At 52.3% G+C, this 121,896-nt stretch overlaps 2 protein-coding genes across 3 annotated transcripts; both read left to right on the top strand.

The window, feature by feature from the left end:
• The first annotated feature begins 2,196 nt into the window (after positions 1–2,196).
• Positions 2,197–41,230, top strand: RXRG (retinoid X receptor gamma). Of its 2 annotated transcripts, none has more exons than XM_041479026.1 (10): positions 2,197–2,293; positions 29,894–30,156; positions 33,140–33,284; positions 34,030–34,209; positions 36,807–36,967; positions 38,106–38,235; positions 38,848–38,980; positions 39,692–39,783; positions 40,032–40,137; positions 40,826–40,997. In XM_041479026.1, the coding sequence occupies exons 1-10, from the start codon at positions 2,197–2,199 to the stop codon at positions 40,971–40,973; spliced, it is 1,455 nt and encodes a 484-aa protein (XP_041334960.1). In that variant the 3' UTR covers positions 40,974–40,997. The 2 variants fall into 2 exon arrangements, with proteins under 2 accessions (XP_041334960.1, XP_041334961.1); XM_041479027.1 differs by lacking the exon at positions 2,197–2,293 and adding an exon at positions 19,165–19,399 and having other exon boundaries at positions 40,826–41,230.
• Positions 41,231–47,451: 6,221 nt separating this feature from the next.
• LMX1A (LIM homeobox transcription factor 1 alpha) lies at positions 47,452–89,114 on the top strand. Its single transcript, XM_041479028.1, has 9 exons — positions 47,452–47,714; positions 48,023–48,137; positions 48,730–48,916; positions 82,576–82,808; positions 87,438–87,607; positions 87,751–87,828; positions 87,931–88,000; positions 88,120–88,293; positions 88,894–89,114. Exons 2-9 carry the CDS (start codon positions 48,062–48,064, stop codon positions 89,052–89,054), a joined length of 1,149 nt encoding a protein of 382 aa, XP_041334962.1. The 5' UTR covers positions 47,452–47,714; positions 48,023–48,061; the 3' UTR covers positions 89,055–89,114.
• The last annotated feature ends 32,782 nt before the right edge of the window (positions 89,115–121,896 follow it).

The raw sequence follows: 121,896 nt of genomic DNA, 5'->3' as shown, positions 1-121,896 counted from the left end.
ATTACATCCAAGCTTGTCTCATTGCCTTTATCCTTTCACACATTGTCTTTCCTGGTTCCCCTTCAAAGGGCTGTTGTGAGTCTGTGTCGGAGCAAGAAATTAACTTGTTAGTAATTTATGCATCATTTCCTCCAGCCACATGTATTTAGGGCAAGATCAATAAAATAAAATAAGGAAGCGGGTGCGTATTGTCACTGTGGGGCTGAAATAATTCCTTTGGTATCACTGTAAATCCTTCCCTGGCACACAAGTCCTGCCCATCACCAGTTTGTTTGGCTGGACTGCATCAACAGGACGTCGATTCAGCTCTTTTGTGTGCTTGGAGAGTTCATGTCCTGCTACTTCTGCTCCCAGCCACACAAAGTGCCTCAAGTGAAGATTTTTTTTTTTTTGAGAGAACCGTGTTTTGCAGCCTTTCTTATGGCTCCTGTCGTGGAATTAAAGCTGTGCCATGTCACACTGGAGATTCCTTTCTGGAGCAGCTCCATGCCCTGGCAGCTTCTGTAATGTTTTAGGTCTGAGAAAGGGAAAGGGGTGGGAATAGGGATCTGAGCACCACAGCACAGGGCTCAGCAAATCTCGCTGCTTGTGGGCACTGGGGAGGCAAGCCAGAGTGGATCTGAAAGGTCACTGGCAGATTCGAGGGGATCTGGAGTCCCTGAGCAGTGATCTGACTGCTGGGCAGCCCTTCCTGGCCGAAAACAAAATAAAGAAAAAAAAGGAGGAGTTTGGATCCATCTTACCCACAGCAGTCCAATAAGAGGGGCAATGCTTGTGGTTGATGGAGCACACTGAATTTCTAAAGAGGAATGTCTTTTCTCACCTCCTGGCTTCAATCCAGACTGCCCTGCAGGGTTTCAGCTCCACGAGAACTTGAATTTGAGGAATTTGTTGCAGTTTTAGATTAAGAATTTCCTGAAAAGGCAAGCAAACCCAAAGCAGTGATTTGGCACCCTTGCTAGCTCTGCGTGCCTGGACTCCTGTGGCTGCTTCTCCTGCAGGAGGTGTCCTGGCACTTGGCACTGATAAGGGAAGGGGCTAACTTGGCTTTGGCAGTGCCCTGGCTGCTGCTCCAGACTCTCAAAGTCTCTGGGGGGCAATATCTTCAGACCACTCTGCACTTCGGAGCCTGCATGTTTTGTTGCTGCAAATGTGGAGGAAATCTAGAAGAGGGAGGTGGTTAAAACCCCCCAGCAGGTCTGGCTGGCACCCCAGAGGAATTCTTGGTGGAGCTGGGCTGGGCAGCACAGGGTGTACAGGATGGGGCAGTGGAGGCAGAGCAATCTCGCCCTTCACAACCCCGGCGGTGTTGACACAGCCCGAAGGGGAGCACGAAGGAGATGAGATACCGAGATTATCAGTTGAGACAGGGGAGAGGAATGTTGTTTGCCTGTAGCTCTTCTCCATCAGGACTGGCAAAATCCAAACACGAAGATGTCTGTGCATGGTTAGAGAATGTAACAGAGATAAGCGAGCACAGGAACAAAGCCAGGGGCTCTAACTTCAGCACCAGAAAAACCGGTCGCAGCACAGGCTGCTTGTTTTCTGAAAGCCTCCTGGAGACAAGGGTCTGTCCAGGTCACCTGCAAGAGCTAGGGACACTTCCTAGGAATGTGTACAGAACATTGCTGCCTTCACACCTGCCCCCATTGTCCTCAGACAGCTTCGGTGAGGCAAAAGCAGCTGTACTTGGTCCCCACGGGAGGCCAGTGGTGATGGGGCTGACACTGCCACCTTCTTGATGCTTGTTACCAGGTGGAGTTGGTGCAGATGAGGAAAAAGAGTCAACTAGCAGAGAGAAGGAGGATGGCAGAACGGAGGCAGATGCTCAGACCGTATGGATGGCGGTTGTTGGCTCGGGTTCGTTCCTTTAGGAGCTGGGATTAGAAGAGAAGTGGCTTCCAGGAGACACTTTGTCAGCAGAGCTGCTCTGGACCGACTGCTTGGCGTGGCAGGGCCCTTCCCAGTCAGCCCAGCCCTCCCCAGCCCTCCCCCTGGCATTGCAACATCTCCTGCTTTCCAAAGAGACAGGAGCCTGAAGAGCAAACACAGGAAACCCCAGCCCCGGTCAAGGTCTGGGAGGTAAATTTGTAACTTAGGACAGATTGGGAAGATGCTGCTCTGTAATATGTAAATACTCCTTTCTTTCTCCAACAGCCCAGAGCTGCTGAGGGAGCTGATCCCAAACCTCCCTTCATGGTTGAGTCTGCTGAAGAGACAGGACACAGGTTGGAAATGCAGCCGGGCACGCAGGCTCCTTATTCCCTGGAGACAGGATCCTTCCCTCACTTCTGTAAGTCCTGCCCTGACCTCGGGCTCAGCTGTGGGCTGGGAGGCTGCAGGGGACAGCCCTGGGAGCCTTGCCAAGAGCTGTGGGGTGTGCCCAGCCTCCTGGGCATGCTGCTCCTTTGGCCATCAGTGCCAGCTGAGCAGAGCCTGTATGGGGCTTGAATTGGGCTGCAGGTTTTGGAAAGAAACCCTCATAACATTGTGCTGCACTCTCCACTGCAGGAGAGTCCAGACACTGGAAAAGCTATTTAACAGGAGTGGTGGAGGTGTGATGGCACAGATGGGCTCGGGAAGGAGGTGGCAGCTCTGTCCTTGAAGGTCTCTGATTTGAGGCAGAGAGATGGGCAAGCTGAGCTTTTGTTCCTCTGTGTTTTTTCCAGGCCCATGAGTCTGTGTTTTCCTTCTGCAGTAGAGGAAAAGGAAAGTTTTCAGGGTGTGGAGAGGGACACTGTGTTTATTGATGGCTTATATTAAAGGAGGTCTGGCTCATAAAGGGTAAAAAAGCTCAGGTGGCAGTTACTCATAGAGCTAGTCAAGAGTTTTCCATGAGAATAACACTTTTAACAAAGTGATGGTTCACTAAAAACTGAACCTCTCCCTAGATAAATATTGATTTTGTCAAATATATTAAATATGTGTGTGTATGTGCAGAGAGAGAGAGAGAGAGAATTCCACTGGAAAACTGTCTTAATGGCCTAATTAATTTCAGATCCCTTTGAACCTGGTTTGGGTTTTGATCTGATTCAATGTGTTTCACCACCTCTGCTGCATATGAGCTTTTTGGAATATGTGCATATCAATATTCTGACCAAAAGGAATATATTTACTTGCCTTTATATATTTCCAAGTCACATGAAATATAAACCAGCTACCTCTCTTGCTACTTTATTAGTAAATATGTCACATATCCATATCAATATCAAGTTCAATTATCATCAGCAGGCACACTATTTACCTGATTCCTATACATCAGTGGCACAACGCTGGAACTGATCCAGTCAGATGCAAAGCAACCTTTGCACAAGTTCTGAACTCTGGGAATCAAAACCAACCTGTCTTGGGCAGATGTGTAAGTAAAGGACAGAGAGAAAATTATCTTATTCTCTAAAAAGCTGTCAGCCTACTTTCACCCCTCAGGATGAAGGAAGGCTGCACAAGATCCCTGCTTGGTGCTCAGCCCCAGTCTCAGTTTCAGGTTTAGCTCCCAGACTCTGCTATCTGGGAGTGATCCACGGAGGATTTGTCACCAGCTGCAGCCAGCAGAGCCCAGAGATGGAGTCCAGTGTGTGCTGCCCAAACCAGCTGCAGGTACTCCCCGGCTGGCCCCTTCCACTCTGCATCTGTCAATTAAGCGAGCATCCTTCCCATCCTGACTTTTCCCAGCTGACCTTTTTAAGCTCAGTTGCAGGTTCTTCCCCCTGACAGCTCTGAAGATTCATTCTGAACGCTGCAGAGGCTGTTGGTTTAGGGGAGAGGTCTGCAACCTTTCCCTTCCTCAGAGAGCAGCTCACGCACACCCCAAGCCACCGGCGGGGAGCTGGGAGATGCTGCCTGTGCCCTGGTCCCTGCAGACAGAGAGCTGGGAGCTGGCTTTTGCACGAGAAAGAAATGTCTGGGAGCTGGCTTTTGCACGAGAAAGAAATGTCTGTGCCAAGCCAGGGAGCTGGGAAATCGCAGGTGACTGGAACGGTGGGAAATGGATTTGTAGAGAACTCTTAAAGCTTGACAGAAGGCTCACACAGTGTGGATTTGTATGTAAACTTTGAGATAAGGAATGTTGGCTTAGAAATGCCATGGAATAGGACAGACATTGCTGGGAGAGAAATGGAACTAGAAACAAGTTTCAAAGGATGGTTTGTAAATAAGACTAGATACTTTGGAGAAATAGAGCTATGAAAGATGCACTGTAGTAGGACCCACAAGGGGTAATTTTAGATGATTGGCTTTAAGGCATCTACAGCAAAAGCTGATGGGCCAAGAAACGCTTATAGTGTATTGTAATTAAGAATTAATTGGCTTCTGCCAAGCCAGGGAGCTGGGAAATCGCAGGTGACTGGAACGGTGGGAAATGGATTTGTAGAGAACTCTTAAAGCTTGACAGAAGGCTCACACAGTGTGGATTTGTATGTAAACTTTGAGATAAGGAATGTTGGCTTAGAAATGCCATGGAATAGGACAGACATTGTTGGGAGAGAAATGGAACTAGAAACAAGTTTCAAAGGATGGTTTGTAAATAAGACTAGATACTTTGGAGAAATAGAGCTATGAAAGATGCACTGTAGTAGGACCCACAAGGGGTAATTTTAGATGATTGGCTTTAAGGCATCTACAGCAAAAGCTGATGGGCCAAGAAACGCTTATAGTGTATTGTAATTAAGAATTAATTGGCTTCTGATTGTGATGGCGTGAATGATAACATCTGTATTGTCTCACCCTTCACATGAGACTGAAAAAGGAATAAAAGTTTTTTAAATGCCTCTCGGTTGCCCCCTCTCTGGGTCAGAAAAGGGTAAAATCTGACATGGAACAACAGGAACAACTCCTGCTGCAACTTTCATGTCACTCCAGTGACCTCTGAGGGAGAAGACTTTTCTCACTTGGCTACTCCTTGCAGTGGAGACAGAACATTAAAAACACTTTAATTAGCTAACGAGAAGGTTACTCCTAGGCCAAACCTAGAGTGTTGTAGCAGGCATCACTGCAGTGACAGTGGAAAGGGTGGGAATGTGTTTGTTGCAGATACTTTTTGCTTCAGCCAAAACCCCAAGGACTTTTTTTTACCCACAGGATGAGGCTAGAGGGTGCTTTGGAATTAGAATTCTCTCACCTGGCTATCATGTTGGTTTCTTCCCTTGCTCCTGCTGCTTGCTGGGGTGATTCAGAAGCTGAGCTGAAAGCCTTCCTCGTGTGGCTGGTGTGATGCCTGGCTCTGTAAATCAGACTTTCCCAGTCTTGCCTGGGCTGAGCAAGATCCTGCTGTGCAGGAGGCACTGCAGCCTCCTTGGGAGAGACAGGAGCTGTCTGGAGCAGTTCCTCTGTGCCCTCTCCTGCGTCCAAGGGGCAGTGCAGCAGCTCTGAAGGACCAGGATGCCAAAGCCTGCTCTGTCCTTGATGTCAGTGGTTGCTGAGCACAGCTCTCTCCTCAGACGAGCCCTTCTGCCCTGTGGGGATTTTGGGAAGCTCTTAGCTCCTTTCTTGTTACAGTTTTTTAAAGGGAAGCCTTTGATACAGCTCTGGCAGAAATTGCTCTCACCTTGGCCTGACTCTTCTGAGCTTTCTCCACAAACATGGCTGCATCCTGAACAGCACATTTTAGGGCCAGGTTTTGGATGGTCCATACCTACCTGTGAGGGGTGGCAGAGGTGACAGTGGCATTGTGGGGAGGCCAGGCTGCCTCCACTCCCAACTGGCAGAAGTGCTGTGCTGCCAGGAGTTTTACAAGGGCTTTATCTGTAGTTTTTGTTATAGCTCATTTTACTTTGGTTATGTATGCATTTGTTGCTAGAGTAAAGCCTCTGTTTTGAGTGTTTGGAGGAAGAAAAACATTACACTGCAGATCCTGGAGGAGAAGCTGAGTTCAGAGGGTGAGACAGACTCAGGGGTGGATTCTTCAGTCGTTGGCACCAACCCTGCTGGGCTTGAGGGCACAAAGCCGAAGTGCACAAGGAATCTCAGTCTCCTTCTAAAAACAAACAAAATCCGAGTCTGCCATCCCTGGGGACTGCATGGTGGGTCTGCTGCGAACCCAGAGCGGCTGAAGCTGCCTGGGGAGCTGGGCTGTGTTGAGGTGCAGACTCACTCCTCTCTCCTTGGGTCCCTTTCTTTGGGATCCCCAGTGGAAAGGAGGGCATGGGAGCAAAGATGTCTTGTCTGGGGACTGGGAGCTGTGCTGGCTGGTCCTTTGCATGGGAGCCAGCAGGGTTACAGGAGGGTACAGTGCTGTTTTGGGAGGAAGGCTGCCTCGATGTTTGGCTGGCCCTGAAGGGGTTAAAGCTCAGCCGTTCTGCCCAATCAGTCTGGCTTGCCAGTAATAACCAATTAACGAAGTGTAATTGTGCAAATCCATATGTGGCAGTAATTACCAGAGAGATTAATGGATTCCTTCCTTTCTAAGCGGAGCCCACCGCAGCTTGCCAGCGTCCCCCCGCCACCCGAAAGGGCTCGCAGAGGGGGGACACAGGAGCTGCTCTTCCCTGGGCACTCCGGGGTGAAGCCAAGCGGACAGGGAGGCCCTGTGGGGACTGCCCTGCGCTTGTTTAAATAACCCTTTTCATCTCCCTGCCTCCCTTAGGTACAGCTCGCTGCTCCCTGCCTCGGAGCCGGCCTCCTGAGGACAGTCCGTGCCCAGCCTGTCCAGGCCCGGGCTGCCACGTCCCTGCCCTCCCCATTGTCCATTCATTCCCTGCTCCCCGTCCCCCCTGTTCAGCCCTAATTGCCGCAGAATATCGCCTCTGTTTGCCCTCTTCTTTTGCAGCTTTGTTATTTTAGTCGCAATGGGTAATCCAGCAAACTGTTAAAGGCGTACAGGAGGGGACGGCAGGGCGCTGGGGGCAGGTTTGCAGGCCGGGACGCGGGGTTGTGCTCGGGGAATGGCAGCTCACGGGCAGCCTGGGCCTGACACACGCTCCAGGGTGGCTTCTCTTCAGGATATGTGACCAGAGAAGCCAAGAGTGACTCTGGAGCACGTGAATATTCTCCCCTCCTTCTTGAATGTTATGGTTCTTGGTTCAGGTGTTATGATAAGGTATTTTTTTAATTGAGTTTTGTTGTTGGATTTGGTTTTGATGGGGTATTTTGTTTTTAAAGGATATGTTTTTAAGGTTTACAATGATTTTTATGGGTCGTAGCATGAAGTAGAGAGTAGATTTTTAATTCTGTTGTGGTGGCTTTTATTAGTGTGAGTATGTAGAGTCTGTTTCGGTGGGTTTGAGGTACAGTCCTGTCGTTAATTGGTGAAGTCTAAAAAATATTTATAATTGCATTATTATATAATGCTCCTAATGCTCTGGGGGGTGAAACAGGGCACTGAGCGCTGCTGAGGGAGGAGGGGGAGCATTTGTGGACCTGTCCCTGGCAAATCACCACCTGGGCAACACAGAGCCCTGCACAGCTGCAGCAGCACCGTGAGCGCTGGAGAGGCAGAGCCTTGTGCCAGCCTGGTCAGACCGAACCCCACATCAGTCAGAGGGAGCCGGGAAGAGCTCAGCCCCGTCGCTGGGCTGGGCCATGCTCCCTGGCCCTGACAGGGATCTCGTGCAGAGCCCAGCCCGTGGGGAAGGCTGCTCTGCTGGCTGGGGAGCCATTGTCACCAGCTGCACGCACAGGGCCACACGTGCCCTGGGGCTGGCCGTGCCTGCTCAGCAGGGGATGGGGCAGGTGGCTTCAGTGGGATGCAGGGAGTGGTCACATCACATCTCGTGTCAAACATCCTCCCTGCCTTCCTCTCCAGGCTGAAAAAGGGATGCTGGGGTTTGAACATGGGTCTGTGAGTTTATTTGTTTGTTTGTTTGTTTGCCCTCTGTATGGAGGCTGGGATATGGATTTGTATGGGCCAGGTGAGAGCCTGTCCTGGATGTAAAAAGCTCTCAGACAGAGCCAGGTCAAAGGTCTGTCCGTCTTGAAAATGATGGATGCATCCAGGGAAGACAGGAGCAGAGTGAGTCCCTCCTCCAGCAGTACCCACCAGCAGCCTGAGCTGCTCAGCATCTCCCATCACTGACAAGCTTGTGGGTCCAGGACAGACTGCCCCCAAATCTGTGAGGATACCTGCACAGACATCCCTGCAGAGCACACCTGGCTGTTCTCTGGCAGCCCTGGCCCCATCCACTGCCACACAGATGGTGACAAATGTAAATCTGTCTGTAAATCTTTTTCTTACTGCTGACTTGTTGCAAAGGCCAGGAATGTGGCTGCTCCTAGGGAGTGGCTGTGCAAGGTGCCCATCAGAGACACAAGCAAGGCTCTTCTCCAAGGAGGGTTACAGATGGTGGGGGAGGTTCTGGGAGACTCTTCCCTGAAGGTGATGGGAAGGCACAGAAAAGTGCAAATTCCTACAGGAGTGGGAGAGGTGGAGAACACTGACTGAGATTCTGCTCTTGGGTCTCCTTGCTTGGGGTTCTGGGAGCCAGGCCACACAGATTGCTTGGTTTCCACCCAGGAGAAGGCACCAAGGCCCCTCCTGGCCATTTCAAAGGGATTTTGTTTGTCAGAGAGGTGTGTCTCCTGGAGTCAGCTGAGGCCCTTCACTCTGTTAGCTCTTCCATGTCACCTAACCATGGGTTCATCTATACTCCTCTTCCCTTGCTGCCTGGTTGTCCTGGGTCAGAGGTTATATGTGCCAAAGCATGGCAGGTAAGTGTGTTTCCTGGGTCTGCTCTGCTTGTGGGATCTTTCCTTTCTGGAAGGCTTCCCACTGGGCACAGATGCCTGGGGGGATTCATGGAAATACTCAGGGCACTGAGGGGTGTATCTTGCACAGTCTGGGGTGGGCTTCAAGAGTTGGGTCCTTGCTGCCCTGGATTTTAGGTACCAGGGCTGCCAGATTTAGTAGATAGGTGTGATTTAAAAGCCTCATTACTTAAATGAGCCGTGGAGACTAATTTGTGTGGATATGGCTTGGCTCTTAAATGCCCAGAATTCCTGGTGGGAACACCCCTTGGCCTGTGCTGATTGCCAAACTGTGCTTGGGAACTATCTGATGGGAAGTGCCAGTCTTTGAAACCTACCAGGACAGACCCTGGGACTGCTGAATTTATCAACCTTTGAGGGTGTGCTGCTGGTCTGGAAAACTTAAGGCCTGAAAAGAGACCAGGATCCAGATTTTTCAGCTGGGATATGTCTGGCTGGCAGAGGAGACAGCTCTGGGGAGAAGCTGATCTTCAGGGCTTGCTTTAATAAGCTGACTTAAGTCAGTGCACATCAGTTCAGTGCCAGTACTTGAGTGTGCCCACATCATCCCAGGTCATTTCCTTGCTTCTGCTGTGTAGAGGCTGCTCCTTCTGCTCAGAGGCTCAAAAGGACAGGGCCAAAATGTGTGGCTGCTGCTCTTTTCTCTCCCTCTCTTTTTACTGAGAAGGGGTTGAGGGGCAAAGAGCAGATATTCGACAGCAAATGTCATTCCACATCCCTGCAAATTCCTCCTTGCTGTTGGGCTGTCATGTGTGGTGTGGTCTGTCCCTGCCTTGATCCTGGGCTGTTCCTTTCTTTGGAGCATGGGGAATTTTGTCATGCTCCCACCAGTGGATTTTCCATTTGGTACAGGGGAACTTGTGGCTTTTGAGGAGAGAGGACGAAAGGCAAAGGAGGGCATTGACGAGGAAAGGGATGCTCACTGCAGCTGGCTCCCAACCCACCCCTGTGCTGCACAGGGCTGTGAAGGGACTTAAACACCTTCTGCAGGGGAACCTTTCTTGCTGGAGAACATCTTGGCTGAGTTTCATGTGGTGTTTGTCTCCCTTTGGCTGCCACCAGAAGGTGAGTCCCGGGGGAAGGACAGCTGCTAGGGCAGATGAGAGCTGTGTCTGTGTGGGCAAGGCAAAGGGGAGGCTTGGTCCTCTGCATCTCAAACAGACTGGGCTGGCAGAGTCTGCTGGAATTGGTTGCACCTATAAAGAGATAACCTCAAAATTAACCTGTTGCTTTTCTGTGTAAGGGAAATGTCTGCATGGCTGAGAGGACAGGCACAAGCTACCAAGAGTGGAGTGGTTTGGGCCACCAGTGGAGGCAGAGACAGTGAGGGCTGAGCTCTTCACATCCTCCTTCTCCTTTTTTTTTTTTACTGCCAGTTCATGAAGGGATTTTTTGGGTTTGCTCACCTTAAATACATCATTTTATGCCTCATTGCTTGGGTTGTGCTTCATTTCTTCCAATTACCATGCCTGGGTTGTGTCTCCAGGTCTGGTGTTCGTGGAGAGGCTGCGTGGGCACATCTGTACCAGAGCACGGACATGGCTGCATCTCTGGGCAAAGATGGGCTCTGGTTTACTGGCTGGGGGGGTGTGGTGTGGGGCTTTTATTCCCTGATGACTCAGAGGCATGGCAGGTGTGAGCTGGGGGCTTGCATGGTCGAGGTTGTTGGATTGGGGTATTTGGAGCAATGGAAACTTGTTCCAAAGCTTGCCTGAAATTCCTGAGTGGAGTTCAGGAGACCCATCCCCAGGAATCCTGTGTCATTACAGAAGCAGGAGATCTTTGTGCATGAGGGGAGACAGCAAAGCCTTAAGAAACCTGCCTCTCCCTCCTTGAGGACACACTTGGGTTTTAGTGGTATTTGATTTCCTTCCCTGCTCTCAGAGGATCCAATGGACAGGAAGAAATCTACTGTAAAAGGGGTTAATGTGCCAATGGCACCTGCAGAAGTGAAGTGGAGGTGGGATCCAGGTGAGCTGTCTGAGGAGCTCCAGGAGCTCCAGGAATCCTGTGAGAGGGGCAGCTTCCCACTGTGGCTAGCAGCAAATGCCTCATTGACTGGAGCAAGGAGTAAACTCCAAAAACAGCTGCCTGAGAAGTGCTGACTGGAGCTGTGCCATGGTGATTTGGTGGATGTGACTTTTGGGCCCTTGGTCCACATCTAAAGCTCTGTGGCCATGTGACCCGTAGCGCTAATTTGGCATAAATGCCCTCTCCTTCCTCAGATCTTTTCAAATTATTGTAATGGGGCCAATTTGATAAGGCAGGCTTTATCCTGGACCAGATCTGCTGGCTGCCAGAGAGCAGACTCTGTTGGAGACATGTAAGGAGAGACAGGAGTGATTCAGAGAAAGCTGGAGCCCTCACTGTGGCATTAATTTGACAGTGTGCAGTCAGAGGCTCACACCTGACCCAGGCAGAGCTCAGTGCACAAACCCAGTGTGAACAAGCTTGAAGCTGTGGCCTTTCTTGGAGAGAACACGAATCAGAGATCCAAAAGTACCTGCTGAGCTCCCCTCTCCCATGGCAGGACCCAGAGGGACCTGGGATTAGATTCTTATGATAGATATGAATTTTCTGGGCTTTTGGGACCTGCCTGCTGTGGCTGGGACCTTGGGGACCCATGGCTGTGCCCTCAGCCATGAAGGCACTGGTGCTAGCCCTTGATGTGTAGCTGTTCCTCTTGGATGCCTCCAGCCTTCCTCCCCTGAGAAAGGAGCTACTCCAAGCAGAAATAACCCCTGTTACCTTGAACTCCAGGACAGCCACGTTTGCCTGTCAGGTATAAATAGACCATTTGAGGCAGCTGGACGTGATGGAGATTGACAGGTTGTCTCGGGAGTTTTGCACTTGCTGAAGCAGGAGGAAATGTAAAAACATCAACGTGGGGATGCACAGCATGAGAGCAGCAAGCAAAGCCCCCCAGCTGCACAGCAGGCTGTGCCACCTGCCAGGGAGGATGCAGGTGGGGGCCCTTGGTGGCCCTGAGCAGGGCACTGCTGTGACAAGACCTTCCCTGAGCCCTGCAAGGTCCAGCAGATGCCTTCTGTGTCACCCAGCTCAGCCTCTGGCCAACAAGTCTGCTCACAGAAATCCAGGTTTCCCAGCAAAAAGAGAATAAAGAATGAAGCAGGATCAAGGGGGGGAAAAAAGGGGTTGACAGTTTTCCAGACGTTCTGTAGAGATGGGTAGGGGGACCAAGTTTCACTTAGGTAGTTTATTTCTAGGTAGGCAAAGAAGCCTCTAAATTAGGATTTATTTGTGACTGAGGATTGCCTTTTAAATTTTTTTAAAGTACTTGTCCCCACAAACAATAATGGAGGGATAACCTGGACAAGGAACATCTGTTGAGATGCTTTGTCTGAAAAATGGTTGTGGGAAAACTGGGAAATTGCATGGGCTGTGTCTTTCAAGATTTCCCTGAGAACCCTGTTTTTTTGGTTATTTTTTTTTTTTCAGCAGATGAGGAAACCCTGGTTAGGGTGTAGTTTTCCTTGAAGGAAGATGACAGGCATTTTGCAGAAATCTCAGCTTCACATCATGTGAATAGCAGGGTTAAAGATGGGCTTGTGTTTAAATGACAGCCTGTGTGTTCTCAGGTGTTCTGAGTGGAAAGTTTGCTTGCAGGGTGGTATCAAGGAGGTATCAAGTGAACCTTTCTTCACCTGCCCTTCGACTATCCCTTGCTGAACACCAAATGACTTGTCAAGGTGAACTCAAGAGGTGAGTGTTCTTTTCCCAACAAAATCTCTTCTGGACACAAGGCCTTTTTGTCAGAGACCTGCTTTTGGATCTGAGTGACTTCAGCACTTGCACATAGAAATCCTCACTTCATTCAGTGCTCATCCAGCTTGGAATCCTGGTTTTACAGTACAGGTTGCTGTCCTGTATCATGGACAAGAGAAATAAGGTGCTTCCCTTCAAGTGTGAGGGATGGGGGACTATCCCAATTGGAATGCTGTGGCTCCTTTTTGTCTCTCTGATCTTTATTCCAGGAAAGGTAAAAAGTCGGAGTGACCTGTCTGAAAGCAAGGAGAGAGCTGTGTACTCCCAAACTCTAAGCTTCCACTCTCTCAGCCCCACCACTGCTTCAGGATACAATGCATGCCCAAACTCCTGTGTGCTGCAGCACAAATCCCCTGCATCACAGGCTTGCTCATTCCCCTGCAAGCCCAACCCAAAGCAGCCGAAGCAGCCCAAATTCCAAAGCCCAACCCAAAGCAGCCCAAGTTCCCCTGCAAGCCCAAAGCTTTTGACAAAGTCTTATTTTCCAGAGGATCCAAATGGCCACTTCTTTGGGTCCACCTTCCCAGGAACACTTTGCTGCATGCTTTTCCATGACGCTGCTGACCTTTCTGCTCCGGCAAGGGGGAGTCTCTGGGAAGCACATAGACAGTGATTCTTCACTGGGACAAAGGCCGGGATTGTTGGCAGCTTGACGCCCCAGAAAGTGTCTAATTGACTCGACTCTCTCTCTAGCTGGGCTCCCAATGGATTTTCTGCCTCAGGATATCTCGGCTTTATAGTGGACCTGTTGTTTTTGCTGCCCTCATGATATTGAAAAGTGCATTGTTGGAGCAGGGAGCGGGAGTCCGAGCGGACGCGCCGCGGGAGCGCCTGCCGCCCCGCCAGCCGCGGCCAGCAGCGCCACGGGGCCACCTGCCAGCCTCACTCGGGGGCTCCAAACTCTCCTGGAGCATCCCCTTGGCTTGATGGGTACAGCTGACAGGCCTAAATCTGCCCTTTGCTTCTCAGGGAGCATCAGCATGGAAATATCTCTGCTGGTTTAGCGATATTTGTTCAGCCTGATGCCTTGGAGTGGCTGCTAGAACAGAGGCTGGACAAGATGAAGAGAGTAAAAGTGGGTATTTATTGAAGGTCTTCAATAGGCACACCTTGGGCAGCCACGAGCCTCTGGGGGGCTACACCCAGGACGGACAATGGTCATGAGTTTTTCATACAGTTATAGGTTTAGTCCATTTACATATCAGGGGTTAATCCTCCAATTACAACTTCAGGTAATGAAGTCAAACACCCCCAGTTTGCTCCCCCAGTTCACTGTTGTTTACATCTCTCGGTGCCTGAGACAATAAGGTGTCCTTGAGTTTCAGTACCAGAGAGGAATTGTTTTGTCTGAATAAAATGGGAAAACTGCAGCTAACAGGCTATGGGATTTTAGAGTTATACACTAAAGCAGCACAGGATCTGAAAAATATAAAAGCTGAATGCTAAGGCATCAACTCCAGTGTGGGCTTGGCCCAAGTGCCTTTGGGCTGGGCAGAGGCCTTGTCAGGTTTCTCTGTCACCTTGCACAAATGCCTGGGAGTGCTTTACCTTCATCTGTGTCAAAAGACCCAAGTGCCACCACTGGTGCCTGTCTGAGGAGGTAATTCCCTGCAGGACTGGGCAGCTGGGCTCCGCAACCAGCAAAGCTGCTGGAGGTGCTTAGGCAGGCGTAAGAGGATTCGGTGACACCGCTGATTAGTGTCCAGGGCCTCATTAGGGTGCTGGTAATTGCAGTCTCCCAAGGTTTAAACAGGCTTCTTTAAATCTGCCCTCAGAGGCTGCGCTTGGCTGCATGGGACGGTGCTTTCTGCAAGGTAGGCAGTGCCCTCCCTCCCTGGAGCAGCCTGGCACTGGGGATGATGGCCCTGGCCCTGACACCTTGGGGATGGCACTCACACTGGGTGGCAGCTGTAGGGCTCAGGGAGAGAGAGGGAAGGCCTGGAGAGAAGGAGAGGGCAGGCTGTGCTCCTGCAGGTGTGTTTGTGGTGCTGCTGCTTGAATGTGCTGCTGTCGGTAATTGCATTAGCCCGGTGGGGCTCTGGGCTTAATTTCATTAGCTTGGTGTCTGTGGTTATTGCTGGACATGAGGAAGGGCAGGGATGGATGGGGAAGGGCTGATGCAGCAGCTCCCTTCCTCTCCATCTCCAAGGAGGCAACTTGCTTTTGGTGACTTGTGCCTGTCCCGGGCCAGTGCTACGGACCAGTGCAACACATGGATGAGGTTGGCTCAATCCACTTTGCCAGCCTGGAGAAATCCAGAAATTCAAGTCCCTGCTCTGGCACTGACTTCCTCTTTGGCCCTGAGTAGGTCGCCTGGTGCCTGTGTCACCCTCAGAGGCCAGCAGGGAGGAGAATGGGCATTTTGGCTCTTGGGGCGCTCAGCCTGGTAGCCCTTATTGCACCTTATTAGGTGCCCCAGCTCTAACACCCGCACCCCATAGAACGTGGGTTTTCCCTGGAATTCTGTCACTCTGGAGCAGTGTGGCAGGAGGAAGATGAATGCTGTGGGATTGTAAGAGCTGCAACCTTTTTATTTGGTCATATGTGTGGCATCAGTATATGCACAGACTGCTTTTGCCTTTAAACAAAGATGGGGTGGGTCTTGACGGAATTCTCGAACATACTTGGGATTTTCCTAGTTCAAGGAAAAGGGACCATATTTACTTTCCAGCTTTCCTGGTTCTGGCACAAAGTGGGATAAAATTATTCCCCTGTAGGCCCTTATGAAGTCAGGCTCCAGAGACCAGCATCCTAAAGGCTTGGTGGGGCAGTACTGGTGGTGGAGTTCTTTGAGATGCCATTGCAGCACACTCAGAAATATTATCTACAGTACAGTGGCCTTGGAAAGTTACTTGGGAGGTGAGTGAGTGAGCCGGGGATCCCAACACAACATTAGCATCTTGGTTGGCTTGAACAGCTCTGCTTTGTCAGGAATCCTGCTCTGACTGATGCCCCCATGTGTGGCTGCTGGATGCCCCCTGGCAGCACTGAATCCCATCTGAGTGTTGCATGGCCATGGTTTTCCTTCCTAAATTAACAGTGGCAGTCATAACGTCTTCTCCTTTTACACAGCAATGAGGACTGGCAGGGGAATAAAAAGCTTTTAATACTCTGAAGCTGTGAAATGTGCTATTCTACAAGAAACTGAGGGGCTGCCTCTGTAAGGTCCTGCAGTACTGCTTAAGAGAGGCTGGGCTGGCTCCTAGAGTCTGTCTGTCACAGACTGACTTGGGTGCAGGGACTGGAACTTCTCCACACTCCAAAATCCATGGTGGTCTCCTAAATTAATTGCCTTCCACTTGATTTGCCTGAGGAAAGGGCCTGGAGAGGTTTCCTTGAAGTTGCTCTGTGTGTGCATGTGTTCTGCAGTGCTAAGCACTCACTAACCCAGATCTGCTAAAAATCAATAAAGTAATCCACTTACTGCTTGGGACTGCCAACCTTTTTAAGGAGCTCAGTGCTGTTTTGTCTTCTTTCCTCTCCCAAAGAAAGAAAAGAGCTGTGGGGAAGGGGGTGCTGACAGAGCTGGTCTAAAATCAGGCTCTTTGCTCTGGGCAGATCAATAAAAATAATTCCCTACTAAAACTTCATTAGCATGGAATTAAAGCCGCTGAGATCCCGCGTGCTGGGTGAGAATAAATGGTACTGCTAAACCTCGGCACGGCTGGTGCTCAGAACGCAAAGCTGCTCACACCTCCCCGTTCCCAGGGCATGCAGCTGCCTCTGCCCCTGCCTGGCCAGGGCACAAACCCTCCTGTCCAGCCTGAGGGCAGGGGACAAGGCAGGCTGGCATGGCAGGGAGGTGTGACTCGAGCAGGTGGAAGCGAAACTGGTGTGCAAGAGCGGATTTGTGTCAGAACAGCATCCGAGTCCTGAGTGCTGGTGGGCACCTGGGGACCAGGGGCACAAGGCCATTCTGCCTCTCCGCATGGGGGCTGGACAGGCATGCCAGAGCTTTCCCATGACACCAGATCAGAGAAACATCCCTCTGGCAGGTCGTGTGTGGGGCTGCACAAAGTCCCTCTCTCATATGGAAGTTTTGGATCTTATCGAGCACATGTTTGTGTGTGTGTGTGAAAAATACCTTCTTTTGAAAGCAGGTTGTTTGCTAGGCTTTTTTGATTGAAAAATGTTTCTTTCAGTCTTGTGACAGAGGGAAAAAAACTTGCCCTGCTGAGAAATCCAATTTTCTATCAGGAGATTGAAACAAGCCACCTTGCAGCCTGTTCCTCAGCAGTGCCCTGGGTTCCTGCCTGCAGGGCATTGAGGAATCCCTGCCTGGTGCCTGGTTTTTGCTTCCTGCTCCTAACAAGGATCCCCAGCGTGGCTGTTAAAGGACAGCAGAGGAGGCAAAGCCAGTGTTATCCTGAAACAGCAAACTTTGCTGATGGGTTAGGAATCTTTGTGGTTGCTGGGATTGACACCACTTGGATTAGACAGGGTGGAGTGTGGGGCAGCCTCCACTGAAACAGGAGCTGTGCCTACATCTCCTGCACCTGGATGCAGCTGTGAACACTGGAAGGACTGGCCTGAGCTGAGGACATTCACTGGGGATGGCCTTGTTGTCTGTTGGGGTGGTGGCAGGGCAGGACACCAGCTCAGCTGAACAGGAGAGGGACAGGACACAGCACCACACAGTCAGATGCTGCTGTGCTGTGCCCTTGTGCTGGTCATCAAACCCTTTGGTCTCCCTTCCCCAGGGCTCAAAACTTGTGGCCAGCGAGAGGGATGTGTGCTCAGCTGCCTCTCTAAAACCAGTTCTGCAGTGCCATTAATGTTTGTGCAGTAAAACAAATGAGATGTGAAAGGTGGCCAGATAGAAAATCCAAGAGTGATCTCTGCTGTTTGTATTCCCCCTGCAAGACTGCAGTTGCTTGGTGGTTTTTTTGCCTCAGTAGAACCTACTCTGAATACTGATCTCTTGGTTGTTTTTTTGTTTCTTTAACTGTGAGAAAAAAGAAGGTGTGTGTAAACCTAGGCCACAGCTAAGGGGCTATAGAGAATGCTGATACTACTGCCTGCAAACCTCCTTGCTCCTGACAGCAGGCAGCTTATCCATTTGTTCTGCTGTGTGGAGATGCACTCCCAAGTGTTAGGTTCCCATTCCCAGGTAAACTCTAAGCCCTGGAGCTGATCTGATGTACCTGGCGACCATAAAGAGCTGTGCATCCACGCCACGGTGTCCTCCCAGTACTGCACATCACCAAGTCCTCACACACAGATGCAGAGCAGGAATTGGAGGAAAGAAAATCACCTTTTAAAAATAAAGGTTGTTAACATAAGGGAGAGGATGAACCCTTTCCCTTGCCTAAATCTAGCTAGAGACAAATGGATGTGGCAAAGGATGCAAACAATGAGAGCAAAGGAAGAAACAGAGCTAACAAGGGCAACCTTTCCTTCTCCTGCAGACGTGGTACCTCAGGGCTGACTGCACCTCAGCCAGCATCTGCCTGAGCTGCTGCTGGGTGCTCCGAGCAGCTCCGGGCTGGCAGAATCCATGCCCTCCCCTTCCAGCATGCTTTGTGCCAAAGGGCAAAATGGGTCCTGGGGTGACCTGGAGGGAGACCAGAAGGCCTTCATAGGATGGCAAACATCCTAATCTGCTCTTCCTTTTTTTTGTCTTGCTGCTTGCATGCCATGCTCCCCACGGTCCCCTGGGAAGGCCAAGCCCCTCGCTAGCCCCTTTCTCTGCCGTGTGGCTGGTGGCAATGACAGGTCTGCAAGCCACCTTCTCCTCCAGCACACATGTAAGTGCAGACCTCTGGCAAAATTGCTCCCTTCTCCATTTGAGGTGGCTTCATTTGAGGCTTCCCAGATCAGACCCCAGAATCAGTGGGCTGTGCTGTATCCCTGCCTCTCCCCGGAGCTGGGGGAGTTGGGCTGGGGTTTTCCAGTCAGGGAACTGGGGCTGTTCCTGACCCGGAGCACCAGGCACTGGAGGGGGCAGTGCTGGGGACCGCATGTGGCTCTGCCCCTGGCAGCTGGCTGCTTGTTGCTGCTTATTCCTGCACATTTCCCGCAGAACTTCATTGTCGGGAGGGCTGGGCATTAGATGAAGTTGTGGACGTGGGTCTGGGGCTGTCTGAAGCCCTGCTGTGAACTTTACTGGGCTCTGTCCTGTGTCCCACCTCCTCTCACCCCACAGCTTTAGCAACCGGTTAAGGAGGCTTTTGGTGTGGTTTGCGTGTCTTTTGTACTCCTTGGGGTGCGGCAGGGGATGAGAGCTGAGCTGCCAGCTCTGCTAACCCCGGGAAGGTCCTGCTGCTCCTCAGCCTTGCATTTCCTAGGGGTGGCTGCAGCCCAGCACCACCGTGCCGTGATTTCGGGGGCACAGCTGCGGCAGGATCTGGTGTGGGATGCGGGCGTGGATGTGCAACTCCTCCCGGGCACGGCTCCTCCTTTCCCTGGCCACAGACACCATCCACATGGCCAGAGCTGCTGGAACCAACACTGGCGGATCAGCAAATCCCCCCCTCCTTCCCACCATGCTCCTCCCCTGAAGAACTTAACCTCTCCCCCTCCTCCCAATTCCCGATCTATACCGGAGCCGCCGAGCATTGATTGGCGTCTCCGCCGGGCGATTATGCCACGAGCCCGGAGCGCCGGGAATTCGCAGGGAGCCGAGCCAGCCGAGCACGGGAGCCGGCTCTGAGCGGGGGAACAAGGGGATGGCTGGGCCCCGGCTGCTGCGGGGGTGAAGCGAGGATGAGCCCGCGGCGGGAGGAAGCTGCCCCGGCACCCTCGAGAGCCCCCGCTGCTGCGGGGCCATGCCCCCAGCCCCGCGGGCTGCGCCGCGCTCCGGCCGGCTGTGAAGTTTAGAGGAGGCAGCCCTGTTGAGAAGGGAGAGCGATGAACTGAAGATTAAACATGTATGGGAATTATCCTCACTTCATTAAGTTTCCTGCGGGCTTTGGCAGTAAGTGTTTTACTTGCGTTTGCCTTCTGGGTTAGGGGGAGGAACTGATCCCACGGTGGCGGCAGGGGGGGTGTAAAGGGAATTTAAAAACGTGTTTAACCTAGCTCGGATGTGGCTGTAACCTGCAGTGCCCGTGTGCTTGTGATTGAAGCTGTCCTGTGGTTTTATGTGCTGTGAACTTCTGCACAGCCGGACCAGGCTGCCTGAAATTTTGCAGGCTGCGCTCCGCTTTGAAGTTTAGCGGATCATTTGGGAGATGCGTGTTTGTGTCTGTGTGTGGTGGCTTGAATCTCTTCATTGTAAGAGCAGCATCTAACCAAGTAAGCATCTTTCCAATTTAATTTTTATTAACTTGTTGAGGGGGGTGAAAAATTACTTTTCAAGCATGAAACACCTCCTGAGAAAATCTTAAGCGGGCTAATTCCTTGCCTTGTGGCATCAAACCAAGTAAGCATCTTTCCAATTTAATTTTTATTAACTTGTTGGGGGGGGGGGGAGAAATTACTTTTCAAACATGAAACACCTCCCGAGAAAATCTTAAGAGGGCTAATTCCTTGCCTTGTGGGGCTATCTCCTGCCCTTGTGACACAGAGCCCACCACAATGGTGTGGAGCTGTGTCAGGTTAGCCAAGGGAGGCTGCTCAGGGGGACAGCCAAGGGCCGGGGCTGTGACACCCCTGTGCCCACCGTGAGCGAGCCCTGGCTGCAGGAGCTGCTCTTGAGAAATGGACTGTGGGGTTATTCTTTGTGTTTTATCTGAAGTTGTTCCCCTTGCCCTGACACAAGGGGGATGCATTGAGGAGCTTTGGGTTGGGGCTGGGAGCTGCTATGGACTGCTGAAAGTACTGATGGAGCTCAAAGTGCATGCGTGTGCAAAGTCTTGGTACCTCTGGAAAACTCTTTAAGTTGTTCCCAGCCCTCCAAGGTGGGGAAATGCCTCCAGGATTCGCTCTGGAGGACCCCAGGCTGCGTACATCAGCTGTAATTTCTCTCCTGGAGAAGCAGTTTGTGCAGACAAACTTTGCACATGGGATGTTCCCACTATGTGTGGGGGTTTTTCCCCCCTCCCTTTTTCACCAGATGCTCACCTCTGGTAATTCTCCAACTCCAGAAAAGTCATTGGTATTGCATCAAGTTATCCTCAAGTTTCACAAGCGCTCGACTTTCCAAAATACCTTTTTAGGCTGTTTCTGCAGAAAGGGGATGACTCGTTGGGAGAATCTGTTGCTCACTGGTGTTTTTAAGGACCCAGCAAAGACAAGCTGAACTCTCCCCTACTGCTGCAATAAGAACGAAACAATGAAAGTGTTATTTGTGTTTAATTTATTTCTATTGCAAATTTGCAATGAACCAAGAGAAAAGAGACATTCAAGCTGATCTTCATAGGAACCAGGCAGAGATCCCTGTAGGGACAAGGGTCACAACACTCAGCAGAGCCTTTGGGAGATTTCTAGCAGAGGAAATTGGTAATAGGAGCAGAGGGATTTTCGTTCCACCAGTAAAGGCGAAGGGACTGCTCTCTAACAGTTCAGTATATTGGGAGTTTACCTTCCATTTAAGGTATTAAACTGGTGTTTTAACCTGCTTCCAGCTTGGTGCTAGAAACAGAGGTGTTTTCTGTCTGTGAATGCCTGGTAGAGATGCAAAAGCATTGGCCAAGTTTTGTTTGGGATGCTTTGAAACAGTCCCTCTGTCCTGTCTTGTGCTCCCTGGACGGAGTTTACCACTCTTGGCCAGGCTCCCCTCAAAGCCAGAGGGCTTCCATGTCCCTGTGGCAGCTTGGTGATGTGGCAGCTCCCTCTCCTTGGGGCTGGGTCCTGGCTGGCTCAGGAAGCAGTGCCTGTTTTGGCCAGACAGCTTTAAGGTCTGTGTGACGCAGCAGCCAGGCTTTGGAGGAGGAGAGATGCTGGTGACCACGGGTGGAAGGGACCTTCCACTGCCTTGGGTCCTCACCACGAAGCCTGTGCAGGCAGCCTGCATCTCCATCGGGCCCACGATGTGTTCCTGGTGCTTACTGCTCCCCCATCCTTGGAAAAGCCATGAAACTTCCTGGAACATCAGGATGCCAGGGCAGTGTCCACACTAAGCTGTCAGCTTGTAGCATTCATTGCACGGTGCTGCTGGAGGGCAGAGTTAAGGTGATGCAGGTTCTGCTGTTCTTCATGCATTCAGATTTCCTTTAGCTCTGAAATTCTGGACTTCATTTTCAGCATAATGTCAAAAAAAGGGCATCTACTTGCTGTCTTTTTCTTTGCTTTCAGGTAGCTGTTGCATCTGCTTTACCTTAATTTTATCTGCATTCAGGTTAGAAATAAGGTGCATGTTTTTGATGGTGTGTGCAACACTCACTTTGATCTTAAACATCTGATTAGCACCATCAAATTTGTCTGAGAAATACATCCACAGCTTGGTCATAAGCACATGATTTGTGATGAGAAAAGGACACTCAGACTCCAGGGTGTCACAGATGAGTTTGTAGAATAGCAGGGAAAATGTTCAGATGAGTCACCCTTAGAGATCTAAAGCAGGAGATGTGGGCTAAGGCTGGGCTACAGGAGCAAAGGAAGGGCTTAAAAATGTGTTTATTCTCCAGAAGGATGCATTTCACCCAAAGCCCAGCTCCCAGGGCAAGGAAAGATGCTGTGCTGGCTGTCCTCTCTCTCTGAGCACTCTCTGGCACCGTTGGTTGGGGACAAGACCTAACTTGGCTTCTCCACAAAGTCTCTTTTATTGGTACTCATGTAACTTGGCCTGTGGCCACACCACCTCCGGCTGCAATCTTGTCAGCTCTCCCAAGCAAAGCAGGGTTAGGCCAGGTCGTTTAGGGGATAGGGAGAGGAAAACCCACATTGTGCTGGACTGGCTCTGCTGCCTGCCTGGCTGGCACCTTTTCACATGTGGTGGTCCCAGGTTTTGGGACCTGCAGGATGATTTTTCTCCTGGATGTCCCCTGTGTCCATTCCTATAATTGTGGATGTGAGGATGGAAAAGACCCCTTTGAGCCAGCAAAGGTGTGAGGAAATCCTGTAACTGGGCAATTTCAGCATCTAGGAAAATTAAGTTTTAAATTTTGTGAAAATTTTTCTTTTAAAGCAGGAGTCACCTGCCTTCAGTTGCCTGGGGTAGCCACAGGTCCTGCAGTCAGTGGGATCCGTTCTCCTGGGGACCTGTAGCCTCTCCACAAATTCAGACACAACTGTAGGAATTTGTGCATGTTTTTCCTGGTGGCTGCTGGCCAAGTGGGAAATCTGATCAAACAATCATGGAAAAAACCCCTTCAGGCCTCAAATTCAATGACTTTTTCCTTTTTTTTTGGAGATGAGGAAGTTTATCCAACTCTTGTGTGTTACCGTGGTCACCAGGGAGATGTGACACCTTGTTAGGGTGAGTAAATTTGGCTTGCAGTTCTGTTTTAATTACTTGATGTATGGTTGCTAAAGGAGTCTTTCCCTGGTGCAGGCTCAGCAGCAGCTGCTATTTTGAGGTCTTGGCCTGATTTGACTGAAATTGGACAGTGAGTCAATAGCTTAGTGTGTCCAAGGACATTTGGACACGACACACAGCTTCTTGTGGCCAGGTTTTGGATGGCCCCTCTTTGCAAGGGAGGCACAGGAGCATTAACAGAGAAGAGAGGAAGCAGCTCTTCCCACCACCTGGAGAGCTGAGGGAAACTTTGTGCTGCCCTGTGTAGGTCCCTGTTGGAGAAACCCCTGCTCCCATATGTGCCACTACAGCCCTTGGGAATTTTCCTCCTCATTTTTAGTGCTCAGGGAAGGCTGCATTATTTATTGACATGGGTTTGAGCAGGAAGATGGAAACACAGAGGTTACTGGACCTTAAAAGCAAGGCAAACCCACTAACCTTTCTGTGGGATATTAGCATGGCAGTCTGTGGGAATCTGCTTGGGTGGTTAAAAATATCACCAGAAAGGGAACAGTTTTTTGGTTCATCTTCTGTGCATTAAACAAAAACAGCTTCTGCAGTCACAGCAGCAGAACTTTGCTTGATTCCAGTTATGGTGGGCATCCTGCTCCTCCATAAGTGCAGCCACTTTCAGGAGTGTTTCTCACAGGTATTTCCCTTTCAAGGTCGTCCCCAAGGATGAGCTGTTTGCCAGGCTGCACCTCCCACGCACACTCGTGCTCCTCTCCTGAAATCAGCCCTTCTCTGCCTGTCTCTTCCCACTCCTTGGTGCTTTCTGATCTGCAGAGGATGAAGTATCTGTGAAGTCATGTGTCAGGCAGGGCAGCTCACACCTTTAAATGTTTGTGAGCCTTTTCTCTGAGGCCTTGGGAACATAAGTGTTTTTCATTATTTGATGACTTCCAGCTTTTGATTCTCTCTGATATTAAAAAGGAAACTGTGAATGTTGAGAGTATCATCATCTCTGGGCTTGCCAGGGCTCTTCAAGGATTGTTTTAGACCTCAGATGAGGTCAGACCCCGGTGTTGAACACGGGTATTTCTCTCAAGGCTTTGCTGGGTATTGGAGCTGGAGGGGCATTGGCCAAAACAAACCTGCAGCCTGTGGTGGTTAAACACAGTGTGTGCAGTGCTTGGATGTTTCTGATCTCTGCAGTTTGACTCATCTTTCTGCTCAGGTGTCACTGCTGAAGCTGATGTTTGCTGCCATTATTTGTGTGAACATCAAGACAGTTTTATTGGTTGCAGCCTGGCTCCTTCTCTTCCTGCTGCCTTCACCAGGGTATTTGGGGTCACTTGTGAGCTCTTGCAGAAGAGAAGTCTTTGTTTCCACGCCTTGCTCTGCTTTACCTGTGAAGTGCTTGGAGCTCAGAGGTGCATCCAAAGTGCTTTTATCAAGCTCACCTTGGTTCAGTTTCACTGTGCCAGCCCAGACCTGGCTGTTTAGCATTGTGTGGTGGACCTGAAGCTTTTGTGCTCTGCAGGTGCATCTGTGGGACACCTACACATCTGCTGTGATGTAGATGGTGTTCTTCTGCTTTTATGAGGGCATTCACACAAGTTTCCTATCCCTGGATTAGGATTTTGCTGAAGTGAAGATGAAACACAGATGGAAGTTGAGTATTGAAGTATTTTATGCTTGCTCAGCTTTGGTAGCTGGTGGGTGAGGGTAATGCTGTTGCTTGTGTCCTCAAGGGCAGTAATTTCAAAATGCAGAGAACTGAGTGTTTCTTGGGGCCTTTCTTCATTATTTTTTCTAATGTCAGAAAGCAGAGATGCTTAAGCTGGCATTGGATCTGATCCTTATTCTGAATGCTGAGCAACAGTATGGACACTCTTTGTGTGTGTGTGTGTACTGCAGCTGCTCCCTGCCACAAGCAGTGCTGTAATTTGCAGAGCCACTTTGAAGCACCTAGAAGCAAGTTCTTCCTTCTTAAGTTCTGCACCCTTCAAAGAGAAGGCTGGAGTGTGTGCTTCTGTTTAAGGCAGCTTGTGGAGAGTTGATGGAGGCACTGGCTTCTCTGGGCAGTGCATGTTTCCAACGGAGATACTGGAAAATCCACACAATCCTCCTGTCCTCCCTTCCCCTGCTCCTCCAGAGAGAAATAAATACAAAATCAAGCTGCCCTGAGCTTGGGCAGGAACCTGCCAGTCCAGGCATTACTGTGGAGAAGGAAGCAGTGAAGAAGGACAAAGAGCCCCAGCTGTGGATCAGAAATAAGCCACGATGAACACGGAGCGGGTGGCGAAGAGCGGCAGCAAGCCCAGTGCAGCTCCCAGCTGGCCTTCCCCAGCTGGTGTGGGGACATGGCCAGCGTGGCTGGTGCCCCGTGCTCGGGGCGTGCCCGTCCCTGCTGTCACCTTGCATTACCTGACAGGCCTGGGTAAATGTCACCTGTGCCCCGCGCAGGCTGGGGCTGGCGTGCAGGACTGACTCCTGTCTCCCCAGCCCAGCCTGCTCCGTCCCACAGCTGCTTCCCTGCTGCAGAGCAGCTCCTCCCTAGCCCTGTTGTGCCATTTGTCTGTCTCCCAGATGATGAGAGAAAATACCTGGACTGAAGCCATTCCATCCCAGTGAACCCGAGACCTTTCTGGGTTCTGCTGGGAGATGTGGGACACAGACCGTCAGTATTTTCTTGCAAGTAATTTAATTTCATTATTTTCTTTCAAAACTTGGCTGTTTGCACAGTCCAGACCTCCCTGGCTTCTTTGAACTGAAACAAGTTTGAGCGTACTCAGCTGAGCGAATAATTAACCCCAGGGTCAAGGATGCTTTGGCTTGGCTCTTCCTGCACACCTTTCAGCCATGAAAATTGTTCCTCTCACAGGCTGATAGTCTGCTAACAGTCATTTCTTATATCCCTCTCTGACCACTCTAGCCTGAAAATGAGAAGCTGAGAGGAGGATTTTCCCCAGGTGCAGGAGAAAGCATTTCTACTCCCCTGGTGGATGACTTAGCAGACTTATCCCAGAAAGGGACTGGAAGTCAAAGTTTTTTGTTGTTTGTGAGCTTTTTGTCATCGTTGTTGTGCTTTTTTAGCTGGGGGCTTTATTTGAATTTGTAACAGATAAAATTGTCATTTGGTAAATGGAAAATTACCACTGCTAGATTTGAACAAGGGGTTTGCCAGAGCCTGGGCAGGACAGTGTAGCCAGGCACTGTAGAAACAAGCATGTCAGCTCTGGTTTGTGTCATCAGGCCCTGGCAAAGCCTGGCTGTACACCTCTGTGCTCTCAGTAGGTATTTGCATTTATCCATCCATCTCCACCACCAAACACTCCTTTGTCCATTCACACTTCCTCTTTGGTATCTCATTGCTGGGATCACAGAGGTGTAACAGGGTAAAACCCTCCAGGTTTCCTGGTTTTGGCCTTTGATCCCACCCGGGGGTCTGGGGGATCCCCCTGGGCACCAGCCCACGTGGGGCTTGCATTGACCAGCAGCCTCCTGGTGTGGAAGCCTTGCTCTGGGAACTTGTGAAACTTGGAGCCTCTCTAATGGAGAAACTTAGCAGTGACAGCATTTCTGAAAGGTCTGGCATAAAAGCAAACAGTGAACTCTCCTGGGTGTCTTTCCTTGTTGGTTTAAATCTTCTGCATGATACTTTCAAAATATGCCCTTTTCTGTGTTAATGGAAAAGGATGAAGAATCATTCTTCTGCTCAGCTCTCTTGGTGTGATAGATCTCTGCCCAGTATCCCCTGCAATGACTTATTTTCCAAGCTGAGGAATCCTCAAAGGCAATGTTGTTTACCTAGTTATTTAAAGAGGCGTAAAAGCAAATTCCTTCTAGGTCTGTGCTGCAGATGCTGGGGAGGACTGTGTGTTCTGGTACCACAGGTGATGAAAAATGCATTTGTTTTTCTCTGAAGCTGATAATGGCCCGAGTCAGGATGGTCCTTTTAAGCCCCAAGAAACATCTGAGGTGCCTGTGTAGGCAAGAAACATCTGAGTGCTTGTGTAGGTAAGGGAGGGGGCTCCCAGCAAACAGCACGGCTTCTGCCCAGCGCTGCAGGCACTCTCTCCCTGGGATGAAGGACTGGAGCACTTGGAATCCATTCCAAGGCAGGGATCTTGCTGTCTGCTAGCAGAAAACAGGCTGAGTGTCTCCCTGATGGTGGCAGGGGGATGTGGGGTGACTGTGGCAGCAGGCAGAGCCCTGTTCCTGCCTCCAGACCGCCTCGCTGCCTCTGAGGCTTCTGCTGTTGTCATTGAGCCGGCTTCCTCTTGCTGCACATCGCTTTCCCACCGGGAGAATTGATCCAAAAAGCCAAAGCAAGAATTGACAAAGACCTTTTCTCCCCCTCCCTCAGCAGAATTAAGTCTGAAGCGGGTTGATAACGGCGGATCGAGTCCTCCTTGACTCTGACAAATGTCTTTAATGTTATTCAGCAAGCTGACCTTTTCCCGTCTTTATTGTGCATCTTCCCTTTGAATCAGATTTGATTGTTACTTCAGGTAGAATAACAAACACTGTCACGTAAATAACTTTGCAGTAATGTTAAAAGGAGGAAAAAAACACAAACAAACAAAACACCCAAGCGCTGCCTTACTTGCAAATGCAGCGGGAGAATGTATCCTCTGTGCCAGCCATGAAAAACCAACTGTGTGACCTTCCCACACAACATCTTTGCCTTGCTACTCCAGGGAATGATCTCCTGTGTTGGAAAACCAACAGAGAAATAATGGTTCACAGAAATGTTAATGACAGCTAATGCTAACTAGGGCTGGTAAATTCTAAGGGAGGGAGAAAAGGTCATGGAAATCCTCAAAATGCACCTAGATGCACGACCCATTGGGACTAGTGGGCATTTGGTGCCTAGATACCCTCTGAATATTTGAGACTGGTCTTACAGAAGACAGTATTTAGGCCTTGGCTGAGCTGTTCAGCCTCAGAGTCTGCCCTGAAGTGGCAATGATCAGGGTTGGATTGTTTTTTTACACCACCTCTTCCTCAGCAGGGTTCAGGGGCAGACTGATCTCGTGAGGCTCAGCGTGGTGGTGTGCACTGCAGCTCTTCAGTGTGGAGGGAGGAAACCCTCTGTCCCCGTAGCTGTGAGAGTGCCCTGGCACATCTGTGTGGCCAGAGTCTCTGCTCTGATTTGTACAAATGAGGAAAAATAAAGGGCAGATTGCTCTGTGGCTGCCTTGTCCTGAAACGTGCATTGCAGGCGTGTCATGAGCCATTCCTGGGTTGCTCCAGCTCCTGTGGAAGATGCTGGCTCCCAGCTTTGGGAGTGAGCGTGTGAAAAGGCACAGTGGAGGCACACGTGGGTGGGAAGGGGGAACACTGAGCCACGGCAGCACGAGGCCAGAGCCACCTCAAGGAGCAGAGGCGCTTCTTCATCACACTTGTGGAACATTCCGAGTTTCCAGGCTGGCTGGTGAGGATTTCAGGGTTTCAGAAGTGTGCTGTCCCTAGAGCTGGCTCGGACGAAAGAAATGGGACCTCAGGGAAGAGTTCAGAGCAAACTGAAAAGCAGCCTGAGGCAGGCAGGCAGACAGAGGTGCCTTCCTCCAAGTCGGCTGAGACACCGACGTGGAAAAGGAATATTTTGTTATTAAACATTACCTCCACAATAAATTTTGTTGCTGTATATTGTGGATTCTTTAGTTTCTTTCTTTTCTTTCTTTCAAGGTTGGGATTAAATGTGTGAGATGGTATTTCTTGTTTAAGCTCAGATGTTTATTAGTTCTTATTTATATTACAATCTGACAAACTGTGAGTTTTACAGCACTTCACTCTAACAAGCTAAAAATGCAGTTGTGTTTCTTTCTCTGCAAGGCCTTTTAAGGATAAACTGTCTAATTAAGAAATGACACTTAAATTATTTTTACTTTTAACTCAATGACCTGTGACTCGCAATGTGGACTTTTTTGTTTACTATATATACTTTATTATTATTATTATTATTATTATTATTATTATATATTATATATATAATTATATCTATAACACAATACTGCTCAAACTCATGAAGAAGAAAGTGAAGGAGAAGGACTAGTTTTCACCCTAAAACTTCTATCTTGTTTTATATATTCCATCTGTCTAATTAAGAAATGACACTTAAATTATTTTTACTTTTAACTCAATGACCTGTGACTCGCAATGTGGACTTTTTTGTTTACTATATATACTTTATTATTATTATTATTATTATTACATTTCTTATATATTATATATATAATTATATCTATAACACAATACTGCTCAAACTCATGAAGAAGAAAGTGAAGGAGAAGGACTAGTTTTCACCCTAAAACTTCTATCTTGTTTTATATATTCCATATAAAAATCTATTAGTTCTTATTTATATTACAATCTCACAGACTGTGAGTTTTACAGCACTTCGCTCTAACAAGCTAAAAATGCAGTTGTATTTCTTTCTCTGCAAGGCCTTTTAAGGATAAACTGTCTAATTAAGAAATGACACTTAAATTATTTTTAGTTTTAACTCAATGACCTGTGACTCGCAATGTGGACTTTTTTGTTTACTATATATACTTTATTATTATTATTATTATTATTATTATTATTATTATTATTATTACATTTTTTATATATTATATATATAATTATATCTATAACACAATACTGCTCAAACTCATGAAGAAGAAAGTGAAGGAGAAGGACTAGTTTTCACCCTAAAACTTCTATCTTGTTTTATATATTCCATATAAAAATATATATAAATTCTATGTACATTCTATATTCTAAAACTTTAAACTCTAAGTTTTCTGCTATGTGATAGTACACACTTCTGTTCAAACTACACACTCATAACTTTAGTTTTATCATTTAATTTTGGAAGTCTTCTCTACAGTCTCAGGTTAAATGCAGTGTTCTCTTGGGGGGTCAGCACAGAAAGTCTCAAATTCTCAGCAACCAGCGTTCCAGCAGTCTGTAACTCATTTCCCTGTGCTATAACCAACACTTTGTTCTTTTCCCTTGACAGCACACTTTGCTGCTTGGTTTTGAGGCCGGGCTGCCATTTTAAGCCGACACAACCGAGGCTGTGCAGCTGGTGGCTCTTACGCCCCGCGCGCTTCATCTCTCCGCTTCTCCCCGCAGATTCCCCCGTGCACGCCAGCTCCACGTCCGTCAGCCTGTCCTCGGGGCTCTCCACGGGGAGCCCAGTGCTGGAGGGGCCCCCCAGCTTCCTGGAGCCCCCCGGGAACGCGGCACGGGCGCTGCCGTCGCCCATGAGCGCCATCGGCTCCCCGGTGAACGCCCTGGCATCGCCCTACAGGGTCATCGCCTCCTCCCTGGGCTCCCACCCTGTCGCCCTGTCCTCGACCCCAGGCATGAATTTCGTGGCACACGCCAGCCCACAGGTGGGGATGTGATGCTTTCTTCCCTCCGGTTTTGTATTTAGGGTGGGTAAAGTCCCATAAGTTGAGGGAGAGGATTGGCTGGTGGGGAGTTCGGCCGCTCGCAGCTCGGCTGGAAAGGACATTTTCTAGCACGTGAGTCTGCATTAGTCAGCCTTGCACAGACACACAGACCACACCAGTTTTAAAATACCCTGCAGGATGAGGGAAGAGAGCTGATTTCCAGCTTTGTTCTCGCTGTGGGTGCAGTCCAGCTCCCCTCTGCTGCAGTGCATGGAAACAGACAGGATAGCCAAGGGCTGCAGCATGTGAAATGCTGCCCTTCCTCCTGCAAAAGCATATCTGCTTCGTTTGGTTATCTGGAAAGGAGACAGACTTTCTAGGGAGAGACAAATGTTAATGCTAAATGCCAGCCACCTCCTGTGTTGCATATCAACTTGGCCTGAAGGAAAATGCAGCACTCCCATCCTTACTGCCTGTGCTCACGTGGGTGCTGAGGTTTCCCTTCGGACAGGTGTTAGGGCTGGTGCCTCCCCAGAGCCATGGAAGGGCTGGGAGCCTCCCAGGGTGGCTCTGTGGGATGCAGACATGCTGCTCCAAAAGCCTGGCACCGACTCCTGCATTTCTGGTGGCGCCGTGGCATCTCGACAGAGAGCTGAAATGTTCTGGGTGTCCAGATCTAAGTGGAAATTCTGCCTCTTAGGAGCAAGATTTTGAGTTTTGTTAGTGGGACCTGAAGGTGGGAAGTGCTCAGAAGCCTCGTGAGGAAAAAGCAAGGAGATGGTCCCCGAGCCCTCTCGGCCCCATGCCCTGCTGCTACTCCTTGGAATGCCTGAAGCTCTTCCTGGTGCCTGGAAGGCTGGGAGAGGATGGCATGAGCTGAAAAGCTCTGAAAGAGGATGAGGTTTGGCTTACCTTTCCCCAGCATCCTCAACTCCTGTGTGGGTGCCAGCTGTCAGCAGTGGGAATGCTGGAGGATCCCTCTTCCCCTTGCACCACCCAGCTGTTCCCCATGGATCTGAAGGTATTTGTGCCCATGACATCAAGGACAGGATGGTTGGACAGGAAATTGTGGCAGCACTGGCTGGTTGGAAGCCTTTCCTTTGGGACTGGGGATGCTCTGGGAAGTGGTTTCCCCAGCCTGGGCGCTGTGCCAAATTCCCAGATCCGAGGAGAAGGTTCCATTTGTGTTGCCTCTAATGCAAGGAGACAGCTGGGCCCTGGGGATTCAGCAGGGAGGCAGCTAATGGATTTGGGTTCAAGCAGTTGTCCCAGATATCATCCATGATTGCACTTAACCTGCAAGAGTCAAGCTCTAAGGACACCGATGGCTAAAACTGCCCTGTGTGTCCCCCTCCCCTGTACCCCCTCTCCCTTTTATTGTTTCAAAGTGCAGGCAGGGAGGAAGAAAAGGTGGTTCCCGAGTTCTGAGTAACATTTTAAACCATAAAAAGTTCCTCCTGGCTTAGCTGATGGACACTTGTGGGGAGGAAGGGGTTTATTTCTCCTTTCCTTGGCCTGGATTTTGAAGCATAAGGATTTACAGTTGCCAGTGCCTGGTTTGAGTCTCTGCTGGGGAAATCAAACCTCTGTTCCTCTGGGCAATTTTTCCCAATACACTTATATGTCCTAGTGGAGCAAAACAACAAACAACTTGGTTTCCTGATCTTCGCTAGATAATTTTTATTTTCTGTGTTATTAAAACCTTTGAAGCTTTAAAAATGATGGGATAGCAGTGAGGGAAGATGAGAACAGGCTTCACCTTTTTTGTTTTTCTAATGACAGGTCCAAAAATTCCAATGGGATGAATCCTTGTTCTTTACTGAAATTTACTGAAATTACCACCTTTTTTGTGGGAAATGTACAGCTTCTTGGAGAAAATGGAGAACTTTCAGCAACATGCATGAAATCCACTGTTTTAAATGTTACAGAGATTGGAATGAAGGCTTGAGCTGGGTCTTCATCCAAACCCTTGTTTTCTATCCCTGCTTCTGCCTTTGAGCTGATAAATTGGCACAGCTGTTCCAAAGTAACCCAGGGATGGAACAACCATCCCCAGCCCTCCACCCATGACAGCGGGGAAGGTGATTTGGTGGTGGATGGTGGGCTTGGAGAGAGATTGTTCTGCCCAGACAGCTTTTGACAAGACGTGCTCAATGGCCCTTAACCCTCCCTGCCCTGCCTGACGTGGCTCCAAAGCAAACAGCAATAAAAGGAAGCCCTGGGCAACATCAGGCTTTGGTTTCTAATCAGTGTGGGTTTGTAACCTTTAACTTCAGCAGCCGGGAGCAGCTCCTGGGGATCTCAGCTGGGGGCTCTGCATCGTTTGCCTGCATCTCACAGCTGCTGATTTTTAGATGCTCAGCCCATTATTTATTTTTTAAATCATCTGGTAACCCCCAAATCTGCCACCTGTGATAGTGTTTGGGAAGCTAAGTCCCAGAGAGTCACCAAGTGCCCATGTTTTCATGTGTATATGGAGATCTTGTGAGTCAGGGAAGCTAAGCCACAAATTTTTATTTATTTTTTTCTTTTTTTTTAAACATCATTACAGCTTCCCTAGCCACGCAGCAGAGCAGGTTAGATTGTAACAAATCACCTGTCTGCAAATCTCTGCTTTACTGAGCTGTTAGTGCTTGTGGCTGCCAGCAGCCAGCAATCAGCATCCTCTAATGGAACAGCCAGGATCCCACCAGCCTCATGGCTTGGAGGCTGTAACTGAGCAGCTGAGGTTACTGCCTGCCCTTTTCCAGCTCTGCTTAGACCTGGCTTTGGTTACAGCATCAGACAGTACTGCTTTAGTGCCTGCTTAAACCCCTCCCTGCTGGATTCAGCAGAGGATGTCTGTCTGCCCAGGGCAGCCCCGTGGGGATAAGCCTGTGGGACAAGTCTGGCAGGAGCAGCAAGGGAAGGGTGAGCTCTGTTTGGGGATGGTTTCACTGAGATGTCAGTCTCTCCCCTCTAACCTGTCTTGTGGTTTTTGCAGCTCAATGTCCTGAGCAATGTCAGCAGCTCGGAGGATGTCAAGCCCTTGCCAGGTCTGCCAGGGATGGGGAACATGAATTATCCATCCACAAGTCCAGGATCCCTAGCCAAACACATCTGTGCCATCTGTGGGGACAGGTCCTCAGGTAGGAGGGTTTCTGTCTCGGGGAAGGCTTTGTGCAGTGAGAACTCTGCTGGTGCTCTCGAGCAGCACCGAACGGCGTTGGAGGCTCGCTGGGGCCCTACTGCCATGGCAAGGTCATGGCTGGGTCTGGCTCTCTGTATTGCAGATTAGTGCCCAAAAGTGAGCAAACCTAAACGCTGGGCTCTTCTCCCTCGTGTCTGTAACCTCATTTTGCCTTCTGTCCCTGTTTGCCGAAGGTAAATCTACCAAAATCTCTGTGTGCCATTTCCCTGTTGTCCTGGGTTGAGTATATGATGAAGTATTTTCTCCCGAACCAGTTAAAGAAAGAGGCCAATTAAATGTGTTTTTCTAAAAATGTCCCTTTAAAGATTCTCTCCCAAATTTGCCCTAAACCAAAACAAATACACCCGTGCTTTGTGTTAGCTGGGCTCTGGCTGTGTCTGGGTTTTCTCTCGTGCCCCAGTGAGCCTTGCAAACCCTCTCCATATCAGTGCACCCCATTTGCTGCCTGTGGCCATTCTGCAGCTCAGATGCTCCACATCACTCCAGTGGCATGCAGCCCCTCCTTATCACAGGAAAACAGTGGTCCTGTGGTTTGACTGCTGCTGCTGAGACTCACTGAAGCCAGTTCAGGCCTGCCAAGGTGATACCCTGCAGTTTTTTCACCTTTGGATTTGCTTTGAGCTCCTCCACGCTGGAAGGAAGGGCAAATACCTGCCTGCCCAGCAATTCCCTTGCCTCCCCAGGGAAGCACTATGGGGTGTACAGCTGTGAGGGCTGCAAAGGCTTCTTCAAGAGGACAATCCGGAAGGATCTGATCTACACCTGCCGGGATAACAAGGACTGCCTCATCGACAAGCGCCAGCGCAACCGCTGCCAGTACTGCCGCTACCAGAAGTGCCTCGCCATGGGGATGAAGAGGGAAGGTAGGGCTGGGGCTGCTGCAAGCAATGGGATTGGAGAAATTTTCCTCCATTCATTAGGATAAATCAGGCTCTTGGTGACCCTCGAAAGCTGGTGCGTTCCAAAATCCCACAGTGAGGGCATCAAGTGGTTTTGGAGCTCGTTACGTAAAGGAAATGAGAATCACGGTTTAGGTTGGGAAAGAGTTTTAAGATCAAGTGGAACTGAGGGCCCAGCAATGCAGATTCCACCACTAAACCCTGTTCCTAAGTGCCACATCTACCTGTCCTGTAAGTACCTCTGGGATGGTGACTCAGCCGCCTCCCTGAGCAGCCTATTCCCATGTTGGACAGGGAGCAAAAAATTCTTCCTTCTGTGAAGACTTTTTTCCTACTAAGGGCTAATAAGGGAAGAGACTGATGGGGAAGATGTTACAGTATATTTTTCTTTTCACCTAATCATACACACTGTTGAGTATTGAAGCTTTTAACTGATTCTGACCCAACCTTGCCTCTAATTAGTGACTCTTAATGGCTTGGGCCCCTTGGAAACCTGGAAACCTCTGCTGGGGACAGCACCCAGCAGTGAGGGGTCCTGCAGACTTCTTGTCTCCTTTGTCAAGAGCAGCTTCCTTTTTTTTGTTTTTGATTTGCTGACTTCATTTGTCACCACCTAGTTCTTGTACTGGAGGATAAGGGTAAATGATTTATTTCTGTCTCTCATTTTATAGTTCTCTGTCATTTCCCCTCTGTCATTTCCACTCACCTGCTGAGCTGGATTGTCTCCCAAATTATACTAACAGATGCAAGGTCAGGAAGTGACAACCAACACAGCATTTAAGCTCATTTTTTATAAGATAAAGTAACAGAGATGCCTGGGGAAGCAGCTGTAACACTGGGCATGAGCTGATCCTCATCCTGCAGCATCACCAAAGCTGTGCTGCCTCAAGCTCACAGGGCAGCAGGGGACTGCAAAACGCCAGGCTGGAATCAAAAACCTAATCCCAGGCATAGCTCCCTCTTCCAGCCAGGTGCAAAGTGGTTCAGAGGACCAGAGTGTTAGCACAACTTCCTTTTGCAGAGAGTGAAAATTTAAACCCCAGGGTCCTGGTGGATCCTGTGGGAGTTTGGCTGCAGCAGTCACAGAGGCTTTTTGGGAGCTGCAGAGATTGGGGACAGAGTGCAGCTTGAGTTCAGGGGCTGAGTGATGGGACTGGTATTTCCTTACCTTTCCTTTTGGTGACTTCAGAAACACTTGCATGGCTTTTCCTGTCCATTACTCTAAAGAGGACAAATATTCTCCCCTAGCAGGCTGGCAGATACTTGTGTCCTGTGTAGCCCTGCCTCACAAGCACCAGGCTGGATGCCCCACTGATCCATCTCCTTGGGTGCTGCCATTTCTCTCCAGCAGTGAGCAAAACAAATATAATACCTGCTGGTCACTTCTTAAGCAGGATTGTTGTATTTCCCTTTGAGATTTCTTAGGTCCTACACTGACCTATCTTACACACAGGAGCCCTGGGAGTTAAAAACTGAGCTGTGGAAAGAATGTTATGATTCTGTGCCTTCTTTGGAAAACATAGAGAGAGGGGTGAAGAGAGTGAAGGTACTGATGGGGTACTGATGTAGAAGGAACTTTCTAGTGGGGAGGATCAGGAAGAGAGGTGGTAGAGGGAGAGGTGATGCCAAGGCTGGGCCAGACTTTGTAGGATTTTGCTCAGGAATGAGACAAGCAGCATGTGTGAATCCACCTGGGGGTTTGGGACTGTCTAGCCCTGCTGCTGGATGCTGTGGCTGCTGTGGGATTGTTGAGAGCATACTGGGACTGTTGGAAGCACTCTGAGAGCACAAAAAACCTGCCTGTGAGTGCTGGGTCCCTGCTGCCTCCTCCAGCACCCAGTGACAGCTGAGTCCAGGCTGCCACCTGGAGGTATCAACTCCTCTTCCCTCTGTTCTGGAGCTTCATACTTTGCAAATCACTATCTTTGGTCAAATTTGGAGGCTACTGGTCTGCAGCAACCTCAGAGTTCTTGCTGTGGGAGCAGCCATTTTAATGGGTGCACATCTGAAATACCCATTTATTGTAAAATGCAGGTCTACCAACAAGGGGAGAGAATGATGCATCTGACTCCATGTTCTCAGAAGGCTAATTTATTACTTTATTATACTATATTATATTAAAGCATACTATACTATACTAAAGAATACAGAAAGGATACAGACAGAATGCTAAAAAGATAATAATGAAAACTTGTGACTCTCTCCAGAGTCTCAACACAGCTTGGCCCTGACTGGCCAAAGAGTGAAAACAGCTCACAGCAGAATCCAGTGAAACAATCACCTGTGGGTAAACAATCTCCACACACATTCCACATGAGCACAACACAGGAGAAGCAAATGAGAGAAGAATTGTTTTGCTTTTCTCTGAAGCCTCTCTCACTGCCTTTCATCTTCCCAGGAGAAAAACCCTGGGTGAAGGAATTTTTTCAGAGAATGTGAATGCCACACCCATTTATTTTCTGTTCTCCCCTGCTTGAGGGGGTTTCCATCCCAGCTGTGGGGACCCCCTGTGAGCAGATGAGCGTTGCTGTGGCTGTAGAGAGCCGTGTTTGTGTCCCCAGCTGTGCAGGAGGAGAGGCAGAGGAGCAGGGAGCGCAGCGAGAACGAGGCCGAGTCCACGAGCAGTGGCAGCGAGGACATGCCCGTGGAGAGGATCCTGGAAGCTGAGCTGGCAGTGGAGCCCAAAACAGAGGCCTACAGTGACATGGGCACAGAGAGCTCGGTAAGAGCCCCTGGCAGCACCTGCAGCCAGAGCTTTGAGCTGGGATTTGAGCAGACAAGCGCCATGTGAACAACGAAAGTTTCACTAGGGGGTTTTGCTCCACAGCACCTAAATCAGCAGTGGTTTCTCTTTTGGAGATAACTCTGAATGACAACTAGAAAACAGCTTTTATGTTATTTTCCAATAATTTTTTCCCAAGTCTCTTTTAGTTTCAATGAGGAATCTCCTCATTGAAATAGATGCTGGAGAGCCTGGGCCCTGTGCTGGCTTTCACACAGTGCATAACCCTGAACATTTCTTGTCTGTCCCTGTGACCAAGGCTGGGGTGGAGCTGAACACAGCAGGTTTACTGCTGTGGTTTTACTGGTTTGGATGAAACTGGTGCTCATGCCCATTCAGGGGCTGCTCCCTGGCTTTTAGATATGCCCTGGGGAGCAGGACTGCAGCTGGCCACGAGGGACTTGCTTTGCAAAGGGCAACAAGCAAACAGAAAAGTCTAGCAACCAGCTTGATGCCTTAGGATTTTAGCTTTTGTATTTTTCAAATCCTGTACTGCTTTAGTGCATAACTCTGAACTCCATACAGTGTTGGCTGCTGTCTTCACATTTTGGTCAGACAAACAGTCCCTCTGGGCCTGAAACTCAAGGACACCCTACAGCCTCAGGCCCCAAAGAGTATGAACAAAACTGAAATGGGGGGAGCAAACTCTGGGAGTAAATGACTTCATTACCTGAAGCTGTAATTGGAGGATTAACCCCTGATATGTAAATGGACTAAAATTATATCTGTCTGAAAAACTCGTGACCATTGTCCATCTTAGGTGTAGCGCCTTGGAGAATTTTGACTGCCCAAGGTATGCCTACTGAAGGCCTTCAAAAAATACCCTTTTTTATCCTCTTAATCTGGTCTAGCCTCTGTTCTAGGCAGCCACTCCAAGGCATCAAGCTGACTTGGCTGGCTGCAGAGGGAACAGTGGTAACAAATACCTGCTCTTCCCAACAGCACCCACCTGAGACTTTTGGGTGTTGCACTTGTGGCATTGAGTATCATTAACTCAATTGTGAGTATCAAAGACTTTTCACTGATGACTTCTCCTCTTTTCCTCTGCTCTTTTCCTTTTGATACCCCTCTGTGTTAGACAAATGACCCTGTCACCAACATCTGCCACGCTGCTGACAAGCAGCTCTTCACTCTGGTCGAGTGGGCCAAGCGCATCCCCCACTTCTCCGACCTGACGCTGGAAGACCAAGTCATTCTGCTCCGGGCAGGTAGTGTCCCCCACCTGTGGCTGTCCCTGCTGCCCCTGTCCCTTCTCTGGGCTGTGTGAGAGCCAGCTAGGCTGGATGGTGAATGTGCAATCCTGAGTCAATCCATTCCTGCATGTTCCGTTCTGAGACGCGATGAGAGGTTGGCAGAGGCTGTGGATGGGGCAGTAGAATCTGTTGTTTGTAAAGAGATTGCAGTTGCTAGGAATATGTTTTTTAGGAAGAAAACACAGAATATTTTCCCCTTTTCTTTTTTGTAATTTTAATTGTTTTCCCTTGAGACAGTTTCTGGTCCTTGCTTGCTGCTAGTCAGGGTCATCGAATCCTAAGATATCCTGAGTTGGAAGGAACCTGCAAGAATCATCAAAATCCAACTCCTGGCCCTGCCCAAAACAACCCCAAGAAACACACCATGTGCCTGAGAGCATTTCCCAAATATTTCCAAGGGCTTGCCCACCCCTTGCAGTGTTGACAAGGGGTGCAGCTGGTACCTGGGGTGCCAACTCTCCCCTGAGTTTAGTCCAAAGCCAGCAGGGAGAAACCACCTCTGCTGTTCCATTTGGGACTGGTTTTTGGCCGGACTGCCTGACGTGTCCTGCACTCCTGTGCTTGCAGGCTGGAATGAGCTGCTCATTGCCTCTTTCTCCCATCGCTCGGTGTCGGTGCAGGACGGGATCCTGCTGGCCACGGGCCTGCATGTGCACCGCAGCAGCGCCCACAGTGCCGGCGTGGGCTCCATCTTTGACAGGTACGTGCCTGTCATCCCCCAGCAGGGGTGGCCAGGCTGGCTCTGCCTTCTCCTCTGAATGGGAAACATGTCCTTAAGGGGAACTAGAGCAAAACCTTTGTGGTTTGGGGCAGAAGTAGCTTGGAGTGAGCAGGGGATGTTTGACTGACTTAAAAAAACAAGACTGGGGTGAAAGCACAGTGGGAAGGGATTTGCAGCTGCAGAAGCAGATGTTGGGTTGGGTGTGCAGGGGGAGGAATGCTCCTCTCTTGAGAGTTTGCTGTGGCTGTATCTAGGCCTAATATTGCTCACCAAGAGCTTTAGATGGCAAAGCCTTAAACCCCAACTTGCTTGTGTAACAAATGCACACACATTATCCCTGCTGTGCCTGCTCCCTGCCTGGCAGGACACTGCCTCACCACTCCTTACACACCTGGCACGTGTAAGGACAGTGCCCGTGTTTTGCACCACACAGTAAAAAGTGGAGAAAACCCATGTGGTTTTCCTTGAGTGAGTGCAAATTGTGAGTGCTGTGTGCTGAACAAAGTGAGAACAGGAGCAAATTTGATGCTCAGGTCCCTGGATATTGCTGATGCACTTGTAGAACAGCAGTGTGGGGCATGGCTGTGCCTGAAAGATGCCTCTCTTCCTGCAGAGAAGAACTGAGGGTATTCCCAGTGCCTATTTTCAGTGGTCTCTGATTGTCTGCTCACCCATGTCCCCCACATGCAGGGTTTTGACAGAGCTGGTGTCCAAAATGAAAGACATGCAGATGGATAAGTCAGAGCTGGGGTGCCTGAGAGCCATTGTCCTGTTTAACCCAGGTAAGCCCGAGGCTGGGGACAGTCCCAGGTGACAAGCACTCCCTCTGGGCCACGGAAGGTCACTGTGACAGTGAGCACCAGGGCTGCAGACAGATTTCATGCTTTGGGTTGGAAGGTTCCTCGAGGATCGCGTCATTCCACTCCCCCTGCAATGGGCAGGGACAGCTGCCAGCAGACCCAGATTTCTCCCAGTCCTCTCCTGCCCATGCACAGACCCTTTCCGCACCTGTATTTCCTCCCTTGACCAGATGCCAAGGGTTTGTCCAGCCCCTCAGAAGTGGAATCCCTGCGGGAGAAGGTCTATGCCACGCTGGAAGCCTACACGAAGCAGAAGTACCCCGAGCAGCCAGGGCGGTGAGTGCCCCCGGCAAGGCAGCGTGATGCCCACCCTGGAGAGAGAGAGGAGCCTGGCTGTGCTGGCTCTGCCTGAGCCACAGTGCCCAAATCCCCAGCCTTGAGGGTGCCGTGGGGACGGAATTCTGTTGCTTTCCAATCCAATCCTACCCTCTGCTGGCCGAGCTCTTGAAGCGCCGGCAGCTGGGTCGGTGCTCGCGGAATCTTCTGCTGGTCTTGGCTCTGGCTGTCACCACGGACACTGCAAGTGGGCTCTGGGCAGGGGGAACAGGGAACAGGCTGCCAGCTGCACCCCCTTCCAGCTGTGCCTCCAAACGGGAGGCAGTGCCTGGCAGCTGGGGGGCTGCACACCCTCTGGGAGCCTGGGGAGCTTTTGAAGACAGATTTAGATGGTACCATGGAGATGTGGGTCTTGTAAGGTGTTAAGATGCTCAAATTTGGATGTATCTTCTTTTTTGTTTACTTTCTTTCAAGTTTTAAAAATGTCAAATAATGTTTTGGAAAGGTACATATTCCCACCGCATGAGGTTTATATAACAAATGCTTATATTGAAAGCTGAAGGGTATCTAAGTCTGAGAATGCCCCAAAAGCATTTTTTTGGGAGAATCTGGGCCGGTGCAGGCTTGGAAATAGGTGGGAGAGGGCAGCCAGCGCCTCCCTTGTGCCTCTGACTCTGTTCTTCCCCAGGTTTGCCAAGCTCCTGCTGCGCCTGCCGGCACTGCGGTCCATCGGGCTGAAGTGCCTGGAGCACCTCTTCTTCTTCAAGCTCATTGGAGACACCCCCATCGACACCTTTCTCATGGAGATGCTGGAGACACCCCTGCAGGTCACTTGAGGGTGTGTCTGGCCGGAGCCTGGCCCCCCGTGCCCCTGCACAGCCTCCTGCCCCTGCGAGAGCTCCAGAGATGTCCTTCGCCCTCCGCTCCTCCTCGGTGGGATTGTCGTGGTTTTGTACAGCTGTAAATCACCCCCTCGAGCTCTCCCTGGCCTGTCGGGGGGGTCACAGACCCTCTACCCAGCTAACCACCCCCCTGCCCCCCTGTACAGATAATTGCTTTAAATTATTTTTTCATTCTCAATAAAAGTCAGCAAAACAAATAAAATGTTATGAGCGAGGCACTGATTGGAGCTGGCAGAGCAGTGTCCTCTTTTGATGCGGTCACAGGTCTGGCTTAGGGTGGGGCTGAGGGTCCCTCCTGACACTCTTGGGCAGCCCAAATCAGGGCAGGAATGTCACTTGGGATATCTCTGCTTGTGCTGATGGACACAGTCCACTGGCTGAGAGAAGACAGGTATTGCTCCATCTTGTCTCTGCTAAGGAAAGACCAAGAGAAACTTCTGCTGTGAATCAAAACTTTTCATTCCACCATCTTAAAAAGAAACTCTTGGACTCTTCGAATTCTTTGAAGTTCTAAAATAATATTTAAATTAAGTTTTTAATGTGTGAGAGGGTGGTTGTTTGGTTTTGGTTGGTTGGTTAGTTTGGTGTTTTGTTTTTCTTTTCTGACTTAGTCTTAGCCACTGACAAAAGAACCAAAATGTTTTATTTTGGTCCAGGTGGAGCGTTTTGAAGTGACACAGACCTTGTGTGCTCGTGGATAACTTTCCATTTTCCTGAAGCTTCACGCATCCCGTTCTTTTTTTTGCCCTCCGTATTTCTGCTCTGGAAACAACTTCACCAACCCCAAATTTATAATCACCCACTTCCACGAGTGAAACCTGCAGGGAGGGGAAGAACAAGACCCTCTAACAAACCATCCTCAAAGGCTTGCCTGGTCTTTCCCCTGCTCCACTGGAGCTCCCATTGCAGCCGAGCTAACCAGAGTCAAACGAGTTAAAGACATTAATTTGTTCAATATGCAGCGAAAAGAGCTCCCATTGCAGCCGGAGCTGGAGCTCCCATTGCAGCCGAGCTAACCAGAGTCAAACGAGTTAAAGACATTAATTTGTTCAATATGCAGCGCTTATCCTGGTGGGAAAATGTCCTCCCAGGAACCCAGCGAAACTGTCTGCATTATTATTCATAAAACAGGTGTAGTGTTAAGTGATCTGCCCCTCCTGACCCTCTCAGCAGACAGTGGGGTGAGATGCAGCTTTGTCTGTCCGCGTGACAGATTGCGACGCTGCCGGCTCGGGGAAGTTGGAGGGAGAGGAGGGCTGACAGCAGAAAAGGAAGGAGGATAAAAATGAAACGTTTTTTTAAAGCTCCCACACGGGGACATGATTCATTTTCCAGTTTTTCACTGAGAGGAGGAAAAGGTGAATTTAAAAGAGCAGAGAAAAAGAGGGAAAACCCCAACATTACGAAAACGCTTTAATTTTTTCTTTTCCTCCTGAGAAAAACCCAGGGAGAATTTCAAAACACATGAAAAGCACTGACCAAGAAGCTACTTTTTAATTGCAAAGGTAATGTTTTGGTTAAAAGAAAAGTGTTTAAATACAGAGAATACACAACCTGCTGATTGTAAAACTGTGGCTGGAATTTGAGAGGCTGCACACAGGCTGTGCTGGGATGGTGCCACACCACACTGCTGGTTAGATGAAGCAGGAGGCCATCTCCAGCCTGGGCTGCTCAGGCTTCCCCTCTGAGAGATGTAAACTTGTAAGAACTGGCCCTCAGCTGCCTCGGTTGGATTTCTTTTCTGATTGATGCTGATCTCAATCCACTGTTTGTAAACAAACCCAGACCGCTGCCTGTGATATTTTGGAAGTGATAGGATGTGGTAACCAAAATGGGGCAGGAAGCCTCAAGGTGGCTGCTGGACACACTCACTCTTAGCAGTCTGGAAGGTTACTCTCTGGGTTCTGGGCCACAAGGTCTCCAGGCTGCAGTCTGAGCAGGGCTTTGTCCTGTTTCTCCAGATGACTACTGAGTTTTTGGAAATAAAAATTAACACACAGCACACCACAAACTCCCCCACCCTGTGTCTGGCAGGGCAGAGAGACCATGACTCTCCACGTGGCCCCTGTGAGTAAGACACCACTTGCTCATCTGAAAGTGCCACTAGCAAACCAATGTCCTCTGCAGAGGACACAAGCCATGGAGCAACGCAGCTCTATCTGCAGTCACTGGGGACTGAGGGTTGATGCAATCTCCTGGATTTGGTCCCAGCCCTTGGATCCCTCATTCATATTGTGGACCTCTCTACAGGGGTGTTGTCCAAGAGCTGTGCCTTCCCAAGCCTTGCAAAGCATAGGAGTGAGTCTTTGGACATCCTGAGGAACAAACCCCATAGCAGCTGGCAATAACTCACTGGTGTGGTTGTCCTTCTGTGAGTTGCTGCAGAAGAACAGCAGCTTGGCATGGCTGGAGCTTCCCCAGCCCTGGAAAAACCCAATTTTCATAATACAGTAGAAATCACCATCACTGGTAAGCCAAAGAAAACTTCATCCAGTCATTGGTTACCCCATGAAGCCCCTCATAGCCTCAGATTAAGCTCAGACAATTTTTCCTTTGCTTTGGGATTAATAAGCAAGTCAGACTGTGGGAATGACTGGTGCAAGGCCATTTTCTCTTTGCCACCATGCATCACATCTCATGAGTTTCCTGAGTTAGCAGCAGGTCCCCCCCACCATGGACAAGCTTTGTTCTGGTGTAGAGGCCAAATGTGTCAAAGCGTTTATTAATTCTGAGCTGCTCCCTCTGCAATGCTTTGTTGAGGAGGCTTCAAGAAATAATGGAGTTTTGGGTTCTGTAGCAGCTGCTTCAGTTTCTGCTGAGTCCAACAACAGCACTTCTGGATTGAGAATAAAAAAAATACATCTCAAACTATAAAAGTTTGAGCTGGTTTATGTTCAGTTTGACTCTGGGCTCCCTGATGGATTGAGCGATTCAGGGGCACATCCTGCAGACCTGGCATGACTCTCAGACACCAGCAGTGTGAATCCAACTGAGTGCCCCCAACACTGACCTTTTCCCAAGGACCTCTTGTCTGGACTGGGCCCTGGACTGCCTTTCCCCTCTCACCTGAGTTTCCCTGAGATACTCTCTTTGCTGCCTGATTCCTCTGCTCCTCCCCTCTACGTCCCTCCCAGCTCTCTGCTGTCCCATGGGAGGCCCAGCTGGGAGGCTGGGCTTGGTTGGTACCTCTTGGGGCACCAGAGGGCACAGGGAGGAGGGGGAAGAAGAAAAGGCTCCCCAGAGCTGCTGCTGATGGCAGCGGGAAGCAGTGTGTGTATCCTCTCTCAGGGGATGATGGCAAGGTACATTGTGGTGGAAAGCATGATAGAGAAGCCCTGATAAATCCCCAGGAGTTTATCAGTGTGAGTAGACAAAGACCAACCTCTATCTAAGCAAGGCTCCCACTCCATTTCTCTCTCCTCTCTTCCTGTGCCCTCTGTGCAATCAACTCTAGCTGAGACAGGCTTGGTCTGGTGGATTTCAGCAGTGAAACGAGAGGATTTCATCACCCCAGGGCTATCTGACAGCATGGTGGCTGTGGGCTGGTCTCTGGCTTGCCTCTGTGCCAGGCTGTGCCCAGCTGGCTGTGCAGCTGCTGATGCCTCTGAAGGGCTCTGGGGGTGGCAGAAGGACAGGGAGGTGTGCTCCTCGCAGGGGTGAGTGGCATCGAGGGACGTCTCTGGTGCTGGGCAAGGCTTTTTCTTCTGTGTCAAGCTGGCTTCGGGCATTGGAGGCACCTGGATGGTGCTGGCCCAGTGACTCCTGTCCCAAGGGAGGTGGCTTGTAGCCATCTTCTTCCTTGGTCTCCTGTGTGCCTGCTTCTAGGGCCAGCCCTGCCTGCTCCTGGGTGTTCCTGCATCTGCTTGGCTGGGCAGAGTTAAGGTGATGCTGGAGGAGGGATCTGGCTGCTGCTGTCTGCGGCCAGGGCAGCTGCTGTGGCTGTGGCTACCTGGGAGCTGAGTGCTGCTGATCCCCTTCCAGCAGTGAGCAGTGGGGACCTGCACAAAACGTGACAGCTGGGCAGCCCCAGCGGGGAGAAGGCTGGGGAAGATGTGCAGCTCCTCTGCCAACGTTGTGGCCTTGTTCATTCGGTTGGCAGCTTCTGTTTAATGCAGTTCTCCAGCACCACCCACTTTCTGCAACACCTGGCTGCCTGCAGACCCTACAGCTAGAAGGAAAAAGGCAAGACCTGCTTTTTCTCTGGTTTAATTCTCTTTGGCTGCTGGTGTTGCCCCTAGTTCAGCTCTGGGTGAGCTAATAATGGAAAGTGGTCCTCAGAGGCTGTAGTGAGCTGCCTGAAATACTCCCCCCATGTTTTGTAGGGCCACTGTCCGTGTTGAAGTTGTACTTTGGGGGGCTTTGGAGTGTATTTCTTGCATATTTTACTGGTTTGCCTGGTGATCACCTTTTGCACGAGGCCAGGTGTGCTCCAGTACCTCTGACCTGTGTGGGAGCTGGTGGATGTGTAAATCACGAGCAGCAGCACCCTGCTGCAGCCTCCCCAGTGATACACACTTGCCTCAGTCCCCAAACCCGATCTTCACAGACCAAGCTGGGAATTGTACACGAGAGCTGCAAGGTGAGACAGTCTCCAGACCCTCATTGTATAGAGAAGAGGAGGAGGAAAACCATGGGGTGGCAACATCCTGGAAAGAATGACTTCCCTCCCAGCTGCTCCTGCATCTCTGAGCAGGGAAAATCAGGTGGGCGGTCTGAGTCTGCAAGCAAAGTGCCCTGCACAGGGACACAGTTTTTAGCAGTGCTCGTGGATGGTATTCCCACCCCATGGGGCTGCCACTCTTACACTGGCTGTGTAAGGAAAATCTGCCCTGCACAGCTCTGTGGGATGGACAGAGAGGCAGGAAGAGCAGCAGGCAGTGCTTGGAGCCCCTGGTCGTGCTGCAGTCCTTGCCGGGCTGGTGTCTTGGCAAGGTGGCTCCAGTGGATCTGGCTGCTCTGACACTTGGCTGTAGCTGCTCAGAGACCTTCAGGAGAACCAAAGACAAAAGTGTCAGAGCCCAGTGCCTCCCTGCTGCAGCCCAGCCTTCCTGGATGTGAGTGGTCAGAGCTGTTTGACACTGACCCGTGTGGTAGTACCAAGGCTTTCCTGCCTGAACTCCCGGTGGAGTTACACTGGGATGCAGTAGGGCTGTCCCAGGACCGTGTTTCCCTCTCCCGTGGGGTTTTGGCAGGGCGGTGAGCTGCCTGTGCTAACCTGTGGCCTCTCTCCTTCCTACGAATTCCCAGAGGACACGACCTCGGTCCCTGCATCACCCACGTCATCTGGGTGTGGGGAGCACTTGGTGACGAGGATGCCCCACAGAGAGGCTGGGAGCGCATCTGCCCCTGGTGCCAAGGTCAGCCGTGAACGCAGGAGGTGAGGTCCCTAAAAGCCTCCCATCCTCCGCGATCCTACAGCGGGTCCCTCTGCTCTGCTCTGCGGCCGTTTCCCTGCTCGCCGGCCGGAGAAGGGGGACCCAGCCCTCCTCCGTGCCGGGGAAGCCGCGGATCCCCGTCCGGGCTGCTCCGGCAGCGGCAGGTACGCGGCCCCAGCCCCGCTGCAGCCCGCTCCGACCTGCGGGGCCGTGAAACTCCCCGAAAAACAGCGAAACCCCACAAAGCAGGAGGGAAGGGAGAGCCGGGAAGGACGGGAAAGCGCCGGGGCTGCGGGAAGGTTCCAAGTTTCATCTTCCCCGGCCGGGCGGGACCGTTCCTCTGCGGGTTTCCCCTCCCCGAAACCGATGCGGTTTGGCGGAGACGGAGCTCCGCTTTCCCGGGGCCGCTTCCCCCTGCGGCCCCGCGGAACCGGCGCCCGGAGCGGACCGAGCCCCGCTCGGCGCCAGGGATCACTGGAGACGAGCCCTCCGGGGCAGCTCTCCGGCTTTGGTGTTGGGATTTTATTTCTTTGGTTGTTATTTCTTTTTTGTTTTCCTCCTCCCAGCACTCATTTTCTTTAAACACTCCGGAGCAGCAGGAGCGAGGCGCCCGGGGCGATGCGCAGCGCGGGGGAGCGCATCCCCGCCGGGGACCGCCCCGGGCAGGGGACCGACTTTCCCCAAAAACTGCCGGCCTGGGCTTCTCCTGGAAGGGGGACTTGATTTCCAGCCGGTTTCATTACTGGGAGAGACGCTGTGGTGGGGCACCACCCTCTACCTTTTTTTTTTTTTTTTTTTTTTTTTTTTTTTTTTTTCTTTTCTTTTCTTTTCTTCTTTTTGGCTTTCTAAGAAAAGAAGGAAAAAGAAGCCAGGGAGCGGAGCGGAGCCGGGGCGGCCAGGCCGAGCCGTGCACCCCGGATCCGGGAAAGGCCGACGGCCCCTCGAGGCGTGGCGGGGCCGGTGCCTGCAGCCAGGCAGGAGAGCGGGGAGGAAACTTATTTCGAGTGGGGTGGAGAGGGGAGGGCAGGGGGTGGGGGTCGGGCAGGGAGGTATCAGCTCCAGGAAATGTGCCTTGGCAGCAGTCGGACGGGCGCTTCCCCGCAGGTTGGTGCGCTCCTCTCCGGAGCCGTCCAGGGAGCCGCGGCTCGCTCCGCACCCCGGGCAGCGCCGGCGGCGGGGAGGCGGGGGGGTGCGCTACAGCCGGGGAGGCAGGAGCCGCCGCAAGACCCCCCAGGAGCGGTGGCTGCCGACGCCTCTCCCGCCGGCTCCTCGCAGGAAGGCACCGCCCGGGCCGCTTCAGGTAAGCGGCCGAGCCCCGCCGACGGCAGCCCCGCATCCTCCCGTCCCGCATCCTCCCGTCCGCGGCTGCGGGAGGCCCGGCTCCGGTGGCCTCCCCACGTCGGGGCCGCGGGGTTGGGGGGCTGCTGCGAGCCCGGCCGGGGCAGCGGCTGCGCAGCCGGAACGGGGGGCCCGAGGGGTTCTCCCGTAGGGAGGGAGGAGGGAGCGCGGCGCCGGGAGCGGGCGGGCAGCCGGGGCGGGGAAGCCCCGGCCGGGGGCGGCGGGGCCGGCGGCCGGGCTGAGCGCGGTGTGTCCGGTCTGTGTTGGCAGGCGGGCGGCGCGGCTCCTCGCCCGGCCCGGCTCCCCACCATGCTGGACGGGCTGAAGATGGAGGAGAGTTTACAGAGCGCCCTGGACCCCGCGACCCCCTTCTCCTCCTTGCTGGGTAAGTCGGGGCGCTCCGCTTGACCTTCTGGGGACCCCGTAAGGCGGGGCACGGCCGGGCGGGCCCGAGCGATGGATGGGCACGGGGGGTTCGAGAGGCCCGGGGATGGCTTTTCCCGGCTCGTTCCTGCCCGGCGCCGCGCCGCTGCCTTCGCCCGGGGTGTGCCACCGGCGCCCGCCTTGGCTGCCCCAGCTTCGTTCCGCGATTGCATTAAATTGTGTGTCCCCCTAAACCCCCCTTGTAACGACGGGCTATCCTTCGTATCGAGCAATAAATAATTCATTTTTTCTTTTTATCTTCGTTTTAATATCGGTTTCAAACGGTAGCCCTCTCTCTGAGCTGCGGCTCCGCTGCCGCCTTTCCAAGAGGAACGAAATTGGGGGCGATGTGTCCCCCCCGGAGCTGCCCTGAGGCACAGGTCCCTCCTGGATTCCGCAGCAGCTCCCCGCACAGCCCCGTCCCCCCGCGACCCACGAGCATGTGCGGGGGAAGCGAGAACCGCGGGACCCTCCGTCCGTCCGTCCCTCGCCCGGCCCGTGTCCCCGGCCGCCTTTCCCTCCGCCCACCCCAGCCCCCGGCTCCTTCCCCGCAGGCAGAGCCGCGACCCCCAAGTCGGTGTGCGAAGGGTGTCAGCGAGTGATTTTGGACCGGTTCTTGCTGCGCCTGAACGACAGCCTGTGGCATGAGCAGTGCGTCCAGTGCGCGTCCTGCAAGGAGCCCCTGCAGACCACCTGCTTCTACCGCGACAAGAAGCTCTACTGCAAGCTGGACTATGAGAAGTAAGTGTCGCTTGCCCCTCGGGGAGCCCCCCTCGCTCTGCTCTCACCGCCCACAAAGCCCCAGTGCCCTGCGAAAAAGCTTGTGGGGGGGACTGGTGTCCCGGTGCTGCTCCTCACTTCCCCTGCCCTGTGTTTCCCTGGAGGTGTCAGCCCTTGCTGTGCTGCACGGCGAGTTGTGCTTCTGCCCCGCGGTCTCGTTGCCGCCTGGTTCTCCCCTTTTCAGAGGTGTTTCGTTGTGCTCAGGTTATGTGTGCCCTGGGAATTGAGGATGTTTTGTTGGGAGCCTGGGAGACCCACGGTAACTCCTGGTCTGCGCGGGGACGGGGCCAAGCATTTTCCCCTGGATTTATTTTCCAACGGAGCATCTGCAGGAGGAAAGTTATATCCTCTGTGACCTGGTCCTGGACGAGGCTATTATCCTACTATCCTCACAAGCAGGGAAATGCTATTGCTCTCCCCCCTGGTTGGTGGGGAAACTGAGGCACTTGGCAGGAACCAGGGAAGGCCCTGCTGAACTCGGAGTGTTGACTGTCATGCAGAGGCTTTTCCTGCATCCGGCTCTGTGATGGTAAAGGAATTTGGGTTTTAAAGCCTCCCAGCCCTGACGCTTTCCCCTTTGGAAGTGTGGGGTTAGGGGGAAAGACAATGAGAAAATAATTTTTCTTTTTTAAAAGCAAAACCATTCCAGTGGGAATGGGGAGACGGCTGCTGAGTCTTTCCTCCCCTGCAGCTGCTTTCGTTTTTTCCTGCTCATCCTGCTCTTGCTGTCCTTTCCGGACCCCGCTGCCCGGCCGAGTTTCGGAGCTGTTAAATTTTTGTTGCCTCTGGGCTGGTTGTTTCTTGAGGAGGGTGTAGGTGGGGGGCCGGATCCTTCGCTATGGCGATAGCATGGCTGTCGAAGCCCTGCAAGTTAATTCCCTTTTTTATAACCAAAAACAGTGATCACTGATGCTCTCATCCCTGGCCTTTGCCGAGCTGGTGAGAGCGTGCTGGGGTCTAGCCCAGCTCCAGGCCTTCTTAAAGTTGGGGTTTTGGGGTTTTTTGGGTGTTTTTGGGGTTTTTTTTTCCGTCCTTTAAATCCTGTATTGTGGGTCTGAGTTTAATCACTATGGATACAAGGCAAATTGAAAGCAGAATTTGTGCGCGTGACCTTGTTTTCAAATGTTTACGAAAGAGCGGAAGAATGAGTGGAAAGGAGAGAGCTGCGCCATGGGGTGGGTTTTTGTCGGCAAAAAAATTGTTGAGATTGGGTGCGCTGCTTGTTTCTTTGTAGAAATTTGGCTACTGGTTCCCGTACATTTCCACCAATGTTCAATTCTTATTTTCTGCTTTATCCGTATTTTTGTTTGGACCATCACTGGGGTGACTGTCACCCAGAAATTCCTGTCCAGCTTGCGGCACATGTGGATTTTACTCTTGACTGCAGCTCGCGAGCTCTTGAAGTGGCTCCAGCCTGAAACCCTCCTCTGATGTCTGTTGGCCGCGAAAGAAATCGGTGCCGCAGTTGGCTTCTTGCTGTGCCCATCTATCTCACTGTTGGGATGGACAAGGATGATTGCGGGAAAAAAATGTCACCATTTTTTCCTGAGGTCCAGTGATAGCACCATTTTTCCTGGTGATTTCCTGGCTGTGTTTGGGTTGGTGACTTTTGCCCGAGCCGGGAGGCTGAGGCTCTGTGACGGGCGGTTTCCCGAGGTGTGATGGTTTTAACCCTAACTTGCTGCTGGCCTCTTCCCCTCCTGCCCCTGCCTGCTTCTTGCCATCATCTCATTGTCCCCTTGCATTTAATATTAATTATTTTAGCATGGGGGTGCAGGTTTGTGTTCCTTCTCCTTTCATCCGCCCCGCAGGACTCTGCTGTGCCGCTGGTGTGATTCCTCACCTGGTGATGGCAAGGATGCAGAGCAGAGTCCCAAAGAACTGCTCCCTTTGGGCTCTGCCGAGCTTTATATAACACTCTTTATTTACCAAAAATCCTTCTTTCTTTTCCCAAATGCACGTCCTGCCTTTGGACTGAGCATTTTCCTGGGTGCAGGAGCACCGTGCCTCCTTGGCCACGGTGTCAACGCCGATAGCAGGGATTTGAGAGCGAAAAGCGCGGAGGAAGAGCCGCTGCTCTCAGACTGAGCTCATTATCTCGAGCTGGTTAATTATCACAATTGACTGACACTCCTTGCAGTGGAAAGCCGCCGATCCTCCCGGTGGCAGCGGCGTAGCCGGGCTCCTGAGGCCTCTCCGGGTGGGAGGGCTGCGTGTGGAATGCTGGGGGTGTCAGGGAAGCAGTCGGGATCCAACCTGCCGCGGTCACGGCGTCGGGGTTCTGCGGTTGTGTTTGGTTGTGGGGTTTTTTGTTTGTTTTGTTTTGTTTTTAAATCAAAAGAAGGGATTTCTCTTCCAGATGGTGAACGCTGGGGTGTTTTCCCAGGGACGAGTAGGTGCAGAATTTTCCAGCATGTCTCTGTGCTCTGTGTTTGAGCTCTGTTTGTAACAAGGCCGCAGAGGGTTAATGAGGGAGCGCGAGACAGCAGCTATGCCTTCAGTTATAAATACACCCATGGAAAGTGTTACGGACGGATTTAAGCGAGCATCTGACTCGCTGGACTCTAGAAATCGAAGAGTAATTTGTTAAAACACATGTTTTACATTTCTTTGTCTTCCACAAAGAGGAAGAACTTGGGAGAGGACTTGGAAAGGGATGGATTAAAGGCCGAGGGTGCCAGGTCAGGTCTTGGCATCTCTTCGGGGTGCCACGGCTCAGGGCCCATGGGCGGCTCAGATGGTGATGCTGTGTGGGAACCTGGGGAGTTGGGGGTCACTCTTGGAGCAGTTTCCCCAGCACTGACGGGGAGGGCTCCTGGAGAGGGACGGCTTAAGCCTGTGCCCCTGGGACGGAGTCTATTTGGAGCAGAGGACGCTCATTACAGAACATCCCGAATCCCGCGGCAGCCCCCGGCGCTTGTCCAAACCTGATAAGTCTCAACTATGACAAGGTTCAGTCTTCGCCCTGGCCGGCTCCCCGGCTGCAAAGTGGCCCTGGGGACATGCCCCGGCTGTGGGGCCCCGGTGGCGGTGGTCAGGGGGATGGGTTTTTGTAGTGGCGGATTTGGGGGTGCAACACCAAACCTGGCCATAAACTGGGAGGAGTGCTGGAAGTGATGAGAAGAGTAGGGCTGCTCTGGAGCCTTAAAATCTGCACGAGGATGGGAATCGTTGAGCTCCCTCTTCCCTAGTGGTGTTTCACAGCAGGTTTGCACGGGCCGAGCAGAGCCAGGCACGTAGGGACGACCTGGAGGCACGGGAAGATCCCCACGGCAGGTTTGGGGGCCGGCAGCGCTGACAGCGGTGTGGTCATGACGGGGGGCGCAGCTGGGGAGCGTGGCGACGGCGGGACGGCTTGGCACATCCCCAGCCACGGCGCAGAGCCCCGGCCCCAGCCCCGGCTGGCAGGAGCAGATGGCCAGCACATCTCGGAGCAGGCCTGGCATGTGGGCGCCGGCAGTGGAGGGGCGGCTGCAGCCCCCGAGCCGCCACCGCCGTGCCGGGCTCCCCGGCCGAGGCAGGCAGTTGTGTGATGCTCGCCCTGTCTTCGCACGGCGTGATGGCTCTGTGCTGTTGCCAGCTTCCGCGCCGGGCTCTCCTTGCCTGCCTCCAAAATCCCTTGCTCCTAGAGTCACGGGCTTGAGCGGGTGCTGCCGCCTCCTCCTTCGTGAGTTAAAATCTGAAGTTGTGTCCGGCTGCAAAGGTAAAAAAAATAAAAACCCTTCCACCCTCCTGGCGCGCACGCATGCGAAGGAGCTCGTTGGTGTTGGGTTTTAAAGTCGCACCCGGTGCCTTCGCGTGGGGGATGAGCCTCAGTCCTCGGCAGCGTGGTCCTGCCAGGATCATCCATGGATGGATCTGGGCTCAGGGTAGCCTCCTCTGGCCCGCTGGAGGCTCCTCTGGCAGCTGCTGCTGTAGAGGAGGCAGGGGGAAGAGCTTTGGAGCATGGTGGCTGTTTATCCTGCTTAACGTGGGTAATGTAATTGCGTAATTACCTGGCGCTGCTTCCCCAGCCCGGGAGGGCTGTGAGGGGAATAATCCCAGATGGATCGAATGGAGGCAGTGCTGGGCACTTCAGCACAGCCTGGTCCCACCAGCTGGAGAGTTCCTGTGGTGTGGTGGGTTTGTCCTGGGGTTTGCAGTCTCTCACCTTGCCTTCTCTCACTTGGAGAAGTGGGAATTTCTGTGCTTTTTGTGGCTGATGGGAGAGAATTGTCCCTCCAGAGAGCCACAGGTCAGCCCAGCTGCAGTCCAACATGTTTTCTGGAGGCCTGTTTCCCTTCTTGTAGGGCATCCTGTGGAGATGACGAGGCTGACTTGGGTTTCTCCAGCTGTCCAGGCACTGGGAGCAGTCAGGCTGGCCTGGACGGGATAGCAGAGCACACACCAGCTCCGTGACACAACATCCCTCTTGGTGATCTCTCTTTCCTCATCTCTCAATCTTTCCCTCTAGTGCTTCCCATGCTTCTTGCCTGCTCTCCATCCTTTCCTAGCACCTCATCTCCTGTAGCAAACAGCCCTCTGTCCTCACCCACAGCTCCTGGAGGAACAGCGCTGACTCCTTGTGGGCTGGGAGGAGCGCGGCTGTGGGGCAGCTGAATCCCCACCAGGGATGCCGTGGTTGGTACTGGGCTGGGACCAGGCACCGCCTCTTTTGGTTTTTGTTAAGTCAACTTCTTGTGCTGGCAGGGGGTGGGAAGGCAGGGAAGCAGCGGGAGGGGTGTTACAGAGGCCACTGTGGGATCCGTGCTGGAAATTCCAGGCAAGCTAAATAGGCCTTGCCTCTATCTCCACCTCTGTCCTCTCACTCATGGGGCTCCTCCTTCCCAAAGGGAGCAAAGGAGAGATTTGGCATCTTGCCCCTTCTCTCGGCTCTTAATTAGATTTGTCTTAAAATTAACGTTTCATAGAAAGGCCTGGAAGTGAGTGAGGTTTGGCAGATTGGAAGCTAGGCAATCGAATAGACTTGTCAGGTCTCCCTCCGTGGTGGGGACAGGGGTGCCTTTGGGGCACTGCCATTGGCAGTGGGATCCTGGAGAATGCAGGTTGGTACCATCAGAGCCACAACCTGAGCATCCTTGGAACTCCTTATGGTTTCTGCCATTTTATTTTGGACATACCATGGTTTTTTTATACCTTTTTTCCCCCTGGTGCTCCCTGCTCAGCCCCCGATGGGGCTCTTAAAGCAGTGGGAATTGCTTCAGGTTTTTGCAGTCCTGACAAAGGCACCAAAAAGAAGTCGGCTGGGGAAGAAAGAGGGGTTTGTTTCGTTTTGATGAGAATTTTGTCTCCACCAGCTGGAGAGACAGCTGGGGTCCTCTCCTGCCCCAGCTCGCCAGCCCTCGCCTCGCCGGCTCTTCACCTGCTCGCAGCCGCCAGGCGCAGGGAGGGATTTGCTGAGCTGGGGGTTTCAGAGAGCCCCCAGTTGGGTTTGTCCTTCCTCGGGGAGCCCTCCAGCAGGCTCTGAACCTGATGGTGCGGCCAGGCCAGCTGATTTGGGCGCGGGTGGCGGTGCTGGGTGTGAGCTGTGCTGCCGGCTGCCCGGCGTGCGGGCAGGATTTGCGGTGGCCGCGTGTGCTGCCGGGGAGACTGATCTCTGCTGGCTGTCCCCAACCCCGCTGGCAGCAGTGGGGTGGCCTCAACGTGCCCAAACCCACAGCAGTTTCTGATTCTCATGCTGCATGCTCACCCCAGGGTGTGGCAAGGGGGACCCTAAAGGCCCCTCTGCCTTGGAGCAGGAGAAAAGGGAATTTGGGGTCTAGGGCTGATCTCCTGCTCACAAGGGTGCAGGTCCTGCTTCTGGCTGAGAAGGGGGAAAACCCAGTTTGGATCTGGATTCACAGTTCCCCACTTCTGGTGAACCTTGTGGTGTGCAGCCAGGGGGGTACCCAGCACTCGGTGCTGGAGCATGTCTGAGGAAGAGGAGACTACAGCCAAGGTGGAGGGAGGTGGGAATGAGAATTGTCCCATGTATTTTTTTTCTCAAGATATTCTTTGTCTCTTTGTGCTCTCTTGTCTCTGGCTCGTGCCCTCTGCAGATGCAAACACGAAGCAGGGATGGGGCCTGGGCTGGCGGACTGTGCCTTTATCTGAAGTTCAGTCAAACACCTCCTGTGTAGCAGGAGTGAGGAAGATACTTAAAGCAGGGAGAAAATGTTTGGATTTTACTAAGCAAAAATACTGGGGTCAAGCCAGCTTAATTTTTTTTTTTTAACATAAATGTGTTTTCATGAGAAATTTGAATTTCTGTGCATTTGAGATTTCAGAAGGGGAAAGGTGAGGGGGGCTAGCAGCGCTCTGTGTTGTGGCAAACCCTATGACAACTCCTAGTTTTGTTCCTCAATACTTTTATCCTGGTTGGAATCCTGCTTCCTGGCAGAAAGAATCCAGCTGGTTTGTGGTTATCTTCTCCTGGGGTTGTTGGCCCTCAGGGGCAAAGGATGCGCCCGTGTTGTCTTACATGTCTCTGCGAAACCAGCAGGCATCTCATTGCAGCTCTGTTTGAGGTTTGCTGTTTGTTTTTGTAGGTTTGTTTTTTTTTTAAGATGGTCAAACCTTGGTTGCCCAGGAGAGGGGTTCTGTAATTCCTGGCTTCCCACCTCAAATATTTACGGACAGCCAGATGCCAAAGCTTTTGCAAAAGGCGTGGGGCAGGCTGAGCTGTGCCGTGCTGGAGCTGTGCAGGGCACAGTGTTGGGCTGATGGCACCCCAGTTCCCTTTATTTGGGGGGTTTTCTGTCTGGTGGCTCTGTCTTCTTGCTTATCTGGGAGTTTTCTGGGGTATTGTTAACAAAAGCTTGTTAGGGATCCTTCAGGTGTTCCATGTTTTGTAGGCTGGCTGGCTGAAAATGGGAGTTTCTCCCACAAATGTTGGAGTTTTCAGGAGGGTGACGTGTGAGTTTCTGAGTGCAGGGATGAAATCATGTCATGTTCAGTGCAAATAATTTATTTTCTCCTGCTGCACTGTACTTGCATGCACCTACCTGTTTTCAGTAGAGTGTTTCAAGTGCCCATGAATATGATCCTGTTTTTTGGAGTCAGGTCTTCTGCACTAGTGCCTGGTCTGAGTACGATGGACCATGGTTGCACACAAGAGAAAGAACTGACAGTTGGCTCTGTCACCCATGAAGTGGAGCTGGAAATACAAATCTAGCTTAAAAATGCTTCTTTCATCATCATAAATGCTTACAACACCTTGCTGGGTGAGTTTGAGTGCTGGATATGAGTCCTCTGTGTCTCTCCAGGTCTGCCTGATTTTTATGTCGCGCTCCCCTTCGTGTTTTCCACCTTGGGCTACCTTGGACCAAAGGTGAGCCAGAGTTTGTGTTGCAGCTCCTCCCAGGCACAGACTGGCATGATGAAGGTACAGATTGACAGGAGAAGGCACAAATCACTAGGAGAGCCCCTCTCCTCTGTATCCCAGCAGGCAGCCACATTGTAGGATCCCTGTGGCTCCGTGGTTGTGGATGAGTGGCTCTCCCTGCACGGAGACATCCTGCTCTTCCTCGGGGCCAACGCCTGGAAGGGCAGAGGATGCTGGAAGGTGCTTCCTCAGCCAGCCCTTGTGCTTTGTGAGCACAGGGCTCAGCATTGATCCTCCCGAGCTGTCTCCATGTCACTGCTGTCCCTACATTGTCTCTCTCTGTTGCCCACCCCTCTCCTTCCCTCGTGGGTTTCTTTTCCTAACGCCGTCCTTGACAGCGGAACAAATCCCTTTTCACGGGACCATCGCTCCCCGGCCCGCTGCCCCCCGCCCCCGCCGTGCTAAATCCCCCTCCCTGTTCCTCTGGAATGACAGCCACCATCCCAGTGGGGTGGAGAGCCCCTGAAATCCCTCTGGGCAAGGTTCCCTGCCCTGTAAGGGAGCAAAGTGGGGTCTTAAAAGCGTAAGAGGCGAGGGCGATTCCTGGAGAATCCATTGTTTGGATGCAATTGATCTCTTTGGGAGGTGCATCCTCTGCTCTGATGTTGTGCTTCAGAGATCCTTGGATGGACCTGGAGCCTGTGTGTCCAAGGACTCCTTCCTTCCTGCCTGGGGCCAGTGGGGCCATGCTATAAGTTGATTTTTCACTGCATAGCATCACCCAAGGTGGCTGAGCAGGAAGAGGATGGTGGGAATTTTCTCTTTGCTACTGAAAGCTCAGGGAAGCTTTTGGCTGGAAAAATTTGGAAAGGAGAGAGAAACAGGTTAAGGGACCTGAAGGCAGTTTTCAGCTGCAGCAGATTTTTTTGTTTGAAAGAGTCAGTGTTGTCATTTCTTGCCTCCAACCCCTGCCATTGTAAAATCATAGGGATGCTTTCTTTGGCAAAATTTCTGCTTGGAGTTCGCTGGCCCTGCTAAGCCTTTAATTCTGGAAAACTGCATCTTAGTTATGAAAAGGGTTATTAACCCCTGCAGTGATTTGCCTGAATGGGAAGAGGGCAATGTCACATGTTTGCATGTGGCCTCCACAGGGGTGATTGAGATTAATAAATTGCTGCTAGTGGAGGTGGGCATTTGTTGAGGAACAACCCCAGAACTCCTGTTGGTGAGTTCTGTGTTGAGCCTGGGTTGGAACTGCCGTCCAGTCTGCTTCTGGGGCACCTTTTCTGGGCATCTTTCCAGTTTCTGCTCTTGGAGAGTCAGCAGGAGAGGAGGGAATGCCAGCTGTGCTCTGCTGCCGGGTGTGTAGGATCCCAGCCCTGTGCTGGGTGCTGAGGAGGAGCTGACAGCCTCCTTTCCCCTTACAGACCACGTTCTGTAGGTTCCTGCAAGGGCTGAAGGTGAGGAAGAGGCTCACCCAGGATTCAGCCAAGGCAAGGTCTGAATTGCCCCACAGAAATGCTGAACTCAGGTTTTGGCTGCAGGGAGACTAAGATGTTGCTCTGAACGGTGTCCTTGAACCCAGCCATCCTCTTGGCTTGGGTGTTTGTGGACTGTGGAATGCTGGGATGGCTCAGGCTTTTGTGCCTGGAGTCTCACCTGGGCCAGAGGGGTGACCAGATGGGTTGGTGATGGGGAGCTGAAATCCTGAGTGGTTTCTGTCCTGGCATCTCCTCTGCCCAACAGCTCACAGGAGTGGTGTCGAGCAGATCCTTTTAAATGGTGCTGTGGGTGTGGGAGCTTGGTTAGGAAATCATTAAGTGTCTGAAACTTCTTGATGCCTGCTCAGGTGGGCGCCGCTCCTTCCTCTGCACCCTTAATTCTGAGAGGCTGAGAGAGCAACCTCGGTGGACTGGTGTAAAAGTTTAATGAAGCTCAAAGCCTTGTAGGTCAGGCTCTTGAGTCTGAGCTTGTTTCAGCTCTGGGTCTGGGAAGGAGGGTTAAGCAGAAAGGAGGAGAGGCTTCCTGCACGCATTACCTCAAGGACATTAAACCCCACGTTGATGGGAGAAGCTGTTGTGGAGATGGATTAGGAGAAAGTAATGAAAGAAGAGATCAGAGATGGGTGAGGGTGGGTGGAGGGCCCTGTGTGGTGAGTGTAGCTCTGTGTGAGATGTTTATCCTTGGCAGTGGGAAAGCTGCCAATGACAGGGACAAAGTTTTTCTGGCCCCTGCTGTGCCAGATGCCCTGTGCAGGCCCAAACCCAGGTGGTGCTGGCATGCAGCAGGACCTGGGTGGCTCAGCCAGCTCCTGTGGGAGATGCTCCAGCCTGGGGAGGGATGTTGGTATGCTGGTGTGTGGGACACAGCAAGTTCCATGGCATTGTTTTGTTTCTCCATGGCCAGCCAGATTCAAAGGCACTGATGCAGGAGGACGTGAAGTGATGAATCTGGCTGCTAAACCAGAGGCCCAAATCCCAGCTCTGCTGGGATGGCCCATCCCCATCCTCCAGAGGAAGTGCAGTTTCCCTGCCAATAATGTCTTTATGCTATTTCCAACCACATAACAAAACATCCCAGGAACTCCCTGAATCCTTGGCTTTTAAAGTAAGTATACCCCCACCTTGAACTGATTTATTTTTGCCTGTTTTGGCACTTCTGTCTCCAAGCATCAGCCGTGATCCTTCCCTCCCCAGCCTGATGCCTGCAGAGCACCATTCTCAGGCAGAGCATCCTCATTTTGGGGTGATGCTTTGCAGTTCTCCTTCGTCAGCCAAGGACGTGTGTCAGGTACATTGTGGGTGAGAAGTGCTGAGGAAACAACACCCAAATCTGTGCCTTTCCCTTTAGTTCCCTTGTGCCAGAAAAGTGCAGCAAAAGTCAACCAACGATGCATCTTGCCGAAGCTGCATTTTTTTCTCCATGAGGATTAGTGGTTCAAGAGCGGGGATTTTCAAACTGACAAGCCCTTGGCAGAGAAATAATTACAGGCTTTTTTATCCTTTGTATTTCCTAAGTAGTTCTAAATAACTTTTTCCCTTGAGGCATTTTTTAAGTCTAAAATATGGGGGGAAAAATGTGAATTTCCTTAGTGTCCTTGAAAATATGCAAGATGTTTGTGGAGACTATTTAAGTTTCAGCTATAAGATTTTCTGCGTGCATTTTTCGCTTTAACCACATCCAATCAACCAAAGTTTCTTGGCTGGTGATGCTTCAGAAATGGATCTTAAGAGTTGGAGGTGGAGGGAGATAGATGTGATCACTTCTTGGCCATCTCAGGAATGTGAGTTTTGCCTCTCCAGTGTATTCCCCAGGGTTTCTTACCCCACTCCTTGCTGTAAGAGAAGATTTCTGGGCCTGGTGGAGCGGGTTTTCCTTGTCAATGTCTATTACTTGATTCCTCCAAGGTGCCGTGTGTCCCTCTGGGAAGCCATGGCCATCCCCCTTTCCTCAGCATCCTGCAGCATTTCCAGGGGCTGCAGAGCCCAGCCCTGTCCTGTGCTGGCTCCTCTCCTTGCCTCTACCTCTATCCTGAATGCTTTGCACACTTCTTAATTTAAAAAACAGAGAAAGGGATGTGGAAAAAACCTGCTGGGGGCAGCCCCAAGACACACATGAGCTTGTGCCTTTTATCCCTGGGAAAATCTTGTGAGTTTCCATGGAAGCCTTTAGCATGGTACCCTAATTTTCTAAGCACCTCTGTGCTGCACCATGTTTCACCATGCCTGGAGCTCTTTCTACCCCTGCTCTTTTGCCCCTCTTGGAAGAGCCCTCTGGATGGTGCTGTCCCAAATCCCAGCTATTCCATGCCTGACCAGGTATCCATTCTTCCCTAAGACTGAGCCCTGCTTGTGATGCAAGGGGGGATCTGGAGGACCCCCTGGTGTTTGCACTCCGTGCAATATCACAGGGCAGTGCTGGGGCTGCCTTATTGGCTCTGCTGTCAGGGCAGTGCTGGGGTGCTCCCCTGGGATTGCTGCTGCAATATTCCTGCCGTGGGCAGGCTGCTGTTAATAACAGCATTGCTCTACCTTGGCTTTATTAAGTGAGGGAAGCCTCCTTTCCTTACACTCCAGGCACGTCAGGGTCTGGCCTTTGGGGTGAGAGGGAAGGAGGTGGGAGAGGAGAGGGGGGAGCGTTTGAAGTAATTAGAGATGCTTGCTGCAGAGTGGGGAATTGCCAAGAAGGGTGATGATATCTTAGTGAGGACCCTCTGCAAACCCCCACTGTGAGCTCTGCCTGACTCACCCCACTCCTCCCAGCCCTTCATCTCCCTTGGGGCTGTGGTGTTTTGAGAGTGGGGTGGTGAATGTCTTGCTTTCCCTGTTCCCCCTTCTGCTGAAGACCCTTTTAGGGGACTTAAATTCTGGCTGAGCTGGTGAGGAGGCCACAAGGTAGCTCCAGGGCTCACAAAATCCCTTGTGAGGGATTGCTGGATTGCCCTGCAGATATGGCAGGTGACTCTGCAGGGGAGCACATGGTGCCAGGAGGGGACCTGCCTGTCCTGTCTCCCAGCCACCATTTCTCAGGGGAAGGGGTTTTTGGTTTTTTTTCTCGGCTTCCCCTGTCCAGACGCTGCGAATCCCACTAAAACTTTTGACTGGAGCAGGGATTACGTGCTCGGGTTTCAGCCCTTGTCTGCAAGTGGTGTAAACTTTCTGCTGGAGCTCAAGTGACATTTTGTGGGAGATAGGAGAGTATTAAATGTTGGTCCTTGCAGATAAAAATAGCCACTGGCCCAACAACATTTTCTGTCATCTTATCTTTGCTGCACCACACTGGTGCTTCCAACCTGGGCTTTTCTCATCATCAGGTGCTGGGGGCACCCAAAGCCCCACCCAACCTGGCCCCACCTGAGCATCCTCACCTGGCCGGGACAGGGCTGGGCACTGGGTGTAGGGCTGAGACCAAACTCCAATAGGAGCAGCAGCTCCTGGTTTTGTGTTCTTGAGAGCTGGAAGGAAACAAACCAAACCCAGGATCCCTCTCCCCCTGGAATCAGGAGTCCAAATTGCTCCTTGCTGCAAACCTCAGCGCTCCAGTGGGAGCTCCCCTGGTTCAGGAGTCCCCCAGTGCTCACACGTGGCTGCCTGTCTGTTTTCCCCGTTGCTGTGTTCCCGAGCTGATGTTTTTATCCTGAGGTTACAGCGGGGGCTGGCTCGGCGCCCTTCAGCAGCATCGGCAGGGCTGACTCTTGCTGCTCCAGCAATGCAGGGCTGGGGCCGGCCGAAAGGACAGGGAAGGAGAGGAGGAGGAGGAGGGAGTGGCAGGGTCTGGCTTGCTGCTGAGCTGTGACCAGATCTGCTGCTGGGAGAGGCTCTCTCACCCTGCCTGGCCTGCATCTTTCCCAGCTCTGCTTTGGAGCAGCATCCCTGTGCTCCACCTCCAAAAGCAGCTCTGGGAGAGCCCGTGTGTGGCTGGGAGAATGGCAGCAGGGACAAGTTCTCCTCCTGTTGAGCTTCTCCTCCTCATGGCTGGGCCAGGAAGTCCCCTGGTATTGGACTGGGCATTCTTTGAGGGTGCTTTCATTCCATCTGCTTGTTCTTCTGAGTGAGGATCTCTCATCATTCACCCCAAGGATCACTTCATGGGGAGAGCTGTGCAGTCAGACTGGCTTCAATGTGAATTTTTAATTGCAGCTCTTAAATACCTTTCTGGAACAAGTGAAAGCATTTGGGAGCAGCATCTTTTCCACATTCCCCTTGCTCTCTGCTTCAAGGCCCACCTGCTCCTGGGGGTTTCATCATCTTGCCTGGTGTCCTCCATCAGCTGAAGCATCTCTCGCTCCAGGAGTAAGGAGCAAGGTCCTTCTTGTGTGTCTGGAGCCAAACCAACGCGGTGGCACTTGGCCTCTTACAGTGGTGGGCGATTACTGAGCCCCTGCCAGGAATTCTTCCAGTGGGATTGGGAAGGCTGTGGGGTGTTAAATTTGTCCTGCAGTGTGTAACCTCTGAGCAGAGCCGGCCGTGTTTTGTAACGGGTCATACGATGCCGGCGGTGGCAGCCGCCCGCCCCGCGCTTCAAGGTCAGGGCTGAGCTTGGGGCCACAGGGGCAGCTCCTGGCTGCAGCCCTTCCTGCCTTCTGTGCCTCTCCTGGGCTCAGCTCCCTCCTGGGGCAAAGCCTCTGTCCCCTCTGGAGCTCAGGCTTGGAGCGGGAGGCTGTTTGCCCCCATGAGGCTGCAGGCCTTGCTGGTTTCTGTGCTCTGCTCTCTTCTGGGGCAAAGCTTCCAGCACCTTGGCAGCTTGGGCTATTTTCTCCTATCTGGAGAGGCTGCAGCCCATATATCAGGATGTCTCCTTGCAGGATGTGCTCATGGGATACAAACCCTGCCCATAACTAACTCGTGTGCCCCAACACACTGTCCCCACACCTGCAAAGCACTGCCCTCAGCCAGAACTTGGGCAAGTGCAGCTCTGTTCCCTGAGAGTTCTGCAGCATCATGCCAAGGACAGGACCTTCCAGGATACTTACAGACAATATTCCCTCATTCTCCTTACTCTAAAACATTTCCCAGTAAGGAATTTATCTTGTATCCCTGCAGCTGAGGGAACTGCTGAGTAGAGAAGGGTCTGGCAGAGGTGAGGAGCTCAGGGTCTGTGTCATGGTGAATAATCAGTGCCTGCTGTGTCCCATGGCTTTCCCTGCAGGAAAGGCACATCAGTCCCAATGGGAAGAGCCTCCCATGGTCTTTATCAGTAAATAAATGTTTGAGGCCCATCATTGTATCAAGAAATGAGAAGGGACTGTTAGGACAGGCTTTAAATAAGAATTAAAGTTTTCAAATATTAATGGGCAATTGGCCCTCACCAGTTCTCTTGTTACACAAACGTTTCATTTATAATTTGGACCCAAGCTGGGATGTGCTGAGAGATGCTCAGGCTGCAGCCTGCACACGGGGGTTAACGTGATGCTCTCTCCTGCCAGAAAATAATAAAAGCCAGGGACTGTCTAGGGATTGTGCATGAAGGATTAGGAAGAGGATATGCACGGGCCTGTCTGCAGCTGGTTGAAGTCTAGAGCAGAGAGGTGAGCCTGGAAATCATTGTTTTCTGATGGCTGTGAGGGGGCCAGCATGGAAAGGGATGTCTCCTAAAACCTGGGGATCTCCACAGCCGGCTGATGTTTTTAGTGGGAGGCAGCGAGTGGATCTTCTGTCCCTGAGAGACATCTGTGCTGGTCAGGAGGGAGGAAGCACGGTGGTGTGCATGCCTCTGCCTCTGCTTTCCAGGTGTTGCAGTTGTTCAGCCTGAGTGGAGGATGCTGAGCTCAAGGGATGGGTTTTTTTTTTGGTGTCAGTGGAACATGCTGGGCTCTAGGGAGCAGAGTTTGGGGGTTTTCTTTGTGTGAGTGGAGCTTGCTGGGATCTGGGGAACAGGGTTTTTGGTGTAAGTGGAAGATGCTGGGCTCCAGGGATTGGGTTTTCAGTGTGATCAGAGCTTGCTGGGATCTGGGGAGCAGTTTTTCTTGGTGTGAATAGACTTTGTTGGACTCCAGGGACTGGGATTTTGGTGTGAGCAGAGGATGCTGAGCTCCAGGGACCAAAGTTTTCCACCTTTCTATCAGATCCATGGGTTCTGCTGGGATCCTGGCTTCATCCACAGCATTTCCCGTGACCTTTCGGCTTTTGAAGGTGCAAGTCCCAAAGTTAGGGAGTTCAGTGAAGTCCTTGCCTAGAGAGGAAGAAGCCAGAAGATGCTCAGGTCTCGTGTTTGCTTGACTTTGATGCTGGCAGTGCTGTTCCCTGAAATGGTCCCCTCGAGCTGGCTCAGGAAGCTGGAGGAGTCACAGCTCTTCAGCTTAGAGGGAGCATAAAGATTTCCCAGCATCAGGTATCCACCATTAAGGATTTACCTCTGCAACCTCCACGCTCCTGGAAGGTGCCGGCTGAGATGGAGGCATCGGAATTCCCCAGGGCAAGTCAGGCCTTTATGGCCCTCGCCCAAGACAAGCACTGGTTGCTTTTGTGGCAACTATTAATTGCTTCCTGAATTTAAAAAGCATAAGCAAACTCTCTTGCTGGGGAACGAGTTACCTGGCACGTAAATGCTTTGCCATTAATGCCTGGCTGACCCTGACGATGATGTGAGGACCAGAAGAGCTTTCAAAGAATTTACCAGAAACCATTTTCAGGGGAGGTTGTGTGTTGTAAATTCTGAAGTAATGGGATGGAGGGAATTAGGTTAGATCATAGTTTGCAGAAACCGGGCACGATTCCCCATCGAGGGCCTGGAGATCATCAGAGCAGCGTGGTGAGGGGAGGCCCCCACATGTCCTTAGCCACTGATGAGTGAGTTTACAACCTGGAAAATGAGATTATCGGAGGGTTTGTTTCACATGTGACACTGGGGAGAAAAATGGGGTCCTGTTAGGTCCAAAGGTGCATTGTAAAGCCACAGGGATTCCTGGAGGAGCAGCCCGGGATGGGGCTTGTGGTGCTGGGTCGAGGATGCCTAAGGCTGCCAGCACCCATTGCAGCAGCACTGGGGTGCCTTGCAGCCTTTGGTGGGAGTGTCTTGGGTGGTCCTGTGCCTCTGCTGAGCTCAGCCCAGCTCAGGGGGATGGTTCATGAAGATATTTACCTGTTGGAGCAAGGGGGATGGTGCCTATCTGGTGTATAGTGCATCTCTCCTCTCCTGCCATGAGCTGTCCTGGGGCTGCTTGCAGGTTTCTGGGGGGCCCCAGCCCCTCTTTGCCAGCTCCCCAGCTCGGGGATGGGGCTGCTGAGCTATTTCTCAGGGAGCTGCTGGCACGTGGGGCTGTTTGCTGCCTCCCCCCTCCAGCAACTCCTTTCATTTCCTTGCTACCTCCTCTGCCTTGCTCTTCCTCAGCCCTCCCTGCACCGGAGGGATGGGGCCGGGCCAGCTTTAGGGATGCCGATGGTTTGGGTGTTTTTTTTAGCTCTGCAAACAGTGTTAAACCGCTCTCATTTGAAAGGGCAGGTGTGGGAAAGGAGCTGTTTCGCCTGCAGCAAAAAAAAAAAAAAAAAAAAAAAAAAAAAAATATTTCCCAAAACCAAATCCAATATCTATGCAATGAGGGTGCCGTGGTGGGAATTACACATCCTTCCGTGGGGCAGCGCTTGCAGGGAAAGCAGTCAGAGGCCAGGCTGCCTCCAGTCCTAATAATAGTCTTGCTGACTGCCTGGGGCAAGGCACTGGGGCTTGAAAGACCAAATCTAGTGGCTGATATTTGTCTGCCTGTGAACGTTGCTGTAGCACATCCCATCCCACTTGTCCATCAGTTGTGGAATTGCCTGGCACACAGACAGGTCAGTGACACTGGGGAAGGTGTGAGTCTAAATCAGCATTGGGGTGTGTGGTTTTGCACTTCACTCTCTCCAGCAGTAGGACAGAGTTCAAAGGGCTTCTGGCCTTCCTGAAATAGGAAATGGTGGGATCCACCCCGGAGCTTTTTCTGCTCTTACCCAGAGGAGTCCCACCCCAGCCGGGAAGCCCCATGTTCAGCTGGGTGTGGAAGTGGGGATGGAAAAGTCTGTGTGAGAGGACTGTGCTCTGCTTCTAGTGCTGGTCTTCCTTCTTGAGCACATGTGACGTTGTGTTTGATCTGGGTCTGAGCTTGAGCTTTGTCTTTATTCTCCATTTAAAAGGGGGTGGAAAGGAAATTCAGGAGGCCCCAGCAAGATGGGCTTGGAGCAGGGTGGCTCTCCCTGCACTGAGCAGGCCTTGGTGTCCAATTTTCTGTCTTGCTGTGTTAAATGGACCTGGGAACCCTTTGCAAAGCCAGGATTGCAGAGGCAAACGCCCCGTGGCTGGATTGCAGGGTCTTGCTTAACCCAGCAAGACTCTGGGCTTTTCCCCACAGTTCTCCTGTGAGGTCCCAGCTTCACCTTTTCACCCCTGAGAAGCTCCCCAGGACGGCAGGACTGGCCCTGGGGGACTGGGTTTTCTTTTGGAGGCAGGTTTTAATCAGCCTCCAAAGCGTAGATGCTTTCTGTGATACGTAGTTAGAGGTGGGAATTACCTTGTGATGCTTGTTTTGAAAGCAGTCCCTTCCTTTCCCCCTCTCAGGAGGTGGTTTGGAGGGACCTGTCCATGCCGGCACTCTTGACACTGCCACCCCAGGAGGCATCAGCCCAAGATTTTCATTAGGCTTCAGAGGTAACACTGTGGAAATCAGCAGGGAGGATCTGTCAGCAGCTGGTTCCCTACCCCAGGGCTCAGTGTGGCTTTGATTTGGGCTCTGTCCCTGCTCAGGTGGTTTTCCTCCCGGTGCATTCCTTCCCTGCAGGCTTCCACAGGGACTGGGGCTGGCTTTGGCTTCCTGCCTGCCCCTGCAGGGCCCTGTGGCCTGAGGTGGTGATGCCACTGCTGTGTTCAGCGTGGTGTGAGGCCTTTCCCACCTCTGCATCCCACAGAAGACTTCCAGGCACAGAGGAGTCGCCTGGGATGGGGAGGTGCTGTAGAAATAAAGCCACGGTGGCCTGGTGTGCCACGTCCATGGCTGTGTCCAACCACCCAGGGAGTCACACCCCTGCCTGGCTTGGGGGATCACCATTCCTAGAGGCAGAGAGTGCCAGGTGTGGATTTTTTTTCTGGGAACAGGGACAGAGAAATACAACATCCATGTTTGCAAGCCACTGGAGACATCTCTGGAGGAGGAGGAGGAGGTGTGGAGGTGCTTGGCATGCAGCTTCTGGAGGGGTGGGGTGAATTTTGGGGGCCTGGGGTTCCCTTTGCACTGATGCTGCTGGAACAGGCTGTCTTTTTCTGGTGTTTTCCATTGCTTGGCTCAGCAGTGGAAGGTGAAGGGTTCCCCTGCCTGCCCTGGCTGTCAGCAGGGCTGAGCAGGCAGGACATGGGAAGGGAAGGAGGAGAGGATAACGCCCCAGCCACAGGCCCTGGCCATTTCTGGATGAGTAGGTCATCTGGGTGTGGGAGGGAGCTGGTGTCCAAGCCAGCCCAGAGAGGCTGGGATTGGGTGTATGTGTGATTTGGGGGAAAGTGAGAAGGGATTTCTTAGGCGAGAGGAATGCAAGTTTCCTCCTTCACATATGTCTCCTGTTCTTCCAGTTTGCAACAAAAGTCATCAAATTGCCCAAGACCTGGCAGCAGGGTCAGCCTGAGAACAGCCCACAAATCATGGAAAAGCTTCTCCCCTCCTCCCTGACTGCCTCCAAGTATCAAGCATCAGGAACCACTTCAGTTCCCCTTTGGGCAATAAAACTCTTGCCCCTTCCCAGTGTGGGGCAGCTGCACAGTCCAGAGTTCTTGCATGCTGAAGCACTGGTCCTGTGGGTTAGAATTTGGGCTTTCCTTTGAACTGGTTGTACTTTTAAACCCTCCAAATGCTCCAGGGGAGGGCAGGAGTGCTCAGACCTCCGGGGTGACAGCAGCTGTTTGGAGGAGACGCCGTGACACGACTGGTGTGACCTTCCTTGTCGCCAGGCAGTGGGGACAAGTGACAGTGACTCAGGTCCTGGTTGGTCTGCCTGGATTATCAGGCACTGGGAGAGGAGACAGGCACTCCCAGGGATGCCCAGCTAGGGAGTTTGGAGGTGTAGGGCTCCAGCTGAGAGGCAGAGGAGCAGTTGTGTCTCAGGATGAAGAGGGGTTTAATGGGCCCAGCCCTTTCCTGCAGTCCTGCTGGCTATTGCTTTTTGTTTGGCACAAGGAGCTGTTGGTGCAGCAGAGCTGCAAAGGTCAGGAGCTCTCCTCTTCCCCCTCTGCAGCTCGGGGATGGGCAGAGTCCCTCCTGCCATGGGAATGGAGAGGTGGAGATTGTTGCTGGAGGAGTGCTTCATGCAGTGTTCTTTGTGTCTCCCAGGACACCCAGAGCAGTGTGAGAGAGGCTGCCACCCTCCATCCCCACCACCCTCCTGACTGTGAGTGCCTGCATCCTGCCTGGTTTTGCTCCCACATGGTTTGTGCCAGGAGGTGCAGGTCTGTGAGGATCCCTGTAAGAAAGGCACTCTGCTTACATCATTTTGTAAATGCTCCATTTGAGTAATTACAGGATTTTGTTACAAGAAAACAGTTCTATCCATTTCGCTATTAAGTGTAGCCAGGACTGGAATCACCAAGGTGTGCCACCCAAAGGGTCCACCCGTGTCCCATGTCCTATCAGACAGTCCTGGGGCAGTTTTCACTAGCAGATCTGGGGGTTTTTGGGACAGAGGGGACCGGGGGGCTTTAGCCTCACAGGGAACAGGGACATGTGGCACATCATGCTGGTCCAGAGAGGCTGAGCACTGGGAGCTGGAGGCACTGTGAGCTCTGCAGAGGAGGAGAGGAATTGCTTCAATGTCCAGCTGGGGTGTGGGGGCTCTCCTTTTGTAGCATGAATGCTCCACACACCGACTGCTGTCCTCTGGCTTTGCCCACCTGGGGGAAAGGTGACAGCTCTGCCACCTCTCACCTTCCCATGTGTGACCAATCCACCTGGGAGCCAGGAGGTGTCTGTGCAGTGTGTGTGAGGGGAAACAGCTCCAGGCGAAGCCAAGTTTCATTCAGTGGTTCTGCTTGGGATAATATTTTTTATATTATTTGTTCCTACGAGAAAGCCACCCCAGCAGGATGCTCTGCCACCGTGAGGTGCTGCTCCTTCTCCCACTGCCGGGTGAAGCCATGCAAGCTTCTCTCCTCCCACCCCAAGACCTTGCTCACAGGGAAGCAGGGGGCTGCCTTCCCTTGTGCTCCCACACCGAGCCTCTTTCTGCTTCCCTGCTCCCGCCTTCCTCCTCCTCCTCCTCCTCCCGCAGCATCTGCTCCGGATGTTTTTTCCCTGAACTGCAGAAGCTGCAATTTTCCAAGTTGAATTTCCTTTGTTATTTTTTTTTAAATCTCTCCAGGGTCCCCTTCAGATTGCTTTGCTCCTTTCCATCCTCTCCAGTTTATTATCTTCTACGAATGTTATTAACATGGTAATTAGTCCCTAATTGCAATTGCCAATGAAGATGTCAGATAGGGCTGATGCTCCCCCTGATCCTTCGCAGTACTAACCCTGATGGTTCAATGTTTTTCCCTGAATCCTGTGGATTCCTCTGTGCCTCTCCCATCACCTTTTGGTTTGTTTTCACAGAGGAATGCTCACGTGTGTGAATGAGATTTCTCCCCTGTCAAAGACTCGCTGAGACCCAGCCCAGGGTGCTTTATAAACCCCCCAGGGCCATGCTGGTGATGGGTGCAGCTCTGAGAGACACCTCCTAGCTGGTCCCAAGGTTTTGTCTCAAAGGCAGGGTCATGACTGGCTCTGCCTGGCAGCTCCCTTGGGAGGCAGAAGGGAAAGGATTTTGGAAAGTCGAAGGCTGGCATTTGCCATCCCGCCTATACACTCTACCCTCTGGCTGCTGGGGCACTGTGCAAAGGTCTCCCATGCCTATAAATAGGCAGAGAGGTAGGCCAGGAGATGGGGAGATGGGACGAGGACAGGCGGGGAGCCAGCCCGGCCGGCATCTGGAGCTCTCACCGCCTTCGTGCGCACGGGAGGTGCGGCTTGTTCCGGCCCCGCTGTTCTCAGCGGGCGAGGTTTGCCCCCGCAGAGCCTATTTTTGAACACAAAACCCCCTGGTTACCTCGTGGAGGTGCTGCAGAGAGCTGGGGCTGCCTTGTGGCGAGGTGTCCTGGCTCTGCTGTGGGACACGGAGCCGCGTGCTCCGAATAGCTCCGTGCAGACGTGGCCTGCGGAGATGAAATGTGGCTCTTGACCGATTGCGAATAAATCAGGGTCAGGAGCTTGAATGCTGGCCAAGAAACCCAAAGGGATAAAATATAGCCTCTCTACAGACTGTTAGCAAACAGCACGTGGGCTGAGATCTGCTAGATAAATTTATGCACTGTGAATTGTTCACCCAGCTGTAGTGGAGGGATGGATGGACCCACGGAGGACTAATAACCATATGTGGTGGACATGCCTTTGGTGCTGACCTTTAGAGGGTTCAGCAGGGCTGGGAGGTGACATGGTGACGTCTTCTGAGGGATGCCACCAGCAGGGAATGGGGCACACGTGTTGCTTAATGCGAGGGAGGGGGATTCAGGCTGCCTCTGCTCCGTCCAGGAGACAGGCTGGCAAAACAAATTACTGCTCCTGACCTTGGTTTGCCCATCGTGTCATTTGACATGGATTGAGGGTAAATACCAAGCTTTTTGCCTTTGCATTGTTGTTTCCAAGCTGGTGGGACTTGCCAGCCTGAGAGCTCCCATTCCTGGTGCAGCCCATGGAGATCAGTTTAAAATGGGAGGTGGTATCAGGGGAAAAGTGAAAAAAGATGGGGGCACAGGGCCTCCAGCACGCGCTGTCACCCATTTCAAGTGAAATGCTGGGAGCTGGCAGCACTCGGGGCTGCTTCCTCTCTCTGGCCCTGAGTTCCTTGTAGCCACAAAAGGGAACATTGGCTTCATGTTGGGATGAAAACAGCCTGGTGGCAGAACCAGCTCCAGGCAGGCTGACTCAATGAGACTTTGGGCTCAGTTCAGCTGCTTTAAACCAGAGACGTGGGCCTGGCCCCAAAACACGGAGCCAAACAGCCTCATGCTTGTCCAAGCTGCAGAGGAGCATGAGTGGTTTGTGGCTGGTGCCTCCTTTCTCTAACCAGGCATCTGCTTCCCACCCTCCACCCCGGGATGCTGGATGTGTGCATGCTGTCATCAGATGGGGCTAGCTCACATTTGTGTGTCAGCATCTCATACATCCACAGCTCTGTCCTGGCCTTAGCCCAGCCTGCTGGGGTGACCTGACCCCCTGTGGGTACCCGGCCCTGTGCCCTGGCCTGGTGTGGGGGGTCCTGCTCTGTCTTCTTGTCTCATTTTACCCCAGAGCTTCAGTGGGAACCTGAGCTCACCCAGCTGTGATTCAGAGAAATGGGGAGAAAAAAGTATCCCTGTTTTGGGGAGGAAAAGCATTTCTCCCTGATGCTGGGCCAGTCCTGCACTCCAGGGCTGGCTGGGCAATCTGGGCTGCAGGGGATGTGGAGGGGAATGTGAGCTTTCCCTGCTTTCTTGGATTTGCAGCATTGCTTTGAGGGTGTCACCTGGGAAAAGAGGCTTTTTCAAAGCTGGGCATCCCTGGCAGCCTGGGAATGCTCACTGGGATGGACCAGTGGCTGGCTGTGCCCAGAGTGCACTGCTGCAGCAGGGTGATCCCCTGTCCTGGTGATCCGTGTCCCACCTCCATGGCTCATCCATCAGCTCATCCGTCACCCCCTGTGCCTTTGCCTTGGGCTGTGACTTTTGACACAGGCAGGACACATTTAACAGTGTGCTCTGAACGCTTTGCAAGTGGCCACCGGTGGGTTGGGAGCTGTGGGGCTGTGTCACAGCTCCTGCTGGAGGGACACCAGGGCTGGCATCGCTGTGGCAGCTGGCAGAAGATGGGAGTCACCAAAGGCTGGTGGCTCTGCGTGTGAGGGTGGAGGATCCCCGCCGTGGCTGTGCAATCTAGTCATCTCATTTGTTCTCTTCACGTTTGTTTAGGCTTCATCAGAGCAAAACCCAGCAAGCTTTTAAGGCTGTTTTATCCACCGAGGTGTCTTTAATTTCTCCCTGTGGCAGTTGTAGATTTTCACAAAACCTTTGAAGGAAGTCTCAGATAAAACCCAGAGCAGTGAAATCAGTGTGATGAAGTGTGCTTGGGTGCTCAGGTTGGATGCGCCTGTTGCTTTTGGTGAGGCAGCTTAGAAAAGCCCAGCACTGCACAGGCAAACCCTAAAGACGTTTTGAAAAACCTTTATTTTTAATTGTTTTCATTTAAAGGATGTGATTTGGCAAGAACCTCTCAGTTGGTCAGGTCCAGCCTCCTACCTGGGCACATTCCTGGCTGCTGGGGGTGGAATTTGTGGCATTGCCACTCCGGCAGTGGGCTCCATCCCAGTGGCACATCCACTGGCTGGGAGAGCCTCCTCCTGAATGAAGGTGTTGGGATATCTTCTGCGAGGGGTTCGCAGCTAATTGGTACAATCAATATTTGTTTTGCAAATGCAATTGGAGGGAAAGAGGGATTGAGAGCGCCAGAAATTCAATTGACCTGTAAGAACAGATACGGTGTAAAGGGAATCCTTCCCCTGCCAAGCAAATATTTAGAAAGGAGAAGCAATAAAATGAATAAGCAACAAAGTAATATCCTGCCTCCACGGCCGGTGGAGGCTGCTGGGAAGGGCTGCTGCCCCCGATGCTGCGATAACCCTGAGCAGACGAGTGGCAGGAACCTGTTTCCTAGAGAAAGCATGTTTGCTTTTGCCATCTAATTCATCAAAAGCTCATCCTGCTGCCTTGACAGCACTGGGACCTGTCTCAGGTAGCCTGGCAAGCTGGGCACTGTCCCTGTACCCCTGCAGCTACGACTATGGCATTAACCCAGTGGTGGCACAGGGGACAGGGGTGTCCCTGCACCCTTGGCTCCTCTTGTAGGGGTCTCTGCTCTTTGCTGCCATGTCCCTGCTCAGCCTTCTCTGGTGATGAGAACACACTGGGAGGGTTGTGGGTGCTGTGGGATGTGAGGCGTGTGTGGGAAAGAGCATCAATAGCTCCTGTCTGGAAGGACATTCTGGTGCCTCCACACTCCTTGGTGTGAAAATCCAAATGGTTAAGGGAAAAAAAAAATGTTTTTTTTAGATCAAAAAGCTTCAGAAAAACATTTTAGGTCAGGAGTGGTGAGGTGGCATCCAGCCAGGGCTTTGGCTGGATGGAGCAAAGCACCCGAGTCCCTCTTTGCCAGATGGCTCAGCATCCCTGGGCACAGCCCTGCAGTGTGACTTGAACTTAGGCTCATGGCTGAATTTAAAAATCTCTGTGTAAAGCTAAGATTTTTCAGAAAAAAATACCTCATGCACACATACATGTGTACATGTATATGTACACACATGTATACGTATGTATATATTTTCATACATATATGTGTGTATAAAAATAAATAGAGCAAGTATAAAATAGAGCAAGTAGAGCAAAGGAAAGTAACTTTATGGGGAAGCTCTTGACCAGATCCTTTGCTGAGCATCTTTAGGCCACTTTGGAGCCTTTTGAGCATCTTCCCCCAGTGATGGATATTGACCCTTCTGATAGGTGTCAGGATATGAGATGTCTTGTCATTTACTGGCATCAGTTAGAGCCTTTTCTGGGGGGTACTGGAATCACCTTGAAATGCATTCACTACACAGAAATCAAAAAGAGGTTTGGATTTGCGTTGGTGGATTACTGAATTTTCAAGAGAGCATTGGCTAAAAATGTGAACTTCCTCAGACTGAAGAGGAAAAAGCTCTAGGGAAGCTCAAGCAAATTTTGAACTCTTCATAGTCAAATTTTCCCGAGGTTTTATTGCTCTTATAAGACTCTTGTAAGACTGAGCCCCTCTAGGATGCTCTGTACCTCTCAAAAGCTGATGCTCAGGCTCATGAAAGGCAGAGCTCTGATTTTCCACATGTGAGATGTCATTTTGGATTCAGGTCTCTTGCAGGGATCACAGAGGATGAGCTGCTGGACTGGCTCTGCCTCTGCATCCACAGACCACTGATGGCATGGAACGCCCCCCATGTACCATCATCTGTTATCTCATCCCTGTCTCAAGTGCCACGAGGCTGCAAAACACACCCCAAACATCTCCCTAAACCCCATCCTGAGAGCACACACCAGGAGAGAGCAGCAACATGAGCTCAGCAGAGCTACGAAGGCGGGGGGAAAAAAAGATGGCTTAAATTTAATGTCTTTTCAGACGAGTATTTCCACTCATTCCAGAGCATATTCCTCTGGCATTTCCAGCACGCTTGTTTAGCCGAGTAGTTAACAAACTTCATGGAAACACATGTTATAGTGCTCTCTAGTGCACGGAGCTATGTATGAAGGATGATTCTTCTGAGATATCTCCATGCGAGCGCAGCTTTTGCTCCGGAGCAGCCCGTTAGCCGCAGCAGCTGCTTCCCATTGTGGAGATGCTGCTGAGGGGAGGAAAAAAACAACCCAACAAACCCTCAACCCCTTCCCAACAACTTGACAACACACGCAGATGATATTTATGCAAAACCCTGTGCGAGGGTGAGGGAAATAAAAGATAAGGCAAGAAATAAGCGGGGCGGGAGAGCGCTATCTCCCTGCCGGCAGCGCCCGGTGCGCTCCCGCCGATCTCTGTTTGCCGAGCTGCTCCGAAGCAGCTGCTCCCTGTGTCCAAGTGAGTTTACTCTGTTTGGTTTTTATACAGCCGAGCGATTTTTATGGCCACCGGAGCGCCGGGAAGCTCCACAGGATATTGGCCGCCTCCTAATGAGAATTTGCCGCGTCGGCACGTCGGCGCAAACACCCCTGGTGAATGTTAAACGCCTGGGAAACGGCAGCTCCTGCAGCCCCATCCCTGGATGCTCCCAGAGCCCTTGGGGGGAACGTGGGGTTTCTGTTTAATAAAGGGAAAGGCAAGCCTTGATTGTAGCCTAGGAGACTCGGGAGCAGTCGAGGCTCCCGGCTGGACCCTGTGCACCCGCATTGGCCTCAGTGGGGATGCTCCAGGAAAGCCGTGCAAGGCCGGGGAGCCGTGGGGGATTTGGGATTTGGGGGGTCCTAAAGGTGAGGTTGGACTTGTGGGTCCAGGCAGGTGTTGCACTCAGTCCCCTGGATTTGCCTGGTCCCTTTTTGAACCTGTTGGTAAAAGGTGGAGGTGAATTTGTGGCGTCACAAGGGAGTTGGGGCTGGAAAGGACTGGAAATCTTCTCAGTCCTCCTTCTGCTTGGAGCAGGGCTCACTTGCATGTGGATCAGGTTGTTCAGGGCTGGAACCAGTAAAGAATTGGCTGTGCCCAAGGAATGAGATTTCTGTTTGATTGGAATGCTCTATCTTTCCTTTGTTGTTTTTTTTTTTTTTTTTTTTTGGTTTGTTTGTTTGTTTTGTATAACTCTCTGTTTGAAAATCTGAATGGAAAATAGAAAGGTTAATTTTGATTTGTGTCGGTATTAATTTTCCATCACAGGAGGTTTAAAAAAAAATCAGAAACAAATATAATGACTTGCAAGAGGAGTACATTAATCTGGAGCAGAATGAAAATAACTCCTTCCCCCACGGTGGTACAGCACGTCAAAAAACCAGTGTGTGTGTAAAATCCCCAAGGGGGTAGGAGAGCCAGCCTGCAGGAGGTTTCAGCCAGGATATCTTTTTCTTGGAAAACAAACCAAAAAAAAGAGTAGTTTTCAAGATCTTCACATTTTTATCCACAAAATGAATGACATGAACAGTGTTTCCTTCTCTCCTGGTTATTCCTGCCCCGCTCACAAAGCCAGCCAAATCGGGGTGGTGGCGGCAGCAATGGCACATCCTCTTGCTCCTGGTGACTTTGCTTTTCCATCATTTGCCTCTCCATTAATCTCAGTACAAACAAAGGCTCTGAAGAGACAAGCTGAAAAGCTCCTGGGGGTACGTTTAAATCAGTCCTTTCTAATAATGTCTGTCGACCTCTCTATGGAAGCAGTGCTCCCCAAGGAAAGGACACGGAGCTGCGGCAGCGTGCTGAAATATGGTGGGGTGTAATTAATTCTGACCTCTGGCTCCCGCTCACTCACTCTCAATATTAAATTTGACTAGTGATATTGTGGTTTTTCAATTATCCTTGTTTTCTTGGGGGCATGGGGGGGATGAGGGGGGTCGCTGCTCAAAATTCAGCTTGGTGGGAGATGCATCGCTTGGATGCAGGACTGCTGGGCTCTGGGCTGGATGGGACTGATCCTTGGGTTGGCTTCACTGGGATGGCATTTGGGCCTGGACGTGGTGTTGTGCGTGCCTCTCCCCCTCCTACCTGTGCCTCTCAAACCTGGTGCTTCGTCGTCAGTGCTGGGATGGGACCAAGTCCCTGTCTGATGCGACATGCTGTTATTGAGGGTGGGGGGACACAAAAAGAAGGGGTCCTTAGGGAAATTGGGGAGGAAAATCAGCATTTTGGTCTTGGCCTTGCTCAGGAGATCACTTTCTGGTCACTCCTGCCATCAAGCTGAGGATTTTTATCAGGCTCCTGGAGGGGGGACAGAGCTGCTGTAGCACCTTGTTGGTGAAAGTGTTATAGTGTGTCCTTGATCAGAAATAGAGCAACACAGAACAGCCTTGGAAGATGTGCACTTGCTCCACCTTTTACTTGGACACAGGGAGGGCTGCTGGTGTGTTTTGGCAGTGGCTGCTCACTGGGAAGGCTTGGTTTGTCTGTTTACTTAACCCCATCATTGTAGCAGTGCCCCTGCTGTGGTCTCTGGAGGGTCTGGGAGGTGTTAAGTGACCACTTTTGGACCCTGTCCAGGAGTCAGGGGCGAAGGTGCCCTTTCCTGGGAAAGCTTGGATGGTTCCCATGTAGCAGAAGGAGGGTTGAACAGCCCAGCATCAACCTCCTCTCCTCTGCTGCCCCTCCTTTCCTCTCTGCCTCAGCTCCCCAGCGTGTCCCTCATCACCAGTGTCCTCTGGGGGGAACATGGGACCTGCTCAGGTGCTTGCATCAGAGCAGGAGCTCCTTCAGGGATGCTCCTGCAGGACACCCATGCACAGAATCCATAATTTAACCTCTTCAAAGTCCCTGGGTCCCTGGATGGGGCTGACCCCTCCTCCGCACCTCGGCCATCCCCAACACTGGCTCTGCCTTTGAGAGCAAGCTGTGCTTTTTGGCATCCTCTGCCATGATGGGCTCTCCGAGAATGCATGGCACAGTGGGATGCTGAATGGGGAAGAACCACTGGGTTAGGACACTGAAAGAGCTGGGTTAGGTGAAGAAAGGCCAAAAATAGGAGAAGCTCTCAGGCTTCTCCTCCTTTCCTCGCTCTCCTAGCCTCTTGGAGCATACAGCCACCAGCCAAGTGAATCAGTGATTCACGAGGGGTGAATCTGCCAGAGGACAAATCTGGGCTTTTTGGACTCCCTCTTCCCTGTTGGCAGCAGCAGCTCAGCTGAACCCCGGGGAGAACTTGCACCCCAGGGCCATGGAGGCGAGCTCGCATCAGCCCCTGGGGTGAAATAAGCCCATTTCAGCTCGGTTGCCATGTCCCCTCAAAGTGTTGGAAGATGCATTCAGGCAGCAGGAATGAGAAGGGCTTGAGCTGGGGGGGAGGGAAGAGAAGGGAAATTAAAGAGGAGGAAAAAAAAAAGGAAAACGCCACTTGCTGCAGAGCGAGCGAATTCTCCAATAAACCTGAATCTGCTGAGAATACATTTTACAAACATGCAGCGAAGTTGGCTGCTTTTGTTTGGGCGTTTGTTAAGCATTAACTAAAGAATGCCATGGTCCAGCCTGCTCGGTGTGAAACCTAATTCTCCCCCTTTCTGGAGCCATGGCATGGAGTGCTCAATTTTTTTCTCTCTGTAGGACTGCAGCCTTCTGGTACTCCAGCCAAAAAACACTCATATTTTAGCAAGCTTAGCCCCGGCCCCGTTGCCAGGCAGTAAAGCGAACACTTGTCCGCCTCGGGGGGGAGGGAGCTGGGAGACGGGGAAGGGTCAGGAGAAGAGCCCCGGGGAAAACATCCCTCCTCTGTCCCACCAGAGAGCTCCCTGAGGGCTTGGGGTGCACAGGGAGGGAGGTGAGGGCGGCTGCGGGAGCTTTACTCCATCAGCTTGGGAGCCTGGAGACACAGTGTGGGTTTGGAGATGATCCTTGGTGTGGAGTTGCCCTCTGGATTGCGCTTCCCATGCCCAGGATGTGCCAGCCTGCTCTCCACAGCGCTGAGATGCACTCAGCTCTTTCTCAGTCGCTCCCGTGGTGCCAGCACCCTCCTGCCAGGGCCAAGGATCCACGGGGTGACCCATGGCTGCAGCTGGGGGATACCCTCACTGTCACCATCCCCTTCCTGCCTGACCATGGTCCGTGCCCTCTGCCTCCTCCTTTGGCTCTGTGAGGGCTGGAGCAGGGACAGGGTGACGTGAGCCCAGCAGCAGCAGGGCAGTTGCTCATTCCCAAGCCACGGGTGCAGGGTTGACAGCAAAGCAGCATTTTTCCACTGCCAGCCTCTCGAGGACCTGGTGCTGTCCCCCCTTGCAGCGAGTGGCAGTGGATGAGAAGATGACCAAGTGCCAAGACAACTCAATCTGGTGTCCTCACTCCCTGGGGCTCATTGCTGGCATTCACTGCCAGCCTCCTCCTGCACCCCTTGGGCTGTGCCTGGTTCTTGGCTCATCCCCACACCAGGATCGTGGCCTTGGTGGGATTCATCATCTGGAGATGGCTCTGAGTGGCCAGGCTGGAGCTCCCAGTACCTCCTGGCAGGTTGGTCAGTGCCAGTTTAGTATTTTCTTGTCGGTCTGTACCCTTCAGCACAGAAAATTTAAAATTCTCAGCATCCAGGATTCCAACAAGTCAGGATCTGCTCAGGCTCCTCCCGAGCCGTGATCACAACATGGGGTGAGTGGGGCAGGTCTGTGCACAGGTGTGTTGGAAAACCCAACATCCCTGTGGATGCTGCCAACGTGGGCTCACTCAGTGGCTGCCCCTGCCCCTCTCACTACATCCCTGGTGCAGGCAGGGACGGGAGCAGAGCTGCCTCACCTTCCCTGCCACCCCAACCCAACGCTCGGCGATTGAGATTTGTCCATCAGGATTTAATATCGGCGTCCCCGCCTCGGGAGGCTCCGCGGGGCCGCCTTTGTATGCGGGGCACGCAGACAGACAGCAGCCGGGAAGCGCCCGTCAATCACGGCCCCTTTCAGCCTGTCACCTCCGCAGGAAGGGGGAAAGAGGAGCTGCTGGCTCTGCTGGGAAACGGGGCTGCCCGCGCTGCGCCCCGGCCATCGGGAGGTGCAGCATCCCAGAGGTGGTTTTGGCCGTGTGTTGGTGTTTTTTTAGGTTTTGGTGGTGCTGCGTGGATGGGAAACTCCTGGTGAGAGGTTTGGGATGCTTTTTTGGGAAGGAGGAATGGCATGGAGAAGTGGGGCTGCATGCTGGGGGATACGCCTAACGCCGCCAGAAATGTCGCGCTTTTGGAAATGCCCAAATATTTTGCTTCAAAACAGGATGAGAATGTGCCGCCAGATGAACACAATACAAATACAAGATTTTCTTGAAAGGCACCACCAGTCCCTTTCAGCTTCAAAACTGCAGGTTGTCTCTAAGGAGACCTAAACTTAAAAAAAAAAAAACCCAACAAACCACCAAACAAAAAACCAAAAAAAAAATCAACCCCCAAGAATAGGAATGTTTTTGAGATCAGACACAAAAGGCTATGTGTTGTCATAAAAATTGCTCCCATCACTATCTTTTTGTTCCAGTTCCTCCTAAAGTTGAGCATGTTGAGCGTGTTTATTTACAAATACTCACTGTCAGTGCTTCAGTGAGGTGTTTACTGAGCTGCTGGTGGCAGCCTGGTTCTCCACCAAGCATCCCAATCATCCTGGCCAGCTTCCCACCTGGCTAAACAAACCCAGTGCTGCCAGTCAGGCCTGACGTAGCTTTGGAACTCCAGGTTATGAAGGGAAAAAAAAACCCACCCTACTGAGAACTAAAGCATCCCTAAAATGCTATAAGTGAAGCAGGAGAGAGCTGGGCATGCAGCTGAAGGTCCCAGAGGTGGAGGAAAACCTCTCTGGATCCAGGCTGGTGTGTCTCACTCAGGCTAAAATGTTAAATTAATTGCTAGAGTCTGGATCTCAAGGATACAGGCTTATCTCAAGGGAGTTGAGACACCAGCAAGACCCTTTGCTCTCTCTCCATTACTACCTGTGCCAGATCGTGTTTTTAATGCCTGTGACCTTTTAGTGCCTGAGGTCTCAGTTTATTGTGTGTTTGTAAGGAGCTCTCTTTGGTTTCATACTGTGGAAGAGGTTTTATGGGGATTTCTCTGCAGCTCACATTGCCCAGGGATGGGGGAGTCCTGCACTGGGCAGTGAAAGACACCTGGACTGAATGGCTTCCCTCAGTGGGAGCTGCTTTGGAAATATAATCATTTATTCAGCAACCAAGGAATGGCTTAAGTCTCTGATATCAGGCAGCCATTTACCAAAATCTCACACCTTCCTGCTGTGCAGCACGCTTTGGGCCTGGAAACATCCACTGCTGGGGTGGTGCTGCTGTGCCTGGTTGGCAAAGGCTTGTGGCTCTCTAATAAGTGCCTGGGAAACAAATTTTGGGCACATTTATTCCTGGAGATTAGATGGCAGTAATGCAATATCTTATCAATGTTTTATTACTGAGAGCAGTTGGTAATCCCAACAGGTAGGGCTTAAACATCATTTAAACAGGATGAGAATGTGTTGCCAGACGAATACAAATAGCCTCCACTTTGACATAAAAGAGACATAATTAAAGATGAAGTGACTACAGAAATATTAACTCAAGCCAGTGTATGTCTGAGCTGGAACAAGAAAAAAATGACCCTTCAGAAGGGATGCTTTCAAGGGAATGCACATCCCTCTCTTCGCAGGGCAGTCACAGGGATGTTGGAAATACATCTTAGGGACAGGCAGTTGTAGGTAAACTTGGGGAATTAAAGCTGGATGTAGAAAATTAAAAGCTACTAATGGCAATTTGAACTCCCTAACCTTGTTATTTGATGATTTCCCACTTTCTGTGGTGATGATTGCGTTTTATAAAAGCTTTTTAACACCCCTTTCCTACTTCTTTGGGAATGCCACGTTTTGCTGAGCGTGCCCAGGATTTGGCTGGCAAAGGGAGAGTGTTGCACCAGACCCTTGTGCTTGCCAACACTGTTTGGGAAAACCTGGGAGGAAATAGGCACTTTTTCAAACAATCCCTATTTTCTGATGGTTTTCCTGTGAGGGTTTTGCATATATCTGGTCCTCTGCTTGTCAGAACGGGGCTGATTCAGCGCATTTCCTATGTGGGTTTTTGTGCTGGCTGAAAAAAAAAAAAAGGGGGTTGAAAGCTCGGAGGTAACCTCTGCAGGATGTGTGCTGACTTTTGACTTCTCTTTCTGGGCCAAAGTCACCAAGACAGGGGAATAGTAATGTCCAGTTCCCACAGATATTTCTGGGTAAACAAGTGGGGTTTTTTCTATGTGATGTCCGAGCCAAGAACTCAAATATCTGGGTGTGGCAAAGAGATTCTGGTTTGATACCTTCAAAAATCTCTGTTGGTCATCCCATTTACTGAAAATATCTGGCCCTAAGGTTAATTCCAGGTTCCTCCAAGTCCTCTGAAGCCAGCACTCATGCTGCCACCTCTGCTCCTCTCACCTCAGTTTCCCCCAGCTGTAAATCATTGATCATTCTCAGTAAGGACATTTAAACTGGGAGAAAGAAAAGCTCTGTTCCAACCTAAAGTGTTATTGCTGTTGTTGTTATTATTATTGGCTTTTAAGTCTAGAGCCAGTCTTGAAACCTGGGAACGGTTTAATTAGGGATGCCTCAAACGCTGTCACATCAATGTCAAGGAACAAGCTGAGCTTTTCCTTTTCCTTTTGACACATCAAGTCTTCAGTCTGGCACTGGCCTTAACCCCAGATTTGCTGTCTTGGAGATTTTTATGATATATCAGACATTCCTGATGTGTTTCTGATTTCTGTGATATTTATTATGAAATTCCTGATTTTTGTGATATATTAGACATTCATGATGTGCTTCTGATTTCTGTGATATGATATTTATCATTAAATTCCTGATTTTTGGGATATATTAGACATTCCTGATGTGTTTCTGATTTCTGTTATATGATATTTATGATGAAATTCGTGGTTTTTATGATACATTAGACATTCCTGTGTGTCCATTCCTGTGCAAGTGGGGATGGGGTGACCCAGGCCAGAGGGATGGGGTGGTTTGTGGGTGAGGGAGGTGGGGATACTTTTTCCTGGTGCTTGTGGAGAGACAAAGATGAGCTCCCTGACTCCACTGCTGCCTCCAGCATCTCCTTGGGTCTCGGCATGAGCCAGAGGGAGGTGACAATGGGGAGTTGGCTTGACAGAACTCATGTGGGGCTGGTACTGTCCTGTGGTGGTGGTTCCTGGGCTGTTGGGTTTGATACCTTTGTTTTTTGGGTGTTGGGTTCTTCATCACTTGACCACATGTATGGTAAGCTTGACAGAACTCATGTGGGGCTGGTGCTGTCCTGTGGTGGTGGATCCTGGGCTGTTGGGTTTGATACCTTTGTTTTCTGGGTGTCGGGTTCTTCATCACTTGACCACAGGTATGGTAAGCACTTGGTGAGCCCCAAAACTGCTAAAGTTGGCCCAAAAGCAGCACTGATGTTGACTAACTAAAGTTGACCCCATTGGCACTGCATGACTGTGCGGCACTGAGAGCACGTCCCCTGTCACTGCGCAGTGCCAGCACCGCTGTCCCCAGCCCCTCAGTGCTCCATGGGGGTGACACATCGCCGCTGTGCTGATCCACGTCCCCACCGTGGCTCCCCCACGCCTTGTCCCAGCCCCGCGGGGTGTCACGGCGGGCTGTCCTCTCGCTTGTCCCGCAGGCTGTTCGCGGTGAAGTGCGCGGGCTGCCTGGAGGCCATCGCGCCCAGCGAGCTGGTGATGCGCGCCCAGAAGAGCGTCTACCACCTGCACTGCTTCTGCTGCTGCGTCTGCGAGCGGCGCCTGCAGAAGGGCGACGAGTTCGTGCTGAAGGAGGGGCAGCTCCTCTGTAAGGGCGACTACGAGAAGGAGCGGGAGCTGCTGAGCTTGGTGAGCCCGGCTCTGTCGGATTCTGGTAAGGGGCCGCCCGCGCCCGGCGTCTCCCTGGCTGGTCCCGCTCCCAGGCCCCTCCGGGGTCTGGAGGTGAGGTTTGGGCTCGCTGCCCTGAGCTTCTGCCCTTTGGTCTGAGAGGATGAGCTCTGTAAGATCCTCCAGCACCTCGGTGGTGAGGGCTTGAGCAGGGAGCTCAGCAGTGAGGGGCTGCAGGGCTGGAGGATGCTCTGTGACCATCCCACCTGATAAGGCTCATTTCTGGAGGGGTTTGTGCTCCTGGCCTCTGCAGAGCACCCAAGGGGTGTGCAGCTTCCCCGGATGTGGCAGGGAGAGCTGGCCACTGACTAAACCTTGGGCTAAACCTTTGTCCCTCCCCTGTGCCTCAGTGTCCCTGCCTGGGGCTCTGAAAAGGCTGAGAACAAGAAGTGAGCTGCTTCTGCTGTAGTCACCCCTTTTAACAACAAGGGGAAACTGAGGCACAGAGCTGAAACATGAGCTGGCAGCAGGGAGTCTGCAAACCTTTTGTCCCCAACAGCTTCTGAGGCAGCTGATGGGCAGAACCAGCCTGCTGACCCATCATGGGGACACTGTGGGGACACTGCAGAGCCGAGGGGGCTGCAGGAGAGGTGGCCCTGTGGCTGGAAGTGGGCAGTGGGCCAGCATCCTGCTCCAGCTAGGGTGTCACAGTCAGGTTAGGTTGCCCAGGGCATCAGACCAGCATTAAAATATGTTATCTGCAGTCAATGCAAATTAAACCTGAATGTTTCCCAGGAAGACAAATTTAGTAAGAAAGCCCAGCGCTGGGGACTGGGAGGGTGGAAATGATCTGATGATCTCCTAGCCGAAATCCTCAGGATAACACCATCCCCACAGAGCCCTGCTCCTCACCAGTCTCTCAGTTCCCTTTAAAATCCCTCACTGGGGAGAAGTCTGCTTTGTGGAGGGAAAGGATTTACCTTTGAAATTCTCTGCTCTGGAAAAGATTGCCAGCAGCTGTGGTGGGAGGGCAAATGGGAATGTCTTTTCCCTGCTGGAGCAAAGCACTGGATTAAAAAAAAAAGTAAAAATCAAGATTAGGAGTGTGTTGTTAAGGTGTGAAGCATAGACACAACAAAGCCTGGTGCTCTCTGTCACTGGAGTGCTGTAACTGGGAGAAGATTTGTGAAGGGATGGGGATGGTTTTCAGAGATAGGGAGCAAAAATTGCCCAAAGCCTGTATTTCTCTTTAATATTGAGCTCCTCTGCAGCGAAAGCCCATCTGTCTTGCAGCACTGGCTGTGTGGGTTATGTGTGAGCCCTGCAATCCTGCTTGCTCAGGCCAAAAAAGTCCTTCTTCCTTGCAATTAACAGTGGTGATGTTTAAAAATCAGAGTGAGTCCATGGGTGGAGGTGGCTGGGGGGAGCTGGTGAGTGATGGTCCAGCACTGGAGGAGCTGGAGAGGCAGGAGTGCAGGAGGATCCAGCCCACTGGCACTGGCTCTTCCCTTAGCCCTAGGAAAGTCCTTAACTGATTGAAGAATTACTATTTTTTTCTCTGGGATATACAAACCCTTTTCAGTTAAAATAGGAGCCAATGAGGAGATGTCACGTGGAAGAGAAAGCAGATCAGCCACAATGGTTTGGGTTTGTTCCTAGTGGGGGAAAAGGGCATTTGGGGAAAGGTTGGGGAGCTTTTCCTCCCCAGCGACTCATCAGCCTGTGGTCCAGCCCCAGGGCCAGCAGCTCCGGCCAAACCAAGAGCCTCAGCTTAGCAAAAACCTCCAGGGGAAAAACTTATTTTGGTGGAAACTCCAGCTGAGACCTGAGGGATGTGAAGGGCCAGTGTGGGAGTCAAAAGGGCAAGGCAACCCCTTGGCTGAGCAGAAACCTAACCCAAAGCCCCTGACATGGCCTGGCAGGCTCTGACTGGGGGGTCCCAGCCCCTGCCATCTCCCCACAGACCCCATAGCTTGTCCCATCCACAATCCCTGTCTGCTTCTGGTGACTCCCAGCTTTGTTGCATGGCTCTGGGGACAATGACCCAGCAGGGACCAGCCCAGGTACACATCCCCGGTGGATGCTCAGTGCGTGCTGGCTTCTCCTGCCCCCAGACCCCAGTGCCGTGCCAGGAGATGCAGAGTGGTGTCCCCTCTCCGGATGCCCCTCACCAGCAGCATGTGATGAGCTCCTCCAGCCTCTTCCCTGTCCCCCCCCCGGCTGCTTTGAAGCCCCCCAGGCTCTCTCCCTCCCTCCCCCCGGCCGCCGCACACCAAGGGCCACTTTATGAGAAAGCGCAGATAAAAAGCGAGCCATATGTTGTCTGTAATCTCCCAAACCCTCGCTTCAATTACTGCCTCCCCCGAGCCTCCGCCGCCCAGCCTAAGTAAACAAGCCCCTCTGAAAGAGGACCCTGCTTTCCAATTAAAAACGTCCTAACGTTTCTGCTCTCCCTAAATCCTCCCGAGCGAGGAATGTCCTGGCCCCGGCGGCGGGATGTGGGCCCGGCAGGTCGGAGCGGGGGCACGCAGCACAATATCCACAATATCCATCGCCCCGGCCCCTTCCCAGGTGACGTCAGGGCAGCCCCAGACACTCATTAATTTCTCCCCCCTCCTCAGTGGGGAAAGGCTTGAAAGGGAGAGTTAATTAAAAGTAATACCCCGCCAAATCCGGCTTCACTTTTCCTTCTTTCCCTTTGACACTGGGAGGGATTTGGGGAGCAGGTGTTGGTGGGGGGAGGGCTTGGAGAGGCTGCTCTGAGCGGGTTTTCCCCCTTGGAGGGGGTTTTGAGCATCATGGAGCTGATGGAGCCCATGAGCCTGTGGCTCTGCCGTGCTGGGCTGCCATGCTCTGCTCCTCCTGGGCTGGAGGGGAGTGGGGTGCTGACCTCATGCTCGGGTGCAGATGGGCTCAGGCACCAGTTGACATTCCTTCTCCCACGATTTGTAAAAATCTCTGCCTTTCCATCCAAAATTAAACTCCTTCAGCATTCAGGAAAGCCAGCAGCTTGGCAGAGCAGGGACCTGGCACTGGGAAGGAGGCAGCAGCAGCAGCAGGAGCTCCTGCTCAGCCCCATCAGCCACCAGAGGCTCCACAGCTCGGGTCTCCCCTCATCAGGGTTCTTACACTGCTCCAGTGTGGCATCCCTCAGCCGGGACGTGCAAGGAAACATCAGTTTGTCCTTCCTGTTGGTGTGGGAATGTCATGGGTGTGCTGGGAGTAAGAAGGGAGCTGGAGCAGCAGCAAGGCTCTGGTTCCCAGGGCCAGACCCAGCTCCCGGCTCTTTGGGGACTGCCAGCACCAAGAGCTCTCCCTGCCCACTAACAGGGAAGGTCTCCTGGCTGGAGCCCAGGAGAGAGCCCAGTAGTCTGGAGAGGACAGGTAACTGGTGCCTGAGAGCATTCTTGCTGCTCCTCTGGGATCTTTGCCTCCCCTCACCCTGGAGATCTGCTCCCGCCTTTCCTCATTCCCATCTGGGCTGGCGTTGGATTGAAACTTTCCTGCTGTGTGTGATCTTGCTGTGGGGTTTGACCTGGCCTGTTTTCCCCATGAATTACCCTGAGCCAGGCTCACACTCCCTGGTACATCCCAGAGCCACGGCAGCCCTGGGATGGACTTGGGCCAAGCACAGCCTTGCAGAGCCCGCATCCGTATCCAGCCAGCACCTCAGCTCCATTAGCCATTCCCAGATGAACACTGGAGGAGCTTTCTGGAAAAGGCTGTAAGTGATTTATAGCTAGCCAGGGGGAAGGTGCTGTCAAACCTGCATCACAACCCTTCCCACGTGGGCTGAGCAAGCAAGGTCATCAGCAGGGGAGGTGCAGTAAATGAGGAGAGCTGGGAAGAGGCACTGTCCACTTTCCCGGAGCAGCTCCTGCCCAAAGGCTCCATGCCCTGCGTGGTGGAGAGCAGCGGGGAGATACACCCCAGTGCCTGGGAACACAGTGGGGCAGCACATCACAGTGAGTACCTGAGGGGTGAAGGCTCAAAGACCCTGGGTTTCTCTCCAGGGAGATTTAAAACTCCACAGAAAGAAGGAAATAACAGGCAGAAAGGTGGCCCTTATATGTATGAATAAAAGTCTGTGCTCTGAAGGGAGTTGTCCTCCATGGTAGAGCAGGTCAGGAGGTATTTGTGAGGGGTTCTTGGCTAACATGCTGCTCTCTCTGAGCATCCCTGCTCACCCATCCCCTGATCTCCCCAGCCTGGTCTGCCTGGGCAGAGGGACCCAACCTCTGTCTCCACCTGGGCTGGGGGACAGCCCCAGGGGCACAGTGGTCCTTGACAACTGCTGGCCCCTCACCTGGATGATGTGACCTGTCTCTCTCTGTCCAGATGTGTGTCCAGCTGTGGCCTGGCTGGAAATTCCTGTGAAGCAGGCAGAGATCTGGCTCTGATGGAGGGAAAATCAGCTGTCCCAGGGTTTCACATTGCAGCTGCTCAGACTGTTGGGGAAAAGAAGAACCCAAAAACACATCTGCTGGCTGAGCAGTCACAGACTTCAAGTGCCAGTAGCTCTCCCCCACTCCCAAAACTCAGCTTCTCACATACTCAGAACAAGATCCCCACCAACACCAGCTTGTTTTAAATCTCTCAGATTATTCTGACCATGCTGGAGATGATGTGTGCCGCCTGTTTTCTGTAAAGGACCTGCTTTTTTTCTCATCCTTAGGCAAAAGTGATGATGAGGACAGCATCTGCAAGCTGGGCCAGGCCTCGGGGAAGGGCGCTGAGGACGGGAAGGATCACAAACGGCCCAAGAGGCCACGGACCATCCTGACCACGCAGCAGCGGAGGGCGTTCAAGGCGTCGTTTGAGGTCTCCTCCAAGCCCTGCAGGAAGGTACGGGGAGAAGAGCCCATGCCCAGCTCTTGGGGATGTCCTGGGTGCTGAGCATGGCCTTGCCCTACCTGATCTGACCCTTCCTGAAGTCCCCCTGAAAAGCTGAGTGGAATGAGAGATGCCGCTGTTGCTGTTCTCTCCAGGTGCGGGAGACGCTGGCGGCAGAGACGGGGCTGAGTGTCCGTGTGGTGCAGGTCTGGTTCCAGAACCAGCGAGCAAAGGTGGGTGCAGGGGGTGCCAGCACCCATTGCTGGGGCTCTCTCCCTCCTGGCTTTGGCCAGGGGATGATTTCATTCTGTTTTTTTCCCTTTCCTCTCTCCCAGATGAAGAAGCTCGCCAGGAGGCAGCAGCAGCAGCAGCAGGACCAGCAGAACACACAGCGCCTGAGCTCAGGTACCCCCTCACAATTCGGGTTTCCCCATCTCCCAGCCCTCTCCAGGCTTCGCAGCAGAGCTCAGCCACCCAAAAAACATCAGCCAATGACTTGATCTTATCTTGATCTTACCTTGCAGCCCAGTCGAACGGCGGCGGTGGCGGCACGGGGCTGGAGGGGATGCTGAACCCCTACACCGCCCTGCCCCCGCCGCAGCAGCTGCTGGGCATGGAGCAGGGAGTCTACGGCTCCGACCCTTTCCGGCAGGGGCTCACCCCGCCCCAGATGCCTGGAGACCACATGCACCCCTACGGTAGGGCTCTGGGGATGCTCTCTTCTCCTTCAAAGAGATGCTGGGTTGTGGTGGGGTCCCCTCATCCCTAAATGCCTTGTGCTACTGATGCCTTTTTAGGACTTACCTAAAAACAGAGGTCAGACAAAGTTAAAAGAATAAAAGCAGGTATTTACTGAAATACCTTTAGGTACATTAAGGCAGTCAAAAGCCCAAGGGGCTACACCCAAGATGGACAATGGTCACGAGTTTTTCAGACAGATATAAGTTTGGTCCATTTACATATCAGGGATTAATCCTCTAATTACAGCTTCAGGTAATGAAGTCATTTACCCCCAGTTTGCTCCTCCCCAATTCACTTTTGTTTACACTCTTTGGGGTCTGAGGCTGTAGGGTGTCCTTGAGTTTCAGGCCCAGAGGGATTGTTTTGTCTGACCAAAATGTGAAGACAGCAGCCAACACTCTGTATGGAGTTCAGAGTTATACACTAAAGCAGTACTGGATTTGAAAAATACAAAAGCTGAAATCCTAAGGCATCCCTAAAAAATCTGGGGGCATCAGGCACTGTGGAGGTGCTGGAGCAGGCTCTGAACCCCTCCTGTCCCTTCCTTGCTTCCCAAGGTGCCGAGCCCCTCTTCCACGACCTGGACAGCGACGATACCTCACTGAGCAACCTGGGGGACTGCTTCCTCGGCACAGCAGATGCAGGGCCACTCCAGGCACGAGTGGGAAACCCCATCGACCACCTGTACTCCATGCAGAACTCCTACTTCACCTCCTGAGCCCAGCGTGGTCCCCCCAGGAGGGGCCGCAGAGCTCCCAGGGTTGGGAGGGAAGGGAGCAGCTCTGCTGGGATGCCGTCAAATAATGTTGTAGCTTGGGATTCCCAAGGAGCGAGTTAAGTTATGGGTTGCATAGTTTCATGTTTCTCTTAGGAGCCTAGGATTAGGGACAGGAGTGGTTTTTGCAGCTGGCTGGTGGATTTTCAAATTTCAGAGGGGGACACGAATTTCTCGTTTCGGCAGGGGGAGGGGGATTCTCCTGTAGGAGCATCCCAGCACTGTATCCCACCTTTAGAAAGAGCAAACTGCTGATCTTCATGGGGAAAGCCTGCAGCATCAGCTGGGCTTGGAAATCTGAAAAGCTGACAACGCTCTGCAGAAACACGAGGGGAAAATGTCGCTGCAGGGTTTGGTTTTTTCCCCTCTGTTCCCTCAACCAGTTTGAGTGCCTGCTGCTTAAACATAGGGATTTTTAAGATAGATGTTCCCATGTGAATATAGAGAGCTAGAAACCCCTAGCATTGTCCCTGTCCCCGAGGATGGGGCTGTGTGTGTGGATGTGTGTGAGTGTGGGCACGCACGTGTGTGCGTGCAGAGCCGTGTGGCTGGGAGTGTTGCACTGCACGGCCACACCTGCCAGATTGTATCAACAAAAAGTTTATTTCTAAGTCTATCAGAAATTTACTGTACAGCAAAAGTAACTTTATTTTCAGTGTGAACCATATTTAAGGAAATACTCAATGCACTTAAGTTATAAGAGGAAATAATTTTACTTTTTATAAACGTTATGTTTAGGTTGCAAAAGCCCAGTGGCAGGGAAGGAACATCAGTTCATTTCAGGCAACAGGTCTGGGTTTTGGGGTTGGTTATTTTCCGTGTTCTCAGGTTGCCCCACTGGTTTTGAGGTGCAGTTGAAACACAGGGCAGAGCTGGGTTCAGAAACCTGCTTTTTGCCAGCAGACTGGTGTGGGCACCGTGGTGGCCAGGTCCTGCCCCACTGCTGGACGTGTCTAGGAGGTCAGTGTGGCATGGACGTGCTGGAGCTGGTGGACATCCCAGCCCATCAGGGCTCAGCCGTGCTTCTCCGCATCGCCTTTCCCTTCCCCTGCAGGTCCCAGCCTGCCTCCACCAGCGACCCCATCCCATATCCTCCAATCTGGGTGCTAGGCCGGTGTGAGCTGGTGTCCCGGCACTGGGAAATGCTGCAGCCCAAGCCCCCACCCCTCGGGGGAAGCAGAAAGGAGGGACAGCCCTGCCTTTCCCTGCCAGACCTGGGGGAACCTGGGGGAAGTTCTCCTTGGGGTGGAGCCTTCAGGTGGCCCTCACCTCACCCCCACTCTCGTTTTCATGCGTTGTGTCCTTTTGTGCTGCTGTTCACAAACGATGTAAGCGACAACCCGTAGAGACGTGCAAGTGACTGTGAGGCTGAAAACACTGGCTGGTCGCCGCCGTCCGGTCTGACACTGAATGTAGCAGGGTCTGGAGATGGCTGACCCGGCGGGAGATGCTGACAGCACTGTCAGAAATCACGCACCGAGATGAAATTAAAAAAAGACAAAAAAAAGAAAATTCTCTGTTAAAGAAAGAAAAAAAAAAAAAAAAAGAAAAAGCCTGGTGTTTTCTTGCGTGGTTGTGTCGTCTTGACTGGGAGAGGGAAGGGTTTGAGGCATCTCCAAAGGAAGCAAGATCTTGGGTAGGGTGGAGTGAGAAGGTTTTGCTTGGTGAGTTTTTGATATCAGATATCAAATATTCACAGAATCATAGACCCCGTCACGGAGTGGGTTGGAAGGGACTTAAAAGACCATCCAGTTCCAACCCCCTGCCATGGGCAGGATTGTTTTCTTTCTCTGATGTTCAGGGCAGGGAGTTGGAACTGGATGGTCTTTTAAGTCCCTTCCAACCCACTCCGTGACGGGGTCTATGATTCTGTGAATATTTGATATCAAAACCTGGGATGGTGGAAGGTGTCCCTGCCTGTTGTCACACCTTCCACCGTCCCAAGTTGCTCCAAGCCCCATTCAGCCTGGCCTTGAACACTTCCAGGGGTGGAGCATCTGCAGCTTCTCTGGGCAACCTCGGCTGGTGCCTCATTATCTTCTGTGGTCTGGGACTGAACTGGCCGCTGGAGTGTCCTCTGTGGCCAGCAGACAGAGATTGGTGGTGTGGAAGGTGAGACAGCTGTCTCTGACCCCCACCCAAGGTGGCAGAGAGGACTTGCTGGGGGTCTTCCCAGGCTCTCACCTGGACAAGCACTTCATGAACCCCAGCCCTCCACGTCAGGACAATGAGCAACTCTGTGTTAGGACTGCCTTAAAGCTATGGGTGGGTGTTTCCCAAAGGGAATTGCTCTTACCACACAGACACAGAGACGTTCCAGAAATATGCCAGCAAATGGGGATCCACATTTTCTGAGTTGTTCAAAACAAGGTGTGCTCCTTCCTGCCCGTCATCAGTCCCTGCTCTGCAGCTCCTGTGCTAGGAAATGATTTCTAATTCCAACCTGCAAAAAAAAAAAAAAATTCTAAAATGGCATGACTGTAAGAAGAAAACTTGTAATTTTTATTTCCCAAGTTGTGTAATGAAGAGCAGCCCAAGAACAGCCTGGATGCCTGGGTTGGTTTGGGGTTTTGCTGTGTCTCAAGACAGCAGCAGGGAAAGGGGTTGGTGGACAGGTTGGGGGAATTGTGGCTTGAGGTTTCTCTAACACCAGGCTTGGTGGTCTTGGAGAAATACTTGGCTGGTGAAAAGAGGGCAGATCTGGATTAGAGGGGGTGTGGAGGAGCTGCTGTGGCCCATGAAACCAGCCTGATTTGTAGGATCAACTCTATGCAGTGGCTGGGTTGACTGGCTGGGTTGACACCACCCAGGCTTGCAATGTAAAAATAGGTTTCCTTTAATGGTTATTAAAACTTCCTCCAAAATTCCTCTCACTTGGATACTTCTTAAAATGCCGTATTTAAATTTGTGGGGCTTGTTATTAATGTTTTAAAGATAAAAGGTTTTTCTCCACCTATAGCTACTTCCTGTTTGAAAAATGCTCAGGTGCATCAGTCTGGTTTTTCATCAGCCCGACTGCCAATTTACACTTGCTAAATTCCTTCCCTCAAATCAAAACCCCCATGTCATACAGACTGGTTGCCTACTTTTAAAATTTTGCAAAAATGTAATGACATCCTATAATAACAGTCTCTTGATGCAAATGTGGGTATATGTATACAATTATTATACAGAGCATGTAATTTTGGGAAAGGATCAGAATTATGGACGAGGGCAGATTTTTGTCAAACAAAATCAGGAGAATTCATGGTTTTAAACCTGTTCATCTGCCAGTTGGCCCAAGTGCTTGACACAGGCCGAACACGAGCCCAGTTTGCAATCTTGCCATGGAGTAGCAGATGTGGGTCCTCCTGTCATCTGGATTTCATATCCTCCTGCTCCTTATTTCAGGGTGTGGATGGATCCTGCCAAAGCAAAACTGGCTGGGCCTTATCTTCTGCAGGTGGTGGAGTCACTGCATGGCAGGTGACAGGCTGGGTGGGTTGTCAGGTGTCCCTTGCTTTGTCCCCCTGGGATGTCCTTTTGTGGGGCTGCTTTGCCATGCTGTGCTCCATGTCTGAGCCCACTCTCAGCTGGGGAGTGACTCCCTAGGACAGGTGATACCTCCTTGTCAAAGGCAGGAAGAAAAGAGCAAGGCCTGACGTGAAAACAGGTTCTACCTCGCTCTCCAAGGCAAGGGCAATGCCAGGAACGGGTTGGGAGCTGACCTTTGTGTCTCTACTGGCTCCAAACAAAGCTGCTTCTGTTCAAGCACTGCTCAGTGGCCAAGGAGAGATCAAGTCAGAGATTACTTGTCAGTTGAGGACGCTGATTAGATGATACTGATAGGCAGCCAGCTCTGAGTGATATTATGTTAATTAACTTGCTCTTTGTGAATGGACAGCTCAGGAGCTCGTGGCAGATGCAGCCTGGAATGAAAATCAAAATGGCATTGGCCAGTGCTGGCTGGGTTTGCAGCTGGATATTTGAGTCTTGGTGGTGTTTTTAGGTATTTGTTGGAGACTTGTAGTGCACAGACATAGGAGCTGGAGCAGGCAACCTTCCTGGAAGGATGTGACCTTGCTGTCTAGGAAAATCACCTTCAGTGAAGGGCTGGAGCCTTGCCTTGCTCTGAGTGGCCTGGCTCAGCATGTAACTGCAGACAGCAGAGCTGTGCTGGCTGTGGGCTGGAGGAACCCCAAGCCCAGCAAAGACCCTGGTGCAGATGCTGGGGACACACCCAGGTGGGAAGCCCAGGTCAGGGCTACATCTGCAGCCTCTTGCTGCCCTGGGAGTTTGGGGGCTGCTTTCTGGTGTGATGTGGGCATGTCCTAGGAGAGGAGAACCTGCAGGAGAATTTCTCATGTTCCCACACCCGTGGGTCATCTCTCTGCATGCAAGAGGTGGAGAGGGCCCAAAACCCAAGGAGCCCATAGGCAGGGTCATTTCCTGGAACTGGACGTGAGAGGTGACAAATTCTGGTTTTGTTTTTTGGTTTTGTTTGGGTTTTTTTTTTTTTTGTTTGGGGTTTTTTCAAAGCTTTTGTTGTTCCTGTCACCTTTCCAGTGTGAAATAATTTGCCAGATGTTTGGTACCTACACTGACACTCTTCTGGGCACTAAATGTCACCCATCATTAGAAAACACTTGTCTTGTGACACACGATGGGGCTCAAACCACTGAGGACCAGTGCCTTGGCTTTATGGTAGGTCTGTGAGCAAGATCCCAGGTAACACCAGCTGTCCAAAGCTGTTACTTGCATTTGCTGCATCTTTTCTTCCACTGCTGGTCATCTGGATGGAAAATTTATTTGGAAAAGGAGCAAAAAACCTCTTTATAAAATGGCGAAGTCTTGCGATGGAAAGGCAAGAAAAGGGTTAGAAGCTCCTCAGGTGTAAAAAGGTGAATAACAGCTGCTTATCTTGTTGGAGATCAGACCAAATTCTTGTCTCCATTCCTCTAAGTGGCAACTGTGTTGGCCATGAAAAGGTTATCTTGTTAGCTGTAGACCTCCTAGACACCGGTGTGGAGGCTGACATGTGCTTGCCTGATTGGCAGGTCTAAGTTCACAGGCTGAGGACCAGCGTATCCAACTGCAAGCCATGTCAAAACACTCTGAGTGATCAAATACCCGCAGCACTTTCGGTGAGGAGCAGCAGATTCCCACCGCCCCGGGCCCTCGGAGCTGCTGCTTCAGAGGAGGGATCAGATTTCTCCTCTGATGACCCCGAGAACAGGGGGCTCATTCAGAGGGATGCCTGCTGGGCTGGATCGCGGTCTCGGGGCAGGGTGAATCTGCATTCACAGGAGGTGAACCCCTGTGGTAAAGGGATGGGGAACTCTTAGTGAACCCCAGAAGGCACTGCCCTACAGCCCTGTTGATTTGGTGGCTTTGAGTGGGGTGAAGAGCCCTGACAAATTGCTCCTAACCCATGTTATTTAGGACTCTCAGAGCCCCCAGACAAGACCAGTGCTCTGGAGAGCTGAGCTTTGGCATCTGAGCTCTGGCTGGTCCCCAGCAGCTCTGGCTCTCTCACCTCTGCTCCTTGCAGCACAGATGCAATAGTATCTGCCTGGGAGAGGAGGGGCTGTGCAGGGAGGTATCCACCAAGCCTTTAGGCTTTTTCTGCACATTCCCAAGAGCATCTGCGAGGAAACAAGTCTGTGCTCAACATGAGCTCAAAATAATATGCAAGCACGGAGAGCCCCGAGGCTGTGCATGAGAGAGCGAGGAGGAGAAGGGAAACAGTGAGCAACTCTGCTCAAAGAGGCAGGGACTGCCTGGAAAATGCAGCATGAGATCATGGAACTGGAGATGCAGCGTAACACCTGTGCCTTGGGTGGCTGCTTGTGTTGTCCTGACAACCTCACACTGGTGTCCCAGGCTTGGAGGGTTTGGCTCTGCAGCTGAGTGCGTGGAGGTATTTGGGAAGTAACTAGAGAGCCCCTGAGGAGCTTGGGGAGAGGAGGCTGGTGAAACTCTTCCAAAAGGATTAGCTGGATCCTGCCAGAAGCTATAACTGACTGTTGGCTGCTCTGTCTCCTCCTGGAGTAGGCGGAGGGGTGAGGAAGGAGCGGTGACATCCCAGCAGAAGACCTGGGGGCTGGGGCACATGGAGCCTAATCCCAAGGGGCCAAAACTGCTTTTTCAACAAAGGCTGGGGTGTCAGAGCTGGAGACAGGATGGGAAGCTAGGCAGGACAAGGTGGCAGAGATAAAAAAGGGATGTTAGCTGGGAGCAGGGAGGTTGGGGAAGAGGAGGTGGCCACTTCCCTGTAAGACAAAAGGAGCAGCCCCACCATGGCTGACTAGGAGGCCTAAGCAGAGGCACCACGAACCACCTGAAAGCCCGTTTGGATCCTCAGATTTAAGCTGTGAGAAATGGGGTCAATTCTCAGCACCAGCTGGCTGAGCCTGGCCAGCCATGTGCAAGCAGTGGCAGGGAAGGGGAGCAGCGTGGCTGGGGTTTGACCAGCGGCATTCCCATGTCAGGCTGGGCTACCTGGGAGTGTGAGATGGGGAAAGGGCAAGGAATCCAGAGAAAACATCAAGAGAGTCTTTGGCAAGGAGCTAGGGCCATGAAGAAGCCTGAGGGCAGGTGCCATCCTCAAAAGCACTGCAGTGTGCTGGGCAGCAGTGGTGGGACCTGTGCCCCAGAAATGGTTGTACAAACCATTGCTCTGCCTCTTTCCTGGGCTTTACAGTTCCCATCAATTAGAGCATAATCACTTCCTTCAGGAGGCTTTTAATTATGAGCAAGCTTATTCAAAATGATGAAATTGCCTCCTAATTGATTATTCCTGCAGTTTAACAGCTGTTTCCTTGACTCGCTTGCTTTTTCCTTGCCTCGAAACAAAAATCTGCTGTTGATATGACCAGCTCACCTCCAGCCAGGAGCTCGTGAGGAGCTCACAAATGTTTGTGGCAGTGCTGAAGGGATTGACAGAAGCACCTGGTGGAGAGTTGTGTCAGCCAGGGCCGGAGCTTCCCCCTGAAATATGAATAAGCAGAGGAGATGCTGCATTTTCAGTCCTCCCCACCATGGCCTCAAAGCTGTGGTGTGCTGGGGGAGGAGGAGGAGGAGTCTTGTTTCATCCCAAAACCCTGGGCCACCCGAGCTTAGGTGCTGCCTGACCGCGTGCACCCGGCCAGCCCCTCCCGATAGCATCGCGGCGAGCACAGTAGGAGCTTTGTGCCTGGGGGGATCTGGTTTCCTGGGAGCAACTCTGCTCCTGGGGAAGACGATGACAACGTGCTGAGGGGAAGCGGGCCTTGGAAAAAAAAAGGGGGAAAAAAAAAAAAAAAAAAGAGGCACAAACTTGTGTATTGCTCTGTGATTGTTTCGAGGTGCTTCCTTAGTAAGAAGCACCTTAGAAAGAAAATAGAAATAGAAGAGAATAAAAGAATAGAATGGAATAGAATAGAATAGAATAGAATAGAATAGAATAGAATAATAAGAATAGAAGAAAATAGAAACTTCCACAAGAAGCACCTGAGCATTCAGGGATTTAAAGCGGATTACCTGGTCTGCATCTTGCTGCTGACATCTGTCATGAGCTTACTCAAACTTTCACCCAAGTACACATATTCCCTTTTAAGCTACCATTTACAGGTCCCACTTTGCATTCCCAGCAAGGCAAGTGGCGTTTCTCTTTTCTTTCCCAGCAAATATTTCCACCTTGCTTTTCTGCTCAGGCAAAGCTTATGCAACTGTCAACTCCTTGCCAAAATAATTTGGGGGTTAAGTTTCTCTGGGTCTTGCATAAAGGGATGCTGAAGAGATTTACAAAACTGTCCTCTAGTTCCCTCCTGCTCCGTGGGGAGTTTTCAGTGGGAGCACATCCCTTACTGGGAATTCCCTGCCAGAATTACCTTGGCAAGCACTGCTACGATGTCACACCTGCAGGTGAGGTGTGAGGAAGGGGTTGTGGCTGTCCAGAGGAATTCACAAAGCCATGGCAGACCAGGCTTCCCAGTAGCTGGGCTGCTACTGAGTCCTTCTGGCCAACAGGTTTCTCTTCTGGAGGAACCCCTGGAGTTTTGCTCAGCTGATTTGAGATTCACAAGTGCATGTGGTGTGCTGGAGTGTGGAGACGTGTCACTGCTACTGCTCACTCTTCTCTACTGGCTCCCTACTGGGTATGCTGTTATTTATTGGACTTATTTTTCCCTGACCCAGGTGTCTGTGTCTTGGCAGGGTGCTAAAAGTCCTTTAGTGCTCTTTCTAGCTAAAGGTCTTGCTCTCCATCCCTCTTTCAGCAGCAAGCTGTAGTGAATGTGAGGCTGAAAAGAACCTCTGGAGGCTCTTAGTGAGAGTTGAACAGCGTGCAAAACTCTTCCTGTGAGCAAGTCTTGAGCCACCCTAATAATAACTGTTCCTGCTGGAGTGTGGGTGCCTCAGAGAGGGAGCAGGACTCTCAGCTACAAGGCAAAAGTCTTCGGAGGTCCATGGGAAATAGAGCAGTGAAAGACAGAGATGGTGATGAAACTTTGCCATCTGCTCCAGGGCAAACCTACTGCAGGGAATATTAAGAGCAGTGCCAACACACACAAGCCTGCCCCAGCAACGTCTGCAGACCTGCTGCTGCAGGAACCCACTGGAGATGGCATCTCAGCTGCTGGTCCCTAATAAAACCTACAGTGCACCTGGCAGCCTCACCTTTCTGCTGGAGAGCCATGGGAAGCTGTCCTTCAGTGCACTCCTATTATTCTGAGCTGTGCTTTCAGTGTGGTTTGTGCTGGTGGGTAACTGGTGTGACACCCCTGCAGCAGGCTGGCTGTCCTACGAGACACCCCCTGAATAAAGGCATAAAGGAAGGTATTTATTAAAGGCCTTCAAAGGATACACCTTGGGCAGTACAAGAGCCTGGCTGAGGCTACACCCAAGATGGACCCTGGGTCACGAGTTCTCACACTTTTATAAGTTTTGGTCCATTTCCATATTGGGTTCATTGTCCAATTCCAGCTCCAGGTGATGCAGTCCCACCCTCCCAGTTTGCTCTCCTCTATTCCCTGCTGTTTGCACTTTTTGGGCCTGAAGCTGCAGCGGTGTCCTTGGTTCTGGGGCTGGAAAAGGATTGGTTTGTGTGACTGAGCTGTGGGGAGAACTTGCCAACACTTTATATGAAATTCAGAGTTATAAACTAATGCAGAGAGAATCTGGAAAATATGAAAGATCACATTTGAGGCATCAGCTGCACCTGGTTGTCCTGTCTGTTAACATCTACAGGCTGGAGGACACAAAACACAGCTCTCCATGGGCCACCTGTATGGCCCAGCCCAGGCTGAGGGCTCTGTCACACCCAGGTGACACAAGCGTCCCTGAAACCGCGGCGATGCGCGGCCAAACTTCCCTCGTGGGCCGAGCGGATCCAGTTTCAGCTCTAATGGGTTTCCCAGGATTTGCAGATGGGAATTATTTGCATTCTTGACTCGGAGGTGAGTGCAGGTGCATCAGATGGTGGCCCTGAGCGCCCCTCCGTGTGCTGTCCCCGGCCCCCGGGCGCACAGAGCCGCTATTGTGCCCGTGCCCCAGCTGCCCGTGGGACAGCGCCTCAGCTGCTCAGGGTGCTGCTGTCTGGGCTTTTCCTAAAATGTCTCTCCTTTTTCTCCTCCAGAGAAGATGTTTAAAGAGTCAGATCCTGAGGTGGTCCATGGGCTTTTGGTCAGATGTCCATGGAAACACCCTTTGCTTTAAACCACCCTCCTTGTGCTTGCTCTACTTAAACTCCAGGACTATTTAACACGCTTCAGCTTCTTATAAAGTTTCTGTCAAGACGGATTAGCAGCAGGCTGACAGATTGCTATTACAGCCCCAGTGAACTTTTAATACCTGCCAGTAAGTTCTGTGAGTCCTTTAAATCCTCCTGTGGATGCTCGGCTTGGGGAGCAAAGGCTGCTGCTTACACTGCCGGCATTCAGCGTACCTCTGCCCCTCTCCCAGCTGTCAGCATTAAGGAATGGCCCCGAGGGATTTCTGCCATGACGTTCCCCAAGGCCTCAGAACGGCTTCCTGGATGCAAACTGCATCCCCTCTCCTTGTGGGGGCTTCCTGGATGCAAACTGCATCCCCTCTCCTTGTGGGGGCTTCCTGGATGCAAACTGCATCCCCTCTCCTTGTGGGGCAAGGAGGTGCTCAGGGTGGGGCTGGAGGTGCCCCAGCAGGCTCCGGGCAGAGGAGGGGCAGCAGCACATCTCAGCTCCTGCTTGTCCAGGGCAGGGTGCTGGGAGGTGAGCAGAAGCCAGGCAGATTTGGGGAACCCTTAGGGTCTGCAGCCTGGCAGCTGAGGATCAGAGCACCCCTGAGACAAACTGCCAGCTGCCCTTCAGGCAGGCTTGGCTTCATCTAGAAAAGTTGTGGCCTGAGGCACCCTTGTACAGGTCAGCAGGCTGATGGGTCTGCAGTTGATGTGATTTTCTTCTTCCCTATATTGAATTTCTCATCTTTTTATTTGAATGTTGTTGCACCTTTTCCCGCTGCTGTCACCAAAACTGAGACGGCCCCAGCGAGGAGGTGAGCCAAGGAACAGCTGCCAGATGTCCATGTGGTGAAGGGGTGTGCTGTGTGGTGCAGCTCAAACAACTTCTGTCCAGGATCTCTGGGTCTCTGCTGGGTACCAGCACACCCTCCACTCCTTTCCTCCCACAGCTTTTTTCCCCCAGCTACCAAATCCCCAGCTTCTGGAAGCGTGGTGTGTAGAGGAAGAGATTGGCTATACTGGATATCTTCCAGCTGTGGGGAAAAAAAGCTTGAAATTTTCCTTGCCAAACTCTCTGAACTCAAACACCAGAAGTCACCTAGTACTTATTTTGACTGTGTCTGGATGTGTTCAGCTCTTTAGGCTTCATTTACTGGGATGCACATTTTCCCAGTAGGCAGTTTGCATCCAGAGCCTTATTAGCCCTTTGAAATGCCATCTTTCTCTTGTGCAGCGTTGGACAAGTTTGTGTAGCTTGGCAGAGAGACAGTTGTTCAACAAGAGGCTGCAGCTGAGCAAGATGTCTTGTCTTGGCATGGCCAACACATGGTGGCTGCTATTCTGGCTGGAATTTTGGCCTCCCGCCTGCAGGACGTGCCTCAAGGCACCCAGCAAGGGCTGTGGAGCTGGATGCTGCGTGTCCTGATGCCACAGCTCTGCTGAGGTGCTGTTTGATGTGGCTCAAGCAGGGCTTGTTAGAAATTCTAGCCAAAACTGGACCTCTGATAAGGGCTGCACGAGTGGCTGGCAGGAGCCAGGATGCAAAGGGACCTGCACCAAATGGATGGTGGATGTGGATATGAAGAGGAGCCTCTTATCAATGGAGGAGGGTTTGGGGTGCTGGAGAGCCAGGATAAGTTCAGATTGGCAGCTGGGAAGGAGAATGACAGACTTTGGCTTCCTGGTGACTGTCCCAGCCGTGCCCTGCTTGAACTGGGTTAACTTGAGCAGCTGCTCTTTAAGAATCTTTGATTTTTTTTTTTAATTTTTTTTTTTTTAATTGTACAGCAATATGCGTTTTTGCAAAGCTGGGCTATTATCCCTCCAATAACAAAATCCAAAGCAGAGGGGAGAAAGGGAGGGAGGGAGCACGAGAAGGAGGCCTTTGAAGTGAGCTGCCCAAACGAAACGTGTGACATCAGAGAGATGGCAGATAGCTGGCAGAACAAGGCCGCCTTTGAGCCCACCTCGGGCCCGGCCAGCGCGCACTTTACACCCCACCTCCCGAAGCTGGAGATGAAAGATGCCCCAGGCAGCCTGCCTGACCCCATTGCCTCTGCTATCTCCACTTGATTGCACAGTGTTTTGCTCCAAACAATTCTGCACTGTCTGGGCCGCACAGGTGAATCTCCCGGGCCGGCTGGGCCGCGGGCATGCCGCGCATAGCACGGCTGCTTTGAGCGCGCTCACCTGCTCCGGGGTGGCTCTCTTAGGACAGGCTTTGTTCCACGGCACGGCACGGAGGAGGGGTGCAGAGCAGAGGATGGGGCAGCCTGGGCATGGGGAAAGCTCTGGGGGAATATGGAGTCAGGGAGAATCTTTGGCCAGCAGGTTTTGGCGAGCCCAGGATTGTCGCCCCGTTTCTCCTCACAGACAAAAGCAAGGCAAACTTCCCGAGAATATTTCTGGGATTCACAGTCTCTGAACCTCAGAGAACGATCAAAACAATTCTTATCTTCATTTGCTGTGCCTGTGCTTGTACAAAAGTAAAATGCAATATAAAAATTGTTTACCCAAAGTGTTTTTTTTCCTTGGCCTACCAAAACCAGGAGAGTGTGTGTGTGTGTCAGGACTGTCATCTGACAGTCACAAGATGCTGTGCAGTGGAGTGCAGTGGGGTGCTTGGCAGATTCAGTTTAGATGTAATGTAATATAGTGTAATATAGTATAATAAAATAATTAATTAAACTGCTAATAAAATAGAGTCCTCCTCATTATTCCTCTCCTTCATTGGGGACAAAAATATCTACTATACAGGATCTTGTGTTGGATGCTTCGAGGAAGGATCCAGGCTGGATTTGAAAGTAATCTCCTTCTCTGTTTGTTACAATCTGCTAAAGAACTCAATTTTCCCCAAAATGGGCCATGGAACCAGGCTCCATAGGCTGCTTTAACACCCTCCCACTCACTTCATAGGCTACTTTAACAGCACTGTGTCACTCTAGGACATGGAACAGAAAGATGCGGACACTTGATTTTTCCAAGGCAAAAAAGAGAGTGCTTAATTTCTGACTCCAACATTTCTAGATTTTCAAAAGTGACAGTGGATTGGAGGGTGACAGTGCCACCTCTCCAATGGCACTGGGCAAAACAACAGTCCATCAAATGTCTCTTCTTCTATAAAAGAATGCAAAACAATAATTATTTACAGAAAAGCGTGTGAGAAAGTTCATTACAAGAATGTAAACATCAGAAGGCTTAGAAGAACTCAAAAGAAAGGAACTGTGGAGCTCTCTGTGAGGAGAAAAATCAGGCCAGATCCCACCCTTGAGTCCCCAAACCATGGACCAGGACACAACCAGGGTTGCCACAAGCAGGGCTAGAACAGACTCCTGACTGGCTCATTTCTGAGTGTCTCCCAGCAGTGCAAAGTCCTGATGAGACCTCTCTCCCCCTCTTCTCTCAGCCACAGGGACTGGTTGTTCATGACTGCTCTCACGGGACCTGTGTCCTTCCAGCTGGTAACCAGGATGGGAAGGACAGGTGGACATTCTGCTGGTGAGAGCTTCAAGAGCCATCACAGCAGGAACAAATCACAGGGCTGGGCAGCATCAGCTCCTGGTTAGGAGAGATGGAAAAGCATTGGGCACTGGAGATGGTCTTTAGAAGATCAACAGCCAGTGGAACTCAAGCCCTACTTGGCTGCTCTGTGGATGGACAGGCTGAGGGAAGCCTCGAGTGTCCAAGCAGTACCACAGCTGCGTCCACAGTCTGTGAGTGCCCACAGATGTGTCCACACAACCTTCTCAGGAGGCCCTTCCTCAGCAAATGCAGCCAGAGGCAATTCCTGGCTTCACTGCCGGGGCAGATGTCAAAACCCTGAAGGGCATTTGAGCAGCTGAGCTCCCATAGGAAGGTCTGAGCACCCTTTTGACCTTTACTGAACAGATCAGAGCCAAGTTTTCCCTTGCATTCAGTGACTTGTAAAGACTGAGTGCCCTAAAATCAATGTTACTAGTGAGAACATGGAAATTAATTGTGTCAATCTATCACTCATCTTGCCCTATTACACTCAGTGATTAGAACTTGGCCTCAAACACATGAACAAAGTGTCTTCTGTGACAGGTAACTGCTGCATGGGGGATGGCAGTGAGTGGCTCAGAGTGGCCAAAAGCAGAGAACAAAGGAAAAGTTTAGGTCCAGCACTGTTTGTGTTGGTTTTGGGCTTTTTTTTCAGTGCAATGCAATGCTTTCCTTGCTTGGGTCTAGTGTGGTCAGTGTCACATCTTGGGAACAAAGGATTAAGTACAAAAAAAAAAAAAAAAAAAAAGTTTGCAGAAGTCTGGGTTGCAAAGGAAGCAAAGCCTTCAGGACACAAACCTGTCTTGTCCCTCCTGATGGGCAATGAGGAGCTTGCAGAAACTTGCTTAGTAAGGACTTGTGAAATGGTAAAGTTGGAAAATAAGTAAAACAACAGAAAACCATCAGTAGGGGGAACTACATGGAGAGGGCTGGCATTCTGGTCTGGACTGTCCTGGAGCAGTGCTAAGGAATGACACACCAGCTTGATTGGTCATCTCCAGCTACACCCTGGGACCAAGGGGGAGACTTGCAGCACTGCTTAAAGGTATTATTCAGTGACCTCCCAAAAATCTCCTTAAGGACAGGCTGTTGGAAGCTGTGAACGACACCAGCGCTGTGGGAGTTTCTGCATGTCCAGCTGTCACATCACCCCAGCCCAAACCTGGCCTCAGGGAGCAAATGGTGCTGCTGGTGACCTGTCTGCCTCACCTCCATCCACAGACAGCCTGGGGGCTGGTGACACGGTCAGGTTGCAGTGCTGGCTGTGAAACAGCTGAGGTGCCTGATGGCTGGAGGGGGATGTGATTGAGCTGACTTAAGAGAGCCCAGCTGGGCAGCCACAAACAGGAATGGAAGCACAGAGCTTGGATTTGGGCTGAAATTGCTCCACTGGCCATGGCTTTAAGTTCAATTCGTGTCCAGCTTAGCTTTAGACTAGCTGCTGTGAAGAAATCCCAGCTTTGCTGTGCACACAACATGCCTGAACAGCTTTCCATCCCGCCCAGGGCTACACAGTTCAGTCCAAGTAAAAGCTGCTTCCCACCCGAGGTTCCTGCTGAACACTTGGCACCCCCAAGTCTCTTGGGGCAAGCTGCTGTTGGCCTGGGGCTACCTGGAGGTGGCAGAGGGGTGACAGCCCCTCCACCCCTCCTTGGGAAGGAAGTCACCTTCCCACTGCACACCCACTGAATGTACTTGTTGTTGCTCAGCAGCACTGGGGTTCACCTGCCTGCTCCCTGGCAATCAGAGGGTTACACCTTGGGGCAGCAGGGCAGCTTGGAAATTTGCTGATACCCCTCATAAAAGGCTCATTTTCAATGGGCTTCAACTAGTTTCTCAAACTAGTGCCTGGGGGAGAAGAAAAGCCTTGCTGCTCTACATCAGCATCCCCACGTGCTCCCTGGTGCCCAGAATCCACACAATAAAGCTGAATTTGGGGTGGGGAAGAACCAGTTATTCCAGGCAGAATCAGTCCTGTGGGATCTGTGTTGGTTAGGCTAAACACCCTGATCAGTTTGAAAACCTCAGGAAAACACCTGGATGGGGATATCAAGGCAAGACCCTAGGGTGGGTGGCACAGCCTCAGTTAGCTCAGTCTTACACCCATCACTTTTCCAAGGGGCACCTTGTCAGACCAACCAGGACAAGATTCAAGGTGCATAAATCATGCAGGCTCCGGGCATGCTGGAAACCTGTAGAGCTTTGTGACCCCATATCTGAATTTCCTTCTGTAAAATGGGGAGAGGAGCATTTTCCCCTGATTCCTCCTCCTTCAGGGTGTGGTTGTCCATCAGAGGGCAGAAACATTGCCCTTTGCCACCAATCCTTTTGAAGATTGCAGGGCTAATACCAAACTGCTCTATGCTTTTCTGTGTCTCTGATACCTGTGTTCACCAAAAGCTTTTCTACAGACTGTGCCCAGGCACAGAGCTCAGCACGTCTCTGTCGCAGCTGGTGGGGATGGAAGGCCCAGATCAGGAGCTCTTCCCACGTCAAAAAGGACATAATTTGGGCACAGAAATTTGGAAGGCCACCTCAGGGGGCACAAGGGGAGAAATTACAGCTAGAATAGGGAGTAGGGGTCTCCTATCCCATGCCCTGAGGCAAGGCTGGGTGGGCTCTGTGCTTGCCTGGCCTGCACTGAGTATCCTTCAGTAGCCAAGGCTAGGATGCTCTCCTGGAGCTGCCATTTGGGAGCTTCTCCAAGCCTTTTTCTGTGCTCCCTTTCTCCCTGTAGCAAGAAAGAGGAGGCAAGGAACACAAACCAGAGAGAATCTGCCACCTGAGAAGGAGGATGAAGTGCAGAGCTGGGGAGTCCTGCCCTACCATCAACCCCTGAGCTGGAAGGGTCCAGTAGGATATTCCTGTCTCTTCCTAGGCACCCAGCTCTGGGGCTGATTGTGGGTTTGGTGGTGAAGAACCCAGCGTTGTGCCATTCCCTGGCTCTGGGCTTTTCCAGCCTCCCTGTGCCACAAGGACAGGACAGCAGCTCTGCCTCCCTGGTGACCTCTGCCGCAGAGGTGGCTGCAGTTTCTCTGTACCCACACGTCCCCTTCCTCCCTCTCCTTCATTAAGGCACTGATCTCTTCCCAATAACAAGGGGGCTTCTGTTTGACAAAACCTGCCAATTAGTCATTCTGGCTGGGTATAAACGTGGCACTTGAACAGCTGAGGGGACGGCGGGCAGTCCTGCCCCTTCTTGCGGCGTTGCCAAGCTTGCCATTAACACAATGTGACAACTAATCTCTCTATAGCATCTGACTGAGCAATTTTAATTAATAGCTCTGTACGCTCACACCCCCCCGCTCCGCACAGGTACCGCATGCCTTTAAAGCTCCTTCCCTGCCACTGCAGCCTGCCTGAACAAAAAGGAGGAGAAAAGGCCTCATTCTGCCCCAGTTAGTGCTGCTTGTTTGAGGCTGTGACCCTCAGAGTGAGCCAGGAGCCCCCCACTCCCTGTCTGCTCTGTGGGGGTCAGCACCTCAATAAACGTGGGGGCTCTGGGGCAGAGGGGTTTTCTCAGCTCTGCTGTGGGAAGGGAGGGGCTGGCAGGGCTGAGCCTGCTTCTTGGCCTGGATCTGGGGGAGTTGGAGGGCACTGAGGGGGCATTTGTGCTGCTCCTCCAAAATAGGCTTTATTCAAGTGAAGGATAAAAAAAAAAAAATCCTATTTCCACGGCCAGGTTCTCCCCTGATGCGAACAGCCACAGCTTGGCAGATGGCTGCTGTTGGGACCTCTGCAGTTTCGGTGCAGAGGTGTCCTGGCTTGTTTTAGGACAGCTGAGAGGGCTCATCCATGGTGATCTTGAATGCTGCTTTAGGCAAATATTAGCTTGAGGAGGCCAGTTTGGGGCCGTGGCTCTCGGTGGTGTGACCATCACCATGGTTGCAGCAGGAGCAAGGCCACCCCCCAGCATGGCCAGGAGCCCAGAGAAGCTGCTCTGGGCTGTGTGGGTCACTGCAGTGGGAGCAGAACACAAACTCCCCCTGGGAGAGGGGAAAACCATTGTGGTCAGAAAGACAGCTCAACATTTCTGGTGAGGACTGGCAGAAAAAGCTGGGCACAGCAGGAGGTGCAAGGGCTGGCAGAGTGCAGGGCTGTGGAGAGTCCCCTCCCCACCCTCCCTCAATGCAATGCTCTGGTTCTTCTGATCCAGCTGTTGCTGGGTAGCCAAGACCAAAGATGGGTGTCTGGATATCCTGATCATGACAAAATTGCTCAGGCTCTTGGATGAGAGGAATACGCGGGGTCATCTCCTCCCTCGCTGACATGGCACCACCACTGCCCTCCTGCATCTCCCTCCTGCCCAGGGCTGCACAGTGCCCTTCCTTCAGATCACCAGAGACAGCCCTCAAAGGTGGTGAGAAAGCACCACGGGGTGCTCCAGCTTGGGAGGGCATCCATGCATTCTCCAGGTTCCCATTCCCATGGCATTTCTGGGGGTCCTACACAGTCCCCTTGGCAGAACAGCTGCCGTGCGTGTCCCCCTGGGGAGCTGGCAGCCTGTGGCCTCCCACAGTGACTGCCCCACACCCGGTGATGCTCCTGCCGGGTCTGGCTTGCTGGAGATGCTTAAGCAATTTGATCCTTAGGCAGTCCATGGCAGTGGGCTCAACTGTTTGGACAACTTAGCTCTGGCTGGGAATATCTGTCCATCCTGGAAGTGTTTTTTTATTCTGGACAAATGCAGGGGCTTGTGCTTTGCTTTGTTCTTGTGATAAGCACAGGGCTGTGTTTCTAGATCTATCTCTTGCCCATAGCAGATGTGTGGGATATGGGAGAAGTGCGTAGGAGCCCCTTTCTGGAGATGGGATCTAGAAGGAATTGATGAACCAGTCCCATCCCTTTCCCTCTGCTTGTGCTTGTCCTTTCTGGCTTGGTCCTTGCTGGTGACTTATTATCCCTCTCCTGCTTTGGAGGCTGCCCAGGCAGCATCCCAGGGCTCTGGCTGCTCTTGCTGGAAGATGTGTGCCTTGCTTTGGCAGGGAATGCATCCTGGGACTGCCCAAGATCACCCTTGGTCCCCAGGGTGACTCGTGGGGCTCAGCCCCTGGACACCCCAAGCACAGCACCAGGCTGTCCCCTTGTCCTAGGACACGACCCTGCCAGGAGCACCGAGGCTGTGACATCGCACAGAGCCACCAGAGCTCTCCTCCTTCCAGCTCACCCTCCTGACACACACATCACCCGCCGGGACACTCAGGGATCGCCTCGGGCAGGCAGCTGCGAGCACAGCCACCCATCCTCATCCTCCTCCTGCGCACCGGCCCTGCCCACATCCCGCCCTGGGGCGAGCATCCCTTCCCTGCGGGGCACACGTGGGGAATGTGTTTGGGATCTGTGCAGGGCTCTATGCACCCACCCTGGGGCGAGCATCCCTTCCCTGAGGGGCACAGGGAGGGATGTGTTTGGGATCTGTGCGGGCCCCGGTGCCCGCAGCACGCCCGGCACGGCGGTGGGGCGCTGCCCCATCTGCCCGCACGGCAGCACGGCGGGGAGCTAATGAGAAGCAAGGTGAGAGGCAGGAGACAGCCTGACAACTCCGCAAGCTGCCGGCCGAGCGTGGGCAGCAGAAGGACGGCACCTGCCCCCCCTGCCCGGCATCTCCAGCCTCATCATGAGGTTATTACCGGCCCGCTGCTTGACGGCCGGCAGCAGCATCTCTCTCCTCCTCCTCCTCGTCCTCCCAGTTCCCACTTGTGGCTGCGGGAGCGGTGAGGAAGGTATGGATGGTCCTGCCCTCACGCCTGGGTTTGGCCCCGGCTACAGCGGGAGAGAGGGAGGAGGGGTGGTTTTGACCTTGCTCGCAGAGGATGCTCGCCGCCTGTCCGTCCCTGTTATCATCTCCTGAAGGCTGCTGGCCCGTTGCAGCCGGGTTTGACAGGGGGAGAAGTCTCAGAGATAATTAAGTTCCTACAAGTTTTGTGAAAATAGGCAGGCGAAGGGAAGGGGTGTGATGAGGGCTGCTGCAGGAGGAAGGCTGAGCCAGGAAATGTTTGTGGGAAGCACTTCCTGGGGCCTGCATTGGGAAATCAGGAATGATGCTCAGCAGGGGTTTTCCAGCACTGGGTCTGCCGGGGGACAGGATGGGACTTTACACAATACACCCAGGAACAGCGAGATCCCAGAGCATCCCAAAAAGGAACTCGTGCAACGAAGGCACACGAGCTCTTTAAGAATTCCTTAAAAGATAAAAAGCCCATCTGTGTTTGTGCCAGCTACCGGGGCAGCGTGCTGTGTGCCAGTCGTGTCTGTGTCTCTCTCTGGTTCAGAGGCTCCTAGCACTTGTCACCGTCCCACCTCAACCAAGAGCAGCTGCAAGCAGCTTTGCTGAGCCAATCACCCCCAGCACGCTATTAATGATTGTATTAATTACTAATGCAGCACGAGAAACCCGTGCGCCACCAGCCTCCTGACATCCAAAGGTTTACGGATACGGAACGGCTGCTGCTCACCTCCTGCCTCAGCACCGGGGATCGGCTGGGAGGGACACGCAGGTGCCCCGCAGGTGACAATGGGGACACAGCCCCGGGCACCCCCTTGGCTCCTCGGCAGGAGCTGCCCGCGGCCGGGCTGGCGAGCAGGGAGCGGCCGGCGTTTGCCCGCTCGGAGCAGCTGGCGCGGATGTCGCAGCCGATCACGTCGGGGAAGGAGGCGAGCGGCAAAGCGGTGACACGGCGGTGACACCTGGCTGGCGCTGCGCTGCTGGCGAGGGGCAGATGTGGGCGCCGACACATGTTCGCCACCGCCACGCCGCTAATTAATCACCTCCGCCACACGCCCGGGTGGCACTGCCCGGGTGGCACTGCCCGGGTGGCACTGCCCGGGTGGCGGCGGGTTTGTCCCCGCGCTGTCCCTTTGAGCCACGCCGGGGACAAACACCCGCTGCCACCGGGTCACCCCGCCTGCACGGCTTAGTGCAGTCAGGTTTTGGCTGCTGCAAGGAAGAGGCTGGAAAAGGCTTCGTTCTCACACAGACACAGCCACCCTGTAAATCAGCGGGGGCATTCCCTGGCATCCCCACGGCTCCAGCACCCCCGGGAAATCGGGGACCCCGGGGGACAGGGACACACAGCGTCCGTGCTTGCAGCTCTGAGGGGTTCAGCCAGGCAGGAAAAGGGAATTCCCTTCCCCCTGGGAAGGTCTGCACCTTCTAAATGACACAGAGAGCAGGGCTCATTGTCCTTCGGGGATGTTGTCCTGTGTGTCCTGCACAGCCACGTGCTGCTGCTGCTGCAGCTCAGCTCGCCAGCCAGAACCTTGAGCACCCACCCTGACTGCTTTCCCCAATTTCCCTGCTAGCCAGATGAAAAAAAAAAAAAAACGATGTTTTTTGCTGGGAATGTCTGACTGAAATTCCTGACAGTTTTCCCCCAACCAGGAGTATCTTGTGGGGTCACTCCAGCCCCATTTTGCCCTCACAGTGTTCCCAGGCTCCTCGTGATATATTGGTCTCTTCAAGCCAGGTCTTATAAGCTCCTGGAGATTTATATCCCACTCAAGATAGCTCAGCTACCTTAGAAGGCATCAAACCAGCAGGATGGCATCTGTGGTAGTGCTGGAAACAGAAAAGTTTGAATAAAAGGCAAAATAACAAGACCCTTTACAGAGAAAAACCGAGCTAGGTGAGGGGGCAGTGGTGTTGGGAAGGGGGTGAAGAATCCCCCATTTTTTCCTCCAGCCTTCCCCTGAATTGAACCAGGAGGTTTTGCAGCAGCCCCCGGTGGTGACCCGGCTCCAGGAAGGGAGGATCAGGATGCACCGTCACTTTTGGGAATGCTCACCTTGGGAATTGTCACCATCCATCCCCAGAGCACCACAGTGCCCGGGCAGCCCCGGCGTGTCCCCAGGGCTTGGGGACAGCAGCCGGGGACACCACGACTGGCTGGAGACCTGCGGGGCCTCGGCAGGGCTGCCCCGCTCCTCTCTGCGGGCTGAAGCCTCCATCTCGTGGCCGAGTCCCGAACGACAGACTGGGGACAAGCAGGGTGGCACCAGGGCCACGTCCTCACCTGAGGGGCAGGGGGAGAAGCCCCCCAGTCCACAGCCCTGGAATTCATCACTGCCCATAGAATCGCCTTTCCCCCACTGCAAATTCAAGGAGTCCCTCGGAACTGAGCTGGATATTTTTACTTATCCCTCATGATCTTTTCTCTGTGTGCGTTATATCAGCAGTTTAAAGTTTTCCAGAAGGTTACAAGGCTTTATTTATGATTTTTTTTTTAAATTTTATTTCTGAAGCTGAACTCAAGGCAACCAAGGAGGCAGTAGGGTAGAATTAGGCAGTGGGATGCTGGTCCATGGCTGAGGGGTGAGAGAGGGGATTTCCCCCAGCCCTGGCTTCCCATCCCCTTGGGCTCTGCTGGCCCTTGGCTGGGGGCATCAGGAGCAGGGCTGTGCCATTTATCACTTTATCCATTTATCCATTATGTTCACCAGCCTGGTGTCCTGTAGCATTCCTGCTCTCTCATCCCTTAATCGTGGAGGGAGTGGGATGCTCAGCCCAGGGTGAGGAAAGGATCTGTGCCTCAGTTTCCCTGTTTCAAATGAGCTTCTTGTGCCTTTGCTTCTCTCCCAGCCTGACCCTCGTGCCAACCCCTTTAACCGATGCAGGGACCACAGCATCCAGCAGCTTTGTCACCTAAAACCCTCAGCTCGCTTCCCTCATGAGGGAAACGTGCAAACTGACAGCATTTCCCATTTCCCTCCAAATTCTTTCTTCCCACTTTTCAAACATTAAGATATTTTTTTCAGCATCAGCACAAGGGTTTTTATTTCCCCTCCCATTTCAGAAATTCCACAGGGAATTTCATGAAAAATGGAAATATTTGCAAGACACCCCAGGACAGAGAACTGGGTTGTGAGCAGCTTTCATCTGGTGCAGCCTTCTCTTCCTGCCCTGTGGGATAAAAGTCCCAGCAGAAGTGACAAAGACTCATAAATTCTGCAGAACAATTTCATTCTTTCTGGAAAAAATCTGCTTGTTCCCTGCAGTGGGACTGAGAGCTGGGTGTGACATGGGGTAAAGAAAGTTTCTGTGAATGTCTGTCTCTTAATTAATATTAATACCTCTCCAGCTTTTTATCTCTGCTTTAAATAAAAAGAACCCAGCTATGGCAGAGTTCCCACCACATTAAGAAACCCATGAAAGCAGAGTGATGGATGCTTTGGAAGATGGCTCTCATTAATGCCTAATCCTTCCCATCAGCCCCACTTGTCCCTGACACTTGGAGCTTGTTAACCATTTTTTTGCAATGGTTTTCAGGGATTTCTGGACCTGGGGCAGGGGGGAATGGCCTCCTTTCCCTTCAGGTGAAAAAGTGATTTCTGTTTTGGGTGCCACTGGTGCCACTCTTCCCATCTGCCTGTCCCACCTTTATTTTTAAAAAATGTCTTCCAGGCAAAGCCAGAGCTTACTGGAGGTAAAGCATTCCTGTTTCTTTATACTTTTATTTGTGCATACAGTTTTGAAGGCCATGTGGACAGCAATTGTTTCTGGGAGCAGAGCCCTGGGGGGCTGTGGAATTGTGGAATTGCCTGTAGCTGCTGCCTCCTCCTGCTGCTCTGCTGTTCCATGTTTCCACTTTGGAAAGTGTCAGCTCCTGGATCCGTGTCAGTAAGTCAGTAACTTTCCTTTCTTTTTTTGAAACAAAATCACTTTAGTGCTTGTGGGAAATACAATAGGTTCAGGGGCCAGAAGGAAACAAGAAGTGGATTTAGTGTCCATGGGGTTACAGCTAGAAAATCCAGTGGAAGGCCTTTTTCCTGGGCACAGATGTGCCATGGAAGAGCAGAGGAAAGCTTGTTCTGCTCATCCCTAGTGGTTTTTGGCAGCTCCTTGCCACCATCCACCTCTGCAGTGAATTCTGCTTATTGCAGTGCTGCCAGTGACGAGTTCCTGCCCCAAACACTGCTTTTCCTGAATTATATCCAGGTTTCAGTGCTAATTAGGATGTGTCTCAGTGGCTGGTGACACCTACAGAAGGGTGCCCATCCTTCTGCTCGCAGGGTGTCCTCACAGGGAGGTCACACAGCCCTGCCAAGCCAGCCACCCCGAGAAAAACGGGTCTCTTATCCTGCAAAAATCCTTTTGTGGTCCTGTAAAATCCCTGCTGGGAGCAGCTCACTGAGATCTTGAACCACGTGGAGCTCCTCCAGCCAGCCCAGCCTTGTGGGATGAGCAGGTCCTGGCTCCTCCTGGAAGAGAAAAGCCACCCAAAGCCACAAAAATTGCTACATCCAGTCACAAAATCTGTGTTTGGGCTGAGAACAACGGGGTGAAATGGTATTTTTTTTCACACCTGGATGTTGCAGTGGGACTCCCAGGCAGGGGGATGCGGAGCCCCTCGGAGTGGCCGCTTCTGCCCGCTTTCCACTAGAGGTAGCTGGAGCCTCGCACAAGCCGCCCGGCAGCGCTGGGACTTCCACACTGCCAGCCCCTAGGAGTGCTGATCCTGCCATTGACGGCACACATCCAGCCAGGAGGGGCTGGGATGCAGCTCTGCCTGGCTCCTCCGCCACACCCTGCACCCCCAGCGCTGCCTCGGTGTCCGATCCCGGAGTTTGGGGCTTTTGGAGAAGCAGAGGCGGACACCCCACCCTGCCACTGCTGCAGCCTTGGGGACAGAGATCTGCGGCTCTGAGCTGTTTATTCTGCAGAGCAGTTTGATGGTTTAAGACCCTTTTAAACATTTTTTTTCCTTTTTTTTTCCCCTCCTTTTTTGCCCTTCTAGTAGGTTTAAGGTGCATATTGCCAGCTGAATCTGTAGCTGCTGTTTATTAAGGCACCACCATGCAGTGGGTGGGTGATGGGGTGCTTGGGGGGCAGCTGGCTCCAGCTGCTGGGACCCTTCTGGCTGATCCCCGGTGCAAATGTGGTTTTTGAGGGTCTTCTTTGGAGGAGAATAACAAACAGAGCAGGTACTCCCAGGGAGTTGCAATAAGCCTGCAAAGCGAGAAGGGAAAGAAGGTCAGAAGGAGCGAGGATTATCTGCCTTCCCCTTTCCCAAAGGGATTTTAGCCCTGACTTTTAATAACAGCCAGGAAAGAGGCAGACTTCATGCTTACCCAGAGGAAAAGGCCCTAACAGAAGAAAGGAGCAACCAGGAAAAGCCCTTTTTGCTTTGCCATCCTCCCAGAGGCTGCTGTTCCAGGGGCTGCTGGACACTCTGCAGCGAGTGGGGGTCCTGGCTGGCAGAGGGAATGCTCCTGTCACCAGTCTGGCTGTGGTCTGCTGGTGGTGATGCTGTCACTTCCCTGGACAAGGCCACTGCACAGCTCTGTGTGACACCAGAGTGTCACTGTGGTATTTTATGAAAATTCTTTTGCTAGGATTTTCTTCTGAGAAGCTGAGCAGCCTCAGAAAAGAGCTGTAAGCAATCACTGTCTGATGGCTGTGGAATGTGGTGTGGAGGTGGTTCACCAACAGGTGCCTCTTGGATTGGTCTCACGTGAATTGTGTTCACTTGATGACCAATCATGGTCCAGCTGTGTCGAGGCTCCAAGCAGTCACGGGTTTTTATTATTAATTTCTTTCCTAACCTTCTGATGAAATCCTTTCTCTATTCCTTTTGGTATAGCTTTAGTATAGCAGAATAGAATAGAATAGAATAGAATAGAATAGAATAGAATAGAATAGAATAGAATAGAATAGAATAGAATAGAATAGAATAATAAATCAGCCATCTAAGAAATATAAAGTCAGATTCATCTCTTCCCTCGTCCTGGGACCTCCAAACACAACGACATGAGAGGTTCATGCATGGGGTGGAGAGAGAGCCCTTGGGCCCCTCTCTGTGGCCACCACATTGCCCAGTCTGTGCATGTGGACCTGTGTGTGTCCAAACAAATGAGTTCCCCATGGCACTGGGGGAGAAGAAATTTGGGGTGTGTGGCTGGGGCCATCTGCAGCCCCACAAAAGTGTCCTGAGCCTGCAGCACGCCACATCAAGGAGCTCCTGATGATATTTCCCTGAAGCCATGAGAGATATTCACAGAATCCCAGAATGAGTGGGTTGGAAGAGACCTCCAAGATCAATGAGTCCAACCCAGCCCCAACCCCTCAACTAAACCCTGGCACCCAGTGCCACATCCAGGCTTTGTTAAACACACCCAGGGATGGTGACTGCACCACCTCCCCGGGCAGCCATTCCAGAGCTTTATCAGCCTTTCTGTGAAAAACTTTTTCCTAATATCCAACCTGTATTCCCCTTGGTGCAGGTCCATGGCTGCAGTCCTTTGCTGCATCACCCTCTTTGGTCAGGTCATCTGGTCACCAAGTGTCACTCTCGTTTGGTGACCAGGCCTTGGTGCTCCAGGCAGGAAGAGACTGATGAATCCAGAGGAACAGGGCAACTGGGTGAGGTCTGGCACCTCCTGCTGTTTCATCCTCACCCCCAAACTCCTTGGAGGTGGTCTCAACACCCACCTTGGCTTCTTCTCCAGGGGCTGGCAGGCTGCAGAGCTCTGGAGCTGTGGCTGAGTCCTGCAGGATGAGGAGGGGCAGGCGCCAGGAGCTGTGACAGATGGAGACTGTTAATATTGAACACATAATTATGCTGGCCAAGGCCGAGTCCTTCCCTGTGTGGAGGGCATCAATATTAAGGCAAGTTACTAAATGTATCTCAGAGGTGAACTCAAAGGCATTTGGGAGGTCCAGGGCTGAGTTTTGGGACTCAAATTGCTGTGCTGTGGCTGGTCCTGAGATGGTTCCTGCTGGCAAGAGAGAAGAGAGAAGAGAGAAAAGTTGCCTTACCTGAGCCTCTGGAGATGTCCCTGTATTTGACATTTAACCCCGTGCTGCTGAGCTCAGCCTTGCTGAGATCAGGGCATCAGCCTAAAATGCTGAATTTTAAACACTGCATGGCATAAGTGAAATGAGCTGATTAAAATAAATCCTCCCAGAGCTAGGGCTTTTAAGGGTGCTTGGCACCTGGAAACTCTGTTGTGGTTACTGACGCCCAAGCTCTCAGCTCCCAGAATTGGGGCTTTAAAAAACATTTCAGGTGCCTTAGGGTAAAACTGGGAGACCTGGAAATTGTGCTGGGAGCTCCCAGCTCCCCAGTGAGAACTTTTTATTTATGGAGGAAAAGGAGTAATTTCTTTCTATCAAAAATGAATGAAAACTTGAAAAATCTCTACCAGGTTTTATTTATTGCCTCATCTATTAAAATAGCCACATATCTATTCAAGTGTGGGGGCTGTATTTTATCTTACCTTTTCCATGAGTCACTGAATACTTTTTTAAAAAAATTCTTTCAGGGAAAAGATACTGCTGAGTCTCTCACAAAGGGAAAATGTCCTGGAGGACACCAAGGGCATGACTTGTCATTGCAGCAGCTGAGCAGCACCATCATCCTCCTGACACTGGCATCCTGCAGCCCTGGCCAGTTCCTCATGGACCATTCCCATCCCTGCTGCTGGGATGAACCCAGGGTTTTCCTCACCTCTAGGCCTGGAGCCAGCCCCTGCTGGGAGTTCAGGTCGGGTTAGGGAGGGCAGAGATGCTCTGGGGTCCCTGAGACACCAACAGATTTGTCTGCACTGAATCTCTGGGTGGGCTGGTTCTAGCAGGTTTGGACATTTGTGCCTGTGTTTCTGTGCTGTGGCACGGGGCACACACACAGAGCCTCCTGTGCCTCTTCTGCTTTGCATTCAGTGAAACTGCTCACATCAAACACCAACTCTTGAGTTTCTGCTAAACCAGCCCAGTGCAGCAGCTGATCTGTTTGTGCTGGAAGGGACACGCTGCTGTTTGAACACCAGGTGCCCCAAAATATGTCAATTCAAGCCTCAGAACACCAACCCCCTCCGTTCCTTTTCTCACCCTGTCTCACACTGAATTCCAAACTCACAGCAGGGGAGGAAACTGAACCTGCTTGCCGTGGTCATACCCCTGAATGTGACTTTACCCAGGACTTAGCCACACAGCTCTGCTGCAGCCTGGGCTTTCCCACTGTGCCCAGGAGCCATCACACCCACGGCTGTCACAGGCTTGTGGGGACAAAATCCATGCTGGGAGCTGGACCAGGAAACGTGGCAGGGTTCAATGCGGTGGGATCAGGGAGAGGCAGCCCCCAGTTCCTTCTGTGGGAGCTCCCTGGGATGCTCTGCCTTGGCTCACCTGCCCAGCCCTCCCCAGGGACACCTCGGTCAGGGGGATCAGCACATTTACTCTGGAATAAACTTTATTAGGAGTTATCCATAACACTGCAAATTCTGTTTGCCAGACTTGATGACACCCAGGGTCTTTTCTGTGTTCAGTGCCAGTTTCACTACAGCTGCCAAGGCCCCGGGAAACTTCAGGAAACCTCTACCTTTTCCCACAATATGGGGCTAGTTCTAACTTTCCACGGTATTTTTAATTGGTGCTAATCAAGCTGAGGACAGCTTTGGCCACAGGCACGGCTGAGGACTGCTGGAGCCAGCGAGCAAGTGGGGCTCTGCCAGGGCTGAAGGAGAGCCAGGGTCTCTACTGCTGGGGACTTTATTCCTTGGGGAATGTCAGGAGGGGAGGCAAAAGCCACCACTTTGACTTTTTGTAAGCACTTCAGCCTGGGATTGGTGAAGGGCCTGGCACAGTGGGATAGGCAGCACTTTCTGCTGCTGTGGGTATTTTTCTGCGGGAGCCCCACTCTGGCCCCATAAGCCTCTTTCCCCCATTCCCTTCCTGCCTATTCCTTCCTGCCCATTCCCTGCCACGGCTCAGAAAGAGCTTTATTTATACTCATTTAGCTTCTTGCCTCCTCCCTAATTGAAATCATTAACCTTCTCGCTTAATGAAGAAGAGGACCAGGGGGAGGGTGGGGGGTGCCAGACCCCCTCCCGGGTTGCTCCGCCGACTCCCTCGACCGCCTCAAAAACGTGATTTTCAATTTGGCCACCGGGAGCTAAAAGAAAAAAAAAAAAAAACCAAACCCAACAAACCACAAAGAGAAAAAAACCCTGCACAACTGCGCCGTGGTCGGGGGGCTGGCGGGGTGCGGCTCCCCCGGCCCCGGGGCCGCGGCGGGGCTGACGCCAGCATTTCATCTCGGCGGAGAAGTCATCGGCTCTGACCACGGGGAGGGCTTTGCCCGCCAGGTCCCACTTTGCTCCCCTATATTTAGCCCATTATGAATATGGAAGAGCGTTGAAAATGATTCGCGCAGACATCCCTCTGTCCAGCCGAATAACGTCAAAGGCGGCAGCGGGCAGCGGGAGCCGCTCGCCCCAAAGGAGCCCCGGCCCGCCCGCCCTCGTGGGTCGTGGGCTGAGGTCCCTGCGCGGGGGAAAAACCGGGGGGACCCCGCTGCGGGTGTTTGTGGGGCGTTTGGGGTGGGAGCCGTGGGATGCGGGCCGGGCAGCGCTGTCCCCGCCGCCCGGCGCGGAGCGGTGCCCGCGGTGGCAGCTGGCGTGGCGAGGGGCACAGCTGCGCTCCGCAAGGGCACCGCGGCCCCGGCCCTGCCTGCCAGCCCGGCAGCTGGGCACGGCCCGCCAAGGGCAGCGCAGCCCGGGACCCGCTGCTCGCCGCTCCGTCCGGCGGCGGGGACAGGGACGCTGCGCTGCCGGCGCTGTCCCCGCTGCCGGCGCTGTCCCCGCTCCGCTCGGGCTGCGGCACCCAGCACGGGCTGAGCGCCCCTGGCTGCTGCTCGGCCCTGCTTTGCCGCCCTGCCCCAAGCACGAAACACCTTTCCCCTCTCTTTTGGGAGCCCCGACCTGCCACAGAAATATTTAGGCGTCCTTCTGCCTCGCTCCGCAGCACAGATGTGTCTCCTGGGGCATCCGCACCTCTGCGCCCACTGCTTGCCTCTCCATCCCAAAAGCTGGAAAGCGATGGGGAGGGAACACGATGGGCAAACCCCCTCCTGTCAGAGCCCCCCGGCTTGGCTGGCTTGGGCTGGGGTTTGAGGAGCACTTTGGGCAGAAGATTACGGCGGTTTTTGGGCGTAGCAGAAAAGAGGGAAAACAGCTTTATTCAAGCCGTTAATGAAGTGTCATTTGCAATTCACTTCCATCGCTGTCACGTGGCGGATCTGCAGCACCCCCGGGTTGCACCGGCTCACACAGGGGGTGCTGCTTTGGAGGGGGTTTTGGGAAGGGGGGGACATGCACAAAAGCATCAAAACACCGCTGCCCCTTCCGCAGAGCTCGAGGGCTGTGTTTGCCGTGGGTGCTGTGGCCAGGTGAAGTGGCTCAGTCTCTCCTCCCAGAGACCCGGCAGAGGAACACACCTTTTCTGTGCGGTCTGGCCCCAGAAATATCCCCGGATCTTCTTTTTCCACTCATCACATATCTATATACCTGATATTTGTCACGGGCAGCCAGCAGAGTCCAGCTGCCTTCTCGATCCCTGCAAGGCTCAGTGATGTATCTCAGACCCTCTTTTCCATCCTCCCGCCTCCCCTCCTCCAACCCTTCCCAATTTCTGAGTGATCCTCTGCAGCCGTGAGCAGGTTTAACTAATCTTTCTGTCAGTGGGGTACTTTATGGAAATTGAAAACTAATTAACGTTCATCTCAGCAGCTAATCGCATAAAAGCCCCACTGCCTGGGCCTCCCTGGCCTTAAAATAATAACGGCACAGGAGCAGGGAATATCTCGATGAAGCCCACCAGGATGGGATGTTCCCAAGGACAGAGCATTCGGGATGCCCCTGAAAACCTCGTGGCCAGGGATGGGTCACCTTCTGCTGGGGCTGGCTCCTGAATCCAGCTGGCCCGTCCTACAGCCCTTCCCTCTGGCTACCTCGACCCAGGAGGTGGGCAGAGGGTATTCCGGGCAGTTTTGGCAGAGGAGGGTGTGGGGCTGGGAGGGCGATGGGGACGTGTGGTCAAAGCCGCTCCGCCCGCCGTGACTCATTCGGCTTTAATTGCTCCCCGAAGTCGCGGGCTGCTGGCGGCTCCGCATCAGAGATGTCACGTTATAGTCATGCGTGAAGAGCTAATGGTCAAGGGTGACACCACCAACAAAACATCCTCGGGGAAGCTGTCACTGATGGGGAGGATCAAAGGGCAGGGGGAGCGGCCGTCCCGCTGCTGCTGCCGAGCTTGGAGGGGCAGGTGCCCGGCACAGGGGTGGTGGCAGCGCTCGTGGGGCTTGGTGGCCACAAAATCACCCTGCCACAGCAGGGCCAGTGCGGGCAGGGCCTGAGCTGAGGGTGCTGGTCCATCCCAGAAGCCCTGGAGAGGGTTTTCTTTGGCTTTGGAGCTTTGCTCTGGCGTGGGTTGGGAGGGCTCAGGCTGAGGGTGGCAGCTGGGCTCTGCAGTGCCCTGCCCCCGAGGGAGGCAGCCCAGGGAGGACAAACCAGGCTGTGAGGGGGGATCGTGGGTGTGCAGCCGTGGGGGTGCCAACCTGTCCCTTTGTGTGTCTGCACCCTCCTGCCCTGGCCAGGGTGCTCTGGGCACCTCCCCGGAGTTGAAGGGAAGAGCTGGGTGAAACCCCAGCCTCACCAGCCCAAGAGCTTAAGCGGTTTGGCACTGCTTTGCAGCTTTTTGGGTGCTGCCAGCAGCACAGGCCCCAGCACCCCCCTTTGCTGACTGTGCCACAGCAGGAGTGGCACAGTGCAAGGTGCCCTTTCCTGCTGCCCCCGTCCCCGGGGCCACAGCAGGACACAGGCTGTTCCCCTGCTTTGCAGCAGTGCCAGCGTGGTCCTGGCTTGCATTTGGCTCCACTTTCCTGCTGCTGCTTCCCACCTCAATGCTGCCGGGCACAGCAGCTCTCCCCACGCTGCTTCTCCAGCGGGATGGGACATCTCCTCCCTGCCCTGCAGCGGGAGCGGTGGGGATGGTCAGGCTGCTGGAGCCCACGGAGCAGCCGAGCCGGCCGCAGCCATCCCGCCGGAGAGCGCGGCGAGGGAGAAGAGTTATTGCTGCAGTCACACAGCGGCTATTACCTCCCAACAAAAGGCAGCGTCTGCACAGCCGGGAGAGAGCCCGAGGACAGGGACAGCCCGGGTGACCTTCACAGGACGCGCAGCAGACAGGCCGGAGCCCTGATCTCCGCAGACAGGTACGCCTGCAGGCGCTCCTCCACCTGGCCAGCGCAGCGGGAGCCTCCCGGGATGCTCCCCGCAAGCCTTCAGCCGCTATCAGCTTCAAAGTCTCCTCAGCAGCCCCTGGCCAGGGTGGGATTTCTCTCCTCCCAGCACATGTCAAGCTTTCAGGTCTCTGGAAGGAGACAAAGGCGATGCTGTTGCCGGCGCTGAGCTGCTGGGAGGTGCCAGTCCCCAGCCTGGTGCAGGAGTTTGGATCCATCCCTGCAAAGCTGTGTTTTCCAGGCCCTGCCTGGCAGCCAGAGCTCAGAAAGGAACTGCTTGGAATAAGGGGATGGAGGCTGAGGTGATGGCACTAAAGACACAGGGGGCTGAGCTGACACAGGGGGGGTCTCACCCTGAGAGCATGGCTCAAGATCTGCTGGCTGTATTGTGGAATCATGGAATGGCTTGGGCTGGAAGGGACCTTAAAGATCACCTGGATCCAATTCCCTCCCATGGGCAGGGACACCTTCCACCAGACCAGCTGGCTCCAATTCCCATCCAATTTAGCCTTGGATACTTCCAGGGATGGGGCAGCCGCAGCTTCTGCAGGCAGCCTGTGCCAGGGCCTCCCCACCCTCACAGGGAAGAGCTTTTCCTAATATTTAATCAAACCTTCTGTCAGTTTAAAACCTCCTATCACTAAGGATAAGAGCTATCCCTGGAGCCAACATGAGCAGCAGCAGCTCTGGAACACCAGGACCCAAGGGTGATGTCCTTGTCCTGCCTGAAGCTTCTCCAGGGAATGCTCATGCTGTGGTGAGAAACCACCTGCAGACAAGCAGAAATGACCTCCTAGCTGCACTTTGGCTCTCTGTGTTTAAACTGGCCCAAATTCACCTTGGGAGGTGTTGGGGGGTGTCGGCAAGGGCAGGGGGAGCCTCATCACCCCCCTGTTCAGCTCCCCACAGAGTGCTGGAGAGGAGTAAGTAGCCAGGACTAAATGAAGGGGAGGGGTTGTTTGTGTCAGTAGATGTCAGAAAGCAAAAAACAAGCAGGACTTTAGAGCCAATTAAGTTTGTATAATGTGTGGGAAGTGCTGGTTAAAGGCATGGCAGCAGCTGAGCTGAACACCCATTTATTTCAAGGCACTTTTCCACAGGAGCAGAGTACACACATGTCACCAGCACCAAGTATCTCTAATAAGGCTGTCTCCGCTAATAAGCAAAAAAAGCTTAATTATTTTGTTTTCCATTGAGCCAGAGTAGCCCCTTGAATGCCTTTTCCTCCAGTTGGGAGGAAAATGTGTCTGGAGACACGGGTACAAACGTGGGAGGGTGGGGAGGGACAGCACGGCTGGGTTGTCCCATGCAGGAAAGTGCCACCAAGCTGAGGGTGACCCCAGGAAAGTGGCACCAAGCTGAGGGTGACCCCAGAGGCTGCAGTGTCTGCTGATCTGGTGGGGAGGGGCTGCAGAAGCACTTTGTGAGCCCAAGCTCTGTTGGAAGCATCAGGACAGCGCTGTGACATCCAGAGCAGGATGTGAGACGCCTGCCTGGGACACACGGGGACATTGTCTCTCAGTGCCACCAGCACTGCCTGCAAAGAGAGGGTGGAGAAAGCAGACTGAGGTGA

Source organism: Pyrgilauda ruficollis, unplaced genomic scaffold, assembly GCF_017590135.1.
Source record: "Pyrgilauda ruficollis isolate IOZ18807 unplaced genomic scaffold, ASM1759013v1 scaffold47, whole genome shotgun sequence".
NCBI classification, from domain to species: Eukaryota; Metazoa; Chordata; class Aves; order Passeriformes; family Passeridae; genus Pyrgilauda; species Pyrgilauda ruficollis.
Note: the sequence above shows the minus strand (reverse complement) of the source record. Positions and strands in the feature narration are given on the sequence as shown.

Bases quoted from the DNA above. Each gene is read 5' to 3' on its own strand.
- RXRG (XM_041479026.1), top strand. From the start codon at position 2,197: ATGGTTGAGTCTGCTGAAGAGACAGGACACAGGTTGGAAATGCAGCCG. The intron at 34,210-36,806 runs GTAGGGCTGGGG...TTGTGTCCCCAG, and splicing joins CATGGGGATGAAGAGGGAAG to CTGTGCAGGAGGAGAGGCAG. The intron at 36,968-38,105 runs GTAAGAGCCCCT...CCTCTGTGTTAG, and splicing joins ACATGGGCACAGAGAGCTCG to ACAAATGACCCTGTCACCAA.
- LMX1A (XM_041479028.1), top strand. From the start codon at position 48,062: ATGCTGGACGGGCTGAAGATGGAGGAGAGTTTACAGAGCGCCCTGGAC. The intron at 48,138-48,729 runs GTAAGTCGGGGC...CCTTCCCCGCAG, and splicing joins CCCCTTCTCCTCCTTGCTGG to GCAGAGCCGCGACCCCCAAG. The intron at 48,917-82,575 runs GTAAGTGTCGCT...CTTGTCCCGCAG, and splicing joins TGCAAGCTGGACTATGAGAA to GCTGTTCGCGGTGAAGTGCG.